Below are 128,546 nucleotides of genomic sequence, written 5' to 3'. Positions count from 1 at the left end.
GAAACATCTCGAGTTTGGGGGCTCACCTCTCAGCAGATGTTACTGTTTTTCCTTGTGTGGCTGACGGAAAGCTTCTCTGGGAGTAGAAATGTCCGCTATCATGGCTCACCGCACTCACCTCCTGAGACTTCTCTTCAGTCGCTGTTCCTTTTCAAGAGTCTTTTAAAGCCACTTGCCGTCTTAAGAGGGTTTGCTCAGTGAGAACCACGTAAGTGGTACACCCACGTGCGTGGGAACAGAGAGAAAGCACCGTGTGTCACCCCACTGAAAGCAAATAGCACCCCCCCCACGCCCCATGTCTCCCTTCTGGTCCTCCCGCCCAGCTCGCATGCGGCCCGACGTGGGACTCTGACGGCAGTGGGGGAAGGCCACGTGTTTGAACTTTTATATTTTATATTTGAACTTTTAGCAAAACCTAACTTCTTGTCTCATAGAGATGAAAAGTAAATACGGACAGAGATCCTAGTTTCTTCTTCCCTACCCCCCCGGGGGTCCCCTTGCCCACTCCCGGGGTGTGTTCCCCGCGAGGAGACAACTGCTGTGGGGACTGTCCACCTAGCTAGGGGGTTGAGGCCTGGCTTGTCCAGTCACCCCAGGAGGGGGCTGTGCAGGTCCTCATGGGGGCCCCAGGCTCCCCTGACCTCGGGCACGTGTCTTGCCTCTCACTGGAGCCGGCCCCTCCGTGATTCCTCATCTCTGGCCCCCGTGTGCCAACGCCAGTCTCCCCGTCTCCATCCGGGTGCCCTGCTTGGGGCTGTCGTCTAGCTCACGGTGTTTGAGTCGAGGGCATGGCTTCTGTAGTTTGTTCTTTAAGAACAGAGCACCTCGCAGACCCCTTTCACCCAGGAAACCCGTCTTGGCTCTGCCCCTGCCCAGGATCCACCGTTCGGCATGTCAGCTGATTCTGGGTCTAGATAATAAAAGGTCGTGGGGCGCCTGGGTGGCTCAGTCGGTTGGGCGTCCGACTTCGGCTCAGGTCACGATCTCGCGGTCCGTGATTTCGAGCCCCGCGTCGGGCTCTGGGCTGACGGCTCAGAGCCTGGAGCCTGTTTGGGATTCTGTGTCTCCCTCTCTCTCTGACCCTCCCCCGGGGGTTCATGCTCTGTCTCTCTCTTTCTCAAAAATAAATAAACGTTAAAAAAAAAAAAAAAAAGGTCGTGACACTTTTTTTTCCCCCTCCATATCTCTTTTCATTTTATCCCTGTCTCCGCTGCCCGCTGTGGCTGTTTTCCACCTCAACACTCGGACAAGACGTGTGAAGGAGATCCATTGTGTTTCCTGGTTTTGATTATTGTGTGTCCTGTGAATATCTTCCTTACGCTTTTAATCTTTTGTTTTAAAAGTGTGCTTTCAAAGCAGACAATTTTCTCAACGGTGAATCGGATCCCAGAGAGTTCACTTGACTATAAACGGTGAACATTTATTTGGTTTATCACGGAGAAGTAATCTGTTCAGGTTTGAAATGTGGAGGGGCCCGCGCCTGGAAGCAGAGAATGCTGTGGTGTTCTGGAGATCTGGGTTGGGGTACGCGTGGATGTGGGTGCTGTGGGAGAGATACATTGCTTAAGCCCTAAATGTTTCCTGCGCCTCCGATCGAAGGGTGAGCTACGGTAGCCAGAGTCACTCCCTGATACACCAGCTACAAGAGCCAGCGGACGTGGAGGCGAGCGTGGTCCTCTCCTCTGGCCCGTGCGCCGCGTTTCCACGCGTCACTGTCGTGAAACCTCACCCGCGTCGCCTGCCCGCTTGTCGACGTTGGCTGGTTCTCTGTCGCTCAGCGAGTAAGGTGCAAGCCCTCGGCTCGCGTGCGGTCCCCATTCCGCCTCGGCCACGACTTCCCTGCGTCCCTCCCTCTCCCATCACAGACACACACGCGCACGCCCCTTTTACGCTCGTCACATCAGGACCCAGTGTTTCGGGTAAGAGCTACATTGCACAAGTGGATGCCGGGGTTGGTCTGGAGCAAGAGAGGCGGGAGGCCTCAGGCTGTAGTCCGTTCCAGAAAGTGGCCGTCTGTACCGACCAACACCTTGCCCGGGGGTCTCGTTAGCGCGCAGACTCTGACTCCGGAGCAGCTCTCGAGCGGGACCTGAGGTTCTGCATTTCTGACGGCCTTCCAGCCGCCGCTGCTGCTGGTCTGCCGGGCCCTTCGAGGAGCAGGGCTCTGAGCTGCGCGGTCCGTCGCGGTAGCCCCCTCACACACGGCTTTCGAAAGTTACACTGATGACAATGAGGTGAACTTTGAGACTCACCGCCCGAGTCATACCAGCCGCGTTTTCTGTGCCTGCCGGATGGAACGGCACCGCGAAGAAACCTCTCCACCTCCGCGGAAGGGTCCCTGTAGCGCAGTCCGCCCGCTTAGGCTCCTCCCAAAGTGGGCCGCCCGCCAAGTCAGAGCTGGGACTGGGAATTCGCGTTAAAACAGGCCCTGCAGGGGGCTCTCATTCTCGCCAAGCCGTGGGACCAAGGATCTAAACTCCGATGTCCCGAGGCGAGCGGGAGCTGGGAACAGGCAAATATGAGAGACAGACGTGAGGTGGCCTGGTAGAGCCGACCTCTGACCTCAGAGCCACGTAGGGTGTTCGTCCCAGCGGTATTCTCAGGTGTGCAGCTGGCCCCAGGTTTGGGTGTCCTCCTGCTCTACTAGGTGCTGGCGTCTGCTGGGGACCACAGGCTGCAGCAGATTCAGGGATGACCTCAGGCCGGCATGTGTGACCGGGAAACGGCTCTTCTGGGTCGTTGTCCTCCCCTCCCCCTCCCCCCTCCTCCCCTCCCCTTCTTCCCACCCCCTCCTCACCCTCCTCCCCTCCTCCCTCTCCTCCCTTCCTCCCTCCTCCCCTCCCTCTCACCCCCTCCTTCCTCTCCTCCCCTGCCTTCCTCCTCCCCTCCCCCCATCCCCTCCTCTCTCTATTCCCCTCCCCCTACTCCCCTCTTCCTCCTCATCCTCTCCCCCTCCTCCCCTCCTCTCCCTCCTCTTCCTCTCCCTCCTCTTCCTCTCCCTCCTTCCCCCTCCCCCCTTTCCCTCCTTCTCCTTCCACTCTACCTCTCCTTCCTCCCCCTCCTCCCCTCCCCCTCCTGTACCCCCCGCAGGGTAGGAGTGGATAACTTCTCTGCCCTCCCAACCGTGGGGCCATTCTGCTTGCTCCTGGGGGATCGCCAGGCCCATGGTCGCGAGCAGCTCGGCAGCTCATGCTTGCGTTAGCCTTCCCTCCTCTGAGCCCTCCCCTCCCGCTTCTCGGTTTACTTCACACGACCCACGTTACCCACTTTTGCGTGTTCTACGTGCAATTCCTCATCCCGGGGACCCAGGCTAAGGCAGCAGGTCTGTCCCTTAGAGTGTGTGGGCGTGTGTCATCCCGTGTCCCTGTGGTGGAGCCTGCAGAGACTCCAGACAGAAGAAGTCCCATCTGACACCCTTTGCACGGGGTTGCTGCAAGGGGGAAGCTGACCGGCGTGGACGGATCCCGGAGCAGAGCTCCACGGGGCCCAGCGGCCGCACGAAGTTCCCGTGGACTCGACTTCGTTCTTTGGTTTCTGAATGGGAGCGATGGATGGAGGACAGATAAGCCTTGGTTTAGATGCTCTTGGAGAGCGTTCTCCAAAAGCAGAAAGTAAATTAGACTCTACTGTCTGAGATTACTTTGTGTCTGATGTGACACTTGTGGTTTCTTGCTCCAAACAAAAACCGAACTGAGAAAAGGCAACATGGAAGCAGCCGTGGGTGTGGTGACGTGCCACCTGCCCCTTTGAGCCCCCGGGTAGCTGCCAGGTTGCCTGCTGCCACCAGCTCACAGCTGAGACCCTCCCCTGGCATCGCCCGCGGCTGAAGAGAGTCGTCTTTCCCAAAGTCACAGCCCTTTCCTGGTGGGAGCCTGTGCCCAGCGCCTGGTCACTGCGGGGCACGAAGGCTGACTCCCTCACTTTGGATCTGACGCCCCCGTAGAAAATTCTAAGTGCTCCCTCCCCCCCCCCCCCCAACTGGGAAGGCCTGCAGGCATCTTCTGGACCACGGCGTCTGCCACGGGCTTGGGGGCAGAGATTGTGCTGGCTGAGGCCGAGTACAGGATGCCATAGCTCAAGGCTCTGGGGTGGAGGCGAGTGGAAACGAAACCCTGGGCATCCTCCCTGAGGCCCATCAGGGTGCCTAACTCAGCAGGGGCTCCGCCAGATTTGGTGGAAGGACCCTGACCCTGGGGGGCTGCGTAGGCGGCAGGCTTTTGAGGAGTGATTCCTCTTTTTTTTCTCTTTAAGATTTATTTTATTTTTAGAAAGAGAGCCAGCACGAGTGGGGGAGGGGCAGAGAGAGGGAGACGGCGAATCCCAAGCAGGTTCTGCGCTGTCCACTGGAGCCCGACGCAGGGATCGAATCCACGAACCGTGAGATCGTGACCTGAGCCGAAATCGAGAGTCAGACGCTCAACCGACTGAGCCCCCAGGCGCCCCAAGCGATGCCTTCTCGGTAGCAGAATCACCAAACGTCGCCCTCGTTCCCTCTCAGTTCAGACCCACTGAGAGACTGGGCTCAGATGGAGGGCAGGGGAAGCGACAGCCCTGTCCGTAGTCGGGGGAGGTTGTGGCCTACAGGTGAGCCTGCCCGTGCTTGGCTCCCACATTAGGCACACTCGTCCCCCAGCCGGGAGTGAACACCACCGGGCACACACCTGCAGGCCTTCGGCTGGGGCGGGAGCCCGGCACGCGGTGGGAGGCACGTTCTGCTGTGGGGACGGCAGATCCAGAAAGGAGCAGGACAGGGCTGAGGCCGGCGCGCTCAGTCCTCCTGTAACCCGAGCAGGGGAGGGGGGCGCAGCCTTCCCCAGGAGCCCGTGACGCCGGGGAAATGGAAGGTCCAGCAGCGGTCCCCACGTATTTCCGGATGTTTGCTTTTCCGTCTCTGCGCCGGCGGGCCGGCCACTGCACAGCCATCCCCTCCCCTCTCTGCCCTCACCTCTACCTCCCCTTTTCCCTCCCGTCCTCTCCCCTTCCTTCCCTCCTGTCCTTCTTTCCTTCTGCCCCTCCAGCCCCCTCTCCCTCCTGTTTTCCCCACGCCTCCACCGTGAACCCCAGACGACAGGCCGGTCTTCACAGGAAGGGTCTCTGTCCACGGATGGGGGCCCCCGTGGTCCCCAGGAGAAAGCGGTGCGGTGCGCATGTTCTGCTCGGGCCGAGGGCCACGCGGGAGTCCCAGGCAGTCGGGGAAGTCCCCGGGGGTGCTGGGCGGCCGCCACAGGGGTGCAGGTGGGTAGCCCCGAATGAGGGCGGGGTGAGGAGAGGAGGGACAAGACTCCATACCTCATTTTCTTCTCTTGAAAGTTTGCCCAGAACTGGTGCTGCCTGTACTGTCCTCACCTGTAGAGGCGTTTATTTCTACCATCGAATTCATCAGTCTTTTATTAAAGCTTACGTAAAAGCTACAAAAAAAACCCATTGACATCAGGCACCAGAAAGGAAATTTCAGAGAATGATACGATCAGATTTCCGAGCTTATTGAGACCCTCTAGACACCACTGTTTCAGATCGCAAGTGTGGCCGGGTGAGCCTGTCAGTGGTGAGGGGAGGGGATGAGCTCACAGCGGCAGGAATGAGGGCCGGCCGCCCCGGGCCACACTGCAGGCCCAGACCCCCGGCTTCTCGGGAGCCGCCCCGGTGCAGTCACAGTGTGGACAGGGCATTCAGACTGCTCGGTAGGTGGAGCCCGAGTCCCGCCCCAGGTGCCTGTCCAGCACGTGGGACCCCGTGTCCCACCCCAGGTGCTTGTCCGGTACGTGGACCCCATGTCAGCCGCCCTGGGTGCATGCCCCGTGGCGCTCGCCTTTTGGAGCAGTGACCCCAACCTTCAAAGGCAGGTCACCCTGGCACAGTCCCGAGGCGGTATCACGTCCCCTGCTTTCCAGACGGGGAAACCGCCGGAAGGAGGGAGCCCTCCTAGAACCACGGCGTGGGCGGCAAGTGGGTTTTCCGGTCCCGGCTGCTCCCTGTGCTCCGTCAGGCTGTCCCCCCGCCAAACACGCTCTGCAGGGGGGATACGGAAAGAGCCATGTCGGCCTGTGGGGTGAGTGCGTGTGAACGGCGGACAGGGTTTTAGGGAGGCCCTAGAAGCAGGAGCCGTAAGGGCAGCCTTGGAAACCAAGCTCTGCGGGTTCAAACCCCACGTCCTGGCCGTGGTGACCTTGTGTGAGTTACTGAACTTCCCTGGGTCTGTAAAATGGGGGTGATAATTTCCCCTCGTGGGTTTGCCGTGAGAAGGTGAGGGACGCCGTGGAGAAGTGCTCCCCAGGTGCCTGGCACACGGGAAGTGGACAGACGGCGCAGCTGTGGGCCCGCTTGGAATCAGAGCGCGTCTGTGGGCGTCTCTAGGCGGGACCAGGAACCCCCGTCCCTTCCTGCCGTGTTCCCTCTGGTCCCCGCAGGCCCCGGGGCGCCCTGGGTCCCCGCTCCGAAGAGCTGCTTCCCGGACCACCCCTGGCTGCAGAAGGCACTGACCGTGACTGGGCCACCCGCTCAGCGTGCCCGGAGCTGGCCAGGGCCTCTTTCCTCTGCTGTCACCAGAGGGGCGAGGACAAGCTGCATTTGCAGAGGGGGTCCTCTACAGCAGAGTCCGACCTCTGCGGCTTGTTGGAAATGCTGATTCACAGGCCTCGCCCCAGCCGACCAGATGGGAGTGTCCGGGGGAGGGGCCCTGGCACCTGAATGTGTGGGGAGCAACACCCCCCCCCCACCCCGTGTCCTGGCCCAGGTCTCAGAGGTTCTGATGTCATCGGTCGTTAATGAATGATGCAAGTAAATAATAAATTCATAAAGCTTAATTTTTAGATGTTTCTAAGAAAGGTTGTCGTGTTTGTTTTTGGTTTGAGCAGTCTTATGAGCGATGCCTCCGTGAGGCCTTCAGCACGTACCCTGTTCGGGGTCCACGGCGCTTCTTACCCTGTGGTTTGACGTCTTCTGGCAGTGGGGGAAATTCCGGTGTTCTCTCTGGACAGAGCACCTGTGCCCCGTCTGTTCCCTCCTCTGAAGGACGCCGATGCACGCGTGCCTCCCCTAACCAGCCCTGTCCTGCACGCTCCCCTCCCTCCAGAATTTGCCATGTGTTGCTTGCGTTCTCTCTCTTCTCGCAACCTGGACCTTCTCTTCTGACCTGTCTTCGGAGTCACTGATCCTTTCTTCAGCTGTGCCTCACGTGCGACCAAACCTGCCCACAGAGGTCTTAGTTTTAGCTGTTTTGTCCTTCAGTTCTAGGGTTTTTATTTGATCTTTTATTTATCTTATTTACTTTTTGAATCAGCTTATTTAAATTCCACTTAGTTAACGTGCCACGTGGTATTGGTTGCAGGAACAGAAGTGATTCATCTGTTACACACGACACCCAGTGCTCATCCCAACAGGTGCCCTCCTTAGTGCCCATCACCTGTCTGTCCCATCTCCCCTCTCCCCCCTCCAGTGACCCCTAGTTTGTTCTCTGTATTTAAGAGTCTTTTGTGGTTTCCTTTCTTCTCCGTTTTTATCTTATTTTTCCTTCCCTTCCCCTCTGTTCATCTGTTTTGTCTCTTAAATTCCACATCTGAGTGAAATCATATATCTGTCTTCCTCTGACTTATTTCACTTAGTATAACACACTCTAGTTCCATCCACGTTGTTGCAAATGGCAAGATTTCATTGTTTTCGATCGCTGAGTAACATTTCAGCGTGTGTGTGTGTGTGTGTGTGTGTGTGTGTGTGTGTGTGTGCAGCACATCTTCTGAATCCATTCATTCGTCGATGGGCCCTTGGGCTGTCTCCATACTTTGGCTATTGTTGATAACACTGCTATAAACATTGGGGTGCATGTGCCCCTTTGGATCTAGAGGAGAACACAGGCAACAACCTCTTTGACCTTGGCCGCAGCAGCTTCTTACTAGACAATCTGCAGAGGCAAGGGAAACAAAAGCAAAAATGAACCATTGGGACCTCATCAAGATAAAAAGCTTCTGCACAGTGAAGGAAACAATCAGCAAAACTAAAAGGCAGACACCGGAATGGGAGAAGATAATTGCAAATAACATATTGGATAAAGGGTTAGTGTCCGAAATCCATAAAGAATTTACTTGATCTTTTAAAATACATGGTAATTCTTTACCAAAGCCCTCCATCCGGTTTTTCATTTTCTCCAAAGTCACAGTTATTTTGAAAGTCTTGGTTTAATGATTCCAAAATTGTGGAGTCTCCTTGGGTCTATTTCTGTGTCTGTTTTTTCCTTGGTTCTGAGCCTCCCACATGTCCACGGATGCTGTGTCATTTGTTTGCTGAATGTCAGATAATGATGTGAAAATGGTGAGGTGACTCAGGGGTCCAGACGATGTCTCTTCCTTCTCCCCGAGAGGATCCATTTTTGCCTTTGGAAGTGAGGGGACGGGCAGACCATCGTAACCCAGGCTGTGACTGAGCACACTGGAAGCCAGGCTTTGGTCCTTGTGCAAGCCCGTCTGTTGCTGCCAGGCTTCGGGTCCCTCCCAGAGTTGGGGCACATGCCTGTCTCCCGGGGCTTGCCCTGTCCCCCACTCCCGCTCTCCCGGGGGTCAGACGACAGGGCTGTGCTTGGTCTCACAGCCTCGCGGCTGCTGCTTCTGTTTTGTCTCTCCTTCTCTTGGCGTCCTCACTGACCAGCTTGTACAACACACAAGTCGACTGGCTTTTAGGATTTTCTTAAGAATCAGCAAATACTTCAAGGCAAATAGCTATGCCATCAGGTCACCTTGTGGTTTCCTTCTGAGTTCGCTGAGCTGCCTTAAGACCTCACTGAAGCGTATTGCTCTAGGATATTCTTAGATTCGATTTATTTTTTTATGAGAGAGAGAGAGACAGAGAGAGACAGAGAGAGAAAGCTGGGGAGGGGCAGACAGAGGGAGAGAGAATCCCAAGCAGGCTCTGCACTGTCAGCACAGGACCCAACTCGGGGCTCAATCCCACGACCCTGGGATCATGACCTGAGCTGAAATCAAGAGTTGGACGCTCAACCGACTGAGCCACCCAGGCGCCCCTAGGATATTTTTAAACAAAATTAAAAAACAATTTTTGTCCATAGTTTCTGTTTGTTCTTCGGTAAAAGAGCTGATCTGTATAACTTAGTCTATCATAGGCAAGAATGGAACTCGTAGGAATTGTTTTTTTAACCTCCTTTTATTGAAATTTTAACGTGGGAAGTGCTGGACAAAATCAGCCCTTGGCCCGATCATGAGAAATGGTTAAAAATTCTGATTTCCTGGTCCTGCCCCAGCCATACTGGATGGGACTCTCCCAGAAGACACCCGGCGGCTCGTGGTTCTGACAAGTACATCCAGCAAGGCGTTCTTGGGAAAAGTGGAACAAGTGGTTCTTGAGGGTCCTAAGCGGGGGCATTGTCCTCTGGTTGCCTAAGCATCTTTCTGTGACCCCGGGAGCCTCCCCCCTGCCATAAACCCTCACGTGTGGCGGGGGGCAGCCTGGCCGTCCCTGGGACCCGCTCTGGTTCCTGTCCGTGCTGCACCTGCAAGAGCGGTGGCGTCCTCTGTGATTTCCAGTTTCTTCCTGAGACATTTTAATCGGCGATGGAGAATGATTGGTCTTTTGCCAGCATTTCGATCTAAGAGGAAGTGACGTGCTTCTTAGAGGGACATTAATTTCAGCGGCTTTAGTGCAGAAGGCAGTGATGTGGCAGCAGGGGACCCAGATCCCGGAGACCAGGGATGTGCCGGTGTACGTGGTGGCCCAGGGTGGTTGGAGTCCCTCAGCGCCTCCTGTCCCTTTGCCCGCTCGACCTCCTGCACATGACCAGTCACAGGACTGGAGTGCAGCTCTGAACCTCTCCGTGGCCCCCTAGCCCTGCTGGCTCCTCTGCTGTCCTGTGGATGCCCTACGGTCCTGTTGGGTCCCCTGTCTTTCCTGAACGGACTTCCTTACCTTCTTTTCTCTCCCTGCCCTCTCTCCTCCCCCCTGCTCCTCCCCACTCACTTCTGCCCACCCCGGAATTGGGACAGGGGTTGCGGTACCCTCTTCCCTGCCCTCCCTGTGTCACACTCCCCACCTGTTCTCTCCAGAACTCCCTCACAGCCATGTGGCCACGTGGAGCTCAGCCAGGGGCCCCGAGCTGTCACCGCGCCCCCCCCCCCCCCCCCGCAGCCCACCTAGCAGGCTGGGGAGCGCGAGTCTGATTGGAGATCTCTTGTTGTCCCGCTCCACAGGCTGCCCAGCAAGTGCCCAAATCAGGAGGGAAAAGAGATCTGCCCAGTGGAAACAGAGAAAGGACGTGCAGAGGTATTCATAAAAGAAGAGACAGAAATAGCCATAAATAGACGAAAAACGTCCAACTGCGTGTACCACCAAAGAAGTGCAAATCAGACCTTGCGAGTGGCAAAAACTAACCAGAGCGGCTTGGGTTGTAGCTGCGACGCAGAGGGGTGGACACTCACCCGTGGTACTGGGTGAGCGTGAGTGTTTCAGACCTTCTGGAAAGCATTTTGGCAAAATCTAACAGCAATAGTATGACTTGCCATGACTTTTGACCCTGCATTTTCACTTTCCACGAAATAACAGAAGGTGTCTGCAGAGTCATTTGCAAGGATGCCCAGCCTGGGGCTGTTGGCACCACGGTGAGGGGGCGAGACCGCGGAGTATTGCCACGCGGCAAAAGCGGGCGGTCACGTACCAGGGCACGCTGGGTGGCAGTGAAAGCTTGTTGGCAAATACTTTCAAAGAGGAGGAATGTTCAAGTTCCAGAGTTCTAAGGAACATAGGTTATGGGACACCTAGGCGGCTCAGTCAAGCATCTGACTCTCGATTTCGGCTCAGGTCACGATCTCACGTTTGTGGGTTTGAGTCCCGTACCTGGCTCTGCGCTGACAGCTCGGAGCCTCCTTGCAATTCTCTGTCTCCCTCTCTGCCCCTCTCCTGCTCGTGTTCTCTCTCTCAAAATAAACAAACATTAAAAAAGAAGAAGGAAATTGAAAACAAAAGATGACAAAGTAGGATGTCAAAATATAATTACATTTTATGGGGAAAAAACGCTAGCAATTGCATTCTGTAGGAAAACAAATCAATGGAAGCAGATACACGACGCTGTGAACACGGCTGCGTCTCTGCTTGGGGCCTTTTAAATCCACGGTTCTATTTTGGCCTCAGCGAGCGCATCGCAGCCCCACGGCCCCGGTCAGGAGATCAGCCCTTAGGATGGATTTTGTCACCATTCCCGGCGCCGCCCTGCAAAGGGAAGCTTCCCTAGGGCCCCAGAGGGCAGGGGGTTGAGGGAAGCAGATGGCCCAGCCGAGGTGAAGCTGGTGGGATCTGGGGGCAGAGGGTCCACACGGTGGGTTGGGTCGTTACCAGGGCGAGGTGCCTGCGTTCAGGGGCGGTCCCGGGAGCGGTGGCCTCGCTGGAGGTCCGGGACCGGGTCCTGGTGGCCGCATGCTGGGACTGGGAGGCTCTGTTACAGCGGGGGGCCGGCTGGGTGGCGGAGGGCCCGGGTTTCTGATTTTAAGGCTGGGAGCAGGCAGGGCAGGCATTCCTGGGGAGCCCAGAAACAGAGACGGGACGCGTGCCTGTGTGAGGGCCGCAAGGCTGCATTTCTGCAGAGCGGGCGGCTGTGCAGAACCGGTGACGGACGGACCAGCGTGGAGACGACGAGGAGCAATGAGCGCGCTGCGGTGCAAACCGGCCAGTCTGCTTCCGCCCCCTGCCCAGATCCTGACCTTCCCAACCGGTGTCCCCCCGCAGGGCGCCCGGGTCACCGCAGCCATCACCGATGGCTCTTTTTCACGCGTACATTTTCCTCTCGCAGACCAGCACGAAAGGGCGCAGGCTTCCGGACTCCGGAACCGAAGGGCTGGGTTTGCGGCAGAGGCCGCGCGTGGCCTGTGGGCGTGGCCTGTGGGCGTGGCCTGTGGGCGTGGCCTGTGGGCGTGGCCTGTGGGCGGGCCGTTTCATCACAGACGTTTTCGCGACAGCACGCCCCCGATGTTATTACCCAATGGTGGGCAAGATTAAAGTTCATCCGACTACTCGTTCTAGGTGAAATTCCTCCATTTCCGAAAGGTCAGAGGAACATTCGGGAACACGCGAACCGGTCCGTTGCAAATTGCGCAGGTTGATTTACCACCCGTCGTCCGCGCACAGCAGCGGGGGCGCGAGCGGCGCCCGGCGTCACAGGCCTGTGAGTGCGGCACGCGGTGTATCTTTCCGTTTCGGCCCTGGAAGAAAATACGACACCTGCCCGCCGGGAGCCATAACTTCAGCGAACGTAGGGTGCTTGAGGCTCCGCGGCTCCTGCCAGTTTGTTACCGCAGATGGATGAGAGCCCACTGCCTCATGAAATTGCTTTGGAATATTTGCAGAATGACCTTTTCCCACTCCCTCTCTCACCAAAATGCATTAACTCCTTCCGCACAAGACGGGAAGACGCTATGCGGGCCGCTCTCCCGCCAGGCCCACGTGCAACACCGCACCCTTCGCTGTGACGGCTTCCCCGACGGGCTCCCCACCATCAGAGACACCGTCCCCCGAAGTTCCGCTCCAGAGACAGAGGAAAGGGGAAGGCACGGAGGCACCCACCGGGTGACGCCAGGATCACCATCCGGGGCTGGCTGTCTGCAAAGCGTCTGCGTTTCCACGCCCTGGGGCACGTTGTGTGTCCCCCGCTGTGGCCTGTGTCCCCTTTCCCTTGAACTGGAGCAACTCGAGCGCGTTTTCCTTCTGTCCGTGCGGGAGCTCCGGGTGCGGCTCCGTGCCCGCTCCTCTCTGCCTCTCCAGGTGCACCTTGCACCTGGGCGGGTACTCCGCGTGTGAGCCGGGCACGGTCCCGGGAGGCTGGACGCGCGTGCGCTTGGTTCTGTGACAGGGTCAGTTAACAGGAGCGTGATGGTTCCTCTCTGGTGCGGCCGCGGGGGAGGACACGGAGGGCCCCGTCGTGTGCGGTGCGGTGGGGGGTGGGGTGGGGGGAGGGCAAGGGCCCCCTCCCGTGAGGCAAGTACAAGCTGGAGACCATGAGGACGGGCTGGAGTCTGGGTCCGTTCTCCTCTGACCTAAGGCGCGGGGGCCCTGCAGAAGCCAGCGAGCGCCCTGCGTCTGGAGCGAACTTTCCGGGCCCCGTGGCTGGGGAAGCTGAAGAAGGATTCGGGGAGGATGCGCCGGTCGCCAGCCTGGTCGCCAGCCGGTCGTTGCAGCAAAGAGCTGGTCTGCGGCCCAGTGACCGTGCATCTGAGCGCCACGGCTGCTGCTTCCCTGGGGGCGCCCAGGCCTCGAAGCGCGAGCTCGCCTGCCCCGGCCGGCCTGGCCACACACCTGTAGCAGGGGGCCTCCGGGAAACGCAGTCCAGCCTAACCACGGTGCTGCTCAAGAGCGTCACCGTGGTCCGTCCATCCTGGAGCCTCGACACGACACGCATCTCGCTTAGTCTCCACATACAGACGGTAAAAGGTCACGTGCCACCAAAAAGACACAGATCCCACCCCCAGAGGAGGATATCCGGGCCCCTTTTTGTCTCGGGGTAAAGTGTTCAGTCTTCTCTCCGCTGATTAAAACTCTCGCTCTGATGTACGTGCGACGCACGTACACACGCGAGGGAGAAGGTGAAGTGCCGTGAACGCGCCACATCGCACGAGGGTTGACGGAGGGGAAAACACAGGTATACTTGATTACTACACACAAACGTGTACATCAAAACAGGAAGGAAACACCCATAAACACGAGTCTCGTTTCCACAGCTGGTCCGCCGCGGTCGCAGCCGGTCATTGTCGTAACCTTTCACCGAACCCGTTACTCCTTCGATGTTCCCTCTGCTTTCGGCAGGCACCCCAGGTGGGGGGCCGAGGCCTGGGAACTGGCGAACTGTTTTGTAAAGGCTCAGGCAGCACACACGTGGCCTCCGAGGGCCATGCAGCGTCTGTCTCCGCCGCTCAGCTCTGCACGGCAGTCAAATGGCTGCTGCTATGTTATAATAAAACTTTATTTACAAACACAGGTAGGGGGCCAGCCTTGGCCTGTGGGCTCTGGTTGGTGACAGCCGGCCTCGGCCATTGGAACTGGATTCTCGTTTTCCAATTCGATCATAAGACATAGGAGACCCGAGAGGCACCCAGGGGACGTCCTGCATTGCACACACGCTCCTCCCGTTTCACAGTGTCACCTTCTGGGTCAGCAGAGTCACCGCCGCGTCCCCTGGCAGACACGTTCTTCCCTCTGGACCGAATGCCTCTAAACCCAGAGCCTAGTGGGTAACTACAGGAGAGGGCGGGAGAAGCCGCTTTCCCCGGACGGAGCTGCCGGCTCCTGACCAGGTCAGGAGAGCTTAGCAGGCCCCTGCCTTCATTCGGTCAGTGAGCACTTACTGAACACCTCCTGTGTGTCAGGCAGGCAGAGACCATCACGCCGTTTCTGGAGCTCCCGGTCTGGTAGGGGAGACGCGTCTCACCAGTCAGTAGACACATGATTGCAAATGGATGTTGTGACAGACAACAGAGGGGGCCCCGAAGTCGGGGGGCGAGGGGGAGCCTCTCTGAGGAGGTGGCTTTAGGGTGGATGCCTGGAAGGTAAGAAAGATGGGCTCTTGCTAAGGGCGTCGCAGCGAGGGAGGGCCTGGAGAAAGGCTGGTCTGTCTGGCTGTTTGGCCAGAGTACCGAGCCCCGCAGGGAACAGTGGGTGGGGAACGGAGTACGCAGGCTGAGCGCTGGCGGCCTGGACCTTGTTCTAGGGGTGCTGGGCAGCGTGCACAGGTCGTTGGTGGGGAGGCGGCCACACTGGTACCGGGGGACGGTGGACAGACAGGCGGCAGGAAGGGATCGGGAGGTCAGGCCGGGCCCTTCTGCCAGACACGGGTGCACTGATCAGAGTAGTGGTCATGGAAGAGGCGGGGTGATCCGGGGGCACATCCAGAAGGTGGCTTGGACAGTGCCTGCTGGTGGGCGGTCCGAGGGAGGCCGAAAGGGGGTGACCCGGGGCTGGCGCCTGCTGACGGACAGAGAGAGGCCAGAAGCGGGTGAAGGGTGACCCCGGGTTTTGGGAAGGGGGCGCGCACACGCGCACGTGCACAAGATTGGCAGACGGGAGGGAGGGTGAGCAGACATTCAACAGGTTGTAGGAACGTGTTTTCATCACGCGGGTCTGTGCACACTTCAGCGGCAGGAACCCGGTTGACAGTGCTGTGTGGTCACGGCCACTGCCCGGCTCCGGAACCGTCTCATCTTCCCACTCGGGAGCTCGGTCCCTGTCCAGCAGGACCCCCGATCTCCCCGCCCCCCTGCCCCCCACACCCCTCCTCCGTGCCCACCCCTGCGTCCCCCCTTGCCCCCCTTTCCCCCCTCCTACCACTGCGCCCCTCCCCCCCGCACCCCCCACTGCGTCCACTCCTGCCCCCTGCCCACCTGTGTCCCCCCTCCCCCGTCCTCCCCTTTCGCGCCCACCCCTGTGTCCCCCCACCTCCCCGACGCTGACTACTGTGTTCCTCCCATGCACTGCACCCCCCGCACCCACCCCTGCATCCGTTACCATGACCGTGCCTGTCACAGGGACCACACGCTTGTTCTGTGATGGCCGTGGCCCACGTGGCGCCGTGTCACCAAGGCTCCTTCCTGGGTGTGGCCCCCGTGCTTCTCTGGTCACCTGCCCCCAACCCTGGCTCGCAGCCAGGTTTTCACTGTTGTGAGCACTGTTGCCCGAACGTGGGTGTGCAAGGACCTGCCTGAGAGGGGTCTCCCGGTCTTCTGGGGGTGGGTGGGGGGATCCCCGTGCCTGACACGGTCTTGCAGTCTTGGGGGGGCATCCCCGTGCCTGAGAGGGCCTCAGGGGTCTTCTGGGGGTGGGTGGGGGCTCCCCGTGCCTGGCACGGTCTCCTGGTCTTGGGGGGGGATCCCCGTGCCTGACACGGTCTCGTGATCTTCCAGGGAGGCGGGTGGCATCCCTGCAAGCAGATGACTGGATCAGACACTGATTCTAGTTTCAATCTTTTGGAAGAGTCGCCCTGCCGGTTTCCACAGGGGCCCCACCGTTTCACATTTCCGCCAGTAATTTCTTCCCGTCCTTGCCAACATTTGTTATCTTGTTTGTTTTTTATAAAAGTAATAGGGGCCCCTGGGTGGCTCCGTGGGTCTGACTCTTGATTTCCGCTCAGGTCTGGATCACAAGGTTGGTGAGTTGGAGGCCGAGTGGGGCTCTGTGCTGAGTGTAGAGCCTGCTTGGGATTCTCTCTCTCTGTCCCCCACCCCCACCCCCACTCGCACTCTCTCTTTCTCTCTCTTTCTCTCTCAAATAAACATTAAAAAAAATGAAAAAAAAATAGCCTTTCTAGTGGGTGTGAAGAGATGCTCGCGGTGGCTTTGACTAACGAGAGAAGACCGGTTCGGCTTGGATACTAGGCCTGGGCGTCCCAGGGGGTCAGGCACACAGTATGTGTCAGTCTGGAGCACGGAAGAGAGGAGGGAAGAGGCAACACTTCCCGGGTGACGGTCTGTCCCGCCCGGGGAGGGGGCGGTTAACCGGGAGGAAGGAGAGCAGATCGGTCCTGCAGTGAGGCTGGGGACAAACAGTGATCCCTGGGGAGGAAGAGCCAGGGGCACGAGGAGAAGAGGGAGCTGCACGGAGAAGGGGTGGTTCCCTGTAAAAGGAGGGCCTCAGCAGCCTGGGGCCCCAGCGGGGGTGCCGGGGGCTTGAGACATAACGGCAGGTGTTCACTGTGGCCGCTGAGGTTCTTGTCCTCAGAGACGGTGACTCAACTCCGCCTTCCTAACCTGCAGGGCAGGGGAGCCTGAAAACACACCATTTTCAGTGGAGGATGGCCTTAGACACTGCCCGTGTCTCCTCTGATGCTGGTTTAGTTGGCTCTGCGAGTGTCCAGTTATCTAGAAGGGTATGTCATTCAGGGCTCGCACCGGCCACACGTAAGAGGAAACAGACCTACCAGTGGCTTAACTACACCAGAATTCGTTTTTCACAAATCACAAGAATCCTGAAGAAGTCTATTCAGGACCAGTGCAGCTGTGTCTGGGGTTTTGTTCGTTTTTTGGCTCTCTGCTGTGTCATTCTTAATGTGTGAGTTTTATCCTCATGGTTGCAAAATGGCTGCTCCTCTTCCAGCCATCACTTTCACATTCCAGGCTGGGCACAGGCATAGGCCGGCTGAGTGGGCTTCGTTTTCCCTGAGGCCTCACAGAGTAGACTTCTGTTTGCGTCTCACCGGCCGACACGTTCACCTGGTCACTTCTAACTGCAGTGGAGCTGGGAGGGATTTTAAGTTGGACACCTTGCCGTGCTGAACAAAATCAGCGTTCTGTTACTGACATGGAATTTTGAGGGAAGGAAAGAACGGGTGCTGGTTGAGCCACCAGCACGGTCTCCCGAGGGAGAAGGAGATGGCAGGCGGGGCCAGCAGAGAAGGGACACCCGGGGTGCTCATTACAAAGCCGAAATGTCACGTCAGGAATTTTTAAGCGGGGCTTGAACCGTTTTCACCTCCTTCTCGACTCAGCAAATATTTCAAACGTCTCTTTCTTTACAAATGCCCAACTCATGAGACCGTAACATTTCCCTTTACTTATAAATAATCCTTTCTGGCTGCTTAGGGAAAAAAAAAAAAAAAAGCAGGATAAGTTAAAAATACATAATTACCCAAAGACGGTGTTAATTGTACTTCCAGATCCCAGCAGGGACCTCCATCCTGGAGAATTCATGAATGCCTGACCCGGAGAACTGTAATGAAAAAAAATGTCACTGGAGACCAACATTTTGAATTATTGATTAGAAGGGGGTTTCTAGGCTCTTTCCGTTTAATTACCCAGAAGAGGTGAAGCAGAGAGAGAGAGAGAGAGAGAGAGAGGGAGAGAAGACAGAGATTTGAAGGAGCCGGGGGTTTGGAAACTGCCGTGTGGTACCCCCTTTGTGTAAAGCTGTATAGCTGTGGGGCCGCGGGCCCAGGTTCCAAGAAAGGGGGCTTGGCAGAGGGGGCAAAAGAATGAGTGCTGAGGACCCGGCTGGGACAAGAACGCCAGGTCTGTCCTGCCGAGTGAGCAGGCTGGGTGCCCGGTCGGTGGCCTCGAGCTTCCCTCGCACGCTCCTGAGACCCCAGGACCTTAGCCAGGCACCTGCAGCCCCGCTGTCCTGAGGATTTGCTGGGCTGCCCGAAAGAAACAGCAGAGAAGCCTCTTGGGACTCAGATCCTATTGGGGTGCAAAGGGATCAAGATCTTGAGAGGAAGAGGGCAGATCGAGGCCGCCTATGTTTGGGGGAAGCGTCTACGAAATGAGAGCCCGCCGGGAAGGTGCGCACTGCTGACCGAGCCCAGAGCGGCCCTAGTGAGCTTGTCACAACTTGCTGTCCGGACTGGCAGTGCCCTCCGCCTCGCCCTCTGTGACCGCCCCCCGGGCCGACCCCGTTGCCCCTCGGGCGTTGTTGGCGGTCCCTGTTCAGCCGTGATCGCTCCGACGTTGCCGTTCCCTCCAGGAGGACCCGCCCTCCCTTCCCTGCCCTGGACCGAGGCCTCCTGGCACCCAGTCTCCAGCTTCTGATACCGCGTTCTCAGCCTTTAACACTTTACGGGTTGACTCATGGACGACATAAAGCAGCATCCTAACCACTGGTGGGTGTAGGGGTGCAGTGGCTGCTGTGTGAGCACGTTGCTGTGTGACTGCCTGCCCCAGCCACCTGCAGAGTGAGGCTTGTCTTTTTTTTAACATTTATTTATTTTTGAGACAGAGAGAGAGCATGAACAGGGGAGGGTCAGAGAGAGAGGGAAACCCAGAATCCAAAACAGGCTCCAGGCTCCGAGCCGTCGGCACAGAGCCCGACGCGGGGCTCGAACTCACAGACCTTGAGATCATGACCTGAGCCAAAGTCAGACGCTTAACTGACTGAGACCCCAGGCGCCCCTCCAATAGATATTTTTTTTTAATTTTTTTTTTAATCTTTATTTATTTTTGGGAGAGAGACAGAGTGTGAGCAGGGGAGGGTCAGAGAGAGAGGGAGACCCAGAATCCGAAGCAGCTCCAGGCTCCGAGCTGTCAGCACAGAGCCCGACGCGGGGCTCGAACTCACGAACCTCGAGATCACGACCTGAGCCGAAGTCGGACGCTGAACCGACTGGGCCGCCCAGGCGCCCCAGAGCTCACTCGTCTTGCTGGACTGGAGCTGCGACCCCCACTCTGGGCTCCCGCGACAACCATGACCTTGCCGTGACCTTGAGGAGCCCAGGTCCATCACATTCGCGGGGCCACACGCCGCGGTCTCTGACGCGGACTTCCTTTGCTCAGGGGTCCTCGGTGCCGCCCCAGGTGCAGCGTCTCCCCGTCTCCGAGGCTCAGCGAGCCACACGCCCGCGCGTTGGCCACACGGTCCTTTCCGCCGCCGCTGGAGCCGGAACCGCCACGGCGCGTTCCGCAGCCACCGTTGTACGTTCCCGCCCACAGCGGACACGGCTTCCAGTTCGGGCCCGGCCCGGCAGTGCCTGTTGTTTGCCGCTTTGGGACAGGGGCCGCCCCAGTGGCTGCCGGGTGGCGTCTCTGGTGGTTTTGATGTGCATTTCCCAGTGGTTCGCGTGTGGAGCGTTACTGAGGCTGCCGGACTTTGTGATGAGACGCTCGCCCGGGAGGCGAGCGGCTCATCCCGCGAGTGTCCCTCGAGGCTGGGAGTCCAGGGGGCGGGGCCGGCCCGTGGTCAGCTCCTCAGACCCCCCCCCACCCCAGCCCCGCGAGGCACCTTACAGTCCCCGCGTTACACGTGAGGGGCTCAGAGAAGTCCGGTGACCTGCTGGAGGTCACACGGCCGGTGTGGGTTGAGCCGGGAGCCTTGCTCTCGGCACCCGGGTCCCCGGCAGCTGCCGCACGGGGGTGGGCACCGCCCAGCAAGCCTGCTTCAGAGCGCACGGCGGGCAGCCCTGGTCCTGCTCCAACCGACTGGCCTCCCGTCCCGGGATTTGCCGTCGTGGCCTCTGTCCTTGTCTGGGCCCATTCGGGCCTGAGACCCTCGCTCCAGTTGGTACATGAGGATGCACCATCAGCCCCCTGTTGAGAGTTTAAATCACTCCGTAGGAGTCTGCCTTGGCATCCATTCCGTGTGGCCGAGCAGCCCGCGGGGCCTTGACCTGGCACGTCCCCCCGCCTCCCTCCCACAGGTCCCAACAGGTGCACACCCTAACGGCCCGGGGGCCTTGACCTCGCACCGCCTGCTCCCACAGGTGCGCACTCTCATAGCCCACAGGGTCCCAAGCGGGTGTGGGTTCCTGAGGTGGTTTCCCCCCGCACTCCTGGTGGGGCACAGCCTCTCCTGCCCCCCAGCTCCCTCCCCTTGTGTGGCCCCTTAGAGAAAACCCGTCAGGGCGCAGCCAAACCCTGCTCTTTTCAGTGCAAGCCAGCCAGCCATGCACCTGCCGGGAGTCCCAGAAGCACCCAGTCCGTGGACCCTAATCAGGGCGTGTGCCCGGGTCAGGCTGCTCCTGCCCGGTCCGCACCCCGTCCTGGCTCCCCGTGGGCCCCTCCAGGCGGGGAGCTTCCTCCAGACCTGTGAGTCATTCTCTTCCCTGCTTCACTTTCCCTGGTGGTCCCTGAGCTGTGCCTCCCCAGCAGACACCCCTCCCGCACTCGACGGGTGCTCACGAAGTCCAGCACCCCTGTGCTCGGCCAGGCTGGCCTTTGGGATGCCGAGCCGGACTCCCCACCTCGTCCAGCCTGATTCTTCCCTCACTTTTATCCTCCGAATTCAGGACGCATCCCGTGCTAGCAGGATGTGCTATGTGACCGTTGGGAATTTAGGCCATTTTCACCCCAGAGCTGGCCCCTTCCACACTCCTGCCTTCCGTGGGGACGTCCATCCCACCCCCACGCCCTCCATGCGATTCCGCAGCTGGGACTGGGTCCCCGACCCCAGACCATGTGTCCGCCCACCCGCCGTGGGTACTGGTCCCATGGTGGCCCAGGGACCCTCTCAGCCAGGGGGAGCCTGGCAGGCTGTGCGGAAGCAGATGGTGCTGGAATGTGGTGGGGCTCCCCTCCAGGGCAGGGGAGGAGAGAGCAGGCTTGGACGCGGGGCTGGGTATTATTCCCACACCGAGATGTGCCAGGTGCCTCCTCAGAGCCCTGGGCAGAGCCAGCGGCCTGCAGCCAGATGGGCCCCGAGGCCACCAGCCTGCCGCGTGTCCTGTCTGGGGAGGAAGTCACGCGGCGGAGGGGCCCGGAGGGAGGGTGGACAGCCAGCCCGAGCATCTGGCCTCCCTCCCTCCGCCCCTCCTGCACTGTTATCTCAAACCCCTCTTTACAGACTCGTGTCCCTAAGGGTCCCGGCATCTCGTGCCCCAGGCCCAGCACTAAGCTGGGGGTCCCGGGCCCCACCGCCCGGGAATTCTGGTCCCGCAGGCAGACGCACTGGAGACGGGACACACCATCCACCGACAGGTGTGAACCTTGCTGCCGGGACGCCCTGAAGAAGCAGGACGGGAGGGGGCGAAGGGATTCCGAGCAGACTTGATGAGGCGCCCAGGCCGCGGCCAGGAGGACGCATGGGTACCGAGTGGCGGCAGAGAGAGGACCCGCGTCCCAGGCCACGGAGCGGAGTGTGTGTGGGCAGGAAGGGGCAGGGGGGCGGGGTGCAGGGGCCTCCGCTGACTCTGAGATAGGTGCAGAGGGGTGGGGGCCCAGCAGGCTCGTTCCGCTGCAGGAGGCACGTTTTCCAGCACAGACGGGGAAGGTGGCTGGTGATGATGGCCGTGGTCCCGGTGCTCTGTGGTGGCGGTGTGGGGGCGGGCTCCACGGGCTCCCGGGTCCCCCCAGGGAAGAAGGGGCCAGGCCACCGTGCGGACCCGCAGAGGGTGGCCGGGGCTGCTCGGGCAGCACAGAGGGGGTGCCAGCAGCCCCATGCGCACCCCGATTCCCATGATCATCAGCGCCACCACTTTACGGTCGGGCTGGACGCGAGGCCGGCGATGGAACGGGGTGGAGAGCCGCAGCGTCTCTCCTGCTTTGCCTTTCACCTGCAGGGCTGTCCCATGCCGTCACTGGTCTACAGTCTTCCTCATGCTGCCTGGTGTGACCCTCCCACATCTCCAGCCGCCATTTCCGGTCGTGCTCCCTGGCAGCGGGCCACATACTCGCTTCCCGGCACACGGTGCCAAGCTCTCACTGCCTCAGGGCCCTTGCACATGCTAGGCCGTCTGCTTGGAGTTTCCGTCCCCTACTCAGCCTTCTGGTCGGATCTCAGATGTCGTCCCCCCCCGCTTCCACACAGATCGCGTGTGCTCATTTCCCACCGCAGGTAACCGCGTGCCTGTCTTGGCGATGGTTCAGGTTGGGCATCCCCACGAGGCCTCCTGGAGGGCAGAGTGGGGTCTGTCTTGCTCGTGGCCGCGTCTGCGGCATTCGGCACGGGTCTGCACAGAGCCGGTGCTCAGAAGTAGTTATTTCTGCGACTCTGTGAAAGGCGGGGGCAGACGCTCGTAGGCCTGACCAAGCTCGCTTTCTGGCTCGCTTCCCCCAGAAGGCCCTGTGTGCACTTCCCGCCCAGAAGGAGGGTCTTTGTCGTGAAACCAGCTTTGCCGCTTTGCCTGGGACGGAAGCAGATGCCACCCGGTCCCTACGTGCGGCTTCTGGCCGGCAGCTTGTCGTCCGCGAGCGCCTGAGTTGGTCTGTGACCCTCAGCCCCTGCCCATGCGGTGGGCTCAAGCCCGGGGAGGGTGGCCCCGTGGGGTTAAGCTCTGCCCCCACAGCACTGGGTCATTTGGTGACATGCCCTTTCCTCCCCGCTCCCCCTCGGCCCCCAAATAAGCCACTTGACTTATTGACTTATTAGCCATGTTGACTAAGTAAACATTAAAAAATTAAAAAAAAAAGAATTCGATACTTTTTAAAAATGTTTTACTTATTTTTGGGAGAGAGCAAGTGGGGTAGGGGCAGAGAGAGGGGGAGACACAGAATCCGAAGCAGGCGCCAGGCTCCGAGCCGTCGGCACAGAGCCCGACGCGGGGCTCAAACCCACGAACCATAAAATCATGACCTGAGCCAAAGTCAGATGTTTAATCAACTGAACCACCCAGACACCCTCACTACTATTTTTTTAATGTTTAATTATTTTTGAGAGAGAGAGAGAGAGAGAGAGAGAGAGAGCACAAGCAGGGGAGGGGCAGAGAGAGAGGGAGACACAGAATCCAGAGCAGGCTCCAGGCTCTGAGCTGTCTGCACAGAGCCTAAAGTGGGGCTCGAACTCACAGACTGTGAGATCATGACCTGAGCTGAAGTCGGACGCTTAACTGACTGAGCCACCCAGGTGCCCCTAGGAATTAGGAACTTTTGTGTTCATTTTACAGATGGGGACGTGGAGACACATCAGAGAGGTAAAGGTGCTTTGCCCAATGCTGAACAGCTGGTCAGCTGTAGCCCCACCTGCTGCTCAGGGCTCTGTTCTTTCTGTCACTGGGCCCCCGAGGCTGAGGGTGACGGGTCCGCACCACGCGGGTGACTGTGTGGAGACCGGCTGTGTGCGAGGCCCAGGCTGTGAAGGGTGAACTCACACCCAACACCACTGGCCCTTAGAGGTCAGACGGTCAGGCGTAGACGCCCACACACAAGTCCCCAGAGACTCGTGCAGACCCACGACGGCCATTGTGTGCACACTTAGACCCCACGGGCAGGAACGTGCACACCTGTTAGCAGTGACCGCGGTTCTCGATGAAAACCAAACAGCGGGACACGTTCGCACACGCGAGCTCAGAGGACCTGGAAGCTTCCTCAGGTTGTCTGGCCCAGCCTCCTGCTTCTAAACTGTTCAGACACCCAAACCAGCACGGAACGAGGCCTTGTCTGCTCGGAGAGGGCACGCCCCCCCAGCCACCGAGTGAGCGCTGGGGACCGTGGGGTAATGACAGGCTTCTCAAAATGGGAAGGTCGAGTTTTCTTTTTGACAGAGGTTGAAAAGCGCACAGTAGAGCTGATAGGCCCCTTTCTGCCTCATGATTATGTGTGTCGTGATACAAACACTCCAATGTGTGGCTGCCGGTCCCCTCGGACGAAGCTCTGAGAGTCCGGCGGAATTGTAATACGGTGGCAGGCGTCACGCCGTGGCTCGTGACAGTCCCTGTGCTCAGCTGTTGTGCTGAGCAGGTGCACGTGGGCCAGAATCCAGGAGGAGGGCCGTGGGCTCCGTGGGGCTGTCACGGAGCCCCAGGACGAGGAGGCCGGAGCCTGGGGGCTTAGGTGGGTGTTCAGTCTCCACCGTTTCCCCTCCGGAAGCACAGAGCTTCCCGGATGCCACGTCCACACAGGGACAGCCCTGCGTGGCTTCATCTCCATGAGTTAGCGCCGTTCCTGCCACGGAGGAACTTGTCCCCCTTGAGGGAGGAGGGATCTTCAGCCCCCAGCACCCAGCCCCCAGGTCCCAGCACCCAACCCCCAGGTCCTAGCCCCCAGCACCGAGCCCGCAGCTCCCAGGCCCTAGCACCCAGCCTGCAGCACCCAGCCCGCAGCCCCCAGGTCCCAGCCCCCAGCACCCAGGCCCTAGCACCTAGCCCCTAGCACCCAGCCCCCAGCACCCAGGTCCCAGTCCCCAGCACCCAGCCCCTAGCACCCAGCACCCAGTTCCTAGCACCCAGCCCGCAGCACCCAGTCCCCAGCACCCAGCTCAGAGCCCCCGGCCTTGTGAGGATGTGTGCCCCTCCATGCCCGCCCCTGTCTCAGCCGTGCTCAGTGCCCCGTCCCTGGGCCTTCCGTTCACTTCAGCTGTGACGCCTGTCTACCCACACGTGGGCCCCTAACTCGTATCTCACCGGACAGCCAGCCTTCCTCGGACGCCGGCCTTCCATGCTCTCGGCAGCAACTGTCAGGCCGTGAACGTGACCCCTCCTGCCGTCCTCTCGTTGGAGGCTGGTGCTCCGGGCTGCTGGGGCCGCGCGTGTGCTGGGCCGGGCTGTATCCCGAAATGAGCTCTCCCTGGAAGCCGAGGTGGGAGAACAGCCACGTTTTATGAATGGGCCGGCGAGGCGCTCGAGGTTTTGCAGAAGGGAGGACCTTGGGCAGGATTGGGGAAAGGGCTCGGCGGGCCGGGGATTCCGGAGAGCTTGCTCAGGACTCCGGCCACATGGCGCCCGCGGGGGATCCTGGGGGGCCTCGCCCAGACGCCCCCGCGGGCCAGGGCTCCGGCTTCAGCCACTGTGCGTGTGCGCTGCCCCGTCTCTGCAGCACCGCCTTCGGTCAGCGGCGGCTACTTCCCTGCAGGTTGTGTGTCCCCTCCCACCTCCCCTGTGCAGCCCGCAGCCATGCCCGGGCCCGCACACGTTCAGGAGGCCCTGCCTCCCGGGGCACCAGGCCTGGTGTGATCCCCGTCCTGGCTTAGCTTCTTCTCTGCTTCCTCCAGCCCCTGCTCCTGAGACTTTCCCCTCAGTAAGTCTCCTGCACCCACATCCTGGCTGCGGACTCTGCGAAGTGTTACAAAGACACCTGTCAGACGTGCCCACCGTGCTCCTCCCGCCGTTCAGACCTGCCCACCGTGCTCCCTCCCGCTGTTCAGACGTGCCCACCGTTGAGACCTGCCCACCGTGCTCCCTCCCGCTGTTCAGACGTGCCCACCGTTGAGACCTGCCCACCGTGCTCCCTCCCGCTGTTCAGACGTGCCCACCGTTGAGACGTGCCCACCGTGCTCCCTCCCGCTGTTCAGACGTGCCCACCGTTGAGACCTGCCCACCGTGCTCCCTCCCGCTGTTCAGACGTGCCCACCGTTGAGACGTGCCCACCGTGCTCCCTCCCGCTGTTCAGACCTGCCCACCGTGCTCCCTCCCGCTGTTCAGACGTGCCCACCGTTGAGACGTGCCCACCGTGCTCCCTCCCGCCGTTGAGACGTGCCCACCGTGCTCCCTCCCGCCGTTCAGACCTGCCCACCGTGCTCCTCCCGCCGTTCAGACCTGCCCACCGTGCTCCCTCCCGCTGTTCAGACGTGCCCACCGTTGAGACGTGCCCACCGTGCTCCCTCCCGCCGTTCAGACCTGCCCACCGTGCTCCCTCCCGCTGTTCAGACGTGCCCACCGTTGAGACGTGCCCACCGTGCTCCCTCCCGCTGTTCAGACGTGCCCACCGTTGAGACCTGCCCACCGTGCTCCCTCCCGCTGTTCAGACGTGCCCACCGTTGAGACGTGCCCACCGTGCTCCCTCCCACCAGGTGGCCTTTCTGTGAGCTCTTCCCTCTGCCTCGGATGTTGTTCCTGCTGCTGTTTGTCTAGTTAGCCCTCGTCTGCCCCCAGCTCTCAGCAGACGTCACCTCCTCAGGGAAGGTTTTCCTGGCTTCCCCGACTGAGTCAGCGTCCCTGGTACTAGATCCCCCCACCGTGTAGTGTCCCCTCTCACTGTACAGTGCCCCCCCCCCCACCGTGCGGCGTCCCCCCGCCATGCGGTGCGCCCCCTTGCAGTGTTCCCCCACCATGCGGCGTCCCCCCACGGTGCGGCGTCCCCCGCCTATGATTGGGTTGTTACGGTTGCAGTCTCACATCTGTGTGTGTAGGTGTTTGGTGTGCGTCTTTCCCATTAGCGTGTAGCATCCATAAGGATGGGAACTGGTCACCGCCGTATTCCCGGCGCCTAGACTGGTGCCTGGCCCGCGCTGGTGGAAGGAGGGAGTATTTGTGGAAGGGACTGCCAACAAAGGACAGCTTGAGAAAAAGTGAAGCAGGGGACAGATCGCGGGGCCAGTGCTGGCGGGTGCTCCGGAAAGGCCGGTGTGTCGAGGATGGGGAACGTGCCCTTTGGGTCTGGTGAGTGGAGGTCCTGGCAGTCAAGGTCTTGCAATGACGGAGGCTGGAGGCTGGGCCACGGCGTGGCGGGACAGCGTGGCGGGGAACTGGAGAAGGAGTGGACGTGGCCCCTCCTAGAAGGGCAGGGGGCCCAGAAAAAGGCCCCAGAGGCGGGGGGAGCCCAACCCCTCCTCTCTAAAGCCGGGTTCCACTGCAGACATGCCTGCCGAGTCCCCTCCAACGCATGCCGGTAAGCCAACGGGCCTGCTGGAGTCCTGGGGGAGGCAGGGAGGCCGGCCTTTTGTGGCCTCCCCAGGGCTGTGTGTGCCTGGAGCCTCTGCGCTGCCCTGGCACGCCCTTCAGCACACGTGGCTCCCGTCCGGGTGGCTGGTGTCCCGTCCCACCGAGAGCGCCCCTGGGGACGGCGGGACTGGAGCCACGGGGCTTCTTCAAGGTCTAGAGCAGGAGGTAAGCTTGACGGACACGTGTCATTTCCGTGGAAGAATCAAACTGGGCGCTGAGGCCGGGACACGGCGATGTCCCAGTGCTAAGGTGCCGGGAGTGTGCAGACTGGCCTGTGCGTGGAATTGAATGACTTGTGGCCCTTAGACCCTACAGACCACCGGGTTCAGCAGCCACGCGTGTCACGTGGCCAAATGCCAGCAAGGTAGCCGCGGTCCTGTGACCTGACACCTCCAGGGACAGGAGCTCCTGCTTCCTAAGGCAGCCGATGCCATCTCGGGACAGCTCTCAACCGCGTTTTTGTAAAGGTCTCCTTTCTTCTCAAAATAGATCTCCCTTCACGTTGAAAAAAGCCTTTCTTCGTCCCTGCCTATCCTTTCCTCCCTGTCGCCTCTCATCGGCCCATCCCTCTGTAGGCTGATGGAAACAGAGCTACAGAATGTTTTGGTTGTCAGGTCAGGGACCTCAGTCCACACTGCATGTTTCTGGGGAGCAGACCCTGTGGCGTCTCTGGTCTCTGAGATGAAATGTCTGCCCTGCGAGAGGGGCCCTGGGCGGGAGAGGCAGGTAGGAGCCTCCCCAGCTGCCATCCAGGCTAAGGAAGGCCTGGCAGAGCCACGGCGGGTCCCGGAGAGGAAGCCGGCCATCGGGGAGCTCTGCGTCCTCCGGGACCTGGCCTGCCTCAGTGGTCCTCCTGGACCCCATCACCGGAGGGACCCCATCACCTTGGCAGACGTGAGGCTGGATTTCAGAGGCAGCTGGAGTTGTCAGGGAATTACTCTCTCTGTAGTTGGAGATCCGTGAGGCACGTCGTGGTGGTCAGTGTCCCACGGTCTCCTCTCTGTGTCTGCCTCAGAATGAAAAGAAGGCCTTGTTCCTCCTGGAAAGGGCTGTTGGTGACCGCAGATATGCACTTGTTTGGGTCTAGGGTTCCCTTCACCTTGTACGCTAGCTCTCCTCCCAGGCAGTCTGCTCTCTGTCAAAAGCACTGCTTCCTGTGATGTTGGCTGCTGCTGGCCCTGAGGTGCCCCTCGGCTCCCACTGCGGGGGGCCCAGAGTGTCTCCGTGGGCACGGTACATTTGGTTCAAAGGGTTCTCCCACCCATTGTCCCATTGGACCCTCACCAGAACCTTGTCAGGTTTCCATTTTATGGATGAAGAGACCAAGACTTAAAAAAGTTAAAAGAGGGGCGCCTGGGGGGCTCAGTCTGTTGAGCGTCTGACTTCAGCTCAGGTCATGATCTCACAGTTCGTGGGTTTGAGCCCCACGTCGGGCTCTGTGCTGACAGCTCGGAGCCTGGAACCTGCTTCGGATTCTGTGTCTCCCTCTCCCTCTGCCCCTCCCCTGCTTGTGCTCTGTCTCTCTCTCTCTCTCTCTCTCTCTCTCTCTCTCTCTCTGTCTCAAATATAAACATTAAAAAAAATTTTTTTTTAAAAGAACGGAGAGAGGCCCTCTCATCCCTTCCTTGCGGCGTGGAAGTCCTGCTCTGCCCATCAGGTACCAGGGCGGAAAGGGTCAGTTTCTGTTGTATGTGGCCAAGGATGCTCCAAAGCTTCAGAAACACCTGTACCGGGGGCCCGAGAGTAAACTCAAGGCCTCCTGACTTCTGCTCTGATAATAATAGCTGTCACTATAGGAATGTAGTGATAGTAACAACTAACACTTTAAAAACCATGTAACAGCTTACAAAGCGCCATTTGTACAAATTGACTTACTGCGTTTACTTTCTCTCCTGCTCGCAGGTCCTCTGCGCTCCAGAACCACACGTGACCCTGCGGAGATGACCGTCCTCAAGGTCAGCAACGTGCTACCAATTTCACCTGATTACTGTGTGCAGAATACGGAAAGCCTAGGTGTGGTCCCCAAGGGTAATCTCCAAAGGGTGCGTCTTCCGTGGCCCAGCTCGGATTTCAACCCCGCGTGCTTGCTCATAGCGCCCCAGCCTCCACGTCGCGTTCTTTACGAGTTGACGGTGCGTTTACTGAAAGCAGAGTTAGCCCTCTGTTAGGACACACGTGTGAGAGTGGGTTTCTGCCTGGTGCAATTCGATATACTGGCTGTGAGCCACCGAAAGACGGCTGAGGTCTAGGTGAGTATTTAAGTTTACTCAGACTGAGGCATCCCCTACCATGTTTTTGCCAGGAAAGAGGCTGGGAATGGCAGCCTGATTTGCATATGCAAATCCGATCACCATACTGTGTAAATACGTATCCCTCGTTCGTCGTCACTTCTGTGGTCGGGAGCCCCACAGCGAGCGTCCGTGCCAGCCAGGCCTGTTCCTGAGCCAGGGAAGAGACTTCTCCACACGTCCTCCAGCTTCTGTGCAAGTGTAGTCTGAGCAGGGCGGATTGGAGGCTGAGTGTGTGCGTGTGTGACGGGTATGGGTGTGTGTGAGTGTGAGAGTGTGTGTGGGTGAGTGTGTATGCGTGTGTGTGACGGGCATGAATTCAAAGTGACACCGTATAGTGGAAAGGCTGATTTATGTTCCCTCCTGCCTTGAAAACACTAATTAGGATAATGGGAGAGCCTTTCTAGTTTGGAAAAGTGTTCGAAGGGGGTCGGGGAGGACTTTTTGTCTCCTCTCTCAGGCCTCCTGCCCCTCAGCTGTGGCCCGTGGGCTCACGGGGTGACACAGGGGAGGACAGGTGGCTGTTAGGGACACTTTGTAGACTCCAGGGTGCCTGCCGACATTACGGGGGCAGAGAGCTCACCACGTCTCCTGGTCGGTAGAGTCCACTTTGATCAACGTGTCCACGAATCAAAGTCCCATCATTCAGACCAAAAGAAGTAACACCAGGGCGCATAGGACGTACGACAGGACAATCCTTACAAAATTCCAGCTGCCGTTTGGGACTAGGACAAGCTGGTCCTAAAATCCAGATAGAAATGCAAAGAACCCAAAATAGGCACAGAGAATTTATTGAAGAACTCACACTTCCCAGGCTCAAACTTACTACAAAATGACACAAGTCAAAAGAGTGTAATGCTAACACAAGGGTAAGTATACAAATTAATGGGATATAGTCGACATTCCAGAAATAAAGCCTCATGTTTATGGTCAACTGAGATGTGACAAGGATGCCAAGACAACTCAATGGGGGAAGGAGAGTCTTTTCGACAAATGCCGCGGGGACAGCTGGACAGCCTCACACTGAAGAATGAGGTTGGACCCCTGCCTCAAAGCCCAGGCAGAAATTAACTCGAAAGGAATAGACGTAAGCACTTTAATTATAAAACTCTTAGAAGAAAACATAGGAATAAATCTTCCTGATGTTGGATCGGGAAATGGTTTTACAGACACGAAACCAAAAGCAAATGTGACCAAAGAAAATACGGGTATTTTGGACTCGCAGAGATTTTTAGTGCTCCGGAGGGCACTATCGACAGAGTGAAGGATGGAGGAAAATATTTGCCAGTCAGGCGTGACAGGACTGGTTTTCGGAACTCTTAGGCCCGAGTAACAAAAAGACAAAAAAGGGCAAAGGATCTGAAGAGACATTTCTCCAAATAAGATGTGTAAATGGCCAGTGAGCACAGGTGTTCACCTCGCTGACTATTAGAGAAATCAAAGTCAAGACCACAATGAGTGACTATTTCACAGCCATTAGTGCTTCTAAAGTAGAACACTCAGGTAATTACACGTGTTGGTGAGGATGTGCCGAAATTGGTACCCTCATTCGCTGCCGACAGGGATACAAACACGGCTCAGAACGTTAACTATAGAGTCGTTACTTGACCCGCAGGTAGGAGACAGGACAGACCCGCACAAACGCTGTAACGTGAATGTACGTAGATCACGTGTAGTGTGTAAACGGCCACGGTGTAGAAGCAGTCCCGATACGAATCAATTGGCGAACGGGCAAACACAATGTAATCTGTCCGTACAGTAGAACGTTATTCGGTAGTACGAGGGAAAGTTGATTCACGCTCCAACGTGGATGGGCCCTAAAACATTACCCTAAGTGAGAGAATCCAGACACAGAAGGCTGACTGTTGTATGATCCCGTTTATAAGAAGTCCTCAGGCGGGGACCTCCATAGACACAGAAGGTGTAGCAGCAGCTGGGGAGGCTGGGGCTGGGGTATCGTGGGTATTTGCAGAGGCGTTAAAATGTTCTGAAATTTCCTGTGCTGTTGGTTGCACAACTCTGAATATACTAAAACCCACTGAATTGTACAATTTAAATTGGTGAATTGTATGGTATGCGGATTATCTCTCAATGACACTGTTAAAACAAGGTGCAAAGGTAAAGGGCCCTTGTCTCTCCTTCCCCGTGTCTTCCCTCCTTCCAGAAATAAGGGTGGCTGTCGGTGGCACCAAATCCCATTAAGTAAGTTTGTAAAGTTCCTAAGCTGTGACTTGAAAGCCGCCCCTGTGACTCCTTTGCGGGGAGGCATCTTTATCTGAGGGTCGCATGCAAGGCCACCCTCCGGGGAGGCCTGTCACTGGCTGCTGGGAAGGGACCAAGAATGCATGAAGGAGCAGGTGTGCGTTCAAAGCTGGTGAGACCCAGAGCTGAGATTTCAGGAGTTGGGTGTTTAGGAGGTCCTGAGGGTGTCCTGATCCTTGCGTCCGGGCGGCTTGGCTCCTTGGGACTGGTTCTGTTTTGGGGAGGAAGTGAGTGGAGAGAGGTGTCAGTGAGGCTGAGAGAGCAGAGGGCCGGGGTCCTGGAGCAGAGGTGGCCCTGAGAACCCACAGCCGCCAGGATCCACCGACACCGTGATCCCTCTCAGGGCCGGAAAGAGAGAGTTTGCATCAGGCTTGCCTAAATCTTGAGACAAGGTGCCCTAAGATGGGGTTCACGTGCTGGTGAAGTTCTTAGTCCAGAGCAGGCTGTGAACAGGTGCCCTTTCCGCTGGGTCTCCCCTGGGGGGGGGGCTTCCGCTGCAGCAGCGTGGCCCCCGCTCTCCACCCCTCCTTCTGTCCCCACCAGAAGCTCAGAGAACATAGCGGCTGACGCTCCATCTGACGAAATCTTGCCACGGTTTCTGCCCAACCAGGACCTGTCTCTAAAGAACCTCATCAGCAGCTTCAAAAACGTTTGGGGGCATCCGGGCGGCTCAGTACGTTGAGCATCTGCCTCTTGATCTCGGCTCAGGTCATGATCTCACGGTTTGTGAGTTCGAGCCCCACGTCGGGCTCTGTGCTGACAGCTTGGAGCCTGGGGCCTGCTTCGGATTCTCGGTCTCCCTCTCTCTCTGCCCCTCCCCACCCTCTCTCTCTTAAAAAAAGTTAAAAAAGAGTTTGGGAATCAGACAGGGATCCGCGTCACCATCAGCCAGCCTCTCAGACCCTTGGGTATCTTGTCTTCTCCCTTTGACAACAACCCGTGACCCTTGATGCTGTACGAATCCTCGTTACTGTAGTCACTTCACGTCTGGCTTCCTGTCGGACGCTTCTGGACAGGGCTGCACTTCTCCCGGACACATCAGTCATGACGGGGTGGCCCAGGGAGGCTTGCCGCTGGTTCGGCCGTTCTTTGTACCGTTTCTGTAGGCTGTTCCGTGTCCTTGCTGGGGCCGTTTCCGGGGACAGAGCAGACGTTTGCAAGCCCTTCAGATGAGTCAGGCCCTTGACTCCACATTTACCCTGGAAAAGAGGCAGGGCTCCCGTGTAGACTTTGTCTGCACCAGAGGTGGTCAATGGGGGCAGTGGCGCCCCCGGGGAGCACCGTCGATGTCTGCAGACATGTGGGAATGCCAGAGTTCGAGAAGGGGCTCTGGTGTCTGGTGGGTAGAGGCCAGGAATGCTGCTAGCAGTCCCATAGTGCACGGGGCTGAGAGCTCCAAGCCTTGGTGTGTGTGTGTGTGTGTGTGTGTGTGTGTGTGTGTGTGTGTGTGTACATGTGTGTGTGTGTCTGCTCACAAGTGACCGACACCAGGGGTCTTGACTGGCTGGGATTTTAGGGCTTGGATGTGAGGAAACAGGGATACAAGCAAACACCGACTTTGCAGTAAGACAGATGAAGATATTAAAGAGGAGAATATCAACCTCTCTGGTCAACATGAAAGAACTTTCTATTCCTAGTGGAAAACAAACTAGCAAAACTGAAAACCGCCACCTTGGGGCTTCCAGGCAAGTCCACAAAGAACAAAACCAACATGGTAGGCCCCCCAGTGCCGTCACCCCCCACCCGCCCCGCCAAACTAGGACTTCCCTTGTTTAAAAGGCCGTCTAGACGATAGTGTCTGCAGACGTGTTTCGCACTATGAGGGACACTTTGGTTCTGAAGAATGATGCTTAATTACTCTCCAGGCTCTATGCTAATTTCTAAGTGCGGCATATTGGAAATTCTGTTTACTCTCAGCAAACGTGATTGGCCGGCATTCTCAGCGATATCATTTCAGATGGGGGCTCATTAAATTCTGGCTGAATACCCAAAGCATCGGCTTAACAGAACTACCTTTCCAATGACTCATCTACTCGGCTACTTGGTTTAATTAAACATAAACGCGTGCAGCTTCAAACGCTTATATTTGGCTTTCCCTTCAAGACTCTGGCCGGGACCCTAATTTGGCAATTACCCGTGGCAAGGAGCAAGGGGATGTTGGCATCTGGTCCCAAATGCCCATCCAGCCAGGGGCAGGTCCCCACATCCCCCAGAGCCTTTGCACGGGCATCTGGATGCGTGAGTGCCAAGGGCTCGGGGTGAAGAACCCATAGGCCAGGCCCACCTTCTCCCCCGGAATCCTCCTGAGACGTCCCTCGCCCATTGGCTTGGTCACCATTGGGTGTTTGATGACCCCGTTTCATTGGGCGTTTGATGACCCCCTTTCTGCTGTCTGCAGGGAAAGACCAAGACCAGGACCCTGGCTGCTGTCGCCGGTGTGGCTGCCTTTCCTGCTCTGTGCTGGAAACAGGTCTCTCGAAACATAAACACGGTCTCTGAGCCAGACCCAGGCGAGCCTGTTCTGTTGTCGGGCCCCAACTCCCGGCTTGGCCAGAATGGCAAGGTGTCCTCACCTGAGAGTATGGAGGGCGGAGTCTCGTGCCAGCTGGGGGCTCTGCCTTTCCAGAATTAAGCCCAGCAAAGCACTTTGACGCACACCCCTTCAGGTCGGCATCGCAGCCCTCCCTGGACCACAGCTTCGTAGCCCTCGGTCCGTGCACATAGCTGCCAGGGTCTTTGAAGCTGCTTCCTCTCCCCCCAGCTGAGGACCTGCCTCTTCTCCCCTCCCTGCCCCCTCGTCCAGCTCTCACCTCTCGGACCGGATCCAGCGCTTTCTCTCGTTCCCGAAGCCAGCGTCCACAGACCACGGGAATACTCCCAGTCTGGCTCCAAACTGCGTCTCCAGCAACACCCGCCCTCTGTCCTCTGCGTCCACCAAGCTTCCTGTGAATTGTGTGATTTATGGAAACATGTCACCCACACGAGAGGTGAAGCTCCAAGTAGCTCAGGATAAGCTGAGATTGTACTCAGCAAAACAGCCAGCAGCCAAGAGCAATTTTAGTTTTTTTTTAATTTTTTAACGTTTATTTATTTTTGAGGGAGAGAGAGACAGAGCGCGAGCAGAGGAGGGGCAGAGAGAGAGGGAGACACAGAATCCGAAGCAGGCTCCGGGCTCTGAGCTGTCAGCACAGAGCCCGATGTGAGGCTCGAACTCACAAACTACGAGATCGTGACCTGAGCCGAAGTCGGACGCTCAACCGACTGAGCCACCCAGGTGTCCCCAGCCAAGAGCAATTTTTAAAAACTTGCCATTGTGCTCCTGACCATGGACGTTGATGGGAACCCTGTGAGCCGTCCACAGAAACAGTTCTTTCCTGGAGATCACGCGTGGGTACTGGGATCTGGGCTGGGGAGGTGCGTCTAGAGAGGCTACCCGGCAGACACGGGGAGGGTGACCATGTCTGGCTGCAGCAAGTCCCAGGTGTCATGCCTGATCCCTGCCTGCGACTCTGCGGACAGTCCCTTTATCAGTCCGTCTTCAGATGACCCGGTCCCGGTGTGTCCTCTGCGTCCGGCCGGGGCTCTGCCTGATGCCGGAGTTAATCACGTTCTCTCTACGCCCTCACGGCGTCTTGTGCCCACCCCTGCTTCCGCACACACCGCGCCGTCTCGTAGGACCCGATTCCGTGCTGGTGTTCCTGAGAGAGCTGTGAACTCCGGGGGACAGGGACAACGTCTCGCTCACCACTCTGCCTCGGGGCCAAGAAACTGTCTGGGGGTGTCTTTGCGGATGCAGGAGATGAGGCGGACGGTGCCCCGGGCAGGTGGGAGAGAGTCCCAGGCGGTCCTACCAGGCCGTGCCGCACGCGGGCGGGGGTCTCCCACGAGGCAGGGGTGGGGAGCGGGTCCAGATCCGGGAGCAGGACTGTCGGCCGTATGCCTACTGTGCACGCCCAGGAGCCAGACGACCTGCGTTTGGAGCCGACTTCATCGGCTCACCGGTTGTGTGCCTTTCCCTGCCCAGGTTTCTGTGCCCATCGTACGGTCATGAAACAGTGCCCACCTCGCAGGATCCACGTGTAGATGGGGTGCGATGCCACGTGCGGGCGCATGGTGAGCCCTCGGTCGCCGTGAGCTTGAGCATGAGCAGTGCTCCCAGGGTTCAGGTGCAGGCCGGGGCACAGAGGGGTCTGGGCTCTCAGGTCAGCTGTGTCGTGTGGCCGCGACAAGCCGGTTCTGTCCTCTGGGTCCGGAGAGCGCTTCTGGGCCGACTTTCTCGCACCTACTGGCCGAACAGTTGTATCCGAGCTAGTCTTCATGGGTTTCTGTAGGTAGAATGGTCCCTCTCCTCTCCCCGTGTCACTGCCGGAGCCCCTGAGCCCTGGGACGCGGTTTCTGCCCATCTCTCACTCTTTGTTTGCTCAGCACTTGGGGACAGAGGTGGCCGTCCCCTGGCTAGGACCTGTGTTCTGCGTCTCCGTCTGTCCTGGAGTCTTGTGACCTCCTGCCTTCTCTCTGCCTCCCATGCGTGATAAGCCACCTGGGACGGGTGTGGCCCCCCTAGGGCAGGGTGGGGATGGGGTGGGGGTGGCTCCCACAGGGCAGGGCGGGGGTGGAGCTAGTGTGCCCCCCTCCCTGCCCCATCATGCAGGGCAGGGTGGAGGTAGGGTGGGTGTGGCACCCCCACGGGGGGGGGGGGGGGGGGGGGAGGGAGGCAGGGCAGGGTGGAGGTGGGGGGGGTGGCCCCTAGAAGGTAGGGTGCAGGTGGGGCGGGGTGGCCCCCACAGGGCAGGGTAGGGTGGGGCGGGACGAGGCAGCCCGCAGTTACCAGTGGTCCTGCGCAGCCGGGTGTGGGATCGCTCTCCTGCGGGCCCACGTGGGACGTTCCCGTCCTGCCCGACCGCGCCGACCCCGCCAGCACTGAGGCAGGTACTTCGGTTCCCGGAGATTCCCGTGTCTACTTCTCACAACGTGGAACAGAGGGGGGCGTGGACAGGTGTCGCCCTCAGTCTCCAGCGCACGCTGGGCTGACTGGGGAACGGTCTACGCGGCCCCAAGGACAGTGACCAGAATCCTGCCTGGCAAGGCCTGACGGGCACAGCCGTGGAAGTGTTCGTGACGCTGCCTGGGGTGTGCGGCCCGGGACCGAGTGTCCCGACTGGTGTTTGTAGGCGAGCCGTGGGTTCGGTGGATGCTGGCCGCACGGGCTGCACGGATGGGCCTGTGGGCCAGGCAGCTGCCCAAGCAGGGCTCTGCCTCGTGCCCAACTTGGGGCGAGCCGGGGGACCCGGGGACCCCCAGGACCCCCTGAGCGTGCCGGCTGAGGGGGGCCCCCTCTCTGGGCGGGAGGCTCGTCTGAGGGAAGGGCCTCTGAAGAAGCGGCTTCACTCCTTGGGACCTTCAGCGTCCCACGCGGGGAGGGCGGTCAGTCCTTCCTCCTGGACTGCGGGGGAGGCGGGTGATGGGGCCTTGGGCTCAAGTGCGCTCACTGAACCCCAGTGTTCCCGGGCTCGCTCTGCTGAGCGCTGGGGGTTGGCGGGTAAGTGCGTGTTGTGGTTCCTTCCGCCTTCATGCTCTCCGACCTGCTTAAGGGACTGGTGTCCGGCAGGAACTTTCCCACTCCCGTCGGAGCAGAGAAGCTGGAACAGGGCAGGGGAGAGTCAAAGCCGAAAGGCGAGCACGTGGCAGAAGGTGTGGCCTATCCTCGGGGTTCCGAGGGAGCCCCCTGGGGCCGAGGGACTGTTGGCTGCGTGCCTGGCTGGGGAGGAGGACCTGGGAGCACCGTGCCCGGTCGGGGAGGAGGACCCGGGAGCACCAGTGCACCCTCGAGGCCGATTTCATCCCCTGAATCCCCAGCGAACGCTCACGGGTGGGAACTGCAGACAAGCCTTGCACATGGCGGGCATCCCGGCGGGATCGAGACGGAAGGGTTTCTCTTCCCTCCCATGATTCCTCTGTGGACCTGAGACGCCCCTGAGTCTCTACTAGAGGGCTTGCTCACGCAGGAATGTGGGTACAGGGACCCCCGAGTGCAGCTTTCTGCAAACCTAACGTTCCCGGGCTGCCTGCTCCAGAGTCGGGGATGGGGGGGTGATGGCGGCCGAGGGCCGGCGATTGTGTTCCGTGTCCCGCCCGCTCGTGGGCTCTAGGGTGTGGGGCTGGGAGAGAGAGACCGCAGGGACTGCCAGCTGCTGACGGATGCCCCTCTGTGCCCAACCTCCGATGGCCAGACGGACGGACTGGGGAGAGAAAGAGTTGTCAGGATTCGCACCGACACTCGGGTGTGAGAGAAGGGGACTTGTTTTTGTGCGTCGGGCTTTCCTGGGAAGTGAGATGGGAAGGGGTCCGGGGCTCCATGTAGGCGACAGGCTTTGTAGCTCCTGGAGCCTTTCTCTCGTCGCCTCCAGGGCCCCGTCTGCACCGTGTGGCTCCGTGTAATTCAACATCACAGCGGGAACAGCGTGTGCCTTCTGGCCTGCAGGTCACAGTGGCCTTTGGTTAACGTGTCGTGTGGGGCCACCTCAGGGTCTTTCGAGGGGCAGAAGGTGAACAGCCCGTCCCTGGTCCCAAAGGAGAGGTTGGTGTCCGCAGGGAGGGGGGCAGGCCTGTGCCTCTGCACAGGGGCCCTCGCACGCCTGCTTGACCGCAGGCTTCCGTGCTGAGCCCAGAGGGCAGAGCGTGAGGCGTGTAAGAGGGGCCAGCCTGTCCCCTGGGAACCTCGCGTTGTGGACGGTTGGGGACCTGGGGGGGGGGAGGGGAGGTGACTCACGGGGCTGGATTCCCCGGCCTGGAAGGGGTGCTCCTGGCCGGCTACCGGAATTGCTGCCGTGGCCTCCTCTGTGTCACAAGTCCACCGGGAGGCGTCCAACCGTGGACACCTGTGGCTAGGAGGGCGTCTAACTCACGGGGAAGGAGATCCCGCCGCCATCAGGCTGGCACACTGATCCCCAGCCGAGTTCCGTGGGTCTCCCGGCCGGAAGAGGGAGAGTTAACGAGCTCTCTCAGTCCCGCACTCGTGCTCCCTTCCACGTGGCCCCGGCCTCACGGGCAGTGCTCCAGCCACGGGGCCACGTGTGGTGTGGCCTGCACACAGCCTTGCCAGGTTCCCTGCACAGGCCACTCCTGTGCCGAGGGGCACGAGCTGTGAGGGCGTGTGGATGGGCCTCCTGGAGGCCAGCTTGGTTGGTGCCTGGTCCGCGGTTGGCACTCAAAGACCAATTATGGAGCCGACTGTTCCTTAAAGTTCCAGAGAGGGGGCCGCACGTGTCTCTGGAGGGGGGGCCGCACGTGTCTCTGGAGGGGGGGCCGCACGTGTCTCTGGAGGGGGGGCCGCACGTGTCTCTGGAGGGGGGGCCGCACGTGTCTCTGGAGGGGGGGCCGCACGTGTCTCTGGAGGGGGGACCGCACGTGTCTCTGGAGGGGGGGCCGCACGTGTCTCTGGAGGGGGGGCCGCACGTGTCTCTGGAGGGGGGACTGCACGTGTCTCTGGAGGGGGGGCTGCATGTGTCTTTGGAGGGGGGACCGCACGTGTCTCTGGAGGGAGGACCGCACGTGTCTTTGGAGGGGGGACCGCACGTGTCTCTGGAGGGGGGACCGCACGTGTCTCTGGAGGGGGGACCGCACGTGTCTCTGGAGGGGGGACCGCACGTGTCTCTGGAGGGGGGGCCGCACGTGTCTCTGGAGGGGGGGCCGCACGTGTCTCTGGAGGGGGGACTGCACGTGTCTCTGGAGGGGGGGCTGCATGTGTCTTTGGAGGGGGGACCGCACGTGTCTCTGGAGGGAGGACCGCACGTGTCTCTGGAGGGGGGACCGCACGTGTCTCTGGAGGGGGGACCGCACGTGTCTCTGGAGGGGGGACCGCACGTGTCTCTGGAGGGGGGGCCGCACGTGTCTCTGGAGGGGGGACCGCACGTGTCTGTGCTGGAGACATCTTACAAAACAGTGAGACTCCTCCACGTGCCCAACCTGAAATTTGTGAATATTTGACCGATTTTTCCCATTCTGCCAGCTCTTACCCATGTTTTGAGAACTCACTGGTTAATCCGAGAAGGAACTTTCCAGATGCAAAAGTGAAAGAGCCGCCACCCTGGCGCTATTCCCGCCTGGGCCCCCGGGACTCGGCTCCGTGGGAGGGACGGGACGTGAAGCATCCTCGTGCATTCTCTGCGGGTCGCACGCCGACACGGTGATATTCGGGTTCGTCGTGTTAAATGAAATGCGTATCAGTACTTGTTTCCTGTTTCACCTGTTTCTTTTCTTCTTTTCTGTCTTTCTTTTTTTGTTTTTTCGTTTTTGGAGAGAGCATGTGTGCAGGGGAGGTGCAGAGAGAGAGAGAGAGAAAGCGAGAGAGGGAATCCTAAGCAGGCTCTGGGCTGTCAGCACAGAGCCTGACATGGGGCTCGATCCCATGACTGTGAGATCATGACCTGAGCGGAAATCAAGAGTCAGACACGCAAGTGACAGAGCCGCCAGGCGCCCTTGTGTTGTTGTTGTTTTTACCTTTTTAACAAAATGCGGCTGCTGGAAAATTGTAAATGAACGTGTGGCCATCGGACGGGGCCGTCCAGGGCGCTGCCCGTCTTAACACTCCAGGTGTCTCCCCATCGTGGGCCGTTTCCGGGGACCGGGACGGCACCGGTTTGCACCGTGTCCTCACCGTTCTCTGCCCTTGCGTCACTCCTGTCCGTGTGGGCCCCACGCTGCGCGTGGTCACTGCCACACTCTGTGAGTCTCATGACTGGGTGAAGGAAGGGACCTGGCCCCCGAGTCCCACCAGCAGGAATCAGCCTGAGTGTGCCCACGGCCGTGACGCTGCGGCTGGGTGAGGGTGAGCGGGACTCCAGGGGCCAGTGTGAACGTCCCGTGCGTGACTCATGGCCCTGACCTGGGCGCGCTGGAGGGGGATGGGCACAAATGCTCACTTCTCCGCTGGTGGAGACGTTGGGTGTTTTTAACTTCACGGCTGAGCTGCATCGTGACAATAATCAGAGGAGGAAGCAGGGCTCTGTGTCCAGGCACACAGCCAGGAGGGGTGCCGCATACGACACAGGACGAGGGCGTCGCCTTTGGAACGGTGACCCGGTGCCCCAACCGGGGCTCCTGCACGCTCAGTAGGATGTTGAGCTCCGGTCACGACACGGCAGTTTAAATGGCCCGATTTTTCTTCACCAGAGTTTACTTAACACAGACTCATTGAGGTGGAAATCTAGTTTGTACAGAATTACGTACAGTTTGTTGGTTTTTTAAAAAAGGATCTGTTTATACGAAGGCACTTAATGGGCCCAAATGAGCCGGCCTCAGAAGCCCGAATCGTCTCTCGGGTCTCGTCTCATCAGTGCCCGCTAATGCGCGGTGACATGTTTCCTTGTTCCTCCTGTTTTCCTGCCGCTGCCCTAATTTCTGGTTTAGTCCACACACTGGACACCCTTGTCCTTTTCCTGCCTGGCATCTCGTGCCGTGTCTTAGTGGGACAGGGTACCTCCTTCCTACTACAGAGGCCAAAACCACTAGACGTTTGCTGTCCTGTGTCCTGGGAGCCGGGGCGCCCTCCGTCGTGTGGCCCGGGCCTGTCCAAGCACCTGTTCACGCCGGAGACTGTGAGGCTGGGGCCAGCGAGGCAGGGAAGTAGGGGGCGTAGGCTCACCCGCTGACAGTGACGCCCAGTGTCTCCGCGAGACCGTGACATGAACGGTCCCAGCGGGCAGCAGGGGCCAGCGGCGGTGACCCGGGTGGGGCGGTGATGGCCCCGGGCTGGAGCCCTAATGTACTGAGGCCCTTCCTGCAAACTCGCTCCCAGCACCTCTCGCCCCCGTACCTTTCTCTGCATTTTTAAAAGGCTGCGTTTGCCATCTTTTGACACACTGTGTTATTTACGTATTTTTCATATTTACTGCTAATATGTGTCCAGAGTGAAGTCCGCGAGATGAGCACTTCTGTCTGTTTTGTGTGCCCACGTGTCCCAAGTACGTGTCCCAAGTACATGGCCCGTGTAGGCACTCAGTCCGTACTTGTTAAGTGACATGTTGGTGGCAGGAAGGAATGAGGTCCTCCCGGGATGGGGTGGAGGCGGCCGGGCCTCCCTCTGCTTTCTTCCGAACCCCGACCTCCGGAATCTGCCGCTGCCCACGTGTTCCCATTCGTCCCCTTCCCCCTTAACTTAACCAGAATCGGTAGCAGCCGTTTGCAGGCAAGGTCTGCAGGGGGCGTGGGGTCACATCCCGAAACTTGCAAACGGCTGGGGCTCGTTTTGTCCCCAGGGACGATCTGGCCATTTCCAGAGTCAGCTTTTTGTCACTACGTCCGGGACGTGCTGCTGGCGTCCAGCGGGGGAGGCCGGGGAGGCTGCTGAACGTCTCACACAGCAAAGGCTGGCCTGGAGGGTGGTCCCCTGGTAAGTGAAGGAACCTGGCCACGACCCCTGTAGTTTCAAGGTCACACTCACCACGGGTGGAAATAGAATCAGAGAACAAGTAAGGCACGTGACGCAGAAGCTGGTGCTGTCACACAGGAGACTTAAAATAACAATGCTTCCTGTGTTAAAGGGTTAATGGAAAAGATGGGCAACGCGCATGAACAGACAGTGATTTAACCTGAGAAGCCGACCAGTGAGAGTAACCAAGTGAAAATGGGAGAACTGAAAAGCATAGTAACAAGGATAAAGAACGCCTTCTTTGGGCTCACTCGTAGACTCAACACAGACAAAGGAAATAATCACTGAGTCTGGAGGTAGGGTAATAAGAATTACCTGAGTGAATAGAAAGGGAAAAGAGTGGGGCGAGGGGCAGACCAGATCATGCTAGACCCCCATACAGCAGCATCGGCGGCATACCACAGCTGGCTGGCATTGGCTTATGGAAGCCAGTTAAGCACCTCTTTCCTGCTCTTTGTTCAGTGGCAAAGAACCGGCTTGAAATCCACAAGGACGCAGTTGTTTATACCAATGCCACAAATGGTATAAATGCCACCAATCAGGGCTTTTTCTCCCCTGGACAGCTGCTGTCACACACTGACCAGCACACCACTGGACACACGCACTTAGATTCCCAGACTGGCAAGGGGGAGGCCAGGGGGCAGAAAAAACGGTGACAAGAAATTTCAAACTTAATAACAAACAGGTCTGGGAACAAATACCTGGTCTGGGAAGTTCAGAGACCACCAAGTAAAAGAAAACAAAACCATCTAGGTGTACTATCTCCAAACTACTGAAAACCGAAGACTAAGACAAAATCTCAAAGGCAGCCAGAGAAAAAAGGCGCATTACATAAAGAAGATATTTGTACAAAGATAATCATTACAGCTGATTTCTTATCAGAAAATATGTGCATCAGGGGACAATGAAGCAGCATCTCCTGGTGCTGAAAGAAAAAAAATAATATCGTCAGTGCAGAATGCTGCACCGAGCAACATATCTTTCAAAAACGCAAGGGAAATAAAGACTTTCTCATAGAAAAAACCCAAGAGGATTAATTTTCAGAATACTTGAACTACAAGAAATGCCAAGGAAATTCTTCTGGAAGGAATATGGTATCAGTACCAGACGGAAACTTGAATCTATCCAGAGAAATAAAGATCATTTGAAATGGAGTAAAATGAGAGAAAGTGGAAAATTAATTTTTCCCTAAAAGATAATTGATATCTAAAGCAAAAATAGTAGAAATGTATTGTGTGTTTCTGATATATGTAAAAGTAAAATGTATAACAACAATGGCACAAAACATGAGAAGGAGAAATTGAGAGTATGACATTGTAAAAGGCTTACATTACGTGTGAAGCCATATTATGTTATTCACAGACTTGAACTCAGATGTATATTGTAAATCCTAGTGGAATCACTAGGAACCTTAAATTTGTTTAAATTAAACATGAAAAAATAGATACAAGTAATAAGACAATAGTGGAGATAGGACAGAATCACAAAAAAATAAAAAATGAAATTAAGTATACAGTTCTGTTGACAATAGCATGAAAAGAATAAATTTAGAAACACATTCATGGAACGCCTGGCTGACTCAGTCGGTTACGATTGGCTCAGGTCATGATCTCATGGTTCGTGAGTTCGAGCCCCTGGCTCTGTGCTGACCGCTCCCTCTCTACTGTGTCTCTCTTGCTCTACGCCTCCCCTGCTCCCACACTCTCTCTCTCAAAAATGAACAAACGTTAAAAACAATTTAAAAAACGAGACACATTCATGATTTAGGATTGTATAATTTATACAATTATATAATAACATGTATTAAGTAATATGTATATAATATAATATCATTATACGTTATATTAATTATTAATTAATATTAATATACTTATCACTATTATATTAGTAAAAGAAAGGCAATATTTGTGGGCTGGGATGACAAAATACTGCTTAGGGACAAATGAAGGTCTCCATCAATGAAGAGACATTTGTGTCCGTGGGCTGGAACTCAACATGTTGGACTCTCCCCATCAGGATAATCCACATCAAAATTCCAGTAGATGTTTTTTTTCCAGAAGTTGATAAGAAGATCCTGAAACTTATATGGAAATGCACATTTTGAATAGTCAAGACAATTTTGAAAACAAAACAAAACAAAACAAAACAACGTTGGAGAGTTTTTATTTCCCGACTTCAAAACGCCCTTTACAGATCTTGTTACCAAGATAGTGTCGAACTAGAATCAGGACACACATATCGACCAACTGACCAGGATTAGGAGTCTAGAACTTAATCCTTACGTCCACAGTAGATTCAGTGTTTTACAAAAGTGTGAAAGCGGGTGTCTGGGGAAGGGATAGTCTGCTGGACGGCTGGCTCTGGGACAGTTAGACGCTCACATGCTAATCGCCCAAGGTCTGCAGCTTACCTTAGGGTTTGCTCTTGGTGTACGTTCTGTGGGTTGAGACAAACGTTTAATGACATTTATCCATCACTATAGTGTTACGCAGAGTATTTGCGCCACCCTAAAACGCCTCTGTGTTCTGCCTTGACTGCCACCACTGGCAGTGACTGACCCATTCGTTGTCTCTGTGCTCTTGCTTTGTCTGGAATGTCGATTTTGTTGGAATCATAGAGGGTTGGCCTTCTCAGATTGACTTCTTGCGCCGAGTAATACGCATTTAAGTTTCCTCCGTGTCTTTTGAGCCTGATGGCTCATTTGTTTTTAGTGCTGAGTCATATTCCGTTGTCTAGATGGAGACGGTTTATTAATCCACTCACCTGCTGAAGGACATCTTCGTTGCTCCCAAGTTTCGGCGATTATGAACAAAGCGGCCGTAGACATCCGCATGCAGGTTTTCGTGTGGACGTGACTTTTCAGCTCCTTTGGGTAAACGCCACGGAGCGTGATTGCCGGATTGTGTGTAAGAGTGTGTGCGCTTTTGTCAGAAACTGCCGACTGTCTTCCCAAGGGGCCGCCCCATGTTCCCGCCAGCGGAGAATGGGGTTTCCCGTCGCTGCACGTCCCCGTCAGCGTCTGGTGTTGTCGTGGTTCCAGATTTGGGCCATTCTTCTAGATGCGTGGTGGTGGCTCCCCCATGTTTTCGTTTGCGTTTCCCTGGTGACCTGTGACGTGGAACATCGCTCTGTACGCTTACGTGGCGTCGTATATCTTCCACGGTGGGGCGTCTGTTAAGGCGTTTGGCCCACTTGTAATGGATTGTCCGTTTTCTTATCGTTGAGTTTTAAGAGTTCTTTGTGTGTTTTGCATAACAGTCCTTTGTCAGATGTGTCTCGTGCAAACGTTTTCTCCCGGTCTGTGGCTTGTCTTCTAATTTCTTGACTGTGTGTTTCACAGAGCGGATGGTTTTAATTTTAATGAAGTCCAGTGAAACGTTATTTCTTTCACGAGTTGTGTCTTTGGTGTTGTATCTAAAAAGGCATCACCGCACCCAAGGTCATCGGGGTTTTCTCTTCCGTGATCTTCTGGGAGTTTTCTAGTTTTGCATTTTACATTTTGGTCTCTGGCCCATCTTGAGTGGATTTTTGCGAAGGGCGTAAGGTCCGCATCTAAATTCGTTAATCTGCACATGGACGGCCAGCTGTTCCGGCACCATTTGTTGGAGAGACTGTCTTGGCTCCTTTGTCAAAGATCAGGTGACTGTATCGATAGGGTTTTCTTCTGTGCTCTTTGTTCTCTTCTGTTGATCTATTTGTCTATTCTTTTGCCAATACCACACTATTTTTGTTAGTACTGGTTTGTAGTAAGTCTCGGTGTTGGGCAGCATCGAGTCCTTCAACTTTGTTCTACTCATTCAGTATTTTGTTGGCTATTCTGGGTCTTTTGTCTCTACATATAAACTTGAGAATCAGTTTGTTGTTAGCCACAAAATAACTTGCTGGGATTTTGGTTGGGATTTGACTGCATCTACAGATCAATTTTGGAAGAACTGACATCTGGACAATACTGAGTCTTCCTGCCCATGAACATGGACTATCTCTCCATTTATTTAGTTCTTTGATTTCATTCATCAGAGTTTTGTAGTTTTCCTCCTATAAATCTTTTATGCATCTTGTTAGATTTATGCCTAAGTTTTTTGGGGAGGGGTATTAATGTAAATGGTGTTGTGTTTTTAATGTACACTTCTACTTGTTCATGATTGATATTTAGAAAGCAGTTGACTTTTGCATATTAAATCCATATCCTGCCACCATGCTGTATTTGACCACTAGTTCCAGAAGATTTTTTCTTTTGTTCTTTTGGATTTTTTACATAGATGATCATGTCATCTGCAAACAAAGACAGTTTTATGTCTTTCTTCCCAAAGTGTATTCCCTTTTCTCGTCTTGTTGAATTATCAAGGACTCTCAGTGTGATACTGAAGAGGAGTGGTGAGGGAGGACATCCCTGCCTTGTCCCTGGTCTTAGTGGGAAAGCTCAGAGTTTCTCCTCATTAAATGTGATGTTCGCTGTAGGTTTTTGGAGATAGCTTTTATCAAGTTGAGTAAGTTCCTCTCTATTCCTAGTTTATTGAGAGGTGTTTTTTTTTTAAATGATAAATGACTATTGGATTTTGTCAGATGCTTTTCCTGCGTCTATTGATATGATCATGTGATTTTCCTTTTTTAGTCTGATTAACATATGGGTCGTATCAATCGATTTTCAAGTGTTGAACCAGCCTCACGTATCCCAAGTGGGATACATCCCACTTGGTTGTGGCATATATTTCTTTTTATAATTTTTTAAATTCAATTTGCTAATATTTTGTTGAGGGTTTTTGCGTCTATGTTCATGAGAGATATTGGTCTATAGTTTTCTTGTAATGTCTTTTTTCTGGCTTTGGTATTAGGGGAATGCTGGCTTCATAGAATGAGTTAGGAAGTATTTCCTCTGCTTCTACACTCTGAGAGAGATTGTAGAGAATTAGCATAATTTCTTCCTTAAACGTCTGGTAGACTTCACCGGGAAACCCATCGGGACCTGGTGTCTTCTATTTTGGAAGATGATTTTATTGATTCCATTCCGTTAATAGATCTAGGCCTCTTCAGGTCATCTGTTTCTTCTTATGTGAGTTTTATCAGTTTGTGTCCTTCAAGGAACTGGTCTATTTCGTCTAGGTTGTCACATTTATGGGCACAGAGCCATTTGTAGTATGTCTTTCATTTCTGTGGGATCGATAGTGATCTGCCTTCTTTCATTTCTGATATTAGTACCCTGAAGGCTCTCTCTTGTTTTCTTAGATAGCCTGGCTATAGTCTTACTGATGTCATTGATCTTTTCAAAGCACCACCTTTGGGTTCATTTATTTTGTCCGTCGATTTCTTGTTTTTAATTTCACTGGCTTCTGCTCTAATTCTTGCTTCTTTTCTTCTGTTTTCTCTGGATTCGCTCTCCTTTTTCTAGTTTCCTAAGGTGGAAAGTTACATAATTGATTTTATTTTTAACTTTTTTGAGGCTCCTCTGAACTGTTTTCCAGAGAGGCTATAACCAGTCTGCATTCCCACCAACAGAATGGGTTCCCCTTTCTCTGCATCCTTGCCAACATCTGTTGTCTCTCGTGTTGTTGATAGATAATTGATTTTAGATCTTTCTTCCTTTCCAGTATATGCATTTGATGTTATAAATTTCTCTTTAATCACTGCTTTCACTGCATCCCACGATTTGTGATAAACCGTGTTTAATTTTTATTTAGTTCAAAAATATTTTAAAATTTCCCTTGAGATTTCTTCTTTGACCCGTGTGTTACTTAGAAGCATGTTGTCTATTCTGCATGTATCTTGGGATTTTCCAAAACATTGATTTCTAGCTCAATTTCACCGTGGTCTGAGAGCAGGATTGCATGATTTATATTCTTTCCGATTTGTTAAGGTGCGTTTAATTTTTTTTTTTATTTGAGTGTAGATGGCACACCGTGTTCCATTAGTTTGAATCCACAGTGATTCGACAAGTTTATATACATCACGCTGTGACACTCGTTACAATATAGATGGACCCAGAGTGTGTTATGCTAAGTGAGATAAGTCAGTTAGAGAAAGACAAATACCATATGATTTCACTCATATGTGGAATTTCACGTGTGCTTTCCGGTCCGGAATGTGTTTGGGGAATGTTCCCTGTGAACCTGAGAAAACAAACGTGCATTCTGCTGTTGTCGCATGAAGGTGTCTACGGAGGTCAAATACGTCCATTCAGTGGGTGGTGGTGAAGGTCCGCTATGTCCTACTGTTTTCCTACCTCCTGGCTTTGTCCGTTTCTGGCGGAGGGTTGGTGGAGTCTTGAGCCGTCACCGTGGATTCAGCTGTTTCCCCCTGATATTCTCTCGGTTCCGCCTCAGGAAAAACTGGATGATTTGTTGTTAGGCACACGCATTTTAAGGATTGTTTTATCTCCTTGGAGAATTGGCTCCTTTATCCTTAAGTACTGCCTTTCGAGATCGCTGGTAACTTTCCTGACTTTGGAGTCTGCTCTGCTTTATTGATATAGCTACCCTTGTTTTCTTTTCATTAGTGTTAACGTAGTATGTTTCCCCCATCCGTTTACCTTAAATTGATACGTGTCTCTCTCTCCATGAAGGGGGTTTCTTGTAGAGAACACAGAGCTGGGTCCTGTTTTTTGATCCACCCTGACAATATTTTTTTACTTGGTGCACTTAGGCCGTGGACATTCAAAGTGATAAATATTAATATATTCCTTTTGTCTTGATGCCTTGATCTTTCCAAATGTTCAGAGACTCTTTGCTTTCTCAGGTGGGCAGAGAGAGGTAACTGACTTGCCATTATTGAGTTTTAAGCCGTTAAAAACTATGTGGATCCTTTTCAAATCTTTTACCTTTAGAAAAAGAGGACAAAAACTAATTTTTTTATAGTAGTTTGTCTTGTTAGATTAGATGTCTGTTTACCGGGGAGGGGTCGGGGGGAAGGGAGTTACAGCCACAGGCAGATTTTCAGTACGATCCCCCCCGGTGGGCTGAACGATGGCTTTTCCCTGCCCCTGGTAGGGTCTCAGCACCAGCCGGGCACCACGGCCGCGTGCGTGGTGGGTGTTAGCTGGTGATGCCCTAGCTCACCCACCCCCACCCCCACCTCACCCACCGAGCGCAGGCTCCGAAATGTGTTCCGAGCTCTGAGACCTCTCTCCTTCTTAGGAGTGTGCGGACCTCTCCCTTCTGACTATCCACGCCGGCCTTGCTGCTGCAGGTTGAGAGGTGGTGTTTTTCACTCTAGAGTTCTATTTTTTTAATGTGATTTATCGTCAAGTTAGCTAACATACAGTGTATACAGTGTGCTCTTGGCTTTGGGGGTAGGTCCCCCAGATTCATCACTAACATACAACACCCAGTGCTCATCCCGGCAGGTGCCCTCCTCCATGCCCACCACCCATCTTCCCCTCTCCCCGCCGCCATCAGCCCTCAGTTTGTTCTCTTTATTTAAGAGTCTCTTATGGTTTGCCTCCCTCCTTCCCTCTCTGTAATTATTTTTTCCCCTTCCCCTCCCCCGTGGTCTTCTGTTAAGTTTCTCAAGTTCCACATACGAGTGAAAACATATGGTATGTGTCTTTCTCTGCCTGACTTATCTCACTCAGCATAATACCCTCCAGTTCCATCCACGTTGCTGCAAATGGCCAGATTTCATTCTTCCTCGTTGCCAAGTAGTATTCTGTTGTGTACTTAAACCACATCTTCTTTATCCGTTCGTCAGTCCATGGACTTCTAGTTGGTGGTGGAGAGGCGAGCACAGTCATGCTGCAGGGAACATCTTCTCTGTGTTGGTTGGGGCGTCTCATTGAGCGGCAGACGACCCTCCCTTGATTCGGGCATCAGAGCCCGCTGCAGCCACAGCTCAGCTCTCCCTAATACCCGGTTAGTTCCGTGGAAAGGCTGGAGACGAGACATACAGACGCCGGCTGTGTGCCCAGCGCAGGGGCACGCCCGTGAGCAATCTGTGGGAGCAAGTGCACGTCTCTCCCAACCCCGCTTGTCTTTAAACCTGCTGTTGCCGGTGAGGTGTTTGCACTCCGCTGGGGACACTTCGCACCTGCTCCCAGGTGAACCTTCTCTTCGGATCCGCCTGCCAATTAGGGGACGATTGGAAATTTCCCCTAAACCAGGTGCGTTCTACGTAACTCACGTAAACCTAGTATTTGGTGGCACCTGCCATCCACTGATAGATTTCCTATCTTTCTCGTGTCTTTATGTAGTAGCGTATTCGAAAGTCAGGAGAATGGGACGGTGCGTGCTTGAGCTCCATTTTCATCTGGAACCAGGCCAGCAAAGCTCTTGACCAGGACAGTAACGTTATTTAAATGGTCCTTTTGGAGCCTCCTTTCTGCACCGTGCCCGTGCACGCAGACAAGTCCTCTGCTGCCGTCTCAGAAAACCTTGGACTAACCGTGCTTGCAGCTGGCTTGTGCCCGAACAGCTCCTGGGCTGGGGCAAAGCACCGTCCCCTGGTCAGAATCTCCTTGTGGTCCATGGTCGGGTCACTGTGTAAACTCTGATCTTTATGGTCCCGATCCCTCGTTCCTGTCTCCTTTGTCAGAATTTCTTCTTTGTTTGACTGTTTATGGTGTGCGGTACCTTTTGCCCCCCACTTGCTAACTTTGTGTGTGTTCTGGGTGTCCCAGTTAAGGATTCGGATTGCCGCTGTTTCAGCAGGAATCTAGTCTGAACATTACAGGGTGACAGGGTGGAAACTGCTGTGTTTCTACGCTGTAGCCATCCTTTCTCTTTCTCTTACTAACGGAACCCCAGTGTTGTTGAGAATGGCATTGTGCCTAGATCAAAGATTATTATTTTGTACCATTCTTGAAGCCAATATTTGTCAAAGAAAAACTTGCTGAGGCTTATTGAGAGGGTTTTACTTTCCTGATATAGATACCTTGCCTTCCTCCTTCTGGCCCTTCCTAATTCTCAGAACTCGGATGTGATGGCTGGAGCTGAAGCATTCATCTTGCAAATGTGAGGGAAAAATGAAGATCATTTCAGAGCCCCTGGTCCTGATGTCCTTGAGCCACCAAACCAGTGTCAGAGATCACCTAGCTCTAGACTTGTTGTTACAGAAGAGAAATGAACTCACCTCTTGTTTATGCTTCTCTTACTTTAGTTTTCTGTTATATTCAGCCAGACTCGCTTGCTGACGGACCCTGGCAGTGCGTTGTTTGGGATGTGTTCGGATGCAAGGAAACATGACGTCCACTCAGTTCTGTCCCAGATGCACCGAAGAATTCGAGACCGGAGCCCAGAATGGGGAGGGAGAGTTGACCGAGTAGGTAAGTACAGGGCACTTTCAAGAGGGAAAGCGGGTCACTGCTGAAGCAAGAGAGGCAATGGCCCTGTGAAGGTCCTGCCGCATCCTTTTAAGCTGCTTTCTGCACGTGTAAACTTGGCTTTGAGGGGCATGTTAGATTGACAGCTGGTGGTTATATAACATTTTGGCTTCTAAGCATGTGCCTACCTGTGAAGCCTTCTGTTATAATTGTATTTATTTATGTGTTGCATATTTGTGAGTTTCTAACGACCCTTTGCTGTGACCTTGAGGGCAAGGTGCACCTTTGTGCGCATTCTGAGCTCTCACAAGTCCCCTTGTGGCTCTTGAGCCCGCTCTGTGGCTAAGCCTTTGCTGTTCTGCCACCCGTAGAGGTGGCTCTGAAGGTGTGGCCGTTAACCCTCGGGGTGGCCGGCACCTGCTTTACCCCTCCCCGCTCACGCCTAACTGCCTAACATCCCCCCGCCCCTGCCAAGTGATTGGACCCCAAATCATCGGTAATTGGGGCGATGACCACTCTGGCTTCTTCATGCTGTCAGGGGGTGTTGTGGGGATTTCGGGCGCCCATCACTTGCCGACTATCGAGGAGATAAGGCGATGGCAGCTGGCCATGTCCGTTCAGGGGCTTCCGAAAGGGAAAGAGCTGTAGGCATCTGATGGTTGATACCCTTGGTTGAGGACCGAAAGGGAAAGAGCTGTAGGCATCTGATGGTTGATACCCTTGGTTGAGGACCGAAAGGGAAAGAGCTGTAGGCATCTGATGGTTGATACCCTTGGTTGAGGACCGAAAGGGAAAGAGCTGTAGGCATCTGATGGTTGATATCCTTGGTTGAGGACCAGATGGAAATTGATGGCCTGTAGCCTGGAGGTGACAAAAGATACCAACGTATTGATTAGTTGTGGTCCAGAGAGTAACAGTAAGAGAGCCACTAGAGTGAGGGAAATCGAGGGAGTAAGGGTGTAATTGTAGCGGAGGGACCAGCGAATTTTTATCTTACATGATAAGGAGCCTGCTGATAGGACAGACTTGAAGTGTGGCGCTCCAGAGCGCCAGCTGTCCGTCTCCGTGGGTCTTGGCTCCGCGTCTCTGTGCCTGGAGCCTTCATCCTCGGGTCAGGTCAGGTGCGCGTCTCCACCCTGCACCCTTCACCGTCCGGTCAGGTCAGGTGCGCGTCCGTGCATGGCAGGCAGTGAAATCTCCTAATAATGTCTCCAAGAGCAGAAAGCAGAAAGCGTCGCTCCCTCAGAAGGCGGGTCATTAACTAGGGCACCTCGACTGCGCACGCCCACGTGGAGATAAGCTGGAGACCGTCGTTACCGACTCCCAGACACCCGGCCCGCACCCCGCAGGCCACACTGACAGCTTAGCCTCTCGGAGCCTCCAACGTGTTTGGTTTTGGTTTTTCTTCTGGTAAAAGCAGGATACTAAGAATTGCATTACCGCGTCTCCCTGCTCAGAGGGCGAAATAATTCTGTACAAATGTATGTTGAATAAGTGGGGACAAAAACTGAAATCGAATAAGGGGGAGGCACTTCGGAAACTGGTAAACATTACGGAACTCAACCTATTAATCCAAAAGTTAATTCCGCAAACACTCATGACTAACCACTCTGGGCCAGTAGCTGGAGATAGAGTCAGGGGAGACCCCAGGTGTAAGCTGGGAGGAAAGACGGACACGTGAATAACTGTGTCACTTACAACGTGACAAGAGCAGGCCTGGATCTCCTTGTGATGCAGCTTCTAGAAGAGGGCGTTAGACGGTGCAAAGGGGTTTGAAGGGTATATTCATTACGATACCGTGGGCTGTAACCACGGCAGTGACGATGACAAAATCCAAGCTTTCAAGGACTTGACGTTACGAAAGAGTTCTTACTCATTTAAGCCAATCGCAGGTGCCCTTGGCTGTGGGAAAAGGAGTTGGCATGAGGCAGTGAGGAGACGGACAAGTTCTGCTTTATTGGTTTGGAGACCAATAAAGGCCCTGCATCTTCAACACGTTGTGCCTTCTCGCATCTCCACAGCCCATGGGGGAATAGGGAGATGTGGGGTGGCACTCATTTCTTTCCCTTGTATTTCACTGGTTAGGACCAGTCCCGTGGCCCCATCTAGGCCCTAGAGGGTCGTAAACACAGTTGCTGGCCAGGCCGACTTTCTCCAAACACGGCCGAAACCTACAGAAAGAAGGCATGAGTCTTTGATGGGCAGCAAGCCCACTGTACTCCAGAGGGCTTCCTGGAGGAGGTAGGCTTAGTGCAGAGTTTTGAAGGATGCATTGGAGTCAGAAACTCCAGATACTGACCTGCATTCCAGCCGGAGGGAGCTATTTGCGACAATAATCATGAGGAGATTTGTGAGAGATTTAGAATCATCTTTGTCCGTTGAAGAGCTTCCAGAAGTTTCATATTTGACCAGAGTGTTATGATCCGTCTGTGTGGGATGAAAACCTATAAACCCAGTTCTGGGTGAAGAGTGATGACTTCAGTTTTCTTGCTGGGAGACTCGTCTGGGTGTGGGGTTTGATCGTGAGTTATCTGAGGTCTGGACAGAGCCCGGTGGGTACTGGGCGTGCTCCATCCAGGGGCCCTGAGCGCAGTGAGCTGACCATGACCTTAGGGCCGGGAACGAGCCGGCCGAGTTGCAGCGGTGGATGGGTCTTGAGCAGCAGGGACAGCAGGTGGGGCGGGTCTGACCAAAGGGTCAGCGTAATGACTGGTCTCTGTGAACCTTGGCTTCTTCGTCTGCGAGACGTGGTTCACGTGGTTGTTGGGGAACAATAATGAGCAGACGAGGGGAGATCCAAACGGGTAAGTAATGTAGACAGAGACACTTGTAAGAGACTAGATGGTATGCATATTAGCCCATTAATTAACCTGCACTTCCCTTCCGTGGCGCTGGATGGATACTTGCTCTGGACAAGACGTTGAGCTAGAGGGTAATGAAGGGCAGTGAACACGAGGCGATGAGCGGGAGCATGTTTTCTGTAGGCCGGGGACCGTGCTCAGCCGAATGGCCCGGGAAAAGCATCCTTTTGAGAGGACCGGCTGGTGGCCATGTGACGATTGCGGCCCTGTGTTTTCCGAATCGCTCTTGAATTCGCTCCCTCCTCCCCAGTCCTAGAGGCATCCCCATAGTTCATACCCTCCTGTCTCTCTCGTGGAATAGATATTGCAGGAAAATCTCCGAAATGGTCATTTTGCCTCTAGCTCTGTTTGCTCATTGGTTCCTTCCTTCATTCAACACCTACTGAGCTGTACCACTCATGGGGCCTTGGGCGTGTGGCAGCGAATTCTGCCAAAGCGTCGGTCTCCCCACACGGCCGCTCTCTCCCACCGACACAAGAAAGCGGAACCCCTGGCATGGCACAACAACACCGTCCAGCCCCCGGACTCGACCCGTCTCCCCAGCCTCATGGCTTGGAGCCCCTTTCTCTGCGTGACAGTCTCCTCGTACTCTGCACACTCTTTGCTCTTGAAGTGCTGAAAAGGGCTCCAGGATCAAGACTGGGTATGAACTCTGGTTTGGAGAAGTCACTTAGGCTCAGTTAACTTACTTGTAAGTAGGAAATACAAACGGGCCTTGACCTCTAGCGTAAAAAGCCACTGACGTAGGAACGTAAGCTGATTAGCACCACATCCTAGATGAGTTGGTGTGTGTTTGGTCACAAGCAACAGAGAACCTGACCACAGAGTTTTAAACAAGTAAACAAGTCTTTAAACAAGTCTCTATACAGAGACTGAACGTAGTTTTTGATGTGGCTTCAGTGGCTCAAAGAGACAGGACTGCCTTTCTCGACCCTTCCCTCGTGCTGGTCACCTCATGCTCAGAGGGTGGCTGCGGTGGTCCCAGACTTCGCATCTACATCCCAGGTGGAGAGAAAGGGAGAGGGGCGGTGCCTGCCGGGTCCCTCCTGTTTCCATCAGGAAGGCACCGCTTGCCTGGACTGCACACGGCAGAATTCCCATTAGGTCATCTGGTCTGAAAGCGGATCACGCGGCCTTCTCCAGGCGCCAGGGCGGTCGGGGACTCGGAGAAGGTTGAAACAAGTGGAGATCGGGGGTGGGCTCGCTGTACTCCGAACGCATCTGGAGGTCCGCCGACGGAGGAGAAGAGGCCAGCGTTGCCTGGAGTGACTGAGCGGTGTCGGCAGACCTTTTCCCCCCGAATCGCTCCCGCGTGCGGACGAACGCCCCGAGCGTTTGCAGGTGGTGAGTCGTGAGGGCTCCGCACCGTCCGCCAGCTTTGTCTCGTGTTGTGTTCTTTCTTCAACCTCGGCGTAACTCCTCAAGGACACGCAGAGACCCACGAACTGGCCGCCCCGGGACTAAACCGCCCCTCTGCCGACCTCTGTTGTCTTCACTTTGTCATTATTCCAGGCGAGGGGGCCCCGGTTCTGCCGGGCTCATGTGGTGGCCACGCGCGCTGCACAGAGGGTCGCGTCCAAACCTCGGAACCCTTCCGTCACCTGACACGCGTGCGAGTGCAGGGCACTGAGTGAGTGTGCCCTGGCGAACGGTAGAGCGAGGTCGCACGCACCGAAGGTGATGTGACCGCAGAGCCTGTGCGCCTGGTGGGGACCCACACCCAGCTGGACGCCTCTGTGTGAAGGCCAGCCTGTTCGGGGCCTCCGGGGGTCCCGTCCCCGTCCCCACGGCCTCCGGGCTCAGAGTCTAGCCTCCCCTGACTCTGTGGCAGCTGCCCCTGGATGCACTCCTTCCAGCCTTACGTGGGCACCTCCTGGGGTCCCCTGGTGAAGCCGAGGCGTGACGTCCAGGGACCCTCTGGGCACACACATGCAGCCGGGAAGCGGGAGGAGTGGATGCCTCCCGGGGCAGACCCCCCAGCCAGCGGGGGCCGCAGCCCCGGGCCACCTCCTGCACACTTCCTCCCTGCAGGCGGAGGTCCAGACTCTCGGTCGCCGGACGAGGCGACCTTGTGGGAGGCGGTCTCGTGAGGTCCAGCAGTCAGTCTTCCTTCATACCGGGCAGTGGCCAGCTCGGCAAAGGCCCCCACAGGCCATGGCGGCCCTTTCCTCTCTGCCTCATCCCTCTGTTTCCCCACGCCTTCTTCCTCGATCACCAAGCGTTAGCACATAAATGTTCATAATTTCAGCTCGGCTTTCCGCGCGGCCCAGGCTGAGGCCGTGCGTGACGCTATTCCACTATTTAGGATGATTTCCTTTGTCTAGAAACGTCCCCGCGGTGAGAGTCCTGAGTCGGAACATAGACGTATTCTCACAGCTTTGAGAACTTTATCACAGACTGCGAATCAGCCCACCCCCGGCCCTCGGCTGACACCACGGAGGAGTGTCTCCATGTCTCTGAGTCAGACTGTCCTTCCTCATCACGGAGCCAGGAGTGGAGCCAAGGCCCTGCCGGCAGTGAGTACAGACAGAGAAGGCTGCGGACAGGAATGCGTGTGGCCACGACATTTCTACAGCCGGAGCCGCTGCGGTGTTGACAGATGGGGACGCGTGGGCTTCGCCGAAAGGGACGTTCGCCACTTGGGTGCACGTTTCCAAGGGAAAGAAAACCCAGGCACACGGCCTTTACGGGGTGCGGCCCCTGTAATTGCCCTAATTGCCTGTGAGCTAATTAGGGACCAGTACGTGGCCAGGAGTGAGATTCTCATCCCTCAAAGTGTGCGCTTCCAGCGAGGGGCTCACCATCTGTGCGTCACAAGGTGAGCGTTCCCTGCTGACTTCCTCTCCTCGAGTGCGCGCTGGGCTCACCCCGGGGCCGCCGCACTCAGGAGTCATCGGGCAGAGCCCAGAGAAGCCAGGAAGAGGGCGCAGGCTGCCGGAGCCCATGGACGGGTCTGCAGTCGAGCGCACCCCAGAAACGAGTCTTTGGGGGGAGATGGAATTCGGACGGCTCTTCGCAAGAGCTGCTTTTGAGTCTGCTCGTCACAGTCACAGGCTTTCCGGAAGAACCCAGACACCTCCCTGAGTCAGAAGGCCGTTGTCCGGGCCCTGAGAAGAGCCCAGGGGAGCCTTCCGGTTGCCCGGGTGGGCCCGCCATGTGAGTGGAACACTAGACATGACGGCACAGGTGGGGGTCCCCGTGGCCACGAGCCGCTTGGTTCCTCTCTGCTTCTCCGTGGACTTTCACCCTGCGTGTCTGAGGTTTCTCCGGTGTCCCCAGCGGACGGAACCTTCCGTCCTCAACCTTCTCGCTTCATGCCAGGGTCGTGCTGTGTTCTCACCTTCCCCAAGAAGTGAGTGAGAGGAGACGGAAAGGTGGCCTCCTTCGCTGGTCAGCTCTGACCGCAGACGGGGGGCTGCAGGACCGGAGGTGCCTGGGGCGGGTTGTGGCCCCGGATGGACGTGGTGCCCATGGCCCGAGCCGCTGGCCGTGCCAGTCTGCGGCGTCTTGACGTGTGAATTACAGAGGTTACTAGGCTGCACGGTCTGCGGGGTGGGGTGGGGCGGGGGTCGAGTTCCTCGTTCTCCTCACTGACTGTGTGCTCTGGTCCTTTCCCTCCTCCTGCGGCCGGAAGGTTAAGATCCAGAAGGAACAGGAGCTCTCTGTCCCTGCCATGTTGGTGGCTCTTCGCGGGCGTCCCTGCTCAACAACATGTTTACTTTACCCTGAACTTGGCCTCACGACAGCGCATATACCTGATAACCACGCCAGCTGAGGTTGGATTCCTGTCCCCCCAGGATCAAATGTCCCCAAGTCCCTTCTGCTAACTGCCTGGAAGCCAGTTGTTTCCGAGTAGGTTGACATCAGAATTGAAATCGGTTTGCTCTGATCATTTGCTGAGCAAACCCCCTCCCTGTCCGCCTCCAGCTGCGAAATCCAGCCACGAGCCCCCTGCATTCGCCTTCCCTGGCTGGATAACAAATCAGCACGAACTTAGCAGCTTGAAGCAACGCTTCGTCTCCGTTCGTCATCTGACGGGCTCATAGTTTGAAACCCAGGCAAGGTCAGCCGCTCGTCTGGCGGAAATCTCGGTGCCTGCGGCCTGTGCTCTGACCTGGAGGTTCTGGCCGTAAGTCCACTCCCAGGCTCTTGGGGTTGCTGGCAGAATTCAGTCCTGAGTGGTTGTATGACTGAGGTCCTGCTTGCCTGCTGACTGTTCGCTGGAGTTCTCAGCTTCTAGAAGCTTCCCCTGTCCCCCGACTTGTGGCCCCTTTGTCTATAAAGGCTGCAGCGATGCCACAAATCCTTCTCGTGCTCCAGACCTCTTGGACTTTCCCCTCTACCTCCAGAAGAGTTAATACCAACTCTTCTCAGACTCTTCCAAAAATAGAAGAGGAGAGAAAACTCTTCCAAAGTAATTTCCCAGGCCAACCTTGTCTTTATACCCAAACCAGACAAGGATGCCACAAGGAAAGAAAACACCATACATATACCCTACACAAAAATAAAGTAAAAATGGATCAAAGACTTGAATGTGAGACCCGAAGCCGTAAAACTCTCAGGAGAGAACATCAGTGGCAGAGCTCCTTGACATTGGTCTTGGTGATGATTTATTTGACTTGATTTGACACCAAAAGCAAAGACAACAAAAGTAAAGATAACTCAGTGGGACCACCTCAAACCAAGCAGCTTCTGCATCAACAAAACGAAAAGGCAGTTTATGGAATGAGAGAAGATATTTGCAAATCACGTATCTGATAAGGGGTTAGTCTCCAAAATACATAAAGAGCTCGTACAACTCGATAGCAAAACGAAACCCCAAACAATCCAACTAAAAAATGGACGGAGGCCTGGAACAGACACTTCTCCAAAGCAGACATCCAGAGGCCAACCGACACGTGAGAAGACGCCCAACACCACTCATCATCAGAGAAATACACGTCAGAACTACAAAGAGTTACCACCTCCCATTTGTCAGAACGGCTAGAATCAAAAACACAAGAAACAAGTGTTGGCCAGAATGTGGAGAGAAGGGAACCCTCTTGCGCTGTTGCTGGGCATGCGCACTGGTGCAGCCGCTCTGGAAGACAGTGTGGAGGCTCCTCAGAAATAGAACTAGAAATAGTTCTAGTATTCAGAAATATTCAGAAATAGAAATAGGGTGAAATAGAACTACCCTACGACCCAGCAGTTGCCCTGTTGTGTACTTATCTGAAGAAGGCAAAAATAGTAACTCAAAAAGATATCTGCCCCCCCCCAATGTTCACAGAAACATCATTTACAATACACAAGACATGGAAAGAACCTGAACACTGACTGACAGCTGAATGGATGAAGACGATGTGAGACAGATGCCATATGATCTCACTCATGGGTGGAATCTAAAAACAACGCCACACAAAAACAAAAAAACTGAACTCAAATATGAGTGGAATAGATGTGGAATTTAGGAACCACATGTGAAGTAACCGCTTGAGCTAAAGCCGACCCTAAATGTGGAATTTAAAACAAACAAACAAACCAACAAACAAACAAACCGTAGATACAAGCTCACAGATACAGAGGACAGACAGGTGGTGGCCAGAGGCAGGGGGCGGGCATGGGCGAAATGGGTGAAGGTGGTCAGAAGGTACAAGCTTGTCGTTATAAGATAACTAAGTCCCGGGACGTAGCATACAGCATGGTGACCGTAGTTAACAATACTATGTTGCATATTTGAAAGTTGCTGAGAAAGTGGATCTTAAAAACGTTCTCGTCGCAGGGAACAAGTTCTGTAGCTACGTATGGTGATGGGTGTTGACCAAACACCGTGGTGATCGTTTCGCCGTATATACAAATACCGGATGGTTCGGTTGTACGCCTGAAACTAACATGGTGTCATGTGTCAGTTCCACGTCAGCAGAAAAGTGTACATTCTACTGGGGACCAGTGTCCCTGCCACGTCATAGGGACTGTTTGCGGTAAAGGTGGGCACAGCGTGTATGGGTGGCAATGATCAAGGATGACCGATTCTGCTTGGGGCAGTGGTGGGGAGGTGACCCCGGGGGAGAAGTTTGCCGAGAATTTGGATTTCTGGCTGGATACCCGCTGATGGACTTCCGCCTGTCCGAATACTACTTGGCAAGTTCCTTTTCCTCCGAGAATCTCGCTTCCTCGTCAGTGTTGCGAGAAGCCTGTCTCACGTCTCTTGCCGTTGGAACTTGAGGTGCTGGGAGCGTGCGTGTGAGTGGGCAGGATGGTCGTGCGGACGACTGGGGATAACGGGGTAGGATCGTCTCTAGGGTCGTGTCTTGCCTGCCTGCTTTCACTGGCACCTGGGTTCCTCTGCCCTGCCCAGAGGGAGGCCAGAGGTGAGATCTAGACACCAAGCAGGGCCCAACACAGACGGAATTCGAGCTGGCGTGGGCAACAAGGCCACGTGACGAGGGCTTCCGTGCTCCTAATCCAGGGGCACACGTATTCTTCCCGAAACCCTGCGGGCTCCGCTCTCCTCCCTCCAGCTCGGAGCCCCAGACGTCACATGTGCAGCAACATCCAGAAGGGGAAACCCCTGTGCTTTCTTTCTCAGAGCCATGGGCCCCCGGGGTTGGTCAACCGGAGGGTGGGGGAGGACCCTGTGTACAGGGCATCACCCCGGGGTCCCCACGCATTCGTCGGTAAGAGCACGGAGCGCCAGGACTGACTGGGACTGGTCTACACACGGGGGAGTGGTGAAGACTCCCGGCCCCTCCCCTCGGGACACAGGGCACTGGGCCTGGGGAGCAGCGGTCAAGCCCGCTTTGCTGGGGCACCGGTGACAGTCACTGTTTCGTGGCTCTCTGGGTACCAGAGTGGGGCGTGTGGGAGGGCCCTGCAGAGGCACAGGTCAGCCCAGGGCAGTGATGATGGTGACACTAGGGACATCGAGTCCGTCGGTCAGCGTCTGAAAGCCGCCCAGCAGTGAGTACGTGCAGCTCAGAGGCCACGTGAGCAAATCCCGTATAAACGGGCTGTGCCCTTGGAATAAAACATAGGTATGTGATGCTCACTTAAAAATGTCTTGTCTCTTTAAATCAAACCTGCCTTTTTTTCCAGGCAAAATAAACAAATCGAGTGCAAGGCTCCGTTCCGCAGGCTGGGGCTCGGCGCCCCTGGCGCAGCCTCGTTCCGGAGGTGCAGGAATTCATAATTGGCGTCCCCTTGTCACCAAGGCACCTTAATGGCATTTTAGAAATTATTTGTGGTGCAAGCAACGTTGATGGAAACCAGACTGGAAAAAAGTTAAGCCGTGCTCCAACCATATAACGAATCAGCTGTTCTTGGTTGTTGACGTTTTGTCCGAGCTGTTGCCTGTGTGCACACAGAATCCAATCGCAGGACTGCCCTTGTGGTATTGGCACACTGTGAGTGTATTCTCTGTCTATTGTGCTTTTTTTTAAATGTTTATTTTTGAGACAGAGAGAGATAGAGCATGAGCGGAGGAGGGGGGAGAGAGAGAGGGACGCACAGAATCTGAAGCAGGCTCCAGGCTCCGAGCCATCAGCCCAGAGCCCGACGCGGGGCTCGAACTCACGGACTGTGAGATCATGACCTGAGCTGAAGTCGGATGCTTTAACTGACTGAGCCACCCAGGCGCCCCTCTATTGTGCTTTTTAAGGGCTGTCGGGTTTCTTTCTTTTTAAGTGTATTTATTTCGAGAGGGAGACGGCGAGCAGGGGAGGGGCAGAACGAGGAGAGAGAATCCCAAGCGGGCTCCACACTGTCAGCACAGAGCCCAGCCCGGTGCTCGAACCCACGAACCCCGAGATCATGACCTGAGCCGAAATCAAGAGTGGGACGCTTACCCAGCTGAGCCACCCAGGCGCCCCCAGTGGCTTTGGGCTTTCTGCCCTCGATCTCCCCTCCCCTACCCAGATCTGGAATCGATTTGAGGTCAAGTTTCCCCTGCTCTTGCTTTGCTTTTGGGTAAGGGGTTGCCGCCGTTAGGCGAAGGAAGGCAGGCTGTCGGGACGCAGCAGGAATTGTGCGTCTCCAGGGAAGGCCGCCTTCTTCTGCAGAATTTGTTCCCCTTAATGATCTCGCTGCTTTCATTGTCCAAACATTTTCCTGACTCTCTTATCTGAGAGCCCGGGAATTGTGCGGTCTGGAGACAGAGGCAGAGTGAAGCCTCATTAGAGCTTTGTCTTCAAATAGGGCAGCACAGACCCAGGGTGCGGAGGTAAGCCCCGGGCAGCGCGGGGTCACCGTGGCCCCGCGGCCCGGCCTTGCCCTCCCTCCCGGTAGGACGCGGGTGCTGTGTCCTCACGCTCCTTTACCCTGAGCTCAGACGGAGACTCGGGGCCGCGGTCCTCGGGCCGTGAGCGGCCAGCAGCAGCTGCGGTCCACGTGCTGTGTCCGGGTCGGGGGCAGAAGTGCAGGGAGCCTGCAGGGGAGCGTGTTGTGACTTCCCTCCGCGGCCCAGCCGCCGGAGGCTCCCAGAGGCCGAGCCCTGGGGAGACCTGGGGGAAGATGTGAATTCCAGCAGGTGTGAGCCGATTCACCTGTGGGATGTCCCGGGAGGGACCGAGGGCAGCACAGCCCTGGGGAACTGACACCAGCAGCTCGTCACCTTGAACGCGGTGGGACCCGCGGCCTCCTCCGGATGAAGGAGACCTTCCTAAGGGCTCCTGTTCCTGTCTCTCCCACAGCCCCCACAGCAGGGCTCCCCCGTCTCAGGGCTGCGGCCCTCCTCACAGCACATCACTGCTGCCTGGAACCACCGTGGCCCCGAGCAGGTCGAGGCTCACTCCGGTCCTATGGGTGGGGCCGAGGTGTATGTGTGAGCTGTCTGCGGCCGCCCAGGCATGAGGATGTCTGGGCTGTCCTTGCCGTCATTGTCACAATGAAGGACAGATGAAGCTTGCTTGCAAGAATGATCGTGTTTTATTTTATTTTTTTCGATGGAACGAGAGAAGATATTTGCAAACGACATATCGGATAAAGGATTAGTATCCAACATCGATAAAGAACTTATCAAACTCAACATCTAAAAAAACCAAATAATCCAGTGAAGAAATGGGCGAAAGACATGAATAGACACTTCTCCAAGGAAGACATCCAGATGGCCAACCGACCCATGAAAAACTGCTCAACTTCACTCATCATCAGGGAAATACAAGTCAAAACCACAAGGAGATACCGCCTCACGACCCTGTCAGAATGGCGAACATTAACAACTCAGTCAACCACAGATGTTGGCGAGGATGTGGAGAAAGAGGATCTCTTTTGCACTGTTGGTGGGAATGCAAGCTGGTGCAGCCACTCTGGAAAACAGTATGGAGGTTCCTCAAAAAACTAAAAATAGAAGTACCCTACGACCCAGCAATTGCACGACTAGGCATTTATCCACGGGATACAGGTGTGCTGTTTCGAAGGGACACACGCACCCCCGTGTTTATAGCAGCACTATCGACAATAGCCAAAGTATGGAAAGAGCCCAGATGTCCATCGATGGATGAATGGATAAAGAAGATGTGGTGTATATATATATATATACAATGGAGTATTACTCGGCAATCAAAAAGAATGAAATCTTTCCATTTGCAACTATGTGGATGGAACTGGAGGGTATTATGCTAAGCAAAATTAGTCAGAGAAAGACAAAAATCATACGACTTCACTCCTATGAGGACTTTGAGAGACAAAAAAAGATGAACATAAGGGAAGGGAAACAAAAATAAAAACAGGGAGGGGGACAAAACAGAAGAGACTCATAAATACGGAGAACAAACTGAGGGTTGCTGAAGGGGTGCTGGGAAGGGGGATGGGCTAGTCAGGTGATGGGCACTGAGGAGGGCACCTGTTGGGATGAGCACTGGGTGTTTTATGGATGTGATGAGTCACCGATTCTGCTCTCGAAGCCAGGACGACACTGTATGCTAACTACCTTGAGAATAAAAAACATTTACAGTTAGTTTATTTATTTATTGGTAGAATCCCAAGGAGACCCTGTTGTCAGCACAGAGCCCGATGCAGGGCTCGAACTCACGAACTCACAAGACCATGGCCTCAGCCCAAATCAGGAGTCGGTCACTTAACGCGACGAAGCCACCCAGGCACCCTGAGAATGACCATGTTTTAACGTTTACAGACGAAACTCGAGCACGGAAACGTCCTATACGCAGCTGCCCCAAGGGCCGATTGCGGGAGGAGCTGGGGGTCTGCTGATGGGCTGCGGGTGGGATGCACCTTCTCGTCCCATCACCATGTACGGTGACTGCTGCCTGCTCTGGAGGGGACGTTGAGGCTCCTGCCTCCGAGGCCTCTGGGACGAGGAGGTGGCTCTGACTCCTCCTGAGCTAGGCCCTGGCCTGGCCCCGCGTTCTGGCCTCCCTTGTTGAGTGATCCCTTGTGTCACAGGGCTGGCCTCTGGGAGGGCCCGCCCAGGCAGCCGCAGCGGGGGCCTCGGTGCCCCGTCATCTTCTCGCCTGCCGTCTCTACGGCAGGCCTCCTCCTCCCCTTCCCCCTCGTTCCTTCTGGAGTCAGGACCCTCCCAGCTGTCGACGACAGGACCCCACTCAGTTCTGTGAAAAGAATCAGGTACGTTCACATCTCACTTAACAGGAACGTGCCCTCACTGTCGAGCCTCGTCTCCTGACCGCTTCATCCTGCGAGCCTGAAGCTCGGTCCCCATTAAACGGCCAGCCCCTGTCCCCCCGCCACCTCCTTTCTGGCCTCGGCCCCCCATCTTCCCACCTGGGAACCCCGCGGGGGCGAGAGAACGGCTCTCCCGAGGCCGTATGTTAATCCCCTGTACCTGGGGTGAGGGGCCCGCCTGCGAGAGCAGCACAGCAGACCGGCAGACAAAGCTCTGTTCCTGATGACGCCCTTGACCTGCTCACCAGAACTGGGTCTCACGACCTCCAGACGTGCCCTTCACTGCCCCGGCCTCTGTCTGTGTCACTGCTTCCAGGGAGCACATGATACCTGCCGTAGGGCGTAAACGCGATAAAACCTCACCCTAGGAAAGAAGACGGGAAACAACAGGCGGTGATCGCTAGTCCTGCCACACAGGAAGACGCAATTTCCTCCTCGGACAGTGGAGTCGTTCATCAATCAATCATATTGGCCACCCTTCATTTTGTTCTCTGTGAAGAGCTCTCCTGTCCACTGAGGAACAGATTCAGCTGCTGTGCTTTTTTTTTTTTTTTTTTTGGCCTGGAATGCAGATGTGATGGCTGGGGTTGCGGCAGTTATTTTGGGTTCATGAGGAATGGCCAAGAACATCTGAGACTTTTAGCCCTCGGATCTTAAAGCTACTGGATCAGTGTCACCAAACCATCTACCTCCAGCCTTCTTGTTATATAAGGAAAAACATTAAATAAATACTAAGTTTCCTCTGGATCTGTGCTTCATCTTTTTTTATTTCTGCCTCTGAGCCACAGGCCTTGATGTTTTGCGTTCTAGTTTCCCTCAGATGTGGCCTTGTGTCAACATGAAGCTCAGAACATGAAGCTCTTCAACATGAAGAACAGACCCGGGAACTCCATCCCCTGAATGGGACCCCCCCCCCCCATCAGTATCTGTCTCCGGCTCCGCCCAGGGCCCAGTCTTACCCTCCGCCGTGTTTCCTCTTCACTCCCAGGAAGCTTGTGATACCTTTATCTTGGGGTGGAGAATTTGGATTTGTCAGAAGAACCTTTCTAGACACAGCCGGGCCCATAAAATGCCCAACAGTGGTTTCAGAACCAAGTATGAAAAGTCGCACTTAAGTTCCACTTAAACAGAAACGCATTTTTCATTCATAGCCAAATTAAAAGGCTTCGGGATCTGTGAGTAATCTTGGGCTGCTCTTTCCCCCCCCCCCCCCCTTAACTGTCAGTCTCCTAATTTAACCATCTGGAATTCTTTTTAAAGTGCCATCCTATTCAGCATTTGGAAACGAGGGGCCCGGCTCTAAATGGAAAAAAATCTACATTTCATTGCAGAGGGAGAACTCGACGCCAATGTCCTATTCGACAGAGACCGCAGCAACCTGTATGCCTCGCGGACGGCAGAGGGGAGCTTCGGAAAATTCATTCCACGTGTGACGGGAGACCCCCAACTGGGGGAATGGACGCGAGAACTGGAAGATGCACTCCCCGAAGACCCGGGCGCCTGCTGCTGTCTCCCTCTGACGTCCGTGGCACGAGGCTTTGTCACGTGCGGCCACGGCCTGGCTGACACGGAGCGCCAGTGCCCAGACGCTGCGAAGGTACTTGTCGTCTCCCTGCGGCTCCAGTGCGACCGTCTGTCCTGTCTTTTCATTTCCTGCATCAGCACCCCCCGCCCCGACCCACTGCCCCCGGCGGGTCTGGGCTGCCTCTCCCCGTGTCCTCACAAGCACCAGGGGAGGCGATGGTTAGTGCAGCTGATGGGTGACCAACTCCGGTGGGGCGCAGACCTGACCTTCCTGACCCCTGGTCGTGGGGCAGGACCCGACAGCTAGTTCTGGCCCGTGAGCGGGAGTGAGTACGTCGTTCCTGGGTTGGGGCATCGAATAGCCTGTGTGTGACTTTCTAGAATCCCCCACTGAAGTAATTATGGAAGCAGAAGTGAATTTGGAGCCCCCCCATAGGCTCAGACCCCCGAGTGGCTGGAGGGACCAGAATGGCCCTGCCCACCTGCAAAGTCATGGAGCAGGAGGGACAAATATGTCCGTTTTGAGCCTGAGGTTGGTAAGCCACGGCCTGCAGTCCAAATCTGGCTCGCTACCTGTTCTTTAAATGAGGTTTGCCTGGGACACAGCTTGCCCGCTCGTTCATGGGTTATCTGTGGCCGCTGTTTTGCTGCAATGACAGAGTTGAATAGTTGTCACAGAGACCCTGTGGGTCACAAAGCCTCACATATTTCCCATCTGGCCGTTTACATAGAGAGTTTATCAGCCGTGTTTTCAGCCACTGCCTTTTTGTGACTGGTTCTTACCACAGCCCAACCAGCCTCTCCCGGTGGCTTACAGAGCACAGTCTTTAAAGCTTGTTAATCTCGTGGGCTAAAAAAAAATAGGGTTACGTTATGTTTGGTTTACATTTCTTTGATTATTCCTGGAGTCCCACCATTTTCCATTTGTTCAGTGGCCGTATTCCTCTTTTGACTGTTGATACTCGTTGCCTTTTTTTTCATGAAGGGCTGAGTGATTTTCCTCTTGATCTGGTTGAGTTCTCAAAGGAGGGAGGGTATTAATCGTTTGTAGCTTACATTTGATTTATTCTACCGAGTCTCAGTTTAGGAAAGAAATAGTCCCTTCCCTCCAGAAGTTGGATGAATACTCAGTTATATTTGCTTTAGTCTTTGTATTGGGTTTAAAAGCATATTTTAATCCAGCAGCAATCTTAGCACAAGGGAGAGGGTAAGGGACGGGGTGGGATGCTTGTCTCAAGCTATTTGTCACTCAGCTTCCCCTCACCCATCGTGTTTTTGACGCTTACCTCTTGTAGTTTGATAAGTTCTTCTGTATTGAAATGGCCCATGTTAAGGCTAGTTTTTCTGTCGCACGGATTATCCTGATTATTGTCGCAAAATGCTTTCCTCATAGTTTCACGGTTTACACGTGAAAACGCAAGCGTGAAGGTCTCATGTGTGCACACGGTCGACCGTACAGAGAGGGCTGTCGCCACAGTGAGGCAGTACCCGTCGTAGAAACAGCCCGGGAGGCAAGAAAAACTCTAAGACGTTAAGAGCTACAATGTTTGTCTGAAGCGGTTTTACGGTTTTCTCCATCTTTCCAGTTCTGGCCATTTTCACAATCTTCTCATATGCACAATAATGGAAAACTAATTTATTTTGTGGGAAAAACCGCCTCCCAGGATGGAACCTCGCTCCCCGAATGCCTTTGCCTGCCTGCGCTGTTGACTGCCGTCGTGAGAGTTCTGCTGCGCGTCTGGAACGCTCCTGCCTTTTAATTTCTCCGCGGCCGTTTCCTATCTTGCCAGGAGCTGCCGCGGTCACCCCCTTAGCTACTCACACAAAGACCCTTATATCCTTCTGCTAGTTTTTCAGGACTCGGTCTCTATTGAGATTTAGATCAGTTCTGGTGAAAGCCTGACTCCTGCGGGGAAGCCACGGGAGGCCGGCCGCGGGAGATAGGAACCGGGGGCTTCCAGAATTCTGGGCCCACATCCCCGCCCGCCCGCCCGCCCCACCTACCATGTTCTTTTCTCCTCCGCCTTTGTGTGCCCCCCACCGGCCTCCCCACCACGCTGGCTGCCACACCAGAGACTGGAATCCCGCTCCCCGCTGACCGCCCTCACCGTTAGCACCGCCGGGCTCGTGCGCCCCCGGAGGCCCCCGTCCGCCCCTGGTGCACGCCTCTGCCGTCACTCGTTTGCATTTAGCGGATCTCTTCCTCTCTGGTCTAATACACTCTTCTAGCGTCCCAGGGCTGTCCTTCTAGAACGCAGAGCTCAGATCAGGGTGTTTGCCCAAAACGCCTACTGTTGACTTTGCTGCCCCGACACCCGTCCTGCTCTCACTGCACAGTGTCTGTCTCATACTCTTGGTACCTGAGCCTCAGCATTTCCTAGAGCAGGAGCTCATCACGCACAGAGCTGCTCTTTGTTGCATCACGAGGGCCCTCCTTCGTCCCCAGCATCTGTGTCTGCACACCCGCCCCTCGTGACCAGCCGTGTGTGCTCTGTAGTTTGCTTTGCCTCTTTTCTTTCTTTGTTCATTTGTTTCTTAAAGTCCACATATGAGCGAAGTCCTGTGATATTTGTCTTTCTCTGACTAATTTCACTTGGCATAATCCCCTCCAGTTCCATGCACGTAGTTGCAAATGGCAAGATTTCATTCTTTTTGATTGCTGAGTAATATTCTATTGTATATATACCGCATCTTCTTTATCCATTCATCCATCGGTGGACATCTGGGCTCTTTCCATACTTTGGCTATTGTCGATAGTCGGGGTGCATGTGTCCCTTCGAAACAACACACCTGTATCCGGTGGATAAATGCCTAGTAGTGCAGTTGCTGGGTCGTAGGGTAGTTCTATTTTTAGTTTTTCGAGGAACCTCCATACTGTCTTCCAGAGCGGCTGCACCAGCTGGCCTTCCCACCAACAGTGCACGAGGGTCCCCCTTTCTCTGCGTCCTCGCCAACAAGAGCTATTCTCCACAGAGCATTTTTATATGTCAGGCGCTGTGCTAAGAGCTTTATATACATTAACGTATGGATTTCTCATAACTCTGTGGGGATGATATTATCAGTATCTTCATTTTATAGACGAGGACACGAGGTGTAGGAGGCCCAGGTAAACCGCCCGAGCTCTCACGACCCCTGCCAGGTGCGGTGGGGAACCCTGGCCCGACCCTGGCCCGGTGTCTGTGATGCCAGAGCCCACGCTCCTGGCCACTGGGCCGCATTTCCACGCTTTCTTCTCTGACTTGCTCTTTCCGGGTGTCCGCGCCCTGTGCTGACCCAGGCAGACATCCACACCCCGGGTCGTGCTCGTTCGGACCCCTAAACCACGACACCGACACTGGCCGTGAGGGGCAAGGTGTTTATCCAGAGCAGGAACTGGCTCCGCGGACCCTTGGCGGCCCCTCCCGGCTCCGGGCTGGGTGATTTGTGCAAATGCGTCCTGGACCGCGGCCACCGACCAGTCAGGGCACCGCAGGAAAACGGAAGCGCGTTTGGGACGTCGTGTGTCAGCTCGGCTCTTCGTCCGGGTTCCTACTTCAAGACGGGAGAGGGGGACAGCTATGCGGTCAGCCCGGGGTCGGAAGGTTCCATGTCCCGGGCCGCGTCCGCGTCTTACGGGGTGGCGTGGGGGGGCGGGCTCTTCCTAGATGTGCTGCTTTTCAAAGCTCCGGCTTCAGTGACGTCGCTCTGACGTCAACTGACGTGGATGGGAGCATTTACACTGTGGGAATCAGCACAGTCTATGCAGCACTCAGCAGAACACCACCGGGTGGGATCCACTGGTTCAGGGCGCAGACTCCACCGTCACGAGGCCTGGGTGTGCGTCCCCACAGCAGCACGCGCCAGCTGGATGGCTCTCTGAGCCTCAGTTTCCCCGATGGCCAAGACAGGGATGCAAACAGCAGCGTCATAGGGCAGGCGTGAGGCTTATGTGAAACGATGCGTGTCCAGGGCTTGGCAGAGCGTCTGCCCCTCGTCAAGCCTCAACAAGGGGTGTCGATTATTTAAAAAAGATTTTTTTTTACTGTCTATTTACTTTTGAGAGAGAGAGAGAGAGTGCACACAAGCGGGGGAGGAGCAGAGAGAGAGAGGGAGACCCAGAATCCCAAGCAGGCGCCAGGCTCCGAGCCGTCAGCACAGAGCCCGACACGGGGCTCGAACGCACGAACCGCGAGATCACCACCCGAGCCGAAGTGGGAGGCTCAACCGGCTGAGCGCTGCAGGTGCCCCATGGGTGTTGATTATTATCCCTAATAAGCAGGATAAGGAAGTGCGCAAAAATGACGAGGTGAGCACGGCCACTAAAATGCCTTTGCGCCCTCGACCACAATACAAGGCGCCAGGGAGACAGGAGCGAAAACAGGGGCGCGCGTTCCCGGCAGGACGGACGCGCGTCGGGGGGGGGGGGGGGGGTCCTGCGCGAGCCAGGAGGTAGCGGACGGACCGGCAGGAGGAGGCTGTTCCGGGCAAACAGAAGGAGTGGCTCGCAGTCGACTCTCCTCGTGGATTCCAGAGGCGGAGCCACGGGGCCCTGTGGGATGGGGTCTGAAGTCCGCAGACCAGGGCACCAATCCACGTCGGGCGCTTCTGTGACCTTGACCCGACCTTTGCGGGCCTGTGCCGTCTCCTCTCCGGACTGAAGAGAACCGACTTCTGCCGCAGGAATGACAGCCAGCGCTGCGTGTGGGGATGACCTCGGGGGAGCCGCCGAGCGGCTGAGTCATCAGGGGGCCCGGCCGGGGCCGCCGAGGGCACGTGGAGCCTCGACATGTGGCCGGCCCGCTGGGCGGGGCCCCTTCCCAGCAGGGGCGTCTCAGCGCTCTTTGGGAGCCGCGTCTCCTGCTGCAGAGGGCCTGGAAACGGGGACCTCAGGTGTTCTGTGTCCTCGTGAGCGGGCCCCTCGCTTTATCCTCCTCCCGTAACAGCGACAGTTCCAACCGTTCTGGGTCCCTTATTTACTAGAGAACGCTTCTTCTTTACTTTACTTTACTTTTATTTTATTTTATTTTACTTTACTTTTTCCTTTCCTTTCCTTTATTTTTTTTGTTTTTTATTTTATTTTATTTTATTTATTTTACTTTTTACTTTATTTTTTTATCTCTTATTTTATTTTATTTTATTTTACATTACTTTTTACTTTATTTTTTTATTTTTTATTTTGTTTAATTTAATTTTATTTTACATTACTTTTTACTTTATTTTTTTAATTATTTATTTTATTTTATTTTATTTATTTTACTTTTTACTTTATTTATTTTATTTTATTTTATTTTACTTTACTTTTTCCTTTACTTTATTTTTTTATTTTTTATTTTATTTTGTTTTATTTTATTTTATTTTATTTTACTTTTTCCTTTACTTTATTTTTTTATTTTTTATTTTATTTATTTTACTTTTTACTTTATTTTTTTATTTTTTATTTTATTTTATTTTACATTACTTTTTACTTTTTTTTATTTTGTTTACTTTTATTTTATTTTATTTTACTTTACTTTTTCCTTTACTTTATTTTTTTATTTTATTTTATTTTATTTTATTTATTTTACTTTTTACTTTATTTTTTTATTTATTTTATTTTATTTTACATTACTTTTTACTTTATTTTTTTATTTTTTATTGTTTACTTTTATTTTATTTTATTTTACTTTACTTTTTCCTTTACTTTATTTTTTTATTTTATTTTATTTTATTTTATTTATTTTACTTTTTACTTTACTTTATTTTTTATTTTTTATTTTATTTTATTTTATTTTACATTACTTTTTACTTTATTTTTTATTTTTTTATTTTGTTTAATTTAATTTTATTTTATTTTACTTTACTTTTTCCTTTCCTTTACTTTATTTTTTTATTTTTTATTTTATTTTATTTTATTTTATTTATTTTACTTTTTACTTTTTTACTTTACTTTATTTTTTATTTTTTATTTTATTTTATTTTATTTTATTTTACATTACTTTTTACTTTATTTTTTTATTTTTTTATTTTGTTTAATTTAATTTAACTTAATTTTACTTTACTTTTTACTTTATTTTTTTAATTATTTATTTTATTTTATTTTATTTATTTTACTTTTTACTTTATTTTTTTAATTTAATTTAATTTAATTTTACTTTACTTTTTCCTTTACTTTATTTTTTTATTTTTTATTTTATTTTATTTTATTTATTTTATTTTACTTTACTTTTTACTTTATTTTTTTAATTATTTATTTTATTTTTTATTTTATTTTATTTTTTATGTTACGTTACGTTATGTTAGGTTACATTACGTTACATTAGAGGGAGAGGGAGAATCCCAAGCAGGCTTCAGGCTCAGAGCGGAGCCCAACGCAGGGCTTGATCCCACGACCCTGAGATCACGACTCGAGCTGAAATCAAGAGTCAGATGCTCAACCGACTGAGTCCCCCAGGGGCCCCACAAACAAACATTTTAGTAGGAGTTTCTAATTTCACTTTCTTTTTACCACCATATGAAATTACTTTATGTAACTATTCATTTTCTCTTGTGTGTGTTTTTTTTCAACTAGAACGTAAGCCCTGTGAGGTTTTGGACTTGATCTGTTTTATTCACCATGGAATTGCCAGCGTTAAGAAACGTACCTGGCAATATCAGTATTCATTGCATGAATGAATGAATGGATTTTTCTTTACAAAAGCGTTGTTTTTTCACGTGAGACACTTCCAGTCACTTCCAGCGTTGTCAGAATATCGTGGCTAGGTGTATCTCCTGACCTCCATAAACTTGGGAAACAGGGAGATAAGAGTGAAATTCATAATAAACAAGGTTAGTTCACAACAGACCGAAAGGTGCAAAGTCGTCTCAAAGAGGCAAAGTGCGTTAAGGTTCGTGAGGTGTGACGTAACACGGCCGAATGTACTAACGCAGGTAAAGGCTGTGACCAAAAAGAGGTTGGACAGTGATGGACGTACAAATGGAAAGGTAGTTGGAGGGCTGAACTTGGGCCGTTTCCTCTGAGGACGCAGGGGAGGCATCCTGGTCGCTGGATTCGAGTGTTGAGTTCCTGTTGAAGGGCTCCCCCACCACAACAAGTGGCCACTGGTTTATCATGACCTCTTCTTGAGTTCCCTCTCACCCTGCCATTTTCTTGATGGCCCCTTACCTTCCCAGCCAGGTCTGCTTTTTTGGGGGAAAGTGTGCGGGTCATAATTACCAGAGGCCCCTGGACCCTACAACTGTTGTACTTCTCTTTGTGACACAACTAACATAACAAATTCTGGTGTTGTATATCCTTCTCCTCACCCTGCTAATGGGAGTCTAGTCCCGTTCCCCACGTGCTAGTTGGTGTTGAGCCTGCAGAACCATGGGTCAGGCCTACATTTTGGGTTGTTCACCATGAAGAATGTTTCTCAGCAAAAGCTCCAAAGAGGCCACCATCATCTCTTGGAGCTACCATGACTTTGCTATGGGTCACTCCCCTATGATCCAAACATCTTTGGGAAGAACTGAAGTGGTCTTTGTAACAAACATATGGCACCAGCAGTACCCACCTGGAAAATTCTTCCAGGGAGGCCAGTATTTCTCCAGCCACTTCTCCTCTCCTCTCTGAGAATGACCTTCAAGGCCACTTGGGATCGCTGTCACAGCATGTCGTTTCGTCCAGCCACTGAGCCTGTGCCTTGTGCCGGCTAGAGCACTAGTCACCAAGGGCCATAGTCTTTAGTAGCAAGAGCCCCGGGGAAACACAGGCCCTCACACCCATGATGAGAGCTCCCTGTCCGACTGACTACCAACTCACTGGACTTGGTTCCCAACGTTCCTGTATTTTATTGATTCCAGAGGTTACATCTGCATCCAAAGACCAAAATTTCTTCACCATTCAAGACCAAGACATTTTAATAAACCTACCTCAGTCTCCAAGGGCAATTTCTCTCTAATAAATTTATGTTTCCATAGCGGCAGCATCATTAAAACAGGTTTTACGGCTTGTCTTCATATAGTAACGACTTTGAAGGGACATAATAATTCAGATATACAACCCTAGGATCTTTGTTGGAGACAAAGCTTTCCTCAAAAGCCCTTTTTAGTGTATTCATTCTTAACTCAGCCGCTGGGCAGTCTCACTGTGAGTGTTAGCGTTTTCCATTCCTAAGCACATTCTAGTTTTGCTTACACGTGTGAAAAGAGGTTGTTTTATATTCTTAAATCTCCCTTTTAATATTCAAAGGCCATTTTAAAGTTTCTGAAGGATGAGCGTGGAAATAATACTTTCGCAAAGAATGTACCCAGCTGTCCTCAACCCTGGCTCTGCTTTAAAATCACCTGAGGTGCTTTGAAACTACCTGCCCAGGTCCCATGTCACAAGAAGTAAGTCACAGGCTCTGGGGGTGATGCCTAGGTGACTCACATGTGTGCAACCACGCGTGCGAGTCACAGAGCCCTAAACCTGGCTAGGGTGAGGTGCCAGAGGGGAGGTCAGAGAGCCCTGGAGACCCAGGTGGGGCCCCCACTTTCCTACAACGAGAAACTGTTGGATGCTCACCAACCAGGGGTCTCACTGTCTTGGGCACGGTGACCAAGACACGGAACTTTTCGGATGAAAACAGGAGGGTCTCAGGAGACCTAGGATGGCCACCCTACTTGTGGCTCAACACAAAGTGCTCTCCCTACTCTGTGTTGGAATGAGGCCGCCATGACTTTGTGGCCTTCATCTCTTGGCCAACGCCACCTGGATTTCTGAGCTCATCCAGGGGCCCTCCCTCTGATGGACACGCAGACCCGCTATGGTTTCTCTGCTCAGTCATTTAGTTGCTGGGAGAAGGGATTTCCTCAGAGTTTGTTTAGAGCATGGCTTGGAGCCTTGACCATTAGGAAGCATTGTTTGCTAATCTGTGCTTGAGCATGGGTGCCTTTCCTTGGGCCTGACTTTATTGAATCTCCAGGATATGGGGGAAGAGGAGGAAGGTACCAATGTTTATTGTGAGCTGTTTTATGTATGTGATCTCATGTGATCCTTCTAGCAACCTTATGAAGTCGGTTCTTTCAGATGAGAGAGAAAGCTGAATCCCAGACAGGTTAGGTCAGCCGTCCAGAACAAACTCAGATCTATATGACTACAACTCTGTGTTCTCCACACAGCGTTATCTCTTTAAAGGCTTGATCGACAAGGTGAACAGGGAAAATTGCAGATTTCTGGTGATTTTGTAAAGTAGCTCTGTAGGCTGCTCCTTGCTGGGAGAAAGCACTGAGCGCTGCCATGGCAAGTTCTCAGTTGTCTTGGTGGATGTGGGAAGGGATGCCACATAGCATGTGGGATTAGCTTCAGTTCAGAGCATCACGTCAGGAAAAGGCGATTCTGCTCGTGAGTGTGTCAGAGCAAACAGCTGGGATATAAGGAAACATGATGTCGAGCACTGCAGCTGGAAAAACAGGAGTCAAGGCCTCAAGAGGCCACTTTTCTGTTCAGTCCTGATGCCTCCAGTCCAGTCATTGGGGCAAAATGTCCCAGGTCTCCTGAGGACATGGACAGGATCGTGGGTGGGTCAAGCTGGAAATGGTCATCTATGGAGCCATAGGGGGTGGAAGACTGTCCAAGTGCCCAGGAATGTTCTTCCAAAAGACAATTTTTGCTATAAATGGCATCTCATCTGTGATAATTTAAAAATAGAATTTATTTTGGTAAATGCTGATGGTGATTTTTTTTCAAATAAAAAATACCACATTAATTATGCATTCCTTTTAATCTTGACCAACTATCTGGTTAGAAGACCATGGTTGCAGATGCAGTATATCCTGATAAACTAGTGAGTACCCAGAAAGCAGGTCCCATTCACTCATTCAGAAATACGCTGAAGAGGAGGCAGACCTTCACCCCTGCCCGTGTCAGGCTTTCAGCCCGGACACCCTAACACAGAGACAGATTAACAGAAGAACAACAGCTGATTAACTCATGCAGTTTGCATCACGTGGGAGAAGCCCAAGCGAAGGGTAACTCAAAACGCTGTCGTAGAACTCTGGCTTACGTGGCATCTGCATCTGCAGAGAAGGGACAGGATGCAGGAAGGTGGTCCCAGGCATATGAGGGCTGTGGACTGTTGAGAATATTCTGCTTGCAGAGGCCTCTGGTGCAGCTGAGTGTCTTGAGTAAGAGGAGAATTTATGTCCTACCCTCAGACAGTAAAGGAGGCTAGAGGGAGCTTGCCATGTGTTTGCTGCTTCTTCATTGCCTGTGGCTCAGAATAACTTTTAAGTCAAAGAAGCATATTTTGGGGTGACATATGATGGTTTCCTTCAGTGTGTTGAGTGTCTACTCAGATCCAGCATTGTGCTAGGTGATGGAAAATGGTAGCAAATGCCTGGTCCCCGTGCTCACAGACCAGTGAGGGAGACAGACAGCTGACCAGTGCCTGTAACTGACTGTGGTCGACCCAATCCTCATAAAGATGGCCTAGGTCACCGTAGGTGCCCATAGCAGATGATTCAGGGAGGACTTCCTGGAGGAGGTGAGCTATATCCTGAAATCTGAAGCATGAGTTGGATAGAAGGTGGCTGAGGTTGGGGTGGGGCTGGATAGAGAATATTCCAGGCAGAGGGAACAGTGAAAAGCAGTATTTGGGGAAATAGAAAATGTTTAGTATAAGTGAAGTGTGCGTGTGTGTGCATGTGTGTGCGTGCACGTGCATGGGGGAAATGGGGTACGGGTGGTAGTACTGGAGAGAGATTGCAGGATCGAGATCATGCAGGGTTGTGAGCCATGTAACAAACTCTGAAGTTTATTCTAAGCACACCCAGGAATTATTGATGGGGTTACACCCAGGGAATAATAAGATCAGATCTGAGATTTGGGAATGACTGCAGGGTCAGACTGGACAGGGGAAGGGGGGTGCCAGTTAGGAGGAAAAATCCAGAAATCCAGTTGTGACAGGATGCGGCCTGATCGGGGTGGTAGCTGTGGAGCTGGAGAGTAGACCGATTCGGGAGATGTTTAGCGGTAGAACGGACAGGATTTGGGAAGAGGGACAAGGTGGAGAGAGGGATGGTTTGAGCATCCAGCCGTCCTCACAGCTGATGGGCAGGGAGGGGTGTTGGTGGACTTTAACTTGGTTATGTTGTGCTAAGGTGGGTGCCCGAATGGGACTATTAGGAAGTTGGACATATGGGATAGATGTGTGGCTTTGAAAGTCACCAGCCTGTGACGAGGTGTAGAAGGTCTCAGGGAATGGCATGTGGGGGAAAGGGAAGAGGGCACAGCCCAGAACTGCGTAGATGCCGCATGTAGGGTATGGACAGAGGGCGAGGCGCTCTGGGGAAGACTAGGAAGGAGGGGTAGGGAGGTCGGAGCATCAGTAGGAAGTTCTAGCATCCTCCAACCCCCACTAAGAGAGTATTTTAAGGAGGAGGAAGTAGTCAGAAGGGTCTACAGATGCCAAGAAGCCAAGCTGGAAAAGGATGAGGTGTGTCCATGGGATTGGGCCTATGGGTGTCCCCCGGGAGGCAGGTCTGGAGGGGGAGGTGACAGCCAGGGTACAGCAGGCAGAAATGCCAGGGGGGACGGGGGGTGAGGACAGTAAGGCTGCACCCCGTTTAGGATGTTGGGTGGGTAGCAGCTGGAGGGGTCTGTGGAGCGGGGTGGTGGTCTCGGTGGTGAAGACCAGGCTCACTGAGGACTTGACCAACACAGAGAAGGAGAGGCTGGAGAGACGGGCGGTGGTGGCCGGGGAGGGCACAGTGCACACGTGGAGATCCACAGTCACGCTTCCTCCCACCTCTGGACATCTGTCCCTGGACACCAAGGTCCAGCTGAGCTCATCGTACAATATCCCCTAGAAGCCAACAGCAGTTCTCAAACAGTGGTCACTGTATTGTAGAAAGGCTTTTGGGTGTACGAGCAGGACTGCCTTCGGGGGACACTTGAGTCCCTCGACATAAAGTGGGACTCAGACCTTTCCCAGGGAACGCTGCACCTGACGAGGGCCAGGTGTACCAATCACGGCGCCTTCTTGCTGAGACAGGTGTCACCTGTTGTACAGGTGAGGGCACAGAGGCACAGATGTTAGGGGAGTTATTCAAAACCAACTTGGTTGTACCAAGAGGCAGAACCAAGACCTGAACTGAGTCCCACATCTTAAGTTCATCCATTATGAAATTATCCACTCGGTGCCTTTGACATGGGGAAATCCTCAGCTTCCCTTCTTGTTTTCCCCAGTCCGTAAATGGGACTTTTCCTGTCTGTTTAAGGAGCCATTTTAGGATTATACTTCTCAACAGTTGATTAAGCATGGGTGGATCTTAATGTCTGATGTAGAGTGTCTTTTTAAGTGTTCAAAGATTTTCTTGGGAAATATTTCCTCACCTCCCCCCCAAAAAGACTCTTCAAAAATGATATTGGGACAATTGGCTATCCTCATGAAAAATAATCAAATTAAACCTCTAACTTACACCATCCATCAAAATAAATTCCAGAGGGACTGGAGTGCTAAATGAATGAAGTCAAACCATAAAAGTTGTAGAAGAAAAGGAAGGATTATTTATAACTTAGGGGTGAAGACGCTTCCCACACAAGATGCAAATTCAGAAGCTGTAAAAGGAGAGATTGATAGACTTGATTACACGTATGAGGATGTGATTACAGCATTGTTTATAATGGTGAGAAATGAGGCGCAATCTAAAGATTCTGTAAAAGGAACTATTTAAATGCAATATTGAGCATGTGCGTCACGAAGAGGTCACGTCGCCTCGCGGCTAAAAACGTGGCCCTCTGACGCCAGACTGCCTGGGACTGGATCACCTCTCCATCACTTAACCGTGTGTCTTTGGGAAAACAAGCTCTTCAATTTCCTCGTCTCTAAATTCAGCAGAATGATTTGATTTATCTTACAGTTACTGTGCGATTGAGTGAGCTAATCACGTAAAGTACTGGGAGTCTGTCCGTATGCCCAGGGAACAACCTGTCCATCAGTACAGGCCGATGTCAGTGCGATCTCAGGCGTGTTATTACAAAGTGGGGACGATGTGTAGAGGAGCGTTCCATTCAAATAAAAATGAGTCCATATTAACGTCTGCGTGTGTGGACACGAGGAGCAGAAAAGACCGCAGACGGGACAACCGCCAGCCTGCGAATGGCTGTTACGTCTGGGGGGCGCGGAGGGCGGGATTGGAGAGCAGTGTTTACAGTCCACACCATGTGCTCTGCACGGCTTTAGTCTTTCCCGGGAGAACGAGGTTACACACTTTGTGTTAAGGAAGAAGCAGGGAGGCAGGGCCGATGTCTGTCACAGTCTTCGCCGTCAGCCTGGGAATAAACTTCATGGTGTCAAAGTCCGAACACCTGTGTGGGGACGCGGGCCCTGTCCTCTGGCACAGCTCCCAGTTCTTGGAAGAGGGAGGAGAGAAGGAACCAGAAACGGTAGTGCAAGCCCGTCGTTTCGATAATCTTTATGATTAATGGAAAAATCAAATCTTAGGCAGCTGCTACATAAAGCCGGCATTAATTCAAATGGAACATTGAGTTACATTTTGAATAAAGGACCAATTTTCTTTTCTCCATCAGACCATTAGCGTTCTTCTGAAAACTTCTTTCCAGATTTGTGCATGTTTTAAATAAGAAGAGGGGCTTTCTCTTAAATTCCCAGGCTAGTGGAAGGAGGACAATCAAGGGTCTTTGTGTCTGTGTGTGTCTGTGTCTGTCTGTGTCTGTGTGTGTGTGTCTGTGTGTGTGTCTCTGTGTGTCTGTGTGTGTCTGTGTGTGTGTGTCTGTGTGTGTTTTCAGTCACTGATCTATTGACTTGGTTTGTCATTGTCTTCACACCTCCAGGGAGGGGACATAATTTAGAGGGGCAAACTCATGGCTTGGATAGAACCAGGGTCAGGAGTCAGGAAACCCGACTCCCCCTCTCCCTGAAGGAAGTGGTTGGTTATGTGTCCTTGAGCAAATTGCTGAGTTCTGTAGCTGTCAAGTGCAGAGATAGGTCAGTTCCCATATGATGACCTTGGTCCCTTTTACTTTCCAAAATTCCAAGATTTGCCGTAGGATTTTATTTTCAAAACCAAACACAAAACAATCCCTCTCGACACGGGGCTCGAACCCATGAGCCATGAGATCATGACCTGAGCTGAAGTCAGATGCTTAACCGACTGAGCCACCCAGGCACCCCAAGAGTTGTTTCCTTAACTTCATTTTTGAATCACTCATTGCAAGTATACAGAAATACAGTTGATCTTTGTACATTGCTATTATATCCTGCAACTTTGCTGAACCCATTTACTGGTTCCAGTAAGTTTTTTGATTTGGAGGATTCCTTATATATAGCATTATTTCATATGCAAATAGAAATAGTCTTACTTCTTCCTTTCCAATATGGATGCCTTTTATTTCTTTTCTTGCTTAATTGCACTGGCTACAGCCTCCAGTACAATGTCGAGTCTTGTCTTGCTCCCGATCTTTAGGGGAAAACACTCAGCCCTTCACCTCTAAGTGTGATGTTACCTGTGGGGCTCTTGCAGATACCTTTTATCCTAGGTATTTTCTTTCTTCCTTCCTTCCTTCCTTCCTTCCTTCCTTCCTTCCTTCCTTCCTTCCTCACTCCCTCCCTTCTTTCCTTCCTTCTCCCACTCCTTCCTTTCTTTCTCCCCCCTCCCTCACTTTTCTTCCTTCCTTCCTCCCTCCCTCCCCTCCTTCCCTTCCTCCTTTTCCCTTTTCTTCCTTCTTCCCTCCCTTCCTTTTCTTCCTTCCTTCCTCTTTCTTTTTCTTTCTTTCTTTCTTTCTTTCTTTCTTTCTTTCTTTCTTTCTTTCTTTCTCTCTCTCTCTCCCTCCCTCCCTGTCTCTCTTTCTCTCTCTCCCTCTCTCTCTCTCCCTCCCTCCCTTCCTTCCTGTTGAGTTTTCTCAAACTTCAGATTTAGAAAAGATGCAGAAATGGAAGAGAGCACTGCCTTGTCCGTCTCACCCAGTTTCTTTTATTGTTACCATATTTCATCATGGAAATATTGTTACCATATTTCATCATTTGTCAAAACTTAGGAAGATGCCATTAGTACATTAGGATTAACTGAGCTCCGGACAGACTTTTTTGAGGTTTCTTATTGTTAAGTGCTGACAATTCTGTATATATTCTGGATAGAAATCCTTTGTCAGATAGTGATCTGCAAATCTTTCCATCCCATCTATGGCTTGTGTTTGCATTCTCTATATTTAAAATTTGCTCCTAAAATGTCAGCAAAATTATTTAGAGCGGTGTCATTTTTGTTTTATTCTTTATATCCCTCTCTGGTGAATATAGATGTTTTAAATAAAATAATAGCAAAATACTATTCCAAAATACCATGCCCAGCTTAACTTGAATTAAATGGCTTAGGAACCAATGCCGGTTCTGTTAACGTTGTTTTTGACTTACAAATTCCAAGTGTTTTCATTTCCTTTTTTGGTTTAAGACACAAGCCTTAAAATGTCAAGCTACGAGTGTTATTACCCGAGGGCAACACGCTCTGTGGTGATGACATCCAATTGCTTTCATACCTGAGATTGCAAAATCAAGTTTCACTGTGGCTGCAACATCGCAGCCTGGCTCTCAGTGCATGTGACTTACGCCCCTTTGCAGGTTTGAAGCTGTGAATCTTTCATTATTCCGGGTGGAAATCTTCTGTCTGCCCTGCTGTACCTTTTTTTTTTTTTTTAATTTTTTTTTTCAACGTTTTTTATTTATTTTTGGGACAGAGAAAGACAGAGCATGAACGGGGGAGGGGCAGAGAGAGAGGGAGACACAGAATCGGAAACAGGCTCCAGGCTCCGAGCCATCAGCCCAGAGCCTGACGCGGGGCTCGAACTCACAGACCGCGAGATCGTGACCTGGCTGAAGTCGGACGCTTAACCGACTGCGCCACCCAGGCGCCCCTGCCCCGCTGTACCTTTTGATGCCAGTGTGATGTCACTGCTGTGGTTCTGAGTCTGTTCCTGAACCCAGAGACCTGATACCGCGTGTGACAGAGCCTGGGTAACGAGGGAGACTCCGGAACCCTCCGGCCACACGCCTGGCCACAGCTGTCACGTAGCTCGGCTGAGGCCGGCCTGGAGCAGGTGTGATTGGCGCCTTCCTTTCTGCCCCAGTGCCCTGCCTGTGAGTCCTGCTTCCCACCCAACCCCCCCACCCCGTCCCTGACGTCTGCCCAGGTTCCGGCGGCTTCCGTGATTCTGATAAGTTAGCAACAGCAGAAGGCTGTCAACCCTCTGTGACTCGTTGGAGAGGGAGAGGCACAGCATTCCAAGGAAACCCAGAGAGACAGGGGCACTGAAGCCTAGCGAGGGAGGCGTCCACTGTAGATGCTGGCCACTCAGCACCCGCTGCTGTTGACGCTGTGTTGGAACGAGCGCTACACGGGGAGTCAGCCTGGAGCTTCCGCCCACGGTGGCCTTGGCTCACCGTGTGCCTGCGGCAGGAGTAAAGGGGTCGGCGGGTGGGTGGGAGAGGCTCTCTCCCTCCCTCTCTCTCTCTGGGCTGTTTCCTCGTCTGTGGCGGTGTCCTGGTGGTGTGGAGGGGTGGACTGCTTGATCCCCAAGGTGGCCAAGCCCTGATGGTGTAGGACAGGGGTCTTCACCCATTCTGGCTCATGTACTTCTCAACAACTTTCTGGAAAACTATGACTTAGCACATTAGATGATGGATATCTAAAATTTTGAATCCTCTATTTAATAATTGCAAAGGCGAGGATTTCCAACATGCTGTAAGAATTGTAAGGAGAGAACTGACGTGTTTAAAGTTGTGTCGGGGCCCCTGAGTGGCTCAGTCGGTTGCGTCTGACTTCGGCTCAGGTCATGATCTCATGGTTCGTGTGTTCGAGCCCCGCGTCGGGCTCTGGGCTGACAGCTCGGAGCCTGGAGCCTCATTCAGATTCTGTGCCTCCCTCTCTCTCTCTGCCCCTTCCCTGCTCATGCTGTGTCTCTCTCTGTCTCAGAAATAAAACAACATTAAAAAAAATAATAAAGTTGTGTCTAATTGAATCTAAATGACATGAGACCCCTTCATCCACTGCTATAAACAACTCCTTTTCCCCCCAGCTGTTCGAAGTTGTGTTTTCCTTTTACCCATGGATTCACGCCTTCAGTCCAGTTCTCCCACAAAATCTTACCTTAATGCACATGTTTTATCGTTGAAGTTCTTTTTTTTTTTTTTTTTTTTTTTAATTTTAATTCCCGTTAGTTAACAGACAGTGTAATATTAGTTTCAGGTGCACAGCAGAGTGCCCTGACACTTCCATACATCCCTGGGTTCTCATCACAACAGGTGCCCTCCTAAATCCCCACCCCCGGTTTCCGCCACCCCCTCCCCTCCCACCTGCCCTCTGCCGACCAGCGGTGTGTTCTCTGTAATGAAGAGTCTGCTTTTTTATGTGTCTTTTTCCTTTTGTTTCATACCTGAAAGTTTTTTATTGTTCATTCTGTCGTATTAACCACAATAAGATTATGCCTTATAAATTAAAAACTTTGAGTTTGTTTTATTTCCTGTGACTATAAGGTTTTCAGTATCTAAACGTCCTCTGTATCGAGTTATAGTCATGAGTAGTACATGATCAAAAGTGAGAACATATATGGAATTTTTACTGATAATTATTAAATAGAAATTACTTTATTGGAACCGTGTTCATTAATGAGATGCACAGGAATCTTTCCCAATCATTTCCTGTCTCCGTGTGAACGTGGAAAGTGGAGACCAGCACGGTTTTGTCCCTGCTCTGCCTTTTGTAGACGTAAATGCCGAGAAAACCCCCACGTCAAAGTGCACAGGAAGAGAACCTCGCTCCGTTACTGTCTCTGGGTCCCAACCTCCTAACCTTTCGAGTCAGAGGCCAGAAATCCCGCTGGTTTATCACCAAGTTTATTTTCAGTTTTGTTAAAGGCAAACAGTCGTTCACTTTTCGTCTTACTGAGCAGTATTTTCGCAGGATCCTCGAGTGTCTCTTAATGAGCCTTCCACTTTTGCTGAGATCATCTTTTTTGATATAATCCTTTGTAATTATCATGTGCTTTGGGTGTATTTTCATCGAAACCTTGGAGCCATGTTTTGTTTATCAAGTACATGTAAATCATCTGATCTACAATCTCTTTGGCGAAGACAGTCCTCACCATAAAACCAGTCGGCTAAATCATTGGTACTCTCTGTGAAGATAAACATCTGATTTTTTTTTTCAATTCAATCAAACATGATGCTAATAAGCATCTCAGGGACTATTCTAAGTTTCCCTGGAAAAAAATTAGGGCCCCATCTTGGAGGAAAGATAATAAAAGCCATCAAGTCAGGATTAAAATGATGAGAACTAATGTAATTAATTTATCCATTTTTATGATGTTATCAGAACAAAGTCATAAATCAACAGGCAGTTTCTCTTGACTGGATCTGTAACAGGGCGACACTGTGTGCACGCAGAAGGACGTTTACAAAATAAATCTGGTGAGGGTGGGTGGACGTGGGTATCAGGTGTGGGTTTTCTGCTTTGGGGAATAATTAAACAAGCGTCAAATACAACGATAAGAAACTGCCCCATTAGTTTTCCGAGACAGCACAATCAAACTCGCCCTGGCCGTCGGGGGTAGAGGGAGACATCCAGCACTAAGTGCCCGTCAGTCTGGAGCTTAGGATACAGTCTTCTGTTCTGGTCGGAGGTGGAAAATTCTGAACATGTCTTATGCCGGGATGTGACGGCCGTGGACCCGGCTCTGGTGCCCCGCGGGCTGAGGGGCCTGTTGCCGGGCGCGTGGGCAGTGTGTCCGAGCCGCTCTGGGTGGGTGACAGCGCCTCTGTGTCCACGGGCTGGGGGGCGGCACGCGCGGGACAGGGACCCCCCCCACCCCCGAATCCCCGCAGCCTTTCTCTCTGCAGGATTTTCTCTCTGGCTCCCTGATGGTCTTCTCAGCGTTTTCTTACCAATCTCTCGAATTGGTGAGTCAACCCTCGTCCCTCCCTGGTCACCGCCTACGGGATGTCCTCCGTCCAGGGGGGGTTAGCCCGTCGGTCTGTGGCCCCAGTGCTCGGCCCCCCGCAAGTGAACTGGGCCCAGACCTGGAACCCGCTCCTCCTCTTAGTTCCAGAGAGGGACTTGTCCCTGTCCCCAGCTCTCCTGGGGTCAGCACAACCGTGTGTGCTGGGGGGGCCCCGGGTCAGCTCTCCCTGCAGTAACCGGCAGGGGGGAAGGGGGGGCTGCTGGCTCTACTGATGCAAACACTCACCCCCCTCTGGCACGGCGCCCCCGGTGGTGTGGCTGAGGGATTCAGGGGCTGTCGGGTCCCTACACAGCAGACCTCCCGAGCCCCTGCTGGTTTGTAAAGTGTGAGGCTGTTGCAGTCCTGTTGGCGACGTTGAGGGGGTTCCGAGTGACCTGTGACCCGTGGAGGAGGGGGTGACACGCCTCCCCCCACCGGCCGCGTCCCCTGTCAGACACTGCAGCCCCCTGGTCACTGATTCTCCTGCCCACCCCCGGGGTGCTGCCTGCCCGGTTCCTGGCCCTCCTGCCGACAGCCCTTCCCTCCCAAGCGGCCTGAGTCCCGTCCCCAGGGCTGTCCAGTTGGCCCTACCTGCGTCTCCAAAAGGCCATAACTGCAGCCTGCCAGGGCCATGGGGTCCCTTGGGGCCACCACCTCTTTGCACAGGGGTCTCAGTGTGTTCCAGGATGTCTAATGGCGTGGGCCACGGAGCTTGACTGGGGAAGTTACCCCACACAGAGGCATGTGGGACGGCGGCCCCCTTCCCCTGATGGCTGCTGGCCTGCTCGCACCCCAGACAGAGTGACCCAGAGGCCAGGAGAGTCCTCCGCATGACCGCCGTGTGCCCAGGCGCTCTCCTCCCTGCTGACCTTGGCCTTGAGAGTTTCTCCTCTGGAAACAAGAGCATCCCTCACCTGCACCAGGGACAGTGTGCAGTCCCTGCAGAACGGGTGGGCGGCCGGAGGCCGAGAGGCAGAGACCTGACTGTAGGGAGGTTGCCATGTAGACAGGTGGGAAAAGGCAGATTCTCACATCCACTCTCTTTCCCGTCGCGTGAGTATCCCTCCAAGGATGCGACCTGTGGGGTCAGCCTGGGGACCGAGGAGCGGGGGCTCCCTGCCGGCTCTCTGTGCTGTGCCCAAGTCAGAGCTTCTGACCGAGGCCACCTTCCTGAAGCCATTGTGTGCCTCCCTCCCCAGGCTCAGTGGTGCTCGGATGAGCCCTGGCGGGGGGTGCTTTCCTCCTGTGGGGGATGGGGGGCCTTACACTCCGGAGAGTGAGGGTGGGCGAGGCTCTGCCCAGGGACAGAGGGTAGGGACCAAGGGTGGGGCCCAGGAACGGGCTTTGGGGTGAGGCCTGGGTGGAGGCCAAAGGGAGCCTGAGGGTGGGGCCTGGGGGTTGGGGGTTGGGGGCGGGCCCATAGTGGGAGCGGAGGGGGGCTGCTGAGAGGCCCAGCAGCCTTGGAACCGAGCACACGGAGGTTAGCACGGAGGGTGGGGGTCGTGGCGGGGGGGGTGGGAGGAACGGGAGGAGGGGAGGAATGGGGGGAAATGGGAGAGGTGGGGGGTGGCTCCCTCAGATCCACCCGTGTCCGTGTCCAGATACCCCTTAGAAAGTCTCCACGTTCCCTGGGAGGTGGACCTTCCCTGAGGCATGTGACACCCCAGGCCGGTCCACAGTCTAGGTGGAGACACCAGGCCCAAGGCTACAGTCCACAGAGCAGGTGTGGGAGACGGCCGGCTTGTCGGGGGATCCTCTCCTCGCCACCGATCTGGACACACAGCCACTGGGGGAATCACTATCACCTTTCTAAGCTCCGGGTTAGAAAGGCTGCCCCCACCGCCAGCCCTGCATCCGGCCCTGGCCACGGTGGCCTTCTCGCCAGCTAAGCCCAGACACGGCCTGCAGCGCTCCTGGCCGAGCCCCGGCTGCTGGTGGCCAGGGGCGTCCTGCGGGCTGGGCTGCGGCTCCTTCCACAGCCCCCCTCCTCTGCGGTCTCAGCCGCCGGCCTCTCTGGGCCCTTGTTCCAGACGTGATGCAGGGATGTGCTGTTCTGAATTTCTCCTGTGATTTTTCTCATCCCTCCTTCACCGGGCTGCCCCCAGGCACGGCTCAGAAGGCGTGACCACGGGAAGCGCTCCTCTGTCCTCTGACGGGAGGGGTTGAGTGGCTCCCTGAGTCCTCTCGCGCTGCTATGACACATCCCCAGCGCCCCAAACTCTGACGTCCTGTCTTCCCGCTGGATTTAGGGCACATGCGAGGGAGGGATGTGTCCTGTCCACCTTACGTCCCGGGGTTGGCACACTATGGCCCGTCGGCGAAATCTAGCCTGTGGCCTGTTTGTACGCGGCCCTCAAGCCGAGAACGGATTTTGTGTTTTTCCAGAGCGTGAGAGACCACGTGTGGCCGGCAAAGCCTCACGTGGTGGTTAGCGGGACTCTGACCGCGCTAGCCTGGCACCTAGTCAGTATGGGATCAGTGTTCACGGATCAACACTGGAGTCTTAAACCGGCTGCCGCGAGGGCTGTACCCGCCGCTGAGGTTCTGAGCCGCGTGGGGAGCTGGGACATCGTGCTGCTTGTTAGCGATGGCCACGTATCGGCTCCTCTCCTGCCCCACTGTGAGCGCCCCCATGGCGCCCCCTCCCCGAGCCGGCGCTGCCCCTCACAGGAGAGATCTAAATCTATGCGTCTGCGTGGCCCTGTCCCCACCCGCCTCCTGTGAGCAGCCTCTGTGAGTATGAGAGAGTTGGGGGGGCGGGGTGGGGGGAGGAAAGATCGAGAAACACTGCCCTTTATGAGATGACGTGACCTTGCCCTTGTGCGCCTCTCTGCCCTTAAAGTGCACAACCCTCCCTTTCATCAGCTTGCGGGACTTACGCCAGCCTGCTTTCTAGTTCTCAGACAGCCGCAGGGCCTTTGCGCTCCCATATCCTCTGCACGGAGCACTCTTCTTCCGGATCCCTGGGCACCTGCTTGTGTCCAACATTCGGGTCACGGCTCAGTCGTCATCTCTGCAGAGACGCGTCTCCCTCCGTGTCTCATCATCCTGTTTTACGTCCTTCCCAGCCCAGCTCACCATCCGGAGCTCTCCTATTTCTTTGTTTACCTCCTTAGGGCCTCTCTCCCCACAAAGAATTCCAGCTTGATGCAAGTGGGCGCACTTCTCCCCTGGTGTACCCGCCCCCACCCCCCACCCCCGTCCTTAGAACTGCGTCTGGCATATGACGGGTTCTCAGAAACAGAGTTGGAGGGAAAGCAGTTAGACAGGGAGCTGAGCGCGTGACGTCTCTGTCAGCTTTGTCCTGAGTCCTGAGGCCTGAGACCTGTCCCTGGGGAAGCAGGTGTCTGAGAAGGGGTCACAGGTGCAGGCGTGGGGGGAGGCCGTGTCCCCGTGGCAGGAAATGCTGAGGGCCCCCGGTGATGGAGCCCCAGGGCCAGGCTGGGGGAGCAAACGTGTGCTGTTGTCTGGGTGGGGGGCTGCTGTGTTTATGGACTGAAGGTCTCCCCCCGGGGCTGCCTCAGTGCAAACCCTGTGTCCCCCCCCTTTAAACTGTTGGAGGAGGGTTCCGCATAATGGCAAGCTTTATTGCCCTCCCGAAACAAATAACCAAGAAAAACGTTTCCAACAGGAAATCTGTGAGGCCGGGTGAGAGTATACAACATCCCGTTCAAGGTAGTTCATCGTCACGGAGTCTGTCTCCGTTGGGAACACGCACTGACCCTGACTCCTTTCCGCTCCCGCTTTTTCCCACAATGTTTCTTCTTTTTTTAAATTTGTTTAATGTGTATTTATTTTTGAGAGACAGACAGAGACAGAGTGTGAGCAGGGGAGGGGCAGAGAGAGAGGGAGACACAGAATCGGAAGCAGGCTCCAGGCTCCGAGCTGTCAGCACAGAACCCGACGCGGGGCTCGAGCCCACGAACCGCGAGATCATGACCTGAGCTGGAGTGGACGCTTAACCGACTAAGCCGCCCAGGCATCCCTCCAGCAGAATTTATTTTATTTTTTTATTTTTATTTTTTATTTTTTTTAACGTTTATTTATTTTTGAGACAGAGAGAGACAGAGCATGAATGGGGGAGGGGCAGAGAGAGAGGGAGACACAGAATCGGAAGCAGGCTCCAGGCTCTGAGCCGTCAGCCCAGAGCCCGACGCGGGGCTCGAACTCGCGGACCGCGAGATCGTGACCTGAGCTGAAGTCGGACGCTTAACCGACTGAGCCACCCAGGCGCCCCAGAATTTTAAAAACAGATCGGGATGGAAGGGTACAGTGCAGAGAACCCAAAACGACTAATCACTAAATAAGCCAGGATGATTGAGGACTGGCATAGACAAGGCTGGAAACCAAACTGCCAACACAGGAGAAGGGCCTGAGCGAATAAAGAGAAGGGTCAAGACGTAAACAATTTAAGAAGGACAGACAGCTATCAACGATCGGTAAAGATGCACCTCCGTAAAGTAAACCGTGTGCCAGAAAACGGGGAAGAAAGGACACAGAAGCCAAGGACACACAGAAGGGTGGCCAGAGATGTAACTGAAGAAAAATCTCCCCAGAATGAGCAAAACCCTCACAGGCAGCTTGAAAGAACCCGCCACGTTCCAGGGAAAACGGGCACAGAATGATGGCGAATGACAGGACGTCGGTGTAGACGGTGAGAATTGGCTAAGTGCGGGCTGTTGCTCTACAAACGTTTAAAAGAGGACAAGACAGAACCGTCCCTCAGGAGCCTGAGCAGAAACAGCCAGATGCCCGTAAGGGAAGGACGTGGCCGTCCCCAGACATCCTCACAGCCGTGTGCAAGGCCAGAATCGTGTGGAACAATGTCCGAAGTCCGGGGGAAGTGTCTGACCCGGGAATTTCACGCCAGCGTCAAGTAGGGGGAGCGCGTACGGAAGTACTCAGATGAGGATTGCAGCACGCACGGGCTTTTCTGGGGAAAACACGGCAGTGAATGCCCGGCTGTGAAGTCAAGGCAGCCCGTTCACAACAGAAGGGTCCACGGTGAAAGGACGGGAGCCAACGGAACGAGATCTGTGAAGCTGTGAACGACGGAAAACGTGATCCGGGAGCGTGATCCGCTGCGTGACGGTCAAGTGGTCTCGTGCGCACCTGACCAGGGGTTTCTGAGCCATGCCTGAGTGGGCTGAACAAAATCCCATCTGACGGTGAAATCCAGCCGACTGAGATGTTTCCAAACGACCCCAGAACACTGAGGAATGAAAAAGACTGTAAAGGGAAAGGACCGATGGTTCTTGTACTGTGGGAATCACAGCCCAGAAGCAAACACGGGACGTCCAGACCTTGGAAAAGCAACCCCAGTGTCGCCGACCAGACCCGGCTTGCCAGCTGGCTGTGAAGCAGGGAGTGTGCTCATCTCACGTGGCCCAGCGTTGACCAGGCTCTGTCCCCGAAGCCAAGGACACAAGAGCAGTTTCGCCGCACTTCAAGGTCACGTGCCGACGCCCTTTGCAGAGCTTTGGAGGGAGTGCCCACAAACAGGTGCTCTTGCCGTCCACGCACCAGCCCCCTGGGGGGTGTACACGTGGGCGTGGGGGGCGGAGGTGGCTGCGGTGCTGTGGCTTTTGCCCCCTCGGGCCTCGGACGTGAGGAGGGGACGATGCTCTGAGACGCCCCTCCCCCCGGTCTAGAGCAGGCTGGCGGGACCCCGGGCCTGGCAGGGGGCTCTGGTTGGTGAACTAGAAGGCAAGGGACTGAGCTGCAGGAAGCAGAGCCCGCCTAGGAGGGCTGCCTTGGGGGCAGGGTCACCATCCGCAGGGCAGATGCGGTCCCGTGGGAGGGAACCGACAGGGAATGTGGACTTGGCCCCAGGGACTTTGTCTGCGAGAGTCAGCAGGTGGACGGCGGGGGCGCGGGGGTGGGGGGTTCCGACAGGGAGAATGTACGAGGTCCACCTCCGGATGCCAGGTTTCAGGGGCTGGGGTCATTTCCAGAGGAAAGACATCTTCAGTGGGAGTTTCTCAGTTTCCCAAACTCCAAGAAACCCGGAGGAGTCTCCACATGCCACAAAAGTACCAGCCAGAGGACTTTAATTCCCTTTTGTCCGGTGCTCGGCTGTGGACACGCCACGAGGCCGCTGAGCAGGTGTGGGAGAAGGGCTGGGAGGGAGGGAGCAGAGCCACCACCAGCCGGCCGCTCTTACGTCCTAGGACGGGGCGAAGGAGCTGGCGTCCTTGGCTTTCCGTTGGGGCCACCTGACCGTCGCTCTCCCCTCTCCTGAAACCTTCCAGCTCCTTCCGCAAATACCCCTTAGCCCTCCTTGTAGCACTGAGGACCAGCCTTCGTGGTCATTCCCTTCTGACCGTCAGTCACTGGTACGTTAGCAGTGGCTCACGGGCCGTCCTCCAGTCCACACCGTGTGGAACTCTCGTCCGGGAGCCTCTGTCTCCTCTCCTCCCAGGGTCTTTTCCTCCCACACACTGCCGCCGGTCGCCAGCAACCGCACACTTCCAGAACCCTCACTCAGTGTCTACCACGACCTCTGGTCTTCCTAGACTCTTCCCCTACTTCTAGAAAGATCTTTGACCCTGGAAGGACCTCTACTCACCAACTCTGCCTCTTTTGTTTACCTGCATCTGGACGTCCCACGGATTCCAAGGTTCAACTTTACAACAGCTAACTTATTTAACCTTGTCCCTTGACAAGGGACAACCTCAGCCTTGTCCCCTGACTCCCTCCGTCATACTCGACTAATCTGGTTACGGGCGGTCATCGGCTCACTTTCCACCGGGGCTAAGCAGCTGAATGCGACCAGGGAGAAGCCCGAGTCTGCTCCAGGGTCTTGTTCTAAATGTAGGACCGCCCGGCCGGCAGCCGTCCCCACTGTTCTGGTCGGTTCCTCTGCCCATGCTCCTGGGTAACTCTATCACCTTTCTTCCCAAACCCCATTCCCAACCCAACCCCATGCCTTTGTCAGTCTAAGCGACTGGTCTTACTTTTCAAAAAGTAAACACAGTAGAAGTAATCAGGGTAGAGCCTCCTCATTTTCCTCTCCCAGGTCGGCACATCTGCTGACACGTGCCCACAATACCTTCTCTTCCCTTCTTTCCTAAAAGATAAACTCTCCCGGTTCCGCCCACGGCCGGCTTTTCTCCAGACCCTCTGTCCTACTTGCAAACTTTGCTCCTGTAATTATCATCTCTCTCCTTCCAGAACAATTTTCCCCTCCGCTGAGCCATGCCCGTCACCACTTATCCATACCACCGCGTCTCCCAGGTAAAAAATAACTCTTCCTGGACCCCACGCCGCCCTCCGATTGTAGCCTCGTTTATCTGCTCACCTACAGGCGAAAACATCTTTAAGGTGTCTCTACATTTGCTGGTTCTCTTGAGATCTAATGGCCACTCCACCAGAACTCCTGTTGTCAAGGTCAGGGGTGACGTACGGGTTAAACCCAGCGGTCGGCCCAGATCCTCCCCTTACTGGACCCTTTGATCACCCGGTGGTTGTTGACGCCCTCGCTCGCGACACGCGCCCTTGCTGGGATTCCGGACTCTGTGCCCTCTGGTTTCCTCTTCCCCCACCGCCAGCTCCGTCTCCGTCCTCTTAGCGGGTCCTCCTCTTCCCCGCCTCTACCCGTCACGGTGCCCCCGGTGCCGTCCCGTAGGTTTCTGCCCTCGGCCACCGCGCCGGCTCCGTGGCTCTGAGGCCCTGTCTGTGCCAACGATCCCCGGCCCATTCTGCTCCCATCTCCTAATCTCAGAATACAACTGTCCCCGCTGGGCCCCCAACTCAAGAGTCTACAGATGCCTCATGCACAACGTTTGCCAGACAATCTTTATTTACTTCTTCCCCCAAATCTTGTCGCGTCGCTCCCCATCCATTCACACCCCCTTTCTTCAGAGCGCAAACATTCGCTCTACTCTTCGGGTCAAAACCAAGACGTCTCTCTCAACTCCCGCCCCTTTCTTTCACACCCTGCCGTGAGTGAATCGTGCCTTCCTCCCGCCCCTCCTGTTAAAGTCCTACCTCTCAGGACCTCAGAAGACGTAGGAGTCCGTTGGAGTAGAGGCCCCTCATCCCTCTTAAGAAGACGCCGCGTGAAGGCAGACACAGCAGGTGCCATGTGGTCACCAAGGCAGGGGCTGCAGGTCAGGGGGTGTCGGAACTTTCTGGCAAAGCACCAGAAGCCGGGAACGGCAAGGAACGACTCCCTGCAGGCTTCAGGGGAGCGTGGCCGGGCCGAGACCCCGCCGACGTTGGACTTCCGGCCTCCCGGAATACATTCCGCTGTGGAGCCACCCAGCCTGTCAGGTCCTGCTTGCTCCCGAGGCCCTCGGGAGCTAACACGAGCCCCACGTTCACCAGCCAGCGGGTCTTCTGGCGCCACCTTCAGAAGGTGGACCGGCTCTGGCACCTCGCCACCTGCCCCACCTGGCCCACACCTCCGTCCTCTCTCCTCCGGACGACCGCGGCACCCGGCTGACCGGCCTCCCTGCCTCCGCTCTGCCTGAGCCCGACCCAGGCTATCGCCACCTATCAGTCAGAGCAGCCTCCTCCAAGAGGTCGCGTCACTGCTGTGCTCAGGACCTTCCAGGGGCTTCTCTTTTCCTGTGACTACAGTCTGACTGCCTCCCTGGGCTTGGAAGGCTCTGCCGACCTGCAGCTTCCCCCCCTCACCCCTCCCGCTGCTCGCTCAGGCCCCCCCCCCCCCCACAGCTCACTCAGGCCCCCTGTCCTCACTGCTGCTGCTACACTGACCCAGCCCAGCCCGTGGGCGTCTGCCCTGCCATCCTCTGCCCGGAACACTCCTCCACCCCTGTTCTCATGGTCACACCCTCACCCCGTGTGGACTCCGTCTCTCGTCCCCAGAGAAGCCCTCCAGGGAGTGTCATCCTCGTTGGCCCCGGCTACGCGTCACCCTGCTTTATTTCCCTGCCCGGCACCGGCTCCCGCTGACTTCATATTTTGATTTTTCCCCGTTGCAATGCCGGTGCCTGGATGGTCTCGTGGGTGCTAAGTGCTCAGTGAATGAGCAAATGAGTTCCCGTGCTGTGCCAAGACTCAAACGTAGAGTTAAAAACCAGTGACTCCCACACCTTCCATTTTTAGCTAAAATTTCCCTAATTTCAGTGGGAGCTTTTAGGAATGAAGATCTCTTGTGCTGAAGAAACATTCACGTGAAGTTCAGGAATGTCTTCGGTTTCTTGTCAATTCCTCTTTGTTCTGTTAAGTACAAGTAAAATTACAGTAAATATCTTTTTTAATGTTTATTTATTTTGAGGGGGGGGATGAGTGGGGGAGGGGCAGAGAGAGAGGGAGACACAGAATCCGAAGCGGGTTCCAGGCTCTGAGCTGTCAGCACAGAGCCCGACGCGGGGCTCGAACCCACAAACCACGAGATCATGACCTGAGCTGAAGTTGGATGCTTAACCCACTGAGCCACCTGGGCACCCCTAAATATCTTTTTTTTACTTAAGTAACACGAGAAGCACGATCTCTTCTGCATAAACACCTGACATGAATTGTGACTTTTGCGGGGGGTTGGATTCAGGGCAATGTTTTTTTTGCTCTTTTCCCCCATACTTTCAGGACCTCGGTATTACCTATTTATACTTCGTGTATGTCGTTCCAGTACGATGATGTCACTGTGTTTCGTAAACAAGGTCTCAGTGACTGTGCTGCACAGACTAAAACGGAACGGTTTGTGCTGGACGCGCGCTGGCCTGTGCACCTGCCGTGCTAAGGAGGAAGTCGGGATGGTTTCATTCCATACGACGCAGAATGGGACATCACCTTCTTCACTCAGACCGCCGTTTCACAGCCAGGCGAACTGGGACCGTTGAGCACATGAATTATGGCATCAGCAAGTGGGAGAATTTCCCAGAACTCTGTGCATTAAACTTCACGTATTTCTGAAGAGGCTTTAAACTCTGCCTTCTGGAACTCCATTCCCATGGAGATAGGCCGGGCCTGGAGGGAGAGGCCCCCCGAGGCCCGGGTGCAGGTGTGGCTGTGGTTGACGCCGGCCTGGGGGTGTCCAGGGAGTGCCAGCAGGAGCTGGGGCTGGAGCAGGGACGGGGGAGGGGAAGGGGACCCCGGGCAGAGTCGGCAGCGGGGGTGAAGAAGCGACGTGGTCCAGCTCGCCGTGGACTCCAGGGCGGCCGGGTGATCGGTGTGTCTGGGGAGTGGCCAGGGGAGGGGGACCTGGGACGAGGCCACAGATGGCGGGGCCAAACCATGTGGGGTACCGCCGGCCGGCCGGAGAGTTGGGGTCCTCGCCCGGAGGCTCGAGCGTGTCCCCCGGACAGAATGGTGTGGGGTCTGCGTCTGAGGCTGGCTCTGCAGTCTTCCCCCTACTCCCAAGGCTTGGGGGACCCGGAGAAAAGCCCCCGAGCTGCGAGCTCCCCCAGCAAGGGCGCCCGCAGACAGAATGGCTTTCCTCTTCCAGAGAGAGGCCGTCGGGGGGAAGGTGGCCGAGCTCTGCAGGGAGGCGAAAGGACAACAGGATTGTTTTAACACAGTCTGTTTGTGCAGAACTCTCTTGTCAGGTTCTCAGCCTTGAGGAAGAGCGTTCCTCTCCTCTGGTGTGGGGACGGGGGACATCCTCCTCGTGGGGACGTCACCTCCTGCTTCCAGGAATAAAAAGGAGGCTCAAGGGCCCTTCCCGCATCTGGCTGTTTCTCGAATGCCTTTAGCTCCAAATAATCAATACGCCGAAGCTGTGTATTTTGGGGTGCCGTCCCTGGACTCCTTCAACCGCGTGGGGAGGGATGAGGCCTGACGGGCTGGCCAGGCGGTTGCTGCAGTGGTGCAGGGAAGGGGGGATGATGTCAAGAGCAGGTGGCGGCAGTGAGAAAAGTGATAGACGATGCAGGTGCAAGGCTTCAGAGGTAGCAATGACTGAGGCTTGTGACCGACCGCACGCGGCAGGGACGCAGGGACCAGGAGATTAAACAGGGAGGAATCAGAGGGTCCCCCTGAGATGTGCGGCTTGAATGATATGTCAGCAGGGCCGACCTCAGACGTTTATAAAATGGCCCCAACAGTTACTCTATAGGGAATGAGTTTCCGGCTCATAAAATCCGTAAATGTTCTCTTACTGCACGAAAAGTCTCACATCTTTTGAGACCTGTTACTCCTCACGTAACAGGACTGGAGGAAACCATTGCGGCAGCAGCAGGAAACCAGCGTGAGGTCCTGGTTGGCTTTTCTCAGGGGCTGGTCTCACTCAGCCCCGCCTAGGAGATACTTCAGGACACATCCACAGAGGGCAGCGGTCAGTACAGAGGCCTCTGGGACCTTCAAAGAACCTTGCAAGTGGCAGGTGTCCTTTGTAAACCTCCCTGGCGACAGCACCGAGAGCAGGCTAGACCCCTCAGCACCCGCACGTTTGTAAGTCAAGGTGTGAAGTGTAAGCCATCGGCCTCTATTCCCCAGGAAGAAACCGTTATCAGCAAAAACGGATACGGTGGCTGCAATACTTAGATGAAATATTGATGTCTTCTGGAAGCCGCCTGGTGGTCACTGTTCTCTCTGATTCTAGAAGGACATGCCAGGGGTCAGGCTGTGCTGTGATTTCTCAGGGACTGTGGCAGGGGGTGTCAGTCCTCCATATGCAGGAGCTTTAAGAACGTCCCAGCTCCCGGACTCCTACGTCCCCAGCTCACCTTCCATGACAAGAAGCCAGCCCATGCTCCGCACCGACATTTTCCCTGTTTAAGTCCCGTCTGGCCAGTCCTTGCCTGATTTTTTTTTTTTTTAAATCAAAGTGATGAAAGGTTTGCCAGTGAAGCACATGCTTGAGGTTTATCCGGACAGTGGTTCCTAAATAACTTCACGTCCAAGAATTCTAGTGTTCAGAGAGTCATTTCGGGGTGCTTGGTCTTTCCATAATCCTCTCCATCTGGAATGTTGCCTCTGCCCTCTCCTGCCTGTTTAGACCCTCCTCAAGCTCAAAACCCAGCTCGTAAGCTGCACTTCTTGTAAAAACTTCTCCATTTAGAATTTATCCGTCTCCCCTCCGTGCTTATTAGAATTCTGTGTGTGTGCCCAAGATAGCATTTACTCGTGTGCTCTGCTGAAGAGAATAGGTCCCTGCTGAAGCATTTAAGGGAGGGGCTATGAATCCGCTTTTGTTTGGGAACTTCTGCTCCCGCTCCCTCCGGGGCCCAGCACAGCGCCTGCCTTCCAAAACAACAGCGACTTGTCAATCTTTTAGTACGATTTAGGCACAAAAGCTGTAATCCTAAAACCACTCGAGGAAGTAGATGCTATTTTTATCTCCGTTTTAAATACTCCTTCCCCAGCACCTCCATTTATAACAAGTTGTCCTCTAAATGTATTTGCACGTGAAAATGACCCTTGTACGAGGTTATTTATTCGGCGCGGACCGTAACGAAGAGTAGACACCTAACCGAGGACCCGTTCAACAAATGAGGGCACATGCATACAAGGGAATCCTCCCATAGATCCCCAGGGAGGGCAGCTCAGCACCATCTGGTGTGGAAGGTCTCGAAGATAGATAGATAGATAGATAGATAGATAGATAGATAGATAGATAGTTTTTAATTTTTATTTACTTTTGAGAGAGAGAGAGAGAGACAGAGTGCAAGCAGGGAAGGGGCAGAGAGAGAGGGAGACACAGAATCTGAAATAGGCTCCAGGCTCCGAGCTGTCAGCACAGAGCCCGACGCGGGGCTCGAACCCACGAACCGCGAGATCATGTCCTGAGCTGAAGTTGGACACTCAACCGACTGAGCCCGCCAGGTGCCCCTCCTAAGATACACTTGTAAGTGAAAACAAAAGTTGTATGGATGGCATATACATTACTCTTTGTAAAAAATAGCAGATTTGTGCACGTACTTGCCTAAACGCACACAGATGATCTCTGGGGCGATACGCAACAAGTCGGCAGCATTCGTTGTCTCTGGGAGGGGGACTCGTGTCAGGCTCCCTTCGGTCACATGTGGCCCGCGCACCTCCACCCCGGGGTTCCTTCATCCACAGCCCCTTGCACTGGCACAGGCCACCGCTGACAGTGGCTTCAGTGCCCTATTTCTCAATCTGATAGAGGGGGAGCTGGAGAAATTTGCGTGAGAGAACCGTTCTGTTAGTTAGCAAGGTGCTAGATTTCCTTCTTTTTAACTAAAAGCCCAAACACGGAGACTACGCAGCAGCATGTTAAAACCGCGAGGCAGTGGTACATTCTGTATTCATAGAAATTTCTGAAGGTAATCCTGGGGGAATGTTTAATTATGATCTACAGAGGCCATGGACCTCCCAGATGTCTGTGGAGACAGAGAGGAGACCTGTGAGCACCCAGGGGACCCTTCCTTCCTGCCCCACGGTGCCTCGCTGCCCCAAGGGGCTGCAGTCCACAGCTTTCCTGGAAAGCCTCCAGCTGGGCTCGCACCCTCCTGGGGCTTTAACGCATGGTGATCGCTCCTATTTTTGTCACGTCCCATCTCTTTGATGCTGTTCCATTGTCCCTCCTGCGGGTTGCCCTTTTTCGTTCTTTAGAATTTTAATTAATGTTGTTTAATTATCCCTGGCCTCCTGAGGCTTTTAAAGGGGCGAATTCAGTGGAGGGACACAATGAGTGAATTCCCAAGTCTTCTGCTCACCTGTTATTAACAGCTTTGCTCCAAGGGGTACAGCTAACCATTTCCAACGCACTAATAATGCCAGAAGAGGGGACTTTTAAGGAGACAAAGACCAACAAATGACTCGCCTTCCTGCCGTGGCTTCTGCCTTTAGATTGAGGTTATTATATGATTGGTATTAAACTTAATTCAGTTATATCTTGTTAGTGATGTCCGTGGGACAGAGAGCGACAAAACGCAGCCCGCTGGCAGGTAACGCCTTCCAGGGAGGTCACATTCAGCTGCGTCGGTCGGTGGCCTTGCCTTTGTCCCTTAAAGAACACAGACGTGACACAGCAGCCAACACCGTGCGGCTCTGCTCGCCCCGCGCACCCTTTCCGTGGTGAGGAGTCGTTCTTTTACACCTGTGACTCAGCTTTCCTCCCAGAGCCCGCTGCCTGTCCTGCCCTCCCGTGGTCGCAGTCTGGTCTCCTCAGCCCAATGGGGCTTGATCTTGTGGTGTCCCCTGGGACCCCACCCCCTCAGCCTCAGTGGCCTCTCACCCTCTCCTTTGATTCCACCGCGTATCTGGTATTTCTCTTCTCTGGACTGTGCCTATGCCTGTCCCTCCACCTCAGCCCGGGCCTGAGCGGTCTCCCTGCTGGACCGCTGCAGTCTGGTGTCCTTATCAAGCCCCTCTCCGAACGTCCCCCGGCCAGATGTCCGTACTCCTCCCACTACCTGGAAGGTAAATGCGGGCCGAACACCAGCGCTACGGTGAAAAGTACCGCCACGGGGAATCACCGTTTCTGTGGCACAAAGAGGGCCTGAGTGGGACCAGGCTGAGGCTGTTTACTCTGAACTTGCCACGGGAAGGGAGGCCGCTACCGTCACTTGCTTTTGGCCAAGACCGAAGGCTGACGGAGGAGGGGGAAAGCTTCACAGCGGGCAAGAGGGGAGGCTGCAGGTGCCCCTGATCGGAGGCTGTCGGTGCCAGGAAACCGGAAGTAGGCATCCCGGGTGGTTGGTAGGGGTCGTATTGGCCCTCCCCAGTTGGTCCTGAGTCGGAAGCAGGCACAAAAGTTAGGGAAGTTGTCAGTTCTCGGTCAAGTTTGGGGCACCTAGGGTGCATTGTGACGGAGGCTGTGGTCGGATATCTCGGACCGGTCGCTGCAGGCTGTAGGTGAGCGTTAGTACAGACTCTGGCCACCGCCAGTTTGTATATTCAGTCTTTAGTTCCGAAAGGCACATATTTTAACATGTCCGATATTAGATTAGGTCTTAGGTTCTACAACATGTGGGGTGGGGGGGGCGGTCAGGGCGGGCGGCCCAGGAAGGTGCCACTTTGGCATGTGGATCACCCCCCAGCCGAAGACAATCGAGGCCACACAGACTCCAGAGGAGCCTTTTCCCTCCCCCTTGGCTGCCAAATGGATAGATGGGGGCCTCCACCAGGGAAAGAGCTATGGCTGGTGCCAACCCTTTCATGTCAGAGAGACAGATCCGCCCGACACGGCGCTCTTCCTGTCTACTGAACACCCACTCTTGTGTCCTCCTGGGGGTGGTCCTCCTCCCCTTGAAGTCCTGGGCCCCCCCCCTCCTCCCCAGCTCAGAATGAGCCTCAGTTGCCTGACTGTGGTAGGGCCTCTCATGTCCTTGTGGAGCTCGCATACAGACAAAATTAAATTTGTTTTTCTCCTGTTAATCCGTCTTATGTCAATGTAATTATTCGGCCAGGAAAAGAACCAACAAGGGAGGAAGGGAAAAGTTTTCCTCCCCTACTGCGTCATCAGTTAGTTGGCAAAGTTTTTCTTTCTTTCTTTCTTTCTTTCTTTCTTTCTTTCTTTCTTTCTTTCTCTTTCTTTCTTTCTAGTTCATAAAATGACACATTTAAAAAAATTTTTTTTATGTTTATTATTTCTGAGACAGAGAGAGACAGAGCATGAGTGGGGGAGGAGCAGAGAGAGAGGGAGACACAGAATGGGAAGCAGGCTCCAGGCTCCGAGCTATCAGCACAGAGCCCGACACGGGGCTCGAACTCACAAACTGTGAGATCATGACCTGAGCCGAAGTCAGTAGCTCAACCGAGTGAGCCATCCAGGAGCCCCAATAATGATGCATTTAAAAATTGGTATCTTAAGTTTGATGAAACACAGTACCGTGGGGAGAAACCTGTGAGAGATTCTCCTCTCAAGAGTTTATGCTCTAGTAAAGGAGAGAAGACACCCCAAAGAGGCGGTATTCGGGACACATCTTAGGCAGCCTTATGCGATCCATTACTCACGTGCTGACTCAGACACAACCACAGGAGCTGTGGAGGTGGAGGGGAAGCCGGATGAGAGTCTCAAGGACAAGGAATTGCAGAGTGGGAATAGCGGCGACTTCGAGAGCGTCTACTGAGGGCCAGACGTTACCTTAGATGCAGTATATAAATCAGCTTCCCTGCAACAAGATGAATTTGGAAAGCCAGAGAAAAGGGAGGAGGGAGGAGGCATTCTTTCAGGGACAAATAACAGATCCACTAACAGTACCTTAGGCGATAAAAGTGATTAATTTTCTCCCATTACAAGGAGTCCAAAGAGAGGCTGTCCCAGGATGGTTTCAGGGCTTGGTGATGCATCGAGGCCCTATCCCCACTCTGTTCTTGTTGCTTGATTGCTCTGCTGTCTGTGGGATGATAGCGTGTCCCTGTACGGCTACCAGATGGCTCTTAGAGCTCCAGGCATCCCAGCTACGTTCAAGGTGGGGAGCGCACGGGGGCGCAGCACCATCTGCAGCTACCCAGTTAATCAGGAAAACCAAGGCTTCCCCGGGGCTTCTAGCAGCCTTCCTTGAATTGCATTGTCTGGGAGACATGGCAGCCTCTTCCCTTTACGGACGCCGGGAATGGATGCGAAGTCACATGCTTGGCAAAACGTGACAGGAGAGAAATGCCAGGATGCGACCAAACTACTGCTCATCGCCAGGGCGGGGGCACCGCTGTTGCAAACAGAAGGGGCGCTGGGTCAGGGAGCCTGGAAAATGGGGTGGATGCCTGTTGTGCAGACAACGAAGAGTAGCCTGCCCCGTGCCTTTTGGGGGAGCACACGGTGCCTGCGGAAGGCCTGGGACGCTAGTTTAGCAGGAAGGAAGGCAGGATGAGTGAACAGCACTCATGGGGAGTAGGTCCGGGAAAGAAGGCTCTCCTGCGGCATTTTGAGGAGAGAGGAAGAGAAGAGAAGAGAAGAGAAGAGAAGGGGCTGGGGGAAGAGCTCACTTATCTCCTCCACTGGTACACATTCAGCAAGGCTGGGTTTGGTCTTCGTTTTTTTCTTTTTTTTCCCCTTCGCTTAAATTGTATATTTGAGACTGGAGGTTCCGCCCCAGGGTGGGCATGTGCCTTTGCGTCTCCCACACAGACTTTGGTGATGGGGCCTCTTGGGGTCGACCTGGTGACATTTGACTGGGCAGGAGGAGCATCTAGTCTGTTTATAGCTCTGACAGGTAATACTCTCCACTTGGTAAAGGCCATGAGATTTCTGACAAATTCTGCAGAAGACCCCAGATAGCCAAAGCAATCTTGAGAAGAACAGAGCTGGAGGCCTCACACTCCCTGATTGCAAACAATATGACAAAGCTAAAGTAATCAAAACGGTATGGCCTTGACATAAAAACAGACACCTAGATCATGTAAGAGATTAGAGAGCCCAGAAATACGCCCATGCACATACAGTTAATTCATCTTTGACAAAGGAGGCGGGAATATGCAACGGGGAAAAGATAGTCTCTTCCATAAATGGTGCTGGGAAAACGGGACAACCACATGCAAAAGGATGAAACTGGACCCTTGTCTTCCACCAGACACAGAAATAAATTGAAAGTGAATCAAAGACCTAACTGTGAGTCCTGAGCGCATAAAACTCCTAGAAGAAAACATGGGTGGTGAGCTCCTTGATGCTGGTCCTGGAGCTGACTTTTTGGACCTGACTCCAAAAGCAAAGGCAGCAAAAGCAAAGATAAACTTTTGGGACGACATCAAACTCAAAAGCTTCTGCACAGCAAAGGAAAGAATGTACAAAATGAAAAGGCACCTACTGAATGGGATAAAATATTTACCAATCATATATCTGCTAAGGGGTTAACGTCCAAAATATATAAAAAGCTCATGCAAGTCAGTAGCAAAAGACAAACAGTCCAATTAAAGATTCAGAGGATGTGAAGAGACATTTTTCCAAAGAAGGCATACGGATGGCTAACAGGTACTTGAAAAGGTACTAAACATCACTTATTCTCAGGAGGTGAAAATGAAAACCACAACGAGGCATCGCCTCACACCTGTCAGAATGGCTAGAATGAAAAAGACAAGGAAGGGACGCCTGGGTGGGCGGCTCAGTCGGTTAAGTGTCCGACTCTTGGTTTTGGCTCAAGTCGTGGTCTCATGGTTCATGAGTTTGAGCCCTGTGTTCAGCTCCGTGCCGACAGCGTGCAGCCTGCTTGGGATTCTCTCTCTCTCTCTCTCTCTCTCTCTCAGTCCCTCCCCCCTTGCTCTCTCTCTCTCTCTCTCTCAAGAATAAACAAACACTTTTAAAACATTTTTAAAAAGACAAGGAATAACAAGCGTTGGTGAGGATGTGCAGAAAAAGGAACCCTCATGCACTGTTAGTCTGAAGATAGACTGGTGCAGCCACTCTGGAGAACGGTACAGAGGCTCCTCAAAAAGTTAAAAATAGAAATACCGTAGGTCCCAAGAACCACTGCTGGATATTTACCTGAGAAAAACAGAAACACTAATTCTAAAAGATATGTGCACCCCCATGCTTATCAAAACATTTTGCAACACCCAAGATATGGAAAGAACTCAAGTGTCCACCGATGAATGAATAAAGAAGATGTGATAAATAACATATAATAGTATGTATATGACGGAATACTATTCAGCCATGAAAAAGAAAGACATCTTGCCATTTGCATCTAATGGACTTGAGGGCATTATCCTACGTGAAACAAGCCAGACGGATAAAGACAAATGCCGTGTGATGTCACTTATATGTAAAATTTAAAACAAACAGACAAATAGAAAGACCAAGTTCATAGATCCTGAGAACGGATGGGCGGTTGCCAGAAGCAGGGGGTGGCGGGTGGGCACGATGGGTGAATGGAGTCAAAGGGCACAAAGTGCCAGTTATAAAATAATATGGCATAGGGCTGTACGGTGTGCTGATGCGCTTGGGTATCTGTAACTTCGATAGTCACCTGTAGGGTCATGCGGTCGTAACTATTGTCATGCGCATTTCAAAGCCGCTAAGGGAGTAGATCTAAAATTCTTCATCACGAGAAAACAATTATAACCACGTATCGGGATAGGTGTTGGCTAAACTTACTGGGGTGATCATTTTGCGATATGTACAAATGCCAGATCATTATGTTGCACATTGGAAACCGATACAGTGTTAGATGTCAGTTATAGCTCAACAGAAAGGTAAGTGGATTTTTAAACGATCAAATGGTAAATAAGAAATCTAGAGTGGCTACAATAATATTAGATAAGTTAGACACCAGGACAAAAAGTATTACATCAATAAAGAGGCCAATATGTAATCACAAAACGATCAATTCATCGGGAAGACAAAACCACCATAAACATAGGTTTGTTGACTAACAAGGCCTCAAAATATATGAAACAAAAACTGACAAAGTAGGAAATACGGGATATTAACGCCCCGCTCTAAGTACGCAATAAAATATCTAGAAAAAATATCACTAAAGACATAGATGGCTTACTTGATCTTTATAGAGCACTGTGCCCAACAACTGAAGAAAAAATGCACTTTTGAGAGACAGAGCGTGAATGAGGGAGGGGCAGAGAGAGAGGGAGGCGCAGAATCGGAAGCAGGCTCCAGGCTCCGAGCCCTCTGCCCAGAGCCCGACGCGGGGCTCGGACCCACGAACCGTGAGATCGCGACCTGAGCCGACGTCGGACGCTTAACCGACTGAGCCCCCCAGGCGCCCCGATGAGTTAAATTTTTAAAAATGGCCGAGTGACACCAACAGGAAGTAGGTTTGGGGAGGCAGCCTGCGACTAGGCCACGAGGTCCCAGAGCTCGGAACTGGGACGGAGGTCTGAAGTGAAGGGGAAGGTCTGGAAACCGTTGATTGGCGGCTCTGAAAGGGGCACATTTCCCAGCTGGGAGGGACCCGGGAGTTCATCTACTCCACTCACAGCTCTCAGACGAGGCGGGCTTCTGTTCTAGACCAGCTGTGGCACAGAATGGGCTCCACTGGGCGTCTCCTGGGTTTGCATGCTGGGCTTTCTCCTCCACCTCCCCGCCGCTCTGTTTCCACTGCAAGACAGGGCAGGTGGCGACCTCCCGTTGGGTTCGTCTGACACCGAACGTGCCCTGCAGATTGGGCACTTGGTGGGAGGGGAAGGCGAGGGGTCACAGGGTAATGCAGCGTCACAGACAAATACCCTCCCAGAGGCCAGCCGGTAAAGCCGATGGGTCAGGTGGACAGGATCTAAGTCACAGACTTCAGCCGGCATCAGCCTCGCTGCCGGGGGGTGTGGGGACCAGCACACGGGGCGGGGGGGGGGGGGGGTTGGGTGCACCCTGAGCTACTCAGCTCCCCCTGGGCGGCAGCACGTAAAAACCTGCCTTCACGTTGTGACTCTTACCATTTCTTGAACGACACGTCGGGAGCCCAGATTTTTATGTGAAATTTTGGATTTTAAAGTGTGGCACTGGATTTTAATATGAATCACTAGATGGGAAATAGAAGGACAGACAAAGGAGCACGCAACTCAGCAGCCTTGCTCCCCACGGGCTCCCTGCCTGGCACTGTCCCCAGAGGGAAGTCTCCGGCTCTGGATTCGGGGGCCCTCTCGGCCCCCACAGCCCCCTTTGCCCGCCTGGAGCCCCCTGCAGGGTAGCTGTCTATGCAGCGGCCACCACTGGGTCTGGGGGCTATAACTCAGTCTCCCCCATCAGGACAGAGAACTGGCTGGGTGCCTGGGGGCTGTTTCCCGTTTCCGGCCCAAGGTCACCTGGTCCCCCAGTGACAAGCCGGGCACAGGATTGCTTCCCTGTCATGACAGGGAGAGCAGAGCCCCGCCTCACCCGCACCCCAGCTTAGAGCTGAAAGCCCCCCGTGGACTTTCCCCGCAGACTCTTATTCTGAGGCTGTCACCCACAGACCGTCACACCCAGGACCGCCAACCCGCCGCCGTGCAGAGAGCCCAGCGCTTGTCCCTTCTCAGCACTGCTTGGGATGTTGGCGGCTGCCCCACTTTACTTCGGCCCCCGCTTCTGCATAGCTGGAGCCCCCAGGCTGCTCTCTTAGGAGTGATAATGAAAACACAGCCTTTTCTTTCTGGATTTTCCACTGGCCATTAAGGGATCTGTATCTGCCACAGGGAGATCTGCTAATGCACAGTTACAAGTGTTTGTAAACGGCTCTTCTGCGGTCCTTAATAGAACGGGTAGCCCATATTGCTGTGGGAGGGACGGCATGTCCCGTGTGGCCTGTCTTCCTCAGGGAAGGGGAAAGAGGGAGGAGGAGAGGGGAGTTTATTGCTCGAGGACACAGCCACCCTGACGGGGCTGCAGCCTGACCCTGAACACACCCACCAAAGGGGAGCAGCTGGGATCAGCAGGGCGGGTGAGGGTCATACAGGGATGGGGCAGGACGTATCCACAGAGATGGAGATGCAGAGACTCAGCTTCATATTTGCACCAGATGAGCAAGGGGGCCGAGCCCGCCAGGCAGCAGTTGGCGGCCTAAATAGGGCCGGCAAAGCACGTCCAGGTCAAGAGCAAGGGCTTCTCTGAGTCTTCCGAAGGCCGGCTGGGTCCTACCGTCTGCCGTGTGCCGAGTCTGCAGGGCGTCTGTGGATGCGAGCGGGCAGTGGCCTGGGACCAGGGAGCCCGGGGTTCTGTTTCTAGTCTGGCTTTGATCCTGAAACTCTTGTCAGCCACACTGCCGATCAGATTTGTCCCTTTGAAGCTTCTGGTTTGTTCCAGAAAACACGAAGTTTCTGGTGGATGGCGGTACACGCTAGTCTGCGGGGCAAGCCGGCGGGGCGTCTGTCCTGCCTCTTCCCTGACACTCGGCCCCCAGGACTCTGACCCGACTCCTTGGGAAGTAGTGGCCTTTCCGGGAACTCTTCTCTCACGGCACTTCCTCGAACCTCTCTGCGTCCTCGTCTTTCCCGCCCGTTCCCTCTTCCGGACCAGCTCAGTTGTGGGCGGGTTCGTAAGAAGGCAGAGGAAGCGTGGCCGCGTGAGGGTGGCAGGGCAGGGGTGCGGCCGCTGTACCGGTGACCCCACGGGTCACCCCTTGACAGACTGTAGTCTGGGGCCAACCCGGCTCCGCCTGCCTGCGAGAGTCCAGTTTCGCTGGAACACAGCCACACCCGTGAGTTTTCGGATTGTCTGTGGCTGCTTTTGTCTTACGCGGGCAGAGTCGAGTAGTCGTAAAAACGACCGGGTGGCCCTCAAAGCCTGAACTACTACCCGGCGTTTTACACAGAACGTTTGCTGAACCCACATCATTGCACAGTTTGCACACCTGGCCTCAAATCCCGGTTCCGGAGCGTTCTAGCTGCGGTGTGGAGGGAACCACTCTGGACCTCAGTTTCCTCTTCTGTGGATGGGGGACACTGTCCCCTCCGTACCCGGCTTCTCAGGTTCGCAGTGGGTAATGAGCACGGAGCCCTTTGCAACCTGCAGACTGCTGTGTAGACGGCAAGGGTTGCTGTTCCTCCCTTTCCTTCGAGCCTTAAGGATTGCCCCAGTTCCTTAGCTTCATCCTCTTTGGTTATTTCCGGGACTGGAGCCATTAAAACCTACAATTTGCAGGCAGTGCTAATGCTAATTTCCTAGTCAGCCTGCCTTTCTGCAGCCTGTCAAATGGCAAGGAGGTATTTAAATAAGCATGAATTATGTAGAGGAATTGGTTCATGAATGAAGCCCGCAGTCACATATTGTGCTCCAAGAGTTAAAGAAAATCCCGATTTATACCTTCTCTATTCAGTGGAGAAATTACAGCTGCATAAACTATATTTAGACCCCCGTGTCACCTTCTTTGGTCAAATATTCTCTTTGGTTGTAGCCGCAGTTTTGTGCACGCTTCCAGAAAGAGAGGCTCTGAGGACTCACAGGAGGGCGTGCGGACCTGGGTCATTACCCGGGCTCCGGGCACACTGTCCGCTCGGCTGAGCTGGCGAATATACGAACTAGGAAATCCGCTACGGTGGCGGGCAGCCCCCATGCCTCCACAGGGCTCGGAGGGAGCACACGGGCCAGAGTACGGGGCGCAAAGACCGTCATGCACGCGCGCTTCGTGCAGGGCTCGGCGAGAAATCTGCAGAGGCAGCAGGTTGTGGCCTGTGGGGCCGGATAAAGCCTGAAGACTTGCTTTGTTTGGCTCACGTAGTGGGGTGTGTGCGTTTTTTATATAATTTGTATGTCTTTGGTCGAAGATGTTTGCTGCAGCCCAGCGCCTGCCCTCCCACCTCCCTGATGTGCTGGGCATCGCCGCCTGACCTAATAATTCAGGCACTGCCCCACTTTGCTAAGCAGTGGTGGTCTCTGTTAGGTCCGTTACAGCACCAAAGCCTCTTCGGTTCTGGCGAACCCCCCATTCTGGGGGAGAGGGCTTGCTAAAGCCAGACGAGGAGTCCGGACTCCAGACAAGTGGAGGGGGAGGTTCAGGGCAGGGCGGTAACATCTACAAGGGAACCAGAGCGTGTCGGGAAGTCCGAGGGGGCCCAAACAGCCGGAAGTAGCAACAGAAGCATAAGAGTAAACGTTGGCACCTCTGTGGCGGACCCACAACTGGCCTCTGAGACACACGGGGCACTGGACTGGGGCAGGACCCCCGTTTCTACGTCCCGCCACTGTCGGAGCTGGCCCGCTGCCTCCTGCGAGGTCTGGCCACGACTGGCTTGAAAACTCAGCAGGGCCGATGCCGTGCCCTCCGTCGAGAGGGTTGGAGGTCTGCGGATGTCGGAGACACAGGCGATGCTTCGTGTGGTGTGCAGTCTCCGTCTTCCGGCACGTGCCTGTCACTCGGCGAGGAGCCAGTGCTGAGGGTATGTGCATGCTCGTAAGGGAAGAGCTCACAGTGGGTGGCGACAGGCTTGATTATCGTTTGTAGGCTTGCTACATTTACGTCTGTAAAATCCCTTGCGTCGTTGGAGGTAGTAGACATCCTTGTTTTGTTCCTGATTTGTTTTTTTGGACAAATACAGGAGTTCATAACCCTGTTTTCATGCCCCGGACCTCTTTTCTGAAGTAAGATTTTAAATGCACAAAGTACATAAGATTGCAAAGGAGACCAGGTACGTAAGTAGTCGCTGAAATATTATCGCTGTATTAAATAGCAAGATATCATGGCAGGTCTGATAAATACCATAGTTTCGAAGCAATGACAGGCATAAATAATATTCTGAGATACTGTGACGACTGTGATATGATATAAAAATATTGGTGATTTCTATTGGCAACAAAATCATAGGTAATTTCCTGCGGTTTACTACTTAACATTCCCAATTGGAGGAAAAGCTACATGTCTGTCGGAGGTCAGTGAAAATAAATCTGTAATCTTTTTATGCATCTAACACGTAGATTAAGAAACGTGATGAAAAATCCTTGCTAGTGATTCCTCAGTAAGTGAGATGCCAGCTGTAGGCTGAGGTCTGTGTATTCTTTCATGTTCGGGAAATACCCACCAATTTTTCTTTTATTGAGGGTTTTAGAGATGGGTATGGAATTTCCTTTTCAGAATCGATGAAAATGACATGGTTTTCCTCACTTGGGCTGTCAGTGTGATGAGTTACATTGATGGGTTTCCTAGTACTCAACTCTCCTTCCTGAGTTCCATCTTCCCTGGTAACATCCGAAACGTCCTCTCCTCCAGCCCAAGCACTTCTGTCCCGTTGCGATCAGCTGGTCCCACGGGCGCGGGGCTCTGTCCGCCTCCTGGGATTGCTGCCTCTGCCCCTCCAGACAGTCTGTCATAACTCGTGGACAACTTGCCCACACACTAACCTCCTCCAGTTCAGACTATTGTTCCTATACTGGCCAGTCAAGTCTTCAAGTCTGAAGGAGTTCCGTCCTTTATGGGGGAGAGTCCTGATAGGTGATTTCCGGATTTCTTATTTCTTAGTCCATTCGTGTTGCCCCTGGGATGCCCTTGCCGCTCTGGTGAGACCTGTTGCTGGTGGTTGGTTTACGCCTGCCCATGGTCTGAGAGGTTTGGGGGAATATTTTGTCAGGTAGTTTTGTTTAACATCTTGTCTATAGGCTTTTTCTTTTGTTTTTGCAGAGGGATTAGGGAAAATCTACACCTAAGCCACAGCTCTCTGCAAGAGAGATTTTCAGTTACCACTTTAAATCCTTTCATGCCCATTGGTGTAGCTAAGCTTTCTATTTCTTCTTATGTCAACTTTGGCATTAAAAAAATTTTTTTAACGTTTATTTATTTTTGAGAGACAGAGAGAGACAGAACACAAGCAGGGGAGGGGCAGAGAGAGAGGGAGACACAGAATCCGAAGCAGGCTCCAGGCTCCAAGCTGTCAGTGCAGAACCCGACGTGGGGCTCGAACTCACGAACCGCGAGATCACCACCTGAGCCGAAGTCGGACGCTGAACCGACTAAACCACCCAGGCACCCCTAAAACATTGTTTTTAATAGAAATGTATTTGCCTCATCTTGGTTTTAAAGTTATTTATCTCTCATTGTATTTTAAAATCTTGTTTTGTGTGTAATTATTCATACCAGCGGGTTTCCCATCTGGGAGCTTCATCCGGTAGGACAGTTAGTTAATCCTCTCTATTGCTCTCTAGCTCTCCATTTAATTGTCTGCACTTATCTTTGTTATTTCCTTCCGCTTCCTTTGTTTGTTCTTTTTCTAGCTTCTTGAGTTGAATGGTTTGTCCGTTATCTCAAATGGTTTTATAAACAGACTTACAACTGAAAATGTCCCCTTGCTTTAGGTATAGCTCACCAATTTGGACACAATTTTGTTCATTCAACAATAAGTACTCCACAATATCTCCTATGACTTCCTTTGGCTGAATAGTAGGCTTCCAAAAACAAAATAGTATGCTCCCAAACTTTTAGATATGGACGCTTTAAAAAAAATAAAACTTTTGTTCTTTAGTCCCATTTTTTATTACATTGTAGTCAGAGAACATCCTTGATGCGATGTTAATTCTCTGGAATTTGTCGGACTTTCCTGTGCAGTGTATATATATTATCTCCAAAATTCTATGTGGGTTCCAAAGAATGCTGCATTCCCATTGGACATAAACTTCCTCCACTTTAAAAGTGTTAAACATATTCCTTATGTTATTCAAATAGTCTGTATCTTTGCTTACTTTTTAAAATCTGTGGCTCAAGCAGTTTCTGAGACAGAAATGTCATAGTCTCCTCTCAGACTTGCTGATTTTCTTTTATTTCTCCTTGTATTTCTCTCAATTGTTGCATTCCTTTACATATCTTTAGGGTATCTTGTTACGTACGTGTATCTTTTTCTGTTTTTCCTTTTATCAGCGTATCATATAAAGCTTTGTTTCATATCATGCTTTCCCTCTAAATTCTATTTTGTCTGATGTCAAACTTGTTTGCTTGGTTTGGCTCATCTTTGGTCTATCTTTTCTCCATTCCTTTTGGCATCACTTTGTTAAAATTATGTCTCTTAGAGACAAGGTATTGCCAAGTGTTGTTAGTTTTTACTTGTCTTCTTTCTCTTTGCCTTTCTGAAATTCAGTATGAGCTCATCTTCTTTGGGTCGGTTCACTGCATTTGCATTTATTGCAATTAATGTAACAGTAAAACTTTTCTGCGATCTTATTTCTTCTATTTATTTATGTATTTATCTATACTACTGAACATTTTATTCTACTGACTTCGGAGTTGCACATTCTCCTTTTATTCTTCTCCAGGCTACCCCTAGAGTATGAATTTCCATACCAGTATCTACTTTCCACACTTACCTGTCGTTAGGTCACTACCCAAACTTGACAAATGCTTCAGTGGGTCATAAGCTTCCAGTCTTCCTTTTCTCTATTCCCTGCACCCCACCCCGATATTTCAGTACCGTTTAAAGTTTTAGTTCTGCATTGTAATGGGCACACCTTTTTTTTTACATTTGTTTTCCTTTGCTTATGTAGTCAATACTAAATTTTACTAAGTTATTTCCTTTCTGGATATAGTTGGTTTTTCTCGGATTAACCACAATAACAACAACAACAACAAAACTGTTGGGGAACTCCAAGGATGATTAAAAAACATTTTTTTAATGTTTATTTATTTTTGAGAGAGAGAGAGAGAGTGAGGGAGAGAGAGAGAAAGCACGAGCAGGGGAGGGGCAGAGAGAGAGGGAGACCCAGAATCCAAACCAGTCTCCAGGCTTTGAGTTCTCAGCACAGAGTCCGACTTTGGGCTCAAACCCACGAGCCGGGAGATGGTGACCTGAGCTGAAGTCGGACGCTCAACCGACTGAGCCACCCAGGCGCCCCTCCAAGGATGATTTTGAAGATGATCCTAGTATGATAATGCTTTCTGAGATTTTGTAAGTGTAAGAGTTTATTTATTTATTTTGAGTTAAAAATCCTAGGTTTACTTTTGGGGGGCGTGACTATGTTACCTATTGGTTCTTGTCATTCTGATGCTTTTTTTTTCCTTTCGGGAGGCTTGTGTTTCACCTTTGGAAGCTCCCGCATACTGTGGGTGTGTCCCTTATTTTTACCACACTACATCTCACTGTTTTCTCCCCTTCTTATTGGTGCCATTAGGCACTCTAAGAGCCATTTAAATTGAGAATTTACCTGGCTCTTGAATTCTGGGAAATTTTTGGCCATTAGTTTTCAGATATGCCCCGTGCTCCGTCTCTCTCCCGCTTTAGGATGCTATTACGGGATTGCCGACACTTGTGCCATCCTCTGCGCCTGTGGTGGCTTTAAGGAAGTAGCTCCGAAACTCTTTGACACCGAGAGGTGGGGTCCGTGCCTCTCCGCTCGAACCTGCTGGACCAGTAGAACGTGGTGAGGGGTATGTGTGCCAGTTTCCAGATTCACACCGAGAAAACTGCGGCTCGAGCCCTTTTGTGTCTTTGTTGTCCTTCTGGGGGGACTGAGAGAATTGAGGCTGGTGGAGTGTTCTCTCTGCTACGTTTAGTTAGAAGTCTCTTCCTGGTTGATTGTCCTTTTATCGTTATAATACTTTTCACTTTTATTTTGAAATTTTATTTTTCATTTTGTCTCTATTAGGTTTTAAATATGTCTATTTTTATCAGTACGTAGCTGGAGTAGAAAGCCCATTTGATAGTCTCTGATTTAAATACAGGAGTTTAGGGGCGCCTGGGTGACTCCGTCAGTTGGGTGTCCGACTTCGGCTCAGGTCATGATCTCGCGGTTCGTGGGTTCGAGCCCCGCATCGGGCTCTGTGCTGACAGCTCGGAGCCTGGAGCCTGCTTCGGATTCTGTGTCTCCCTCTCTCTGCCCCTCCCCTGCTCGTGCTCTGTCTCTTTCTCAAAAATAAGTAAACATTAAAAAAATTTAAAAAATTTTAAATATAGGAGTTTGATTCTTTTACATTTACTTTGGGTTTTACACATTATACTTATTCCTTCTCTTCTTTTTCTATTTCCTGGATCCATGATTTATTTGTTCTCCTTTCTTATGTTTTCTTGGCTTGGTATCTCTCTCCTTTCTCTCCCTTCTGCTAATGCGTAAATTATGCCTTATATTTCTTTTTCTTTTCATTGACATTTTAACTTACATACAAAAGTTGATTTTTCTCAAAGTTTAAAATATATGACTTTAGACTTTCCATTATCTTTTTGATAATATTGACCATACTTTCCTTAGAGTCTTTTTAAAAATATTTTATTTATTTTTAAAAATGTTTTTAATGGTTTTTTTGTTTTTGTTTTTGTCTTTTTGTAGAGAAAGAGACAGAGTGCAAGCAGGGGAGGGGCAGAGAGAGAGGGAGACGCAGGATCGGAAGCGGGCTCCAGGCTCCGAGCCGTCAGCACAGAGCCCGACGCGGGACTTGAACCCACGAACCGGGAGATCCTGACCAGAGCTGAAGTCGGACGCCCAACCGACCGGGCCACCCAGGTGCCATGTCTTTTCTCTTTAGAAGATTGCTTTATTATCCTAAATTTTTTGTGGCTGAATTATTCTGTAAGTTGTGCTAATTGTCTCTCAGAGCATCTGCTGTCCTCATCTGCCTTGCACATTTGGTGTGTGACTCACGGGGAGGGCCATCCTTGGTCCTTTCTGTCCTTGTTGTTCCACTGCTGCTTCTTTATGCCTGGTCGTGGCGACCCCCACCTGGCCCACTCAGCTCCGCGGTTCGAAACCAGGTCTTAAGTTGGAAACTTGAGGCTCTTGTCCGCAGGAACGTTTCGGATCCAGATCCTGAGCCAGCGGGTAGTGTGGCCCAGGCCCTGCCTGTGTAGACATCCCTAATCCCTTCTGCTGCTTTGGGCCACAGCTTAATGTAGGAGGCAGCCAGGAGGTGGGCCAGCCTCCCTGAGCCTCGGCTGGCGGGTGAGGGAGCCCGCCTTAGCTCCGTTCGAGCTCCTCGTTGCACAAGCCGGCCCGGGGTGGGTGCCCGCCGAAGGTGAGCAGGGCGCTCGGTCCGTCCGCGGCCCCGGAGCCCAGAGCCCCACCGCCGTGGCTCGCTGAGGTGCTTGCCGTCCTTGTTGGAATATGACTTAAGTTTGAGACAAGCCATCACTTTGGTTTGGAGCAGAGGGTTGTGTTTTTGTCTTAAAATGCGAACTCAGAGCCCCAGGTGAAACAGAGCTGAAGCTTGTACATTTTCACGGTCTGACCGAGCAGTTCACGTTTAGGAATTTACCCTAAGGACGCAATTGGAGAATATGTGTGTAATGATGTTCAATGTGGTATTTTGTAATCAGAGTGAAAAGCTGGAAGCAACTCAGATGGTCGTCAATAAGGGATTCAATAATTTATGGCACATCAGTAAGTTATGACACAGCCACGCCTCTGTGGCTGGGAGTGACCCCCCAGCTCTGAGAGGCTCGAATTTGGTAGGTTTGTAAAGCTTTGGCTCTTGTCTTTTTTTAAAAAATAAAATATCCACAGACGATTCTGATTTGCCTACAGGATTAGGAATCACTGCTATGAGAGTGTCTAATATTCTGGAAAGTAGATTTATTTTAATTCCAGGATCACATTTTGTACCGGAACGTTCTATACTGGGGGTTGTCCAGCCGCAGCCCGTGGGCTGCTGCCTGATTTGATGGCCCTTATATTTTGCAGTGGTTAGAAAGAAAAAAAGCAAAAAAGAATCATATTTCATGATATGTGAGAGTCACATGAAATTCCAACGTGGGGACTCAGCTGTCGAGGGACAGGAGCAGGGTCGGGTGGTTGTGACAGGGACCGTGTGGCCCACAAATCTTCAGGTATTGACTATGCGGACCCTCACAGAAAGTGTGCGGACCCTGCTCAGGGAGACCGTCTCCCACTCTTGCTGCAGACTGGACGGCAGCTGTTCGATCGCCGGTGCAGGTGTGTGCGCGCGTGTGTGTGCTGTGTCTGTGCGTGCACGTGCGTGTGTGTGCACGTGCGCGTGCAGGGACAGGCTCCTTCTCCTCCGTCTGTAGCTGGAAAGCGGCCGTCCTGCTGTCAACTGTAAAGTCTGGGTGCCTGTCTTCTCACTCCACCAAACACAACGAAGGCCGAGCCGCCGCGGGTCCCTGGGGACAGGGCTCCATCGGCCCGAGGTTGCCCAGCAACGACAGCTCTGGAACGACTGGCTTCCAACGGCTCTCGTCCCTCACTCGGGACTCGGGCTCTGCCATTTTGCTTTGTGTCGGTGACGCTGGTCTCGGGGGACGCGGGCACCCTTGGCTGCTGCGGTCACCGGGTCCACTGGCTTCTCTTGCCCAGGCCGCGCGGTTCGGGCCCTGCCTATTCCACCCCTCCCCGCCCTGCCGCAGCGGCGCTCCCCCCGCACCCCCAGTATCAGCCCCCCGCCCCGGGCCCCAGCGTCCCGGAGCAGGAGCCTGAACGCCGGGGGCCGACAGACATCGTCAGACACAAGGGGGCCAAGGGGGGGCCGTGATCGATGCTGCCGCGGGACAGGACAGCCCCAGGAGCACAGGCGCGTCCGTGCATTTCCAAGCGCTAATGGGATGTCAGCAGGGCCCCTGGCACCGTCGCGGACAGCCTGCTACTGACACACCCGAGACACAGAGTCTGGGCTCAGGGCGGGAGGCTGGGGGGGAAGGCTGGCTCCGAAACGTGACGCCTCTGGGAAGCAGCGGTGGAGTCTGGGGTCTGATGTGCCCAAGCCCCAGTCTCCCTCACCCCCGCCTTGCTATCTGTGCCCCGGCCTCCCTCACCCCCGCCTTGCTATCTGTGCCCCGGTCTCCCTCACCCCCGCCTTGCTATCTGTGCCCCGGCCTCCCTCACCCCCGCCTTGCTATCTGTGCCCCGCGGTCCCTCACCCCCGCCTTGCTATCTGTGCCCCGGCATCCCTCACCCCTGCCTTGCTATCTGTGCCCCGGCCTCCCTCACCCCCGCCTTGCTATCTGTGCCTCGGCCTCCCTCACCCCCGCCTTGCTATCTGTGCCCCGGTCTCCCTCACCCCCGCCTTGCTATCTGTGCCCCGGTCTCCCTCACCCCCGCCTTGCTATCTGTGCCCCGGCCTCCCTCACCCCCGCCTTGCTATCTGTGCCCCGCGGTCCCTCACCCCCGCCTTGCTATCTGTGCCCCGGCCTTCCTCACCCCCGCCTTGCTATCTGTGCCCCGGCATCCCTCACCCCTGCCTTGCTATCTGTGCCCCGGCCTCCCTCACCCCCGCCTTGCTATCTGTGCCTCGGCCTCCCTCACCCCCGCCTTGCTATCTGTGCCCCGGCCTCCCTCACCCCCGCCTTGCTATCTGTGCCCCGGCCTCCCTCACACCCGCCTTGCTATCTGTGCCCCGGCCTCCCTCACCCCCGCCTTGCTGTCTGTGCCCCGGCCTCCCTCACCCCCGCCTTGCTGTCTGTGCCCCGGCCTCCCTCACCCCCGCCTTGCTGTCTGTGCCCCGGCCTCCCTCACCCCCGCCTTGCTGTCTGTGCCCCGGCCTCCCTCACCCCCGCCTTGCTGTCTGTGCCCCGGCCTTCCTCACACCCGCCTTGCTATCTGTGCCCCGGCCTCCCTCACACCCGCCTTGCTATCTGTGCCCCGGTCTCCCTCACCCCCGCCTTGCTATCTGTGCCTCGGCCTCCCTCACCCCCGCCTTGCTATCTGTGCCCCGCGGTCCCTCACCCCCGCCTTGCTATCTGTGCCCCGGCCTTCCTCACCCCCGCCTTGCTATCTGTGCCCCGGCATCCCTCACCCCTGCCTTGCTATCTGTGCCCCGGCCTCCCTCACCCCCGCCTTGCTATCTGTGCCCCGGTCTCCCTCACCCCCGCCTTGCTATCTGTGCCCCGGCCTCCCTCACCCCCGCCTTGCTATCTGTGCACCGCGGTCCCTCACCCCCGCCTTGCTATCTGTGCCCCGGCCTTCCTCACCCCCGCCTTGCTATCTGTGCCCCGGCATCCCTCACCCCTGCCTTGCTATCTGTGCCCCGGCCTCCCTCACCCCCGCCTTGCTATCTGTGCCCCGGTCTCCCTCACCCCCGCCTTGCTATCTGTGCCCCGGCCTCCCTCACCCCCGCCTTGCTATCTGTGCCCCGGCCTCCCTCACCCCCGCCTTGCTATCTGTGCCCCGGCCTCCCTCACCCCCGCCTTGCTATCTGTGCCCCGGCCTCCCTCACACCCGCCTTGCTATCTGTGCCCCGGTCTCCCTCACCCCCGCCTTGCTATCTGTGCCCCGGCCTCCCTCACCCCCGCCTTGCTATCTGTGCCCCGCGGTCCCTCACCCCCGCCTTGCTATCTGTGCCCCGGCCTTCCTCACCCCCGCCTTGCTATCTGTGCCCCGGCATCCCTCACCCCTGCCTTGCTATCTGTGCCCCGGCCTCCCTCACCCCCGCCTTGCTATCTGTGCCTCGGCCTCCCTCACCCCCGCCTTGCTATCTGTGCCCCGGCCTCCCTCACCCCTGCCTTGCTATCTGTGCCCCGGTGTCCCTCACCCCTGCCTTGCTATCTGTGCCCGGGGGCAGGGACACCCATGCCCAGGGCCACAGTGGGGACGGAAGAAAACGCGCCCGCACAGCGCCCGGCACACAGCCCCCCCCCGTGGGACCTGCTTGTCCCCAGCCACCTCCCATATCATGGCTCGTGACCTGCAGCCATCGGCTCACTCAGAGCCTGGAACGGGGCTGGCCGTCACTCAGCAGGGTCTGCCTCAGGGGAGGGAACCAGAGTGACGTTATTTGGGGTCAGTGACGTTCTCCGTGCAGCAGGTCAAGAGAGAGGCGTTTTTATTTCACTTGGGTCTCCTGCAGGGGATTCGGATGTCCCTGCATCCTCTTAAGGCAGGACGATGAATCACTCAGGGAACTCGTGCCAACCTGTTATTACGTGAAAATAGAAACCTCACGGCCCATCAGAAGGGCCACCGCTAACCGCAGACCTCGTCGCCCGTTGCCGCCCTGCATGCTTCCAGGATTCAGAGGTGCGGACGCAGCCGCCTCTTTACTGTGGCGTGCAAAGGCCGCGGGTGCCCACGCAGCGTCACTGCTGGGGTGTCTCACCAGGCCTGCATGTGGAGAACATTCCAGACAGGCTCGCTTCCCAGCAGGGGCTTCTCTCCCGTGCGAACGTCTCCTGCCCTTGCCACACTCTGTGGCCAGCTCCAGGCTGCCTCTGCCGTCCCGGCGCGGCCTCGTCTGGGCCCTCGGACCCTCGGAGCTGTCACAGCCGCTGGGCCTGGGCATTGGCGGTCGGTCACCCTTCTTTGTGTTTCTGTCTTCTGCTAGTTTCTGAGTCCTTGAGATCAGGACCGTGCCTTGTTTTCGCGTCCCGCACAGTGGGGCCGTCAGTCCCCGAGTGTGAGCCGGTGAGTCTGGGCTGGGGCGGACAGGCTGTGTTTCTCACAAGCTCCCGAGTGACCCCCGAGCCGCCAGCCCAGGGACCCCACCCTGGTAGCAAAGCCTCAGGGCCTAACCTCCCATCTCCTTCAGCGCTTGTCAAAAGCACAAATGTTCTGGAATCAAGTATTACATATAAAAACACTTGGAGAACCGTAGAACGTTTGCGAACACATCAGGACCAGATGTGACTGATTATTACATTTTGAAAATAAATAGACATGTGATTTCGGCTGCTACAACAGCCAGCTGAAAAGTGGTTGCTACAGCCAGTACACGGATTAAAAAAAATAATAATGAAAAACAGAACAAAAAGTGGCTGACTCTTCATTTTTGTATTTTTTCATTAGCCGATTGAATCCGCTTTCTACTTTGGCAGTTGGGGGATGTAATTTATTTAGATATATTGGCACGCATTTGGAGACTGGCATTTCATCTCTGTTCAATTTAAAAAATGCTGTCTCCTCTAAAGTCACTTCAAAGTTAATCCACTTGAAGAAACAAGGGAAAGCGAGGTGAGCCTCTGTTTACAGTGACGGGAATGTCCTCAGTCATACTGAGCCCCCGGCTCATCCATCCGGGGGTCTGAAATCCGCACACGGGTCCCTGCCGGTGGCTGGGGCTACTGACGGCCAGGTCACACAGCACGAGGCTCTGAATAGACGCCTTCAGCAATTGCCTTCCTCAGGGCCCCCCAGAGCCTCCGTGCACCGGCCCCCGAGGCTGCGGGAAGCCCGGCCGAAGGCTGCCGGCCCCGCCGTCCCGTGTCAGCGGGAAGCTGGCATTTTCGCCCTGGGGTGATGCTCCCGGGATGGGTTGGTGCCTCGGCTGGTGGAGTCCACAGATCGTGCCTGATGGTCAGGATGCGGGAGGAAGGTCGTTTGGACACGAACGGGCTCCAGCGGGCTCCGTTCACCTCGGTGGCCGATGCTGTGAGCTTGGGGTCCGATGCCTCGGATGTACATCCTGGCTCTGGTGCTCGCTCTGAGTTCTTCCAGTGTTCTCTTCCTCAGTGTCCCCATCTGTCGGCGAGGACCCCGGGCGTGTCCTGAGAGAAGGGTGGTGGGCAGCACTCGACGGCTCCAACGTAAACCAGTGGGCACGGCGCCCGCCTCGGAAGCGTTAACTGCTCTGCTCGGCCCGGTTGGGGCTGCCGCTGCTGACTGCCAGGGGCTGGGGTCGTCAGGATGCTCTCGGCCAGTAGCGGGAAGCCTGAGCCGCGGCGGCTCACGCGGCGAGGACGTTGATTCTGTCGCCTCACGAGAAGTGAATCGTAGGTGGGTTGGCTCAGCGTCCCCGTGCCGGAGGGCCGGACCCAGGCCCTGTCCAGCAGCCCCGATGGGTGGCCTGGTGTCCAGGCCGGTTCCCCTCGTGGGAATAAGACGGCAGCGGCCGCTCAGGCTGGCAGTGTTCACATCTGGCTGCGGACTTGGAGAGGCTCTCCCTGGACCGTGGGGAGTTCATGCCTCCCGTCAGCGTGAGTAGACTCGCCGAGGTCCGATGTCGCCCTGAGCCGGGAACAACGGCGAAGGGGTTGACACATTCCTTACCAGACTCACAGGCAGAAATCGTAACACTCAAGGGGTGCCTGGGGGGCTCAGTCCGTGGAACACCCGACTCGGTTTAGGCTCAGGTCACGATCTCGCGGTTTGGTGGGTTCGAGCCCCATCCGGCTGTGCATTGATGGTGCAGAGCCTACTTGGGATTCTCTCTCTCCCCCCCTCCCTCTCTCTCTGCCTCTCTCCTGCTCACAATCCCTCTGCCCCTCTCAAAACAAATTAAACTTAAAAACAAGGGCGGGGGGCGCCCGGGTGGCTCAGTCGGTTAAGCATCCAACTTTGGCTCACGTCATGATCTCCCAGTCCGTGAGTTCGAGCCCCGCGTCGGGCTCTGTGCTGACAGCTCGGAGCCTGGAGCCTGCTTCGGATTCTGTGTCTCCCTCTCTCTCTCTCTGCCCCTCCCCCACTCATGCTCGCTCGCTCTCTCTCACTCACAAGTAAATAAACATAAAAAAACTAAAAAAAAAAAAAGAAAGAAGTCATAACACTCAGATTCCTGGGCAGGCCCCCCCGAGTCCGATTCACTGGGGGCGGGGCCCAGGCATGTGCATTTCAGAGGGTTCCATAAATTATGTGGAAGGGAAATACTGAGCGTGCATTGATGGGGAGCCCCGCACCAGACTGACGCAGAGGTGGGCACGGGCGTGAAACCACGCTGCACCACGAGGGAGGAAAGCTGGTGGCAACAACCACACCCTCTGGGGTCTGGGGCCTAGACACTGGGGCCCGCCGGCCAGCGGGGATCTCAGCAATCCCAGAGGCCCTTCGTTCACCCAGTATCTCTTGCTGGATGCCTGCTCAGTCCACGACCTTGCGGGCAGTGAATAAGCTACGTCAGCCGCACACGGGCTGGGGGCAGACATGTAGCAACCAGAGGAGAGGGGTGCGCCCGCCGGTTCCGGGACGCCAGGACAAGCACGCATGGCGGGGGGAGGCCGGAGGGAGGCCGGAGGGGGACGTACCTGGACACTCGCTGTCCTCGGGCTGACAGAGAGCCTCCCAGGGCAGGGACCCCAACGTCCTGCCCTTTGCTTTCAAAAGACGGACCGTCTCAGAGAGAGCGGCAGCACAGGGTTCCCGCGTCCGCGAGGCTGAAGCAGAAAGGCCGGCAGTGGCCGGGCGATGGCGGGGAGGTGACAGGTGGCCGTGAGCTGCGGTGCACGCCGGGCTGGGGGTCAGTGCGTGCACAGCGTCGTCCCCAGTCTCACAGTCGGACTCATGTGCGGGGTTGACGGATACGGAGACCACAGCCCAGATGTGTATGGAGGACGTTTCTCATTCACCTGCGGCCACCGACACCGACGGCCAGCGCCACCGATTAGGTAACGGTGCCGCAAGAGTTATGACACCGTGCGGCTGCGGAACGCTGTGTCCCCTCCCCGTCCAGCCGTCCCCGCACACGGCGGCCCACCTCTTCCTCATTGTTGCTGTTCTGTTTCAAAACAGCTTCCGCAAGCTGTCGGCCAGACGGCCTGTTTCTGCCATCGTCTCCTGGACCGGTTTCCCTTGACAACCTCGACACCAAGTCGAATTCATCCCGGGCTGGAAGTATATGCACCGGGGGGATATTTAAGGGAAGAGAGACTCTGCACGTAAGACACCTGCTTCTGCTAAAAGTCGGAGTTTGACAAGAGACAAGAGGAGAAACGTCTGCCTTGTGTCCTTTAAACCTCGCCTTCCCCAGAAGGCGCGTGGATCTGCTTTCCTTACAGCTTCAGAGGCTCCCGGGAGCCCCCTCGACACGGGAAGGGACGCGCCTCCCTGTGTCTTTCAGAGCCACCGCTGCCCGTCCCCAGCCCGTCTGGCTCCGTTTCCCTGCGGGAACCAGGGCACAGACTCTGCAGACTGCAGGCACGAGACCTCCCTCCGCTCTGTCGGGATCTGTAAAATGCCATCTGGGCCGTTCGTCGGGAGGCCAAGCAGGTCCAGAGGCCACTGCCCCGGGAAGCCAGGGGATTTGAGGGGCAGAAGCTGGGCATTCCTGGCTTAAGGTCCCAGCCCTCTGCCAATGAGCTGTGTGACTTTAGGTACCTCGAGCAACCTCTCTGAGCCCCCGTGTGAAATTCTGTCCGTATCGACTCTCTCTTCCGGATCATAGGTCCCCAATGGCTGGGTGCTTGTAGGGTCAGGAGAGCAATTAGCAACAAGCATGCACACGGCTTGTGGACCAGAACCGGCACACAGGGTGTGACGGGGGCCCAGCGTGGCTATCTTCTGCCCCTCGGCTGTTTCTGGGTATGATGCCGCCTGATGAGCAGGCAGACGCCGTGGCCGTGTGCCCACCGGTTACCCACAATGCGTCTGCAGCCCCCAGAAGTTCCGGGTGTCTCTGGGTCGGCATCTGCATGCAAGGACACAACTTGCTCTCTCTTTTTTTTTTTAATGTTTATTCTTGAGAGAGAGAGAGACAGAGCATGAGCGGGGAAGGGGCAGAGAGAGGGAGACACAGAATCGGAAGCAGGCTCCTGGCTCCGACCTGTCAGCACAGAGCCCGACGCAGGGCTCGAACCCACAGACGGCGAGATCGTGACCTGAGCCGAAGTCGGTCGCTCAACCGATTGAGCCCCCCAGGCGCCCCTCAACTTTCTTCTCGTTAGTCCTGACTTTGTCTCCTCCAGCTCCCCCAGGGGCTTTGCTGAGAGGTGTCCCGGAGCTGCTGCCCGGGGTTGGTGAGCTCCACACCCCGCTTTCCTCTCCTGTAATGTTGGGGGGCCGTCACATCCTACACACCCCCCCTTAGGGGCCTGCCCTGTCCTTCCGCGGTCGTGCCCCACCACGAGAGTAGTGCCAGGGGTCTACATCCTGTTAGCTCCTGGATGGAAAGCCAGCTTCTGAAGCCAGCGTTAGATTTGAAGACGCCAACGTTGTGTGTGAGTGGGTGGGAGTGTGTTTCTGGTCTGTGTTTCAGGATGACCCCAATTTCTCAGTTTCTCGTGTTTCTAAAATACGACTTGATCCTGAACGTGCTACAGTCTCGCCCACGTGACTCGCCCTTAGCAGTGATGGCACTTAGTCCCAGGCCGTGTGCGAGGCTCAGCGATGTAATGGATGTGGGCCACTGGGCCCAGAGCCCGGAGCATAGAGCACGCTGCTGTGGGGGAAGGGTCATCAGAGGCTGCAGGGACGTGGTCTCCGGAAGCCCCCAGGGAGGGTGTTGGTTCTGAGAGTAACGCAGGCATCTTTTGGGCACCTGTTTCCAGCTGCTGACGGGCGGGTTTCCTGCGCTCGTGTCTAACTTAACATGCCCCCAAATGAAATTCACACTGTCCTCTCCTGCTGCCCCCCCCAACCCCCCCAATCCCCCCAACCCCCCCCCCTTCAGACGTCTTTCCTGAAGGTGGGAGAGAGGGTGCTTAAAGGCAACCGGAGAGAAAAGGGTGAAAACGGAACACAGACAACGTGCGTCCAGAGAGAGGGAGATTTGGCACAGACTGACGTTTAACAGAGAGATACTCGAGATTTCTCAAAGAGGGCCCAGAAGGCGTGGAAGAAGATTTGCCTGGATCTACATGTGGAAAGAACCCTCTACCCTGGACGGTATTGATAGCAAGAGACCCATATGTGGTCACATCCTGGTGCAATCCTGCATTTCAATCATGACAAAAGAATTTTTTTTGATGTTTATTTATTTTTGAGAGACAGAGAGAGACAGAGCACGAGCGGGGAAGGGGCAGAGAGAGAGAGGGAGACCCAGAATCCGAAGCAGGATCCAGGCTCCGAGCTGTCAGCACACAGCCCGACGCAGGGCTCGAACTCACGAGCCGCGAGATCATGACCTGAGCCCAAGTCGGATGCCCAACCGACCGAGCCCCCCAGGCGCCCCAACAGAAGTGTTACGTGTATTCGGACAGGAAACAGGAAAGGTTTTTGGACGAGGAAGAGGCATCAGGCTTGCTTCAGGCCGATCGTGTTTGGCGCTGGGCCACAGACGGTGCAGGGCCTACCGAGGAGGACCGGGATTCCGCTGTGTGCCAGCACTCATGGTGTGGGAAGGTGACGCTGAGGCACCAGGACGGCCACCTCTGAGAGCGTGTGCCCGTCCAGGCCCCGGTAACGCGGGGAGATTACGGGCTACAAGAGGTGAACGTATTTCTGTCCCAGAGCACCGCTCAGAACTTGAATGTGATCCCATGCGTGTGAGTTCTAAAGCAGTCACGCTTTTCCCAAGCGTATTTGATGAGACGATCCTTTTTTCAGAGCCCTCACCTACTGATGTCTGCCAAAGAGTTCTCCGTGGCATGTGGCTTAGAACAGGGCGCTTTAAACTCCGTCTCTCAGAATTCGCAAATATTTCCCTGTCTGTGTGGTTCTATCGAACGTCTGCAATTATCCGAACACTATTCCAAAAGCATTCAGAACAACTAAGTCGGAAATTTAATATTGCCACAGAAACACAAAATATTGAGTCGATTGGAACTAGAAGTATTTACATTTCCTTTGAGAAGACATTATTACTGAGTCAGTGAAAAGTGACTCCTGTGGAAGATGTTGTCGAAATATATATTCAGTTTAAAGGGCTCTTTTCCCTCCTTTCACCCTCAAATTTTCAGCACGAACCCTACAACTCAGAAGCTGGTCACTGTACTTAGGGGAGAAATTCAGATTTCTCTGAGTCAAAGGGAGGCTTATATTTCACTTTTAGACATTACTTTTAAGGCCGCAATAATTAAATCAGCTTAATGATAGAGAAAAAGTATGGACACAGACTGATTATATGAAATTTCACATATGCTAAAAAGATAGCATTTAAAATTGCTAGGATAAAAATTGAAAACCTTTTAATATACATGGTTAACTATTTTAGGGGAAAAAAATCAAATTAGAATCCTCATGTACTAGATGAAAATACATGGATTAACGTTTTAAGATAAAACAGGTATTAGTTTCCCCTTTTACTGCCTCCTGAGTCATCCAGGATTTGCTGTGAGATTTGCTTCATAAAACTGATGGCAGGGGCCTGGGGGGCTCAGGCGGTTAAGCATCCGACTCTTGATCTCGGCTCAGGCCATGATCTCCCGGTTCGGGGGATCGAGCTCTGGGCTGTGGGGCTCTGAGTTGATAGTGTGGATCCTACTTGGGATTCTCTCTGTCTCCCTCTGCCCCTCCCCTGCTCTCTCTCTGCCCCTCCCCCTGCTCCTGTGCTCTGTCTCTCTCTCTCTCTCTCAAAATAAGTAAGTCAACTTCAAAAACACAAAACAAGGGGCGTCTGGGTGGCTCAGTCGGTTACGTGTCTGACTTCGGCTCAGGTCACGATCTCGCGGTTCGTGGGTTCGAGCCCCGCGTCGGGTTCTGTGCTGACAGCTCGGAGCCTGGAGCCTGCTTCGGATCTGTGTCTCCCCACACCCTCTCTCTACCCCTCCCCTGCTCATGATCTGTCTCTCTCTCCTTCAAAAATAAATAAACATTAAAAAAATTTTTTTAAATAATAAAAAATAAAAGCACAAAACAAAATGACGGCAGATTTCTCCCCTTTTACAAACTCCCTCCCGGCCCTGAGCGCTGAGCTGCGGGTCCTGTCACTTGGCTCCTGTGAGCAGAGGTGCGGCACCTACACCCCCAGCCAGGTGCAACAGGCATGTGGCCCCGACTGCACAGGATTTGCTTCCCTCCTGCAGCGGCCCTTCCTGTAGGCAGGACAGCATCAGGACCCGCTCCGCGATCAGGGTGGTGTCACATCTCAGAGCAGGGGCGGTGGGGGGCGGGGGGACTGCGAAGTGTGAGACTGGGTTATTCTTATACACGGGGGCTTGCGACTGTCTCCCCCACTGCCACCCCGCCCCCGCCCTCCTGCTTCGTCCTCCCGTCCTCCACCCACTCCCGGCTGTGCTCCGTCCTCCCCACCCCGCTCCTCCCATCCTGGCTGTGCCCGTCCTCCCCGTCCCTACGCCTCCTGTCCCAGTTGTGCTCTGTAGTGAGGCTCACCCCCCCTGCCCTTCTCTCAGCCCCGCCGACCGACCTCTGCCTCCTGGGCTGCACCGGCTTCTCCAACCCCCCTTCCACCCGCTGTCCCGGGTCGAGTCCCTCCGCTGGTGCTGCTCTGGGTCATGAGGGTGAACTTCCCGATTATCACAAACCCAAGCACTTTACCCTCCTACTCAAGTATGTGGATGATCCCGGGGGCAACAGAGCAGGGTTGGAGGCCCTGACGGGACTCAAAGCTGTACCTTCGAGTCGCGTCTTTGGAGTTTCTCAGCCCCGGCTTGGGGGCTAACACGCCTTGAGGCAGGTTGGTGGGGGGCAGGGGGGCGGACACGCGCAGACGCTCGTGTTTTAACTAACACAATGCCAAGGACCGGTACGATCACGACGACTTTGAAACGCATCCGTGCCAGAAAAGATCTCACTTTAACTCGTCTCCGTTCGAAGCAGATTCCACGTGTGGACAACTGCTGACTGATTGCTCAGCACCGGGCTCCCACCCAGGCACGTCCAACCCTCCCGCCATCCTCTGGAGCGTCTAGACGGGGAGAAGAAAACCGTGACAACTGTGCACAAAGACACGCGTGTCTGTGCGCACGTGAGCGCCGAGCACCCAAGCTTGTGCATTCTGTCTTTCGTTTCATCCATGTCCTTGTTCTCCTCTGTATGTCTTTGTCTGGCCCTGTTCTCCTGCGCGGCTGGAGGGGCCGACTGCAGCCACGGGCACAGCCTTGACGGGAAGGCTCACCATCGATTTGCCCTCAGATGCCCCGACTGGTCACAAGGAGCAGGAGCCAAGGCTGAGTGCAGGGCGCACGCGCTCCAGCGATGTGATGCCCTGTCTGCTGGCAGGAAGTGCATTTTGCACAGCCCGCACTTGACCTCTTCTGGCCATATTTTTATGAGATCTGTAAAAAAACTCCCCGGCGCTGAGATGACTCTTTCCCCGATTCACAGTAAAGGGTGCTAAGTAGACGGACGGGAGAAGCCCGGACGGACGGGGTGACGGAACGGTATTCATGATTGCTCATTCGCCTGCGGTCAGCCGGCCTCGTGGCTCACTTCCCCCGTGCTAGGACACCTCCTCCAGGAAGCTGAGAAACACCCTCGTTTCCACTTCGAACGTGAGGAAGTATGTGAAGAGTGGGCGAACCCCTGGCCGGGGCTGACGTGGAGTGTGACGCTCTCCTCGGAGACGCGGGGGCACGCGCGTCCTCCCTGTGAGCTGCAGACTGGAGTCTCGGGGGAGGGAACGTTAGCAGAGGACTTGCTTTTTAACTTTGGATGAGCACATCTGGAAGATGGTCTTTAGTGAACCAGACTCGCTTTTGGTGCCTGACCATCAGCTTCCAGACACAATCGGGCAATGAATCAAGTGTTTACTTACCAGCAGCCGCTATGCTGAACACAGAAGCCGCATAATCCACCGGCTCTCCAGCCCACCCGTTAGCTCCAGCTCGGAGCTGGCGACCTCCCCGCGCATGCGCTGTCGCTCCCCCACTCCCACGCCCCAGACGGACTCCCTAATCCACCCCAGCCACCTCCCAGCTCTGCCAGGCGGACACTATCAGTCAAGTGAAGGGGACGCCCGATGGACCACATTCGCTATCCTGGATGGAATTATTAATGAATTCACCAGACAGGAAAATGTGGCCCCCTCTGTGCCAGGCCCTGGGGGACAGTGGAGGCCGACACGGGTGTGGCTCCAGCCCTCACAGAGCTGAGCCCCTCGGGGAAAGAGTGGGTGGTCAGCAGATGACGACGGTGACGTATTTAACCGCGATGGTGATAAGGGCTGTGAGGGAGCAGTAGAGGTGCCCGAGAGTCTAGGCTTGTCGTTGGTTAAGATGGGCATGACGGCCACCCTCGCCTCAGAGGTGGCTGGGGGCGCACACGAGGCAGTGGGTGTGCAGTCAACGCCCACAGAGCACCGCGCACACCGCCATGGGTCGCGCATCACCATCCGTGACATACGGTTACGTGTCCGGTAAGCTCTTCCTGTTCCCTAAACCAACGCAATGATAGAAGCTCAACATCGACTGCAAAAAGCGTCCTAATGTTAATTCAACATCTGTGCAGGTGACAAGTCTGCTTCCTGCCCCGCTGGCTCCGCCCGCCCCCCCGCCCCCCCGCCTCCCGCCAGCCTGCAAGCTCTCTGCGAGCAGGACTCTCTGTCGCATTTGGGATCTCCGGTGCCCGACAGAGACCCGCCACTGTAACCAGACAGACGTTTTGGAGCGGAAGCGGCTTGACAATTACATTGAGCATCTCACCCCCAGTGAGCTGGCGGGGCACGTATATCGCGTATCTCTAAGAATGCATCGTAATTTCACTTTGAATGAATCATCCGACTCTAGGAATGTGATGCGAAGGAAATCTGCGTTTCATCTTAGAGATGCAGAGGCATC

At 54.2% G+C, this 128,546-nt stretch overlaps 1 protein-coding gene and 1 long non-coding RNA gene across 2 annotated transcripts; one reads left to right on the top strand and one right to left on the bottom strand.

Moving 5' to 3' along the window:
• Positions 1-28,917: 28,917 nt before the first annotated feature.
• Positions 28,918-66,518, top strand: LOC107179252. Its single transcript, XM_042987758.1, has 3 exons — positions 28,918-28,941; positions 51,071-51,215; positions 66,019-66,518. The coding sequence occupies exons 1-3, from the start codon at positions 28,927-28,929 to the stop codon at positions 66,516-66,518; spliced, it is 660 nt and encodes a 219-aa protein (XP_042843692.1). The 5' UTR covers positions 28,918-28,926.
• LOC122239349 lies at positions 64,109-65,722 on the bottom strand. Its single transcript, XR_006218325.1, has 3 exons — positions 65,647-65,722; positions 64,848-65,051; positions 64,109-64,614 (listed from the first exon to the last, which is right to left on the bottom strand). It is a non-coding gene; the product is annotated as an uncharacterized LOC122239349 (long non-coding RNA).
• Positions 66,519-128,546: the final 62,028 nt, after the last annotated feature.

The sequence above is a fragment of the Panthera tigris genome, chromosome B3 (genome assembly GCF_018350195.1).
Source record: "Panthera tigris isolate Pti1 chromosome B3, P.tigris_Pti1_mat1.1, whole genome shotgun sequence".
Classification (NCBI taxonomy): domain Eukaryota; kingdom Metazoa; phylum Chordata; class Mammalia; order Carnivora; family Felidae; genus Panthera; species Panthera tigris.
The sequence above is the reverse complement of the archived record's forward strand: the minus strand, read 5'-3'. Positions and strand labels throughout refer to the sequence as shown.

Coding starts and splice junctions, on each gene's coding strand:
- LOC107179252 (XM_042987758.1), top strand. Junction 51,216..66,018: donor AGGGAGAGTTGACCGAGTAG/GTAAGTACAGGG, acceptor ATTTCATTGCAG/AGGGAGAACTCGACGCCAAT.